The sequence below is a fragment of the Argopecten irradians genome, chromosome 10 (genome assembly GCF_041381155.1).
Source record: "Argopecten irradians isolate NY chromosome 10, Ai_NY, whole genome shotgun sequence".
Lineage (NCBI taxonomy): Eukaryota > Metazoa > Mollusca > Bivalvia > Pectinida > Pectinidae > Argopecten > Argopecten irradians.
The window spans coordinates 41,260,546-41,404,724 of NC_091143.1; the positions used below are offsets into that span (position 1 = coordinate 41,260,546).

A 144,179-nucleotide genomic window follows, 5' to 3' on the forward strand; every position below is an offset into this window, starting at 1 on the left:
AATACGCGTGTAGCATAGTGCAATATTAAAAAGCAGCTATGAAAAGTCAAACATTAAAAGCGATTCCTTTCGTTTTCATAACCTAGAACAGATCTGAAATCGAATCAATTTATGAGGTGTACTTTACTCTGAATACAATACCAGAGATTTAAATACTAGTTTTAATCTCTGGCAATACTATTAAAATGGTTACTTGTATTCTTTTAAACCAGTGCGTTCAATATTCGAGTCTGTATTATTCGTTGCCCTGTTTTCGACAGAATCATACTTCTTCACTTTCATTTTGGATGAAAATTGTACCCTCCTGTAGTCGCTAGTCTTGTCTCTAAAAAAATACACTTGTACGTGTGTAATTGCTATAATTTACACAAGTCACTGATGGTCGGGGATAATGTCCGCTTAGGTGTGACTTACACGTCCATGAGGGAACGCACGTGCGCCTGATCCTTGTCTGTCCATTACATAGGTGAGTTGAAAGTAATTCACTATGTCTAAGAAAGAGTGATTTAGTTCTGTTAATAGAAGAGTATATTTGAACTTTCGTAAATGCTGATTCTAAGAAGAATCGAGGAGAATTCCAAATAGCGTGTTTGCAATTTAATTTTTGCTAGCGCTTTTGTAAGTAGTTTGAGATTTTCGACGATGCTGGAAATGTTCAGTTTCCTGTTTTATTAACAACCATGGTTATTTAAGTACAGGGTCTCTTGTTTGTGCAATGTGTTGTGGTATGTACTGTAGGTGTATAGATACATGCTAAGGTAAGCTGGGGTACATTCGTTTTGTGTTTCCATGTAGTAGTGGCATTTTTGTCTTTTATGTAGTTTTGACTTACTGAACCATACCTCCGAAGACATCATACAGGCTGGAACATAGAGATACTTTTAATTATTTTCTGGTCAAAATATAGTTATGATATACATTTCTAGATTTGTTGGAACAATTTCTTATTATTTTCGAAAATAGTTATTAACTTACAAGATGTGAGTTATTATTTAATTGAACTTACAATTTTAAAAACCCTCACGAATAGATCATGGACGTTAAATTCTGATAACGTTTTATGTAAATGTGTCAGCTACACATATCATTAGGGAATGTTGTCTACTTCAAAGGGGATCGTGCGACCTTGACACGCATTACTTCGCTTGGCACACCAACCGTGACTCGCGTAGGTTCGCATGTCATGGACAACCCTTTGTTTTAAGTGTTTATCATTCATAATTCATGCCTTTGTAAGGGAAGTGTGGAAAATAAATTATGTGACCATACTAACCTATTGGCCCAGTGTTGCTTCTCAAATGTCCGTTTGTATGATAAATTAGTTACCCAGGTGGCCATGCTCATGTGTCCACAAATATTCTGTAAAACATACAGTTGGTAGTAGACTAAAGGTTACACATTGTGCACACGGTGTGAACTACGAGTGGACACGGAGTGCACGAGGTTCAGACTACAGGTAGACACGGAGTGCACGAGGTTTAGACTACAGGTAGACACGGAGGGCACAAGATTTAGACTACAGGACTCGACGTAAACGACATGGTATACATAATTCATCTTTGTTACCATAATGTGACTTTTAGATCAGCCTTCAATCTCCTAAATGTAGATTTAGAATGTCATCAACTAATTTTCATCAAAAATTAATAGCAGACTAAACAACCTTAAGCATGCGCATGCGCAAAGCCAAACCTAATCTGCTATCTGTTAACTCTCACGAAGTGTGTTGTTAGTATATAGTCATACACGAGTTGTCTATCTTCCTCTATACCATGATTTCTGAACAAGCATTTTTTTCGCATGTCAAATACTATTGTGAGACCAATAACTTTCTTTGGATTAACAAGGTCCGTCGAGGACACATCACGTCGCGTGAGCGGTACGGTAGATATTAAGAATAGTAGTTATGTTTGTTTTGGACAAAAATAATATGTAAATGCGTGTATACGCATAAAATAATTGGAAACCTACAAAAAAGTAAAGAAAACTATGCCCGAGTGATTTTCGGAGGCAGTGGTCCACTACGACACATAGGGACAAATTCGTACCCGGCCAGAAGGTATAGTAGGCCGGGTACGTATATTCGTTCTAAGCATCCCCTAGTACATGTGCTGATATTACAAACATCAATTGCTTTCAGCAAATGTCATCAGCAGCCATCTTGGAAAAGGACACCCAAAGACGACTAACTTGTTTTTAAATTCTATTAATTTTTTTAATTAGTATCGCAAACATTTTATTTGTCAATGATACATCAATTAGGAATGAATAAAGTAAAAAAAGTATCAAATATATTGCTTAAATGAAGTTTTTGAAAAAAATGGCGGCCATCATGGAAAATGACAACTATTGTCATTCTTAATTTGACGTCAAATTGATATAAAATTTCTTAAAGTTATACTAATTTTAAAAAATTGGTGTCGTAAATGTTTTATTTTCAATTTATACATGAAATTTGAATTAATACAATGAAAAAAATCAGAAATATTGCTTACCATTGATCTATAATAAGGTTTTTAAAAAGTTTTGGCGGCCATCTCGGAAAATGGCAACTATTGACGTCAAATTGATATAAAATTTCTTTAAATCTATTAATTTAAAAAAAAAAAAATACACTCGCAAATGTTTTATTTTTCATTCATACATGAAATTGGAATTAATAAAATGAAAATATCAGAAAAATTGCTTACAATTGATCTACAATGAGGTTTTTGAAAAAAAAAATGGCGGCCATCTTGGAAAATGACACCTAATGACGTCAAATAGATATAACATTTTTTTTAAATGTTGATACTTTTTTTAATTAGTGTCGCAGATATTTCTTTTTCACTCATACTTCAATTCGGGATGTATAAAATGAAAAAATGAATAAAAATCGCTTGCCATTGATCTATAATGAGGTTTTTAAAAAAAACTTGGCGGCCATCTTGGAAAATGGCGCCCAATGACGCCAGATTGATAAAGAATTTCTTTAACTTCGATCAATTTTAAAAAATTAATGTCGCAAATGTTTTATTTTTCATTCATACATCATTTAGGAATGAATAAAGGAAAAAATCAGAAACATTGCTTATTATTGATCTAAATTGAGGTTTTGAAAAATTTTGCCGCCATCTTGGAAAATGGCCGCCAGTGACGTCATAAGGCTAATTCGCGATGGCCCAGAGGCCAAAAAGTTTCTTTTTGCCTAAATTTCATTTGTGCCAAGTTTCTTGTTTTAATCATAATGTGCACAATTTGGCCATATTTCTGCACTTATGTGCTCCACTGTTAACGATATCGTTGTCTCTATAAGTCCTTAATCCGCTAATCACGCAATGATTCCAAGAATAGAAAGACCACATACCTGTTGACCTAGGCTGTGGGTCAGTGGGGTATGGATCTCCTGATTTATTGTCAATGAATAATTAATCTCCCAACATTGGGTATTCTTAGTGCAATGTAACACTATAGGCGAACGAATAACGTTGGACAAAGGTAGAATGGGACAGGTCTGTGAGAAAAAGAATAGGTTAACGTTTTATGTCCCATAAAATAAAACATTGTATAGACATAATTATCTATATCGGTATAGTGCTGCAGTTCTATCTTATATGAGTTTACGTTTTTTATGGATACGTATTCTAATTATCATAAAATAGGTCTTATATCAATCCGGCCATTTAGGAAATTCATGGAAAACTGCAAGTTGAAACGAAGACTTGATCAAAATATCTATAGCAAATTATTTTTAAAAAATAAAGTTTGCCAGAAAGTTCCCGATTGCATGAAAGAATCGAATTTATCTTCCCTCAAATTGCGATTTGGAAACATTATTCTTCATAGAGAACAATAATGAAAATGTCATTGTTTTATCGAATAAACTCAACATTAGAATAACAACGACGAAACGTTTTATTGTTGTTAGATACGTCATATTTCACAGTACAGTAGACAATGCAATGCTTACTTTCAATACCGAAATATACAATTACATTGTTTCGTACAGTAAAAACATTGATTTTATCTTGTGTCAAATAAATACAAATGTAACATTGACATATCAATACTTATTTGCAAAGAAGATATTCAATTGCTATAAATAAATAAATAGATAAGTATATTTCGTGAAAGCCTTAAGTGGTTTTTTGACCTACATATTATGAATCCAGAATATAGTGTTTGTTCCTGTTCACGAAAATTGGACTTAAATTTGTTCACTCTTTTTTTTTTAACTTTTGGAGAGCGAAATAACGTTTCCCTAAAGATTAACGAACTGTCTGGCTTTAATAATTTGTATGCTTGGTCCAAATTACAATACCCCTCAAAATATCACCACTAGATATCTATCAGCTACTCAGTATATTCTCAATCACCTCATCTACATGTATCAAAGTTATATCCCTTCATTTCACTCCATCCAGTCGGATCCCCTCGGAGAAATTTCCGGTAATCATTAAAAAATATAACATTTCCGAAGATTGACGGAAATTACTCCGAGATGTCGCGATTGCACTCCGTCATTACAGCAATGGCGAAATGAACCGAAGGGAAGTAACTCTGATAGATTGTGATGATTTTTGAAGTAACGCCAGACTTTTTTTCTACAGATGCTTCTTATGACAGAGCATAAATGATACCCATCATTTGATTAATAACTGATGTTTTATCGTGTATACGCGTGTCGAATCAGCACAAAAACACATATAATTATAATTAATTTTGCTTTTGGTACATGCACAATCAGTAATTCATTCCATATAGGGCAAGTGCCATGGTATTTTTTTCGGGACACAATTAATTATTCTTAATAATTTTATCTTAATGAAGTTATATTAAGAAGCTCAAACTTTTGAATGATGGTTATGGTCTAAAGTAAGTAACTTTTGTAACTGAAGAAAAATACTCGTCTGTTCCTGTTTTTGATAAGAGAAAGATACCATTTGTCAGCGGCGAAGCAGATTTAACCTGCAATAGAATTGAATATCAAACATGCATTTTTGTACAACCAATAGCGTTGTTTCCACACAACAACAACTTCGCAGCCATCGACAAGACAATGATTTTGTTTTTTTTTATTTCAAACATGGATATGTAGACTTTGTGCAAGCATATTATATTTTGTTTCTGATTGACATGTAACTTCCTACATTGATAGTATGCACATGTGCCTTTGTCGAAATATTATGCTTAAATAACGAAAGACCTTCTATAAGTGCTAATGCAACAGCTTGGATATTGATATGTACATTTGTAATTGGTTGTAAAAGTACTAGAAGCAACCCAAACATTCATATATGAAAAATAGCGATACATATAGATGTCTACCAAAGCATCAGATGCGTAATCTACGTGCGTATACTTACAAGTTTATCTAAACTTTACTAAAACAAAGGTTTAACCATGCGATAGTTTACTTGTCGTTTAGATAGTTCATTTAGCAAATTGTGCAATGCATACATATTAGACGCAATGACTGAAAAACGGAGAAAAAAATCTTTATACTTTGTTCCTGATGACATTGACGGATCGCCAGTCAATCAAACCGCACCTGACTTTGCATTTTGTATTGTGTATGCCACGATGTTTGCTCCGACATTGAATAGATATACGTGCGTTTGCGGATACGAGGCGTGGCCACATACTGCCTGGCGATCGGTCACTTTTAAAACCAATTCCTGATATTTAAAAAATGAAAATAGAGAAAGAAAGGGAAAAGAAATCTTCTAAAATAGCTCATGTGTTCTCTTAAATAATTCCCGCGTTAGTTTTAAAAGGAACAAATTCCCAATAAAAAGCAGACGACTTTATAAAAACGAAAATCAATCGATCATATCGCAAAAGCAAACAGTTTATGGAGAAAAATAAATTAAATCTCATCTGTTTTCCAATTTTTCAAGAAATGAAATGCTATAATGTTATGAATGTGTGACGTCTAGCTAGTTCCATTTGATGTCATTTACGTCATCATGTTACAAAATATAACATGACTTTCTAAACATTTGTCCTACAGAGAGAGGGATTACATAAATAGATATTAGTGTATATTCTTTTGCAAATCATTGACATTTTGACAATCCTTGGGTACATGGTACTTTTCACCCAATCCAGCGTAATAAAACTATCTTGGATGACAATAGCGTTTGATTCATGACATGGTGAAAAGGCAGACATTTTACAAATGAAGAATCGTTCATATTATGTAACACGACTGAGAAGCACACAAAAATGTGAAATAGTTCTACAACATGAAATGCACTTTACAACACTATGACCTTTGAGGTCTTGACCTTTCTTTGCTAAAGGATGAATAAATACCGAGTTTGCAATCGTCATTGTTCGCAATTCGTGTCCATACGCTATATATATAGCATACCACATGTTCGGTCGTTATAGGAATGTTGAAATCATCTGGTGGTGTTAATTTAATCTATTTTCACTCCGTTAAAGTCGTATCCCTTGAAAGGTTCGTGATTGTTAGCGATGATGTCAACTCCCAGTCATTTTGATCACAGGATGTGACGTCATTTGTCACATTCTGTTGACGTAATTTAATCTTTCTCATTTCCTCAACCAAATTATGTTCCGAAAACTTCCTCCGAGATCCTCTACTCCAGGAAAGACGTTCGGAAGATGGCCTCAAATCATTTGGTAAATTTCGCACACTTTTTGATCTTAAGCTTTGGATTTTAAAACCGTTCGTTAGCCAACGAGAAATCCGTTGTTTCAATAACGGGTGCTTATTCACTAGATGCTGATGAAACCCATTAACTTTTTCTTCACATCCGTTTGACAGATGTATCCCCGATTGTCTCCCTTTGTTTTGTGATTGTGGTCGGTACTGATTTCCATCCGAATTTTTTCTGAAAATAAAACGTCGATTTAACAATTATTGCACATAAACCGGAAAACTATACAAATGAAACAAGTTGATAGAAGCTGATTTTGTAAAAAAAGTGTTTGTTGACTGTAGCAGATACACTGCAAATTATTATCTTTATAAAAATAAACGCAAATATAGGCTATTAGCGCATTTTCTCATAGAGGGATCTTCCTTTCAATTAAGAAGTTTCTATTTTTTATCGAGTAACCATAAACCTAAATCCAAGGGCACGTAAAAGAGCTTATTCTGTGTAGATTTGTATTTGATGTACTTACAAATTTCTTTATTTGAATTAATCTAAACATTAAGTATAGCATATGGTTTCATTTTATTGCGCTTCATTAAACGAACCATACACCAGATATTTAAATATTTGGACAGGGTTCGCATCTTATTAAATACATATATCAAAGAATCGTACAAAAGAAACAATACCTGGAAATTACTTACTTTAGATTTGAAACTGAATTGACATTGTTTGTTGACGTTGAGCATGAATTTCTGATTATAAAATTCGGTGGAACGAAATTGTTATTTTCCATATCAGCTTCAGCATATCCACTGGGAATTGAACGCGGAGAACGAGCAGACGACAGACGCCCGATCTCCACACTTCGCGGGCGTCGATGGTATCCTCCAATCTTGTACCGATTGTTGGCAGACAGACACACCCTATCTCGGTAACTGTCGTCTGGTACCTTGGGGAGTCGCGTAGAATGTATACGAATACTGGGTGGTCTAGACGGAATGTCATTTATGTGATTTGTACCATTGACCTCCAAAAGTTTTCCATTATGTAGATCATCGTCTCTAGAAGTGAAGTCTTCAGTCGATACATCGAGTCTCACAGATCGATCTCCAAAGTGTCCATTGGTTAAGGGGTATATGCTTGTCTCTTCATCTGAAAAAGAAAATAAAAGGACGTCACATAATTGGCAAGTCTAGTAGAGATAGGTTTGCTTAAACAGACAAAAGATTTGCAGAAGGTCCCATTGAAAAACTATATGCCCACTCCCAGAGTACCATATTTGAATAAAACCAAAATATGTGAAAAGTTCGTCATATCACAAAAATGAATGAAAATAATGTTAAACAAATTAGTCGTGACAGTCATATATGCTTATATATCGTTAACTAAATATAGAATATATATAAGAATCTTTAGTCAAGACTTCAATTATCTGAACATTGAAGTTTTACTACTATCATAATAAGTGTACGTAAAACGAACAGAATCATAACAAATAAAAAGAATAATGTTATACAAATGTATATAATGTAATAATAATGTTATAAAAATGTAAGGAATAATGTAATAAATAATGTAATGAACAATGTAATAAATCATGTAATGAAAAGTGTAATAATAATGTAATAAATAATGTAATAAATAATGTAATAAATTATATTTTCATGACCAAACAGACCTTTAAATTTGAAATGCATTATACATGACCCTATAAGTTTAAATTTCGTAATAAAGATTCGCTATCTTAATCTTTATATCTGTGTTTACAAATCGTTGTATATCGATCGTTCAAGATAAGAAAATATCCATGTAAAAAGGTACAAATGAGTCTTATTATTATTGCATCATTTTTAACGATTGTCTTTTAGTTTTTAATCAAAGTAGAATGTTTGATAATACGTTACCTGAACTAAACCCGTTTGGGAGTCGGAGAGCCTGCTCGCTAAGGTCAGTGATAGATGGGTGGTACGTCTCACGAGCTGAATGGGAACGCCTGTACAGTACTCGAGGACAAGCGTCCGACTTTTCTACATTACGGTAGTACATTGTGTTGTTGTTCAGCTAACACTTATCATGTCTGCAAGGATAAAAGAATGACATGTTAAGTCCTCAATATTATCACAGATGGAACATTCTGCAGTTTTCAGTCGATATGTATCGTTTCAGCACGGAGAAAAGTAAAACAGATCTAGATTAACCTTACAATTATATTATAACAAATTCAGAACCCATTCAATACATATTGATTGAATCGCTGATGGTACTTCACTTAAACTTGTCTTATGAGTTTTGAAGTCACACCTACTTTTTTCTTTCTAATTTAGTGATGTCTATAAGATTAGGTTTCCTGTTGATATAGCATATAGTACATGTTTTTTTCATGTGTGAATTGACCTTATTCTGGCATACACGTTTTATTCCATCTATTTCTGTATGTCCTTGCGTGACCATCCCTATTGGTTGTAATTACCTACACCAGGTGTTCCCTAGATAGATAATTCATTTCCTTATCGTCTGCATTGTTGCTAAAAGGACACAAAATACTTTCCGTTATCATGTAAACGCTAAGCGCGAGGGTTAATATGCCAAGAGCGTATTAAAAGTACGCTGAAGATTAAAATAAGTACTTCAATCAGAACTCAAAATGCATTTATCAAACCCAGTTATTGCATGTACCAAAACTCATTTGAACGAAGACTAAGAGAAATAGAGATAGGTTTTAGTAGAAGAAAAATCTTTGTCAATTCCATCTGATAAGTTAAAGTGACATTTCTCTCTCATGGAACGACCAGCCATGGCATGACTTTAAGTTGCTGATGAGGAAACGCTGAGGATGCGAAAGAAGTGATGAAAGAACTTATATAAAAATCACCTCTAATGTTAATATGTATGCATATGGTATCTATAACATGTTGCAACTTTGTTCATTTTGTAAAGCAAATTGATACAACTATACTTCACAGAAATGAAAAATGGGAAAAAAGTCAACGAGAATCCAGAAACAATGCACTTTATTGAATTATGAACATTAAAGGAATTATTATTTGTCCTTGTATGGGGTCTTTGCGACTGTTATATATTGGACCTCGTTAAGTCCTATATCACTTCTAGATCTATTTTAGGCACTGCTTACGCTCAACACTTACCGAAAGGGACAAATATTCACCCGTTGAAAGTTAAATGTCAATAACCCCATTGACTGTCAATGGGTTGCGTCTGATAGTCAGCTTCAGTAACATAGAGCCATAAAGTACTATAAATCACGTCTGGATGACAGGCTTCCATAAACAGTCAAAGTCGCTCGTAGGATATTATGCAAATTGAAAGCAAAAATAAATGGTCGACAAATCGTACCAAATGTTTTGTACTAGAAAGTTGAAACATAACACTGCATTCTATAACACCATTATGCAGACATTTATAACAATTCTGTAGTTAGTATCATCGCAAGCACTGCAAGTTACTAATACGATGTGTAACACAAGAATTTTTACAATAGACAATTTCGGTGTAATGTTGAAAATGGATCTTCGTTTAAAATTTCCCCCGGTAATTTATAACGGAGGTCCATCTTCAACGTTACACCTGCATATCTGTCACATCATATAGACATTGAAAACTTTTTAATTTGTATTTAGATTACATCAATGAAAGAATCTTTTATTTATATTTTACAGATATTAATAAAGTTTATTATACTTACAATAACAGACAACAGATATCCTGCTTTAAAAATGGACTGTTTCACCGCTAGTCGTTATATGTCGTTTGAACACAATCTACTAACACTAGACTTATCTACTATTACCATGATCACTTTAGCTGTGTACCAAAATAATACACAGGAACCGTTACCAACGTAAACCCGACACCAAGTGATTGTAATAGACATTAGTATTGTTTACATTGTTAGCAGCCTATAAACAGTTAGCAGTGTTTTCCGCCAAGGAATATTAACAATGAGTAATTCTGGAAAGTTAAAAATATATTTTATCATTATCACACAAGAAATATTGATCAGCTGATACAGACGCCGTACAACAACGGATGTGTTTGTTTTCTGTGGCAGAACAGTATAATTTATACATTATCGAGTAGTTACAACGCGATTTATTGTAGGTCAATTTCCCTGTCGTCCTTGCCGTAAGAAGAATGAAATAAGGACAAACGTTTCTACTTGTACTTGTTGGGTTTTTTTCTAGTTAGAATTTCATGAAAATGTAAAGGTTCAACGATATAATATCATTATTCAAGGCCGGATTCATTAATTTAATAACTAATATTCAGTACAGCTGACAATTTAAGTTGAAAAGAGTGTTTTTTGGAGGGGGGGAGAGGGTTTTTTGGAGGGGGGAGAGGGTGTTTTATTATTATTTTTCTTTTTTTTTTTTTAAATTTCAAATGCATGCATTTTAAGTTGTATTGTCAGCTTAAATTAATACTAAATGAAAGTTTCGGCATCATTCGTTAAATATATAAATACTTTAAAAAGTTTAATATAGTAAGGCGATTTGTTGCACAGAGAGGTGTAACGATATACTTAGTGGGTGTAGGTAATTATCATGATGGTAATTAGACACATCCCTCGAATATCGACATATCGACATTAATGTACTCGTATATAACAATACGTCACTTTTTATTATATTGTATTTCAATAGTAGCACACAAAACAAAACTAATAGCACAATTACTTTAAGTAGGATCATGACCTATTTCATCACATAACGCATTATGCGAATAGCGCCGGAAGCTGTAGAATAGTCTATATATATTTTCTGTCATTAACAAAATGAAATACTTATGAATAATTTTTTTCTTTGCAACAAAAATAATTGTATCCTATTTCCGTTGCAAGTATCCAATACGTCAATTATTAAAATGGTTTCTTTTGACATTAACCAGGACATAGCATGACAAAGCTGTCGTAAATCATTATTTGGTGGTGTTTAGTGATGAAAGAAAAAAAAAACCACTATCAATTCGGGAAACACGTGATGTAAAATGTGATGTAAAGAAATAAAAGCATCAACGCTTTTAGCAAATACAATCAATATTTAAACGACACGGATTTTTTTTCGTGATCAAAATACGTTCTTACTTTGATAGATATACATGTATAGTGTTCATAAACAAAAAATGTATTTATCCTTAAGGAAATGTAACAATTTGGATATTGATTTTCTAGATTTTGACTGTCGTTACATCATTTAAACTTCTGAAGTGACTGTCATATTAACACTTTTTTTCTCAATTGGTAACTCATAATTGCATCATAAATATAAAGCGTACATCATTCAGTCCTAGCCAAATATACTTTTAGATCTTATCGGTATGATCATAGTAACACACGAATCGAATTCACACCAGCGATAATTCAAACGTCCATAAAATACGGGTCTGTTATGAAATGAGGTAGTGAACAATTGCTATAAATCTAGCAGCGGAAGGCGTGTACGTTGTGTCGATTTTTGCTTTATCTGGAGTGGACTTTAAACCTAATTAATCTTTTGTGTAAACACGTTGTAATGTTATCCGGTAAATGATTGGAAACGTCACTGGTCCTGTAACTGCGTAGCAAACAGGAATATTGACAAGGCATTTTAACATGTTCTGAAATCAACGAGTGGTATAATTTTATAAACAACATCTTCTGTCATATAAAGCTAGAAATATTTCGTTATCAGTAAGGTATTTAATGAATACACAAAATGTCTTACATATAAAAACAATAAAACACCATGATGTAAAACAAATTCCCTTTCTTTTTTTCTAAAATAAATGTTTATTTATAACAAGCATAACAACAAAATACACATCTGTCTTCTCACAGGAGGAGACTTATTCGTTGTTCGCACTTTCAATCACACACATACCTTCCGTTCATAAATGGTATTATGTAACCTTAAATGTAAGGGAGATAATAAACTAACCGGAAGTTGATAGTTTCAAGTGGGCGTCTTCATCCACATGTGGCCGATAGTACACGTGGAAATATTAGCAGATTATCTCTTAAAGTTTCAATTTTTCCAGAATTGGATATATTTTCTAGATTCCTTGATAAATAAATTCCACAGAGAAAAGAGGAATAGGCAAATATAGTTCGCCATGCAGGCGCTTCAGATAAGTGAACGTCTTACCCGTTTCCATTGCCTAACGTATTAGGGAAAGTAAAAATCATTGATTTAAAAATGCATCCACTATCTGATCTTATTATCTGTAAGTTATGTGTAAAATACTATATTAATCTCTCTACGTTTATTTGTAATCATAAGTGTACGAACAATATATATTTCTGTATTTAACGAACATTTATATTTTTCCTTAGTTGTAACGTTATACACAAGGTATTTACCAATTTCTTGCACAGCACACTGGAGGGTTAGCAAATATGTATCTTTTAAAAAAAGAATTGCGCTGGAAAATATTTACTGGATCATGAATCATGAATATAGTATTGACTTGGATACTATCAACTATACAGAGTAGTTTAATTAGCATGTAACAACAATTACATTAACTACATTTGATAACAACTACATATAACCCACTATTCTATACATTTAAATATCTTTTTACGTCCTTTAGAGAATCGCTAGCACTTGAAGCAATTACTTTCTTCGTGTTCACTCATGCGTGACGATGATTATCAAAATAACTGTACGTGCGTGTTGCTTAAAATGACAGGTATCCGTGAAAACATTGGCTTTTATGTTTAAAAAATGTTATCTTAACACCATTAGCTGAAATTGAATGACTTTGCAATGAAAGTAAATCTATATCAATCACATTTGATAAGAAATCAAAACATATAATCTTAAATTTAGGTTATTAGGTCATTGTATAGGGGTCAGTAGCTAAGAACTTTCAGCACTTTACACAATGTTGTACATGATTTTTATCATTTAGGAATTATCTAAAATACACTTGAAATCACATCATGTTCAGTGATGCGTAAAGTTGTGAATCGAAAATCCACAATCAGAAAACTTCTATGTAATTGTATCATTGGGGACTGATATGAATTTCGGATATCAGTATATTTCTCATGAAATAGGAACCGCTTAATCATTAATCAAGAAATGTGTCACTGAGCGTAAAACAAAAAAGCTTTGATATGGACAATGATAATTTCTTGTATTGTTGCTTTCAGAATTGTTTATGATTACAATATTCAACATATAACACAATAGGACTACTAATATGCGATCTACATGGAGCTCGTAAATTTCAACTAAATGAGTGTAATTTAGAAAATATGCTTCAATTAGCTAAATATACAACTTTCGATTTTAATATAAATAAGAAAACAAATGATAATCTTTTATAACACAACTGTTTCTGAATAATATGAATTGTTATAAAATTTGTATGTAGAGAAAATAATAAAGATATCGTGGATTCTCTATTACATCGACTTATGTTAGACTTTATACTTGAATCTGTTACCCATAATAATAAACTGCAAAGCTGAGCTAAATGAGATATTTTCACATCTTTCTCACAAACTGACATTATTCTTTAACATTTTGCGCTTCACATTCGTCATAAGAGGAAGTATATCGCTCCCTTCCCCGAAGCGTGCCGTACTATAATATAAAAGAATGGTAGATAGTAATCATGTTATGTGCTTAGATTACAGCGAGTGTGACAATACCGCTATCACAACGGGACACAAAAGAAATGTATTGCAATAATACCGTTTTATAGAGGTTTTCTTAAATTGACCTTGGTTTTGTATTGAATATAAAACCAAAACTAAAATCAAAATCATTTTATGACGCTTGCAAACATTAACTCATTTTAGCTGATTATCCATAATTAATTATCTTCTCGTTCATGTATAAACTTGTAGAATATAATTATTTTCATTTGCAATCAATTTTCAATCTTATGGTCATACTTTGTACAGCTTGTCTATTTCAGGTGCAAAGTACATGTCCACACTCAACAATCTGATATTTTTAAACCACTTATATCCTTTAAGCACATATCTGAAATACAAATATTTATATTTAGAATAGAGTGATTTATATCTTACCTAAATAGGACGCATAAAATTACCATAACCCAATCAACGCAAGGTCGCTTATGACATTGACATATGTATTGGAGGTCTTAATAACGATATCGTTGTAAAAGTTAAGGACATATTACGTGTGCAGAGGTACATATACATATCAAAGGAAATGTTGGTATCATGTAAAAATTACATAACAAGATCGAAATATTTATTAATAAACCATTTTCAATGAACTGTGTTCATGATTAACTAGGTGTCAAATTTTACAAGGTGAAAGCAATTTTAACGGGAAAAAAATTACTCTTGTTTTGGAGAACGTTACATTTACCCTATACATTTGTCATTTAAATGGAGCAATGGGGTATATACTTTATATACTACAGTGTATATCATAATAACGCCTCAATGATTTATGGATAGTTCACAATGTTATTATTACAGCACGAAAAATTAACAAAACCACAAGTTTCCATAGCCTATATCATGTCGGCATTTCACTATTGTCGTACGGCGTATCATCACATAGTGTTCATTTATCTACATGTCCAGTATGCATGCTGTTCACTATTGCTTCAAGTTCAGTGTATTGAAATGAAATCGAATATTTAGATGCATTCTTGTTACAGATCCATACAATTTTAAGTTATGTTATCATTACTCATAATTATTGTTCTGTTATGAAAACTATTTTCTATTGCGTCTATATCTCAATCGTTTATCCTTTTGCATTATACATGTACAAATGTATATATATTCTAATGACACATCATCTTTGTATTTTATCTATCGACATTGTCCTACATTTGTATTATTCCTGTACATTTGGGTATGATATCATATCAGTAAGTCTCGTGTCACGATATCGTGGCACAGGTAGAATAGTAACCTGGAATAGACAATAGGCCTGTATGTTTTGCATAGAGTAACTAAATTCCCCTTTATCAAAATAAATGATATATCTTTAAACCATTTTAACGTAATGTCAAAATTGTACAAGATATAATACAATATAGATAATTTATAATTAAGTAATTACAATTGTCACTTACGCAGAAACCATACTGAAAATTGTACATTCCGTTGGAAAAATTAACACAACCTAGACCAAAATGGAAGTAGAAACTTGAAAGTCGTAGAAAAAACACGGAAACTTAAACAATGTCACCGTAAATACTTCTATGTAAACACTAGGCCTACTAGTATTAGATTCCGTAAATATCTGTTAATGTGCACTGCGTAATACTCATATGGTTGAGATTAGACGTCAAAATGTTTGTTAGTGATATTCTAATGAATACTGTTTAACAATTCTCAAAACTCAGTCCAGTAGCAAACTATTAAATATCCGATGTATATTTTAATTCTTGACACGGAACACTTAAAGTGAGTGACTTTTGTAATATACATGTGTTATTTATAGCCTAAAGTTATTCCGACCTTAAATGAAAACCTGCCATTACTTTGCTTGGCACTGAAATCGTATTAAGGAATACCATCCCATTAATATACCAGGTAACACACTATACTGTATCAAGTGCTTCATCGAGGTCATACCTTGAGGACAAACGATTTATAACATTTTATTTATTTATGATCTATACTCAAACTTCGATCTGTCACACTTTCACACTTCCTTCTATTCATCTTTCACATAATCGATATTTGTATATTGGGCCAAGCATTCTTTGTTGGGCGAGAGGTGTAAAATCAACCCTCGAGTTATAATAAGTGGGCATGGCACTTCAGACCCAGATATTGGACTTTGTATTTGTGTATCGCCTATCCTGGACTTCGTTTAATAGGAAATATTTACATTTGATGTGTGCCAGGCTGTTTTAGTTAAACACTTTCGAACTCTAATCCGCCTTCTTTGCCTAAAGATAAACATTTCGAACAATTTTCCCTGTATAGATATAGTTTGACGGTTTTCAAACTAACCCGTTACATTTGTTTAGATAAGACTTGTCTGGATTTTTTTTTTATAAAACCAGATCTTCATCATCGAGTATTGTTAGTTTCTTAAATTATTTATTTAAATGTATACGCTTAGCAATACATTATATAATACAGTATATGTAGAATAAGCGGGCGTATCTGTCAAAACTAGAAACAAAGTACTTTTTTACAATAAAATTCATATTAAATGAGCTATATTGCAAAGTTACACAATAAAGCAAAGTAGGAAAATATCCAATATTGAACATTAATGTGTATTGAGTATATCAGTTTTGGGTGCTTATCTATTTGCAAGATTTGTTTGTTTCCAAATCAAGTTTTGAATATATTTTATGTCATACCAGTATGAGGTTTTGAACTTTGTACACCGTCTTTAACCCCACCTCGCAAGACAAACACACCAGCACACATATCACACTCTGACATATAGAACTAAAGTACTTCATTTTGTTTCCTTAGCAAACAACAGTCAGCTAAAACTTTTTACGGTTTGTATTTCTATAGTTTGTATCAATAAACTCAACTCAAACATCTTACCATATTCAAAATAATCTATTTTGTAGATATATATTGTAAACCTGCTTGTTTTCGTGTCAGCTTAATATCGCGCTTTCGATATGAGTCACACATTCGCGTCGATTTAATTTCATGAGCGCTGGTTTATTAATTTGAAAATGACATTTTCATTTGCGTTCGAATTTGCGGTATTTTATTTTCACAATTTCACTTTAATCGCAAAAGTCGTGAAATTAAATCCACACAAAATTCAGATGGCATACAGAACTATTTTATCATTAATTATTATACTTCATTTTATTTCATTTCTTCCACGGATGCAATCAATTTCTTTAACAAGATTTTCAGCTAGATGTATATGTAATACTAAAAATGTGTCATACTGTAAACCAAACTAGCTACACAAACTCGCGATTTCCATTTCAAAATAATTTCAAATTAATAAATTCGCAAAGAGTATCATCCGTTGATTTCAATATTAATTAATATTTATTACTTGATATTAATTAGCAAAGATAAAATTTTACGATTTTATTTGATCGCGAAATTCACAACAGGAAAAAATGGTGATCTGAAGGGCTTTTTTTCATTTTCCTGTCATGCCTACAGTCACAAACTTATCCGCTATCTTCAGCTATATGCGAATAATCTGTAACGTGGATATGGGTGGTCGTTTTCTCTCCCGTGAAACAACATAAGCAGATTACCACCAAACATGATGTATATTTTGTTGACAGCGAATAAACATTTTACCTGCATATTTAAGTCGACCGGGGACAATGTACTGACCCCAGATATTGGGTGATCAACGGGTACAATAAACACATACATCTTAAGATATTGCCCTGCCCACTCTTTCTTAGGACCCAATAAAACTAGTGTTAAGCTGCGCCACGTACCAATGTCTGTGTAGAATAAGCTTGGGATATCACCACGAGTTTATAGACTACGTGCACAATAACACCCCTGTATGTCTGTAATCCTCTGTCTCATTATTTATCCTTTCATTGCCAATTTTCTTCAGTGGTTTAAAATGCTAAATCATACTTTATTATTTTCAAAGTGATTATGTGAATATCTTAAATATTTGTTTACAATAGTCGCAAATTATTGCAGATATTAGTATGATTTAAATATTTAGGTTTAATTTTGCAATTATATCAGATGTAAACTATAATGCAAAATCCCCGAACTTTTTCCCAGATAGAAACTTTAGATAGTACATAGTACTAAAATCACTTTAAGAGTAACTATCGTTTAACTCACACAGTATACAAACACTACACCGATCTATCCATGACTTGCTCCCTTTAAGTTGTAGTTTAATATATCGCTCCCTTTCATGTTGCTATAAGATGGCGATTTGATAGCAACCTTTAGACTCTCCCTTATGATGGTAAATGCACAAAACAAGATAAACATTTCTCACTAACTGTCCAATGTGTTTCACAAAATGTACAAACTTTGATTGCAAAAAATAGATATCCAGAGTGTCTTGGCCTTGCAGTTGTTTATCAAAACATAGACCACATATATAGAAACAGTGGTATTCCCTAACAGGATTTAGTTTCATCAACATTTTATAAATTTAAGGAACGTTAAAAGTTGTAAAGATATCAATTGTTAAAGTAACTTTAAACTTCATACATTCCTTTGGGAAGCAAAGAAATGATTTTGAATCTGGACTCTGCTATCTGTATCAATATATGACATCTCATCTGCAGCCTTATGCAGATGGAATTCGTTTCGCCCGCTGTCACTAATACATGGACAATGTACATGTACAGTACCTGTGCATGATTTTGAAAGTAAATTGTCATGTTAGTTAGTTTTTCTAGTTTAGTTTTTTGAGGGCCGCGGTGGCCGAGTGGTTAAGATGTGCCGACATACTCCGGCTGTTAATAGGACGTTTACTAATAAAAACTGGTGTCAGTAGTATAACGTAGTTAAGGCCATTTTGCGAGTTTCTGGTAATATCGTGAATTTGATGACAACTTCGCTAGGTTAGCTCATGTGAATAACGAGGGAGATGATCCATGTATTGCAATGCCTGCTGTCTAATGGCTTTACCAGTAGCCAATGCAATTATTTCAATTTGTAATCAAATGTGACTAAAATTGTAAAAATGCTATCTTTGATGTTAATACATACCTATAAATACAGGGATCATGTGCAAGGAATATGCATTTTAATTGTTACAAGTGAATTCAAGAGCAATGTAAAGTCAACATGAAAAACTAACTATAGTTTGATTAGTTTAACGTCCTATTAACAGCCAGGGTCATTTAAGGACGTACCAGGTTTGTTGGTGGAGGAAAGCCCGAGTACCCGGAGAAAAACACCGACCAGCGGTCAGTACCCGGCAACTGCCCCACATGGGATTCGAACCCGCATCCCAGAGGTGGAGGGCTTGTGGTAATATGTCGAGACATCTTAACCATTCGACCACCGCGGCCCCCTTCTACTGACAACAGACAGTAACTACTATACAGCTCAAACAGAGTAAAAATATAAAAATCTCATCTGACTCTTTACTTCAATTAAGTTTTTAAGGGCACTTTTCATTTCTGTTTTTACTTTGTGAATGCGGCTCATTTATTATGCATTAAATTGTATTATTTTGTAACTATCGGGGTGGATTTCAAACTTGATGATATATAACTGCTATTCTGAATGCTCATTAAGTGTAAATAATGTTATTTACTGATTAACATAAATTACTTGTTGACATGTTACATAATCCTCTTTTTACAATGGAGATTATTTCTGCCGCGCGTAAACAGGTCCATGTGTCATGCGATATTCAAATTAACGTTTTTACTTCTTTGTGCAATATGGGCATACCAATTGCAAGCATCGCATGCATGCAATGCATTTTCAAAAATCAATACGAATGCGCCTAAAAACTAATAGTTTATCCTTATCGTTAATGTTCACGGAAAGAAACGGCCCTGCTCTTTAACATCTCGCTTTTAGTATTCTCCTAGTTTGCCATCATATGACTAAACGAAGTAGTTTAATATAAACTGAAATTTCTTTTTTTTTCAAATACTTGTATGCATATTCACAGACATACCATTTTTTCTTTCTTTGTTCTATGCAAATCTTAGAATGGAACAGTTTCGGCTGTTAACGTGAAATGAAATTGCAAGACGCCAAAGCATTCTACTATTGTCTCAGAAAACAGAGTTTAGGTGCAGTCACTTTGAATATATAGGAATGGAAAAGTTCATCATGTATGATATGAGAATATGGCAGGACGTTAAAAGTGAAGTCGTTGTGAAAATAAGGGGAAAAAACGTTCAAGAGCATAATTGCCCCTGCAAACAAGACTTTGTATATATATACTATATTCAGTACCAAAGAAGATAACATGCATTATCTATTTATTTTTGTAATACACCCAATAGGTGGATTCACGTAGGTGATAAACATGTAACTAGCGCCACAGTGCCATCCTTATACCTGTGTATATTGTCAGGTGATTCATCCACTTCAGTGTGTTTATTCTACTTTCAATAATTGACGTATTATGTGTTACCTAGATAAACCAAGTCCATCTGCATTGCCACCAAGTAAATTGTAATTGATTATATTTGCGTCATCTGTAGAGAACAATTAATCATTTTCCTTAGAGTCCTCTGTAAATAAAGCCATTGTGCAGTTCGAGTGGCGCGTTGTTGCTACGTTATTGAAGGCTGTTGATATTGAGTTAATTTATGGGGTATCAGAAAGAACTCAAGACAAATAGTTCGAATACGTTGCACAGATGTTCTTTTGAAGTGAAATATTCACGTGGTTGCGTTTCACGATTTTACGTGTTTGGTTTTAGTGTTGGAGAAAAGCCGGGTCATTTGGAGGGAAAAATCATCATTATTTTGCGCAGTCTCTTATAAACTGCTCAACATGGGACACAGAACTGGAGAGCAAGAGTTAGAGTGAGAAAGGTAGCGGCCAGACCGTGCTTCAAACCCGGGACCTCCGAACACTAGCCGATTGCTCTACCGCCGAGCCACCTGGTCACAAATGATAGACCCAGTCTAATTCCGCTACAAAAGTATCGACACGTTTGCAACTCAATAAAACAATAATGCAAATGTGATCATGAAGAAAATACAATGAAATGAGTTTACAACCACACCCAACTCGAAAATGTTACTCAATTTACTGATTAATACATTTATTTGAATCCTCATTTTGATCGACGCTACGAGCATGATCGTGGATTTGATTTTTTACTTATAAACAAAAAATGTGTTTATCTGTTTAATAAAAACATGCTTTAAAAACTCATGTTTTAAAAGATATCGCTATATTATCATATTTATGATTTATATTAGCAACCATTAAAGTTCAAATAACTTGGAATAAAGTGCTTAGCAAACAAAAACAGTCGGACCGGTAACTAACCTTCTAGCAATTAAAATTAAGATTGAGAACACAGCATGAATACACAAATCTACCCCAGGTGTTAAAAACCACTTAATTGTCCACTTGATGTGTATGTCGCTTTAATGACGGGTTCGGAACTTTAAACCAATTGCTTTATAAAAGTGTTTAAATGATTTAGAAAAACAAAATAGCTCGGAGCATAAAGCCAATAAAACAAGTGACCTTACGGTGGAAAAAATATCCGTAATACGATAGTTATTTATAAGCATTCCTGTGAAATGGGTTTTAATTTCAGGAAATAATATGGTTGATCATTTACAGATTGTCTTAATAGATAATGAAATATTGACCAGTTTTTAATTGATCTTGCTGGAAATATGTAAAACACAAGCCTGTAGCAACAAAACTGTTTTATTGCCTGGGTTCTCAATATTTCATTTTATTTTCGCGTAAATACAAATCATCGCGTAATTTCCCGAGGGAGTTCGAAAGAAAATTAAAATGTTACGCGAATATTTCTATAAATCATACACGAAAGCAATGATGCTCAATTAATATGTGAAATTAATTAAGTAAACCATTGTTATTCACGTTTTAGTATATCACGCAATATTATAAGAAACCTGGACAGTTTCTATAGAAACAGGGACATTATTTGCATAAACATGAGTATAAACCCCAAAAAGACTTATATAAGCTTAAGATATTTGTCTGCATACACTGTATTCTACTCGAAGAATTCAACATGCAGTATTATGAAATATTGATTGTACAGCAACATAAAATTAAAAGATTAATTAATCAACCCAGTCTTTTAAAAATTTACTGAGTGCTCTATACTCAACATTCACTAGGACTCAGTCTACTCGTATAGTCTACTCAAGAAGCTATCCTTTACTCAAATCTAACTATTTTAAATTTCAAATCATTGCGGTGATTGACTCTTTAACACATGTTATCTGCAATTACATAACGACTCAATTTAGCCCGTAATGTCTTGATAAATATAAAATATCGAGAACACATCCATATCAAGTATAGAAATGAACAATAAACGATAACTTAAAAGAGGATGTTTCTATGAAAAACATGCAGTAGATGCTATATATTGCCATCTCATATCATATATACGAATTCCAAGGCTTATAAAACTCATATATGTACATCAAAACAGAAACAATATTAAACAGTTCACTACTAATAACGAAGAGTCTTTCAGTGTTAGTTGCGTCTCCATGGCAACCAAGGAGCGTGTACAATATACTAAATACACAAACTAATTATATTGTCACGTGTGATCTTTTGTACACAAACAAAAGTTTTGTTTAATCACAGACCTGTGTTGATGCAGTGTTTTAAAAATGAAAAGATAAAAAGTTCATGTGGGTAAGATATTTTGTTGAACACGACATGGTAAACCAATATACGTCTGTTTGTTCAACGTCCTATGTATATATACAGTTCATTCTCTCGTTGGCGTTTCAAACATGTTACACATGCGCCCAGTCGGTAGTAACGACAAATTAACAAGTAATGAATTCAATGGCGGGTTCTAAAGTAAGAAAGAAAATCGTTGATTTATAAATACAGCACCTCTCGTTTCAACCCTGTTTATTGACATTCAGTCTAGGTATATTATCGGCCCCAACCGTGATTATCGATTTAAGTCTATATTATTTGGATCTGCGTTCGTTATCAGTTTCGTATTAATCGTATTACATACTTCTTAGGCGTTCATTTTGCTACATTGCTTGTGCATATACTGCACTAAATTAATTTTTTTCAATGTTTTTCCTTTCTTCTAAACATTTTTTTCGTGAGAGTTTAATTTTCGTGGATTTAGTTTTTGTACCAAAATCAGCGAATTTACGTTCCCACGAAAATAGATCTTTTTAATAAACATATGAAAATGCCATGTAAGTTTATGTGTTCATATTATGATGAGTACCTCACAGCAAAAATACGTGTTATAGACCAGGTAACAATGTAGACTGCTGGTTACAACAAGCCGATCGTTTTTTTAAGAAACATTTTATTAATCTAAATTCATACAAAAACATCTACTGATAACAGATTGGAATAACTACACACCTATGATATTATCCATGCTATATTTCATTCATATGTTTATATGGGGATTGTCACATTCTTTCATTATTTCTCTTTTAAAAGGCTTTGATATATAGGTTTATACCTGCGAGAAATCAATTATTGTGTTTGTCTATGCTAATTACTTTCTATGACCTTAAAGCTTTTGAAATCCATTCAATAACTTCAGCTAATGTTACAAAGCCACCGTTTGCGCATTTAATAACCTTCATATTGTAACTTTCTTAAAAGCAAAGAAAAAATAAGCATTTCACCGGAATCGTGTGTGACAAGTAAACAAGTAAAGATTAAAGATAACCGAAAGCAATCTTATATGTGTTCTGAAAGGACTTGCATTGAACGTGTGTTAAGGTCATTGCAACTCTGGCACAGGTTCAGAAAATGTCGCTTAAGACGCACGTTGTAAATAGTTAAGTGTACATATATTGTACAAATACAGATATATCTGATTTTATGACGATTATAGAAGTCGTGTGTCCATTCTTTCAGAGAACAATATAGAAACAGATATCAGAGCAACATGCAGTGTTGCTTTACAGTGAGGTACCTAAAGTTAATTAGTAATAGAAGGCCATAATGTTATCGTAATAAAAGTAAATGTCTCTTAGTGTAAAGATTGGAGCAAGTGTTAGGCAGTTGCCATGCACGATCCGAAGGTCGGTGTCTTTTCTTTGAGTACTCTTACTTTTCACAGTAACTAGAACCTAACAAGTGCTAAAATAACAAAGCTTTTGATAAGACAAAATCAATATATAAGTCAATCGTTTGATTGATATAATAAACACTTAATTATTTCGTAAAATGTTGAAATAATGAGTTAAGCCGAATCATAATAAAACAAATGTTATTATAATTGTAGTTAAAGATGTTCTATCTAAAAATCAGATATTTTAATTGTAAAATTGTCGAAAGTCTACACAGGCAATATTTCCTCACTTACTTTACGTGGAGGCTTTTTCACGAAAGATTCACGTGGATATTCCCTTTAAGTAAAATTCACAAATGAACAAAATTAATGTCAACTTCACGGGAAGTTTATGTGAAATTGACATGGAAAAATCATATGAAATTCGCGTGAATCTAACGTGAAATTCATGTGAAAATTTCACGTGAAATTCACTCTTTTGTCCCGTTTCACGTGAAGAAATATTGCTTGTGTATCAATGCGATGTACATGTACCGACATCTATTCTGTTGCAGTACGTGAACTAATTATGAAAATGAAATACTATCTACACTTTAGATCTAATTATGAAATGTACAGTAGAAACACGACTTTTTGCATTCAGGTCGACACTAACATACTTTCAAACTTTAGCTATCATTTCTAAAGACTTTTTCTAGTGCCATATATATATCCAAACCAATTTTGAATTACCAACCATGGCATTTAACGACGGGAATCATAAACAAACTGCCACATTAAATAACGCATTAAGGTTGTGACGTTTAGAACACTGCAGTAAAAAGTTTTTAATTTAAACATTTACCATTAAAGATAAATAAACCAATTAGACTGAAAATTCATTAAGTATCAATCAAATTAAAATACTTTGTTTACATGGTTTCGTTTACAACTTATGTACGTATTGGTTAGCCAACGAATTAGGGTAGCGAAGACGAAATGTGCAGCTGATTTTTATAAGATTTTTAAAGTGTCAGGTTCCTAATTCATTAATTGAATTTCAATCTTAAATACATGTCATAGTTTTACTAGATTTTAGTGACAGTATGACAGTAAATATGACAACGAATAAACTTTCACCAGTGTTAGATTTATAGTTTTACTGGATTTTACTGACAGTATGACAGTAAATATGACCACGAATAAACTTTTACCAGTATTAAATTCATGTGTTCAATATACAAATAATAAATCAAAAAAAGAATCATGTATATTTACCTGTGTTGCACAACGATGTTGAGTCGAATAACGGTCCGTATAGTAGCGGTTGGGTTTATCCCTTCATTCTGCCTGTCATTCGCAATCAAATTATCTTAGGCCTTTATTGTAAATACACTCGTGTGTCTAAATAAAGCCTTTTATACTCTGATTTTATGTAGCCATTCCGTCTGTCAAGCTACACTTAAACCTCGCGAATATTTCCCCTTTTATTCAGCCTGACAAGTAATCACTTAAACTTTGTTAAAGTGTTTACCGAAGTTTCTATCGCCGGTGTCACACCAAAGCCTCAGAGGCGTTTCTGTCTGTATGGGACTCGTCCGATCAAATGTTCAATTGGTAAATATTATGTCATCAGAACAACACGTTTGCTGAATAACTTTTCACAATCTGATTAAAACGATCGTCGTAATTTTTGGAGACTTCTCACTGTGTATCAAAATATACACAAACAAACTTAAGCGGTGTACCTTCCATATAAAATCGTCCCAAAGTATCAACTGATTAAATGTTCGAATTTTCACTTTCTGTAGGTATATGATTCATCTAACGATTTATCATGTGAAGTTCAATGGAAACTGCTTCAAATATCTAGTACGGCGACAATAAATGCTGTCTCCCGTACACAGATATGCAGTCGAAGTTCACTCCATTCGCATACCAGTCCGTTTAACTCTCGAAAGGCATTATATTGATCTGAATGATTTCTTAATAGACTTAGCCTTAAAGCGGGTAGGCACCGCTTACTGCTGTGTATTGCATATACGGGCAGTTCGTATACCAGGTACTTTGTAGGTATGGAATGGAAGGTGTGCTACCTACCTATTGATCAGGTTCTGATATACCGAACACTACTGATCCAGATATACACAAGCAGAATTGCGATCCACAGGCTCTACCTACCCGATTCTATAAGATATATTCCCTTCCCCATGCATTATGTATGGGGTAGCTTTTAGGTTTAATGCCCTATATCATTGCAAGTTCACCTCGGGTATATATGGATAAACCTTTCAGGTTGATTACATTCCATGTTTATTAGAATAGAAACAAAATTACCATTTTGTTAGTTCAACAAATTATACACCTTACTGCTACGTAATGACAGTGAAATTATTACAGTTGGTAAATCGTCGCGAGTATTTAATCAGATTTAGGCGCTGTTTGATGTATGTTTTGATAGTTTTTGATTTAAGTGTTAATGCACAGAGCTTTCATTGAAGTATTTAATTATTTGACAATGCGATCTGTTTGATATTTACATGCATGTTGCTTTGCGCTAATTAGCGTTAACTTAAACTGGCCCTACTTATTTGCGATGCGATTTGCGTTGCGATTTAATTTTCGTTCTTGTACAATATAAATGTAGGAAACAACCAACTAAATGGAAAAAAAACGACCTTCGAAGTGAGCCTTGTTAATAGAAAATTGGGCACAGGATAGAATATTGTCCCGGCCACTGATTGGCTGGTTAATTATTAGAATTTTTACAAAAGTAAAAATGTTTTATGTCAGGTTATTATTCCTAGATAACAATTATATCAATTTGGAAATCCAGATTGAAATTAAGGTTCAAAATATCAATTTTGATAATGAATAGGTAAAAACATCAGAATTTCAGAAGATTTTAGTGCAAAATTCACCTTATTTCAAAATGGCTACTCTGGTTGGATTTTGAACAGAAGGACCGCCGCTTTTTTCCTATCCAGAATTATATGAGAACCTAGACTTTAATTATAGAACACAGTAGCTAACAAATATCCAGTTGTTTTAAAAATACATTACAAAACTGTAACAAACTTTAACATGGTGGTCTATGTAAAAGCACTTAATTGGTTGTCCTCTGTAAGATGATTCAATTATCACAGCTCTTATATTTTACAACGTCTTTGTCTTTTTCCAAACAGGTGATTATCAATTTTATTCGATATTTTGTAATAAGTAACGAGTTCAGTGTTGAAACGCTTCTTGTGCTTTAATATCTACAAAAATATACGTTTTGTAGAGAATAAACTATGTACATGTGTAGATTTAAAGTATGTAGGGTATTTGAAAGATCTGCTGTAATCAATAATCGCCAAGTTTATTTGTTTTATGATCAAATGTGATCGAGAAAAATAATTAATACGTACATAAAAAAAATCTTTAAACCATCTCTTAGTAGGACATATTTCATAAGATAATCTTTATGTAATATAACACCAAAATACTGTTACAAGTTTCATGCATTTTTGATAATTCACTTTCTATTAGAGATTGTTGACATACATGTATGAAGTGTTTCAAAGCTTTAAAGCTATACCATGACATATGATGTTTTGATAATTGTTTTCAAAAAAATTTAAATCATACATTTGCGTTAAATTTTGTTCTGTGTTATTAAAGCTGTTTTTAACTTTTGTATATTAACACTTGTAATATGTTTGAAATACCATTAATAATATATGACCTGTCTAACGTTGAAGCTCATCCAAAATATTGTGATAAGACTTGGAACTTTGTAACTTACATAAAGGACTTCCTTTGGTTTTTGTCAAGAAATTTACATTTACAACGCCAAACAGAAGATTGTGTTCTTGTCATATGGAATGCCATGTGAAAAAACTGTTTAACTATAATAATAACAGATAGGTAGTATTTTCAACGTGACCATTCAACTTTCTGTACCTGTGTTTACTTTCCAGCGTAGAATTAGTGTATGCCCATTGTGAAGGACTCGTATATATGAAACGATGCCTTCATTACTCAAAAACATTTATCATTACTGTTTGTTACTATAAATAGACCTTATTTTACTGTTTACCTCTGGACAATGGCCTTTCAAACTGTTATTCAAGTCTTGCACCGAAATAAAGTTAAAGTTCCCACTTTTTGATCGACAAAAATGTGTTTTGTTTGATTTCTTGAAACAATAACACGTAAAGAAAGTGTGAATTGGTAGACAAATAAATATTTACACATAGATTCATTGACTCTTGCTAGTGTGACCCTAGTTTCATGATAGATAAAAAGAAATATTAAAGATACATTCTATCGTGGCTTAAACCTTTCATATTAATCTAGATACATATGGTATGCCGATAGAACATTAATTGCAAAAAGTGTTAGATATCAAACAAAAAAAACTTTTATCATTGGGACAACCACGAAACTAACGTCAACTGTTTATACAAAATCAGAATTTTATTGTATGACGAACATCGTCCTTAGTAAAGTAATTTTCAGATTGAGCAGTTCCAACAACTGATATGCTGCAATTTGTTAACGTATTGTTATAACTATCCTTGAGTGCATTACCTTGCAAGCAATGCATCCAAATAATTTATCGGCCTATACAAACGCTCATAATAGCTAGGCCATGAGCTAGGAGAGCCCCACATGCAACTTCCCCCTCCCCAAACCTCCGAACCAATCTTTTTTTCTGATTATCACAATAGAACAACAAATACATATCAGGAGAAATAGTCCAATATATGTAGTAATTTCTACGCAGAAAATGAAAAAAAAAATGGGATTTTAAGTATTGTTTTCCTATTTGGCTTGACGCAGCACAAATGTTTCCAAACAACAAACTATTATTTATCTTATCACTTATTTGGACTCTTACCAATTAATAATAACAGCAGCAAGAAAAGGAATCCAATGTCAACATTGCATAAGTTGGGATGAACTTCCGGTTATGACATCATCAAGATGGCCGTCATCTCGAATTTCACTAAAAAGAGAAAATGGTTATAACATTGACATTTTACAACTGAAGTAGACAAATGATGTATCAAAATGATCACAATAGAAAAAACAAATACAAAGACAAATGTATATATATCAGGATCAAATAACATAATATATGGATATGTAGGCAGAAAATGGAAAAAAAAATCTCAAAAATGGTATTTTTTAGCAAATCTTTTATATTTGGCTTGACGCAGAACAAAATTAATTATCTCTTTTTCTACTCATATTGAGCATACAGCGCACCTCATATTTTCTTACATCTTTTAACAACTTACTAGTGCTTCTAAGTTCTGCTACATGTAGTAGCAGTATTATGGTAACAATTTTAAACGTTGTGCATACAGGATGAGGTACAAGTTGTGAAAAAAAATCTAATAGTAATATTCTCCTGATACACGTGTGCATTTGGTATGTAGAATAAATACTTTACAATGAAATTTTGGATAAAGCTATATATAGTTAAAGTGAATAGTCGGGCAAAGAAAACCAGTCTAAATGCGTTCATTGGCCTTCCAAAAGTTCTCACATATTAATACGACGGTCAAGTTCTGCTTAGTTTCCCAGTTCTGACCATTAAAGTAAAGAAAAGTTGAAAGCATTGAAAGCGAGGCTGCGTGGAAATGTAACCAAGGACATAGTGAGCCGGGAGGACGTTTTAGAATTTCCATACTTTAAATCAATTTCTTCGTACGCAGACAGATTTTGACGAGAGATTTTATTTTTCCATTTCATAAGAAATTATACTGCATACATTCACACCATTTTTACCGACTTTAGCCATCCTTGCCCGAGCTATACATAATTAAGATAAATACAAAATAGAAATTAAATTAAAGTGAAACATAAATGAAATGGGTAATATCCTTCCTGTAAGCTGGGCTGGAAAATTATATTGAGATTCTTAATAATTTGATTTATTTTCACTTTTTTTTTCAATTATTTATGTTATTTATTATGTTCCAATGTGTCAATAAATACATGAATCACGCCGATGTTCAAACTTTTCATTGGTAAAACGGTGAATAATTATATGTTGTATATATACAGTTTTGTCAAAAAAATACCTCAATAAATACATGTACATGTACTTTGAATGTATGTGCATTAACGATACTCATCGTTTGAACAATAACTAATGTTTAATCATATGTAGGTATACATGTGTATAATCAAAGTCCCAATATCTGTATCTGTCTGATTTTTTTTCGTGATTTAGAAGAATGCTGAAAAAAAACCCTTGTTGTAATCCATGCGGGAAAGGATGAGCGATAATGATTCGAAAACTTTTGATAAAAATCAAAGAAATATTGAACATCGCTAGATGGTCATATTTGGTCAAACGATAATACAAATAAAATAATGTTTTGCTTTTGGTATACACACCTGTGTATTTGCAGAAACGTAGATACATATGTTTCTAGTAATAGGTAAAAAAAATAAAAAAATAAATGATATAGGCAGGTTTAGTGGACTAGCGCAATCAGTACTTCATCCATATAGAGCATACATGTACATTTCATTTGTAGTGCCGTGGAGTTTTTTCGGGACGCAATTAAATATTTTTAATGTTTTTATATTAAATAAAATAATCAGCTCATACTTTTCATTGGTGGTAATGTTGTACAGTAAGTAACTTTTATCACCGAAGAAAAATTCTAATTTGTCTGCTCCTGAAGTTTTTGATAGTGGAAAAAAAAATATCATTCGTCAGCGGTGTAGCATCTTTAGAAGTAACAATTTTGCTAGTAACTATGCGAAATCAATTATTTAAGCATTAAACGACAATTGTGACATCACAATGATAATGACGTTTTGATAAGCGATTGAAGTTCATTGTCTATATGACTGCCTACTGCACTTGGAAAGTTTACATAGTGGGACTGCAATGAAAATGTAAATGGATCACATTGACAAACACCTAAGAACGTTGAAAAAAATGTGTACAGTAATAAGTTATGTAAACATTGTATGCTGAAAATGGCAAAACATACATTACTTTCTTTAAACAAAAGTTATCTAGTTCACTATAACCTACCTATATTATAGTTTGTTGTTTTTTATTGTTTTTTTTTTTTTTTTTGTCTATAGCGCATGCCTTAATTTGTTGTATAGTTCTCATAAACAATAATTAATTAATGTATATATATATATATATATGTACAATTGATATACTTAGCATTGTATAAATCAAAGCACGATACAAAACACATGATATCCAAGAAAAAAACATATATCAATGTACATGTACACTGTAGATGGTGTTACTTTTAAAGGTATTTTTGCCATTTTTTACATATTCTGCAGGAGTTATTCCCCCTCTCACATAAAATGAGTTGGAATGATATTTCCACTCATATCAATGTCATTTGTAAATGAATACATGCGTTCGATTATTTCCTTGTAAATTTAGCGAATGAGTGCCATCATATATTAAAGCGGTTGTATCTTAGAGAATTAGCATAAATGTAGACATCTTTTTTTTAATATTTGAAACGGTGTAAGCGACAGAAGATAATCATGTTCAATGAAATTCTTGTTGTTAAAGCATTTCAGCGAAGCGTCTGGTTGATCAGGGCTAGTATTGCCAAGGCGATAATCAAAATGGCAGACAAACCCAAACATCAACCTCCCCATGGGATGGAACCATATGATTTATCCAAGCCAGATGATCTGGGGGCCTTATCACAGGAACAGCAGGAAAAACTAAACAAATTTAAGGTTCGTTGAAATTAAATTGAATAGTTCAACTTAACCGGTAAATCTTAAATCATCTTCAACAAGGTTACCTGTTTACAATTTCACGGTTCCAAAATTTGTAACTTTGTTTTCATGTCTGTCAAAAAAATCTCGTTGTACATGTACAATGTGAGTGAGATTTGCAATTATAAATATATAGCTAAACAAATTATATACACTATTCATTATTATGTACAGCACACTGCTACACATGGTTATGGTGTTGAATCAATTCATCAAATAATGTTTACATTTTTCTGAAACATGAAGCACATGTAACGTAACAGTACACCACTAGTTACATATAGGCCTACTGTAGAGGTTGACTTTAATGAACTAAACGCATGTGTAACAAAAAAAAAAAAAACCACAAACAATCAACTAGTTTTCAATTTACATACATGTGGTTACTCTTGCTATGTACATTTTGAATTGCGAAAGGGCATCAAAGGCATTGCCGGCGATGTCAAATCTGTTAAGCGTTTGGGATCGGGTGATCTCCTAATAGAGGTTTTCCGCAAGCAACAAGCGGAGAACCTCCTTGGAACCACCAGTTTTGCCGGCCTCAGTATGTGTGTGTAAAACCACACTCATCATTGAATTGCAGCAAGGGGGTAATCAGGTGCCCAGCCTTGCGCAATGACAACGAGGCCGACATACTGTCATACTTCCAGGAGGAGTGCATTCCGGTCACGTACGTGAAGAGAATCATGACCAGAAAGAGTGGGAACTTGGTCCCAACACACACTTTCATATTGACATTCGCAACACCGTTACCGCAGAGCGTAACTGTTGGTTACCAGCGTTATGCTGTTACCGTCTACATTCCAAATCCATTGAGGTGCCGTAACTGCCAGAGGTACGGCCATCATGAGAACAACTGTAGACGGAAAATGGTATGTCAGTACTGTGGCCGTGAAGGTCACGATGAAAAAGACGAATGTGACATTGTCAACCGTCACTGCGTCAATTGCAGGGGTGACCATGCTGCATCTGCTCGCACCTGTCCCGCCTGGACTCGGGAGAGGGAGATATTACGGGTCAAATATACCCAAGATGTCTCTTTCCCCGAGGCTAGGAGGATAGTCGAGCGTTCAGACCTGAATGTGGCAACCTATGCTCAGATCACCCGCGCAAAGACGCCTGTTGACAGTGTCACCGTCAAACATGCGTCGGTCCAGGCCTTGGTTGACAAGCCTAACTGGGACAATGATGTCCCAGATATGGCTGATGCTAAGACCTGCAAAATAATCATGGGGGACCCGAACAGGTTCAAGTCTGGTCTATATAAGCCCCAACACAAACCACAACAAAAACCACAACAAAAACCACCTGGAGCTAAAACGCCAATCCCACCGGCGTCTCCAGAACTTACACAACACCAAACACCGAACATTAGAAAAAAAGTTACTGCCGCTCGTCATAGACGTGCTACATCTTCACTGTCTATTGACGTAAAAAAACTCCCTGAGAAAGCCAAGCGACCAGCAAATACACCACCGCAGGAGCAACGCCAGACAAAAACCACCAAGGTAAAGCTGGCGAGGCTCCCTGCAATAAACAACAAACCCAGTAAGGGATCAGATGACCCTATCCTTGGACGGAACATCTATGATGTTCTATCGGACGACAGCGAGTTTGGTGACAACACATTTATCGCCACCAAACAACCTACTTCAAGTAGTCCTGTCGGTCCGACAAACTATCCTCAGGGACCAACATAGAGACAAACACTATCATACAATGGAACATACGCGGATTTAAAGCGAACATAGAAGAATTAAAACATCTTATACAAACAAAAAACCCATCCATATTCTGCCTTCAAGAAATAATGCTGAAAGACACCATCAATCTCCGACAATTTACACTATACACCAAAACTCAAACAACAGGTGGCCGCCCATCAGGTGGTGTGGCGGTGGCGGTGCATAAAAATGTTCCTCACAGACACATTCAGCTAAATACCACCTTACAAGCTGTTGCTATAAGCGCAACTCTTCACCGAAAAATAACAGTCTGTTCTATATATTTACCTCCAAATACTCCATTTAGTTGTGATGAACTGAGTAACATCGTATCACAACTACCAGTGCCATATATTATCATGGGTGACTTTAACGGTCATAATAGCCTCTGGGGCTCCCCAGGCACTGACGATAGAGGTAGACGTATCGAAGATTTTATTAATAAAAACAGCTTATGTCTTTATAACACCAATGCCCCAACATATTTACACCCTGCCTCTGGCTCGCTTACCCACATTGATTTATCGTTGTGCCATCCATCAATTCTTCTGGATTATGATTGGATGGTCAACGGTGATCTCTGTGGGAGCGATCACTTTCCAATTATACTTAAAAACATAGGGTCACCAAAACTTGAGGAGCCTATTCCTCGTTGGAATCTACATAAGGCGGACTGGGTTCAATTTAAAAATTTGTGCGCAGAGGAGCTCATTGAGGATAAATTTTTGAACCTCGATGACCCCATTAGAATTTTCACAGAAGCGCTCACTTCTATCGCTACAAAAACCATACCAAAATCCGTGCCAAAACCTACAAAGTTTCGTCTCTCAAATGATTCATTTATCAATAGATCTGGTAGAAATTCCGCTCTGAGGCGGTACTTGGCTTCGCCAACCGTCTCAAACTATAACAATTTTAAAATTTGGAGAGCAAAAGCTCGAAGGTCTATCAAATCCGACAAGAAAAGTACTTGGAAAGAGTACGTCTCAAAAATTAATTCCAATACATCTTCGAAGAAAGTTTGGGAAATGATTGGAAAAATCAGTGGGAAAAGAAAAGCAACACCATCCTCCCACCTCATTAACAACAAAAAAATATTTTCTTCAAAATCCGAAATAGCTGACGCCTTTGCCAAAAATTTTGCTAAAAATTCATCCATCAAAAATCATTCCAAAAAATTTCAAAAATTCAAAAAGGAAAAGGAAAAGAGACGTCTTAATTTTAAATCCTCCAATAGTGAAAGTTACAATAGGCCTTTCGAGATACCAGAATTGCTCGAGTCCCTTGAGAAATCAAAGGACTCGGCAGCTGGACCAGACGAAATTCCATATATGTTTTTAAAACAATTACCAGACTCTTCACTAAAATGTCTTTTAACTATATTTAATCAAGTTTACTCTTCTGGCAAAATTCCTGAGTCTTGGAAGGAATCTACTATTATACCCCTTCCGAAGCCTGGGAAAGATGCTACTGATGTCAATAACTATCGTCCTATTTCATTGACGAGTTGTATTTGTAAAACTCTAGAACGTATGATAAATACCAGATTAGTTTGGTTCCTGGAATCAAACAATATTTTAAGTCCTTTGCAAAGCGGCTTTAGAAACCGCAGGTAGACCACTTAGTTAGACTAGAAACATTTATACGAGAAGCATTTGCCAAGAAAGAACATCTTGTGGCCGTATTCTTTGACCTTGAAAAGGCATACGACACAACTTGGCAATATGGAATCATGAACGATCTCCATGATATCGGTATACGTGGTAATTTGCCAAAGTTTATATCAAATTTATATAAATGCTAAAAAAAATTTATATTTATTTTATATATAAATTTATATCAAATTTTATATCTGACAGGCATTTCAAAGTTCGAACGGGTTCAACTTATTCAGAAACAGAAACACAGGAGATGGGCGTCCCTCAGGGTGGTATCTTGTCCGTCACACTTTTTGGACTAAAAATTAACAGCATAACCAAATGTCTTGGCCAATCTACGGAAGGGTCTCTATTTGTGGATGATTTCTTGATCTGTTACAGATCAAAAAACATGCACACTATAGAACGGCAACTACAACAATGTTTAGGCAAATTACAAAATTGGGCTGACGAAAATGGCTTCAGATTTTCAAGATCAAAAACTGTCTGTATGCACTTCTGTCAAAAACGAAAACCACACAATGATCCTGACCTCACACTCAATGGAATTAAAATTCCAGTGTAGTTGAACAAACTAAATTTCTTGGACTAATATTTGATTCGAAACTGTCCTTTGTTCCACATATCAAACATCTGAAGGATAAGTGCTCGAAGGCGCTGAACATTCTACGAGTTCTTTCCCATTCTGATTGGGGTGCAGACCGTGAAATGCTTCTACGTATCTATCGGGCACTTATTAGATCAAAACTTGACTACGGCTCTATTGTCTATGGATCGGCTCGCAGCTCCTATCTACAGATGCTTGACCCTATACAGAATCAGGGACTGCGTCTGGCACTTGGAGCTTTTCGAACAACACCTGTGAAGAGTCTCCATGTGGAAGCTAATGAGCCATCTCTAGACGATCGACGAAAGAAATTATCCTTACAGTATGCTGCTCAACTGAAATCCAACCCCAAAAATCCTGCATTTAACCTTGTATTCAATCCACAACACCAAGAAATATTTACACAAAATCAAAAGCTCATACCAACATTTGGCATCAGAATTTCAAAATTTTTGCTGGAACTTAATATAACTTTCGACACCATTGACGAGTACACCGTATCGGATGTACCACCATGGCTCATTCAAACACCTGATATCAATTTATCTCTACATGAGAGGGCAAAATCCAGTGCATTACCCGAAGAACACAAATCCACCTTTCGGGAGTGCATTAGGGCTTTCCCTGACATGTTCAGATCTACACTGACGGCTCAAAAGATGGTGATAATGTTGCGGCAGCATGCTGTACATCTAATCACTGCTCCTCTATCCGACTCCCGGATATTGCCTCCATTTTCTCTGCGGAAGCTTGTGCTATCGGTCTGGCGCTTGACCATATCGAAGAACACCGCATTGAAAAGGCAATCATCTGTTCAGACTCTCTTTCAGTTCTTCAGGCTTTGAAATCAAGAAGCCCTAGAAATACTCTAATCCAAAATCTTTTAATCCGAACATTTCGATTATCTTCTAAAACTCAAATTACTTATCTCTGGATTCCCAGTCATGTGGGTATAAAGGGGAATGAACAGGCTGATGAAGCAGCTAAGACTGCTCTTCGCCTAGCACAAACAGATTTGAAACTACCATACACCGACATCAAACCTTCAATTCAGTCAGCCATCAAACACCATTGGCAACAAAGGTGGTCTACCAAAACAAACAATAAACTGTTTAAAATTCAACCTACACTTAATCCTAAACTGTCCAGTCGGAGAGACCGCAGAGAGGAAGTTGTACTCTCTCGGCTCCGAACTGGACACACATATTTTACACATTCCTATCTATTGAGAGGGGAGGATCCTCCTACATGCCATGCATGTGATTCTCCTCTCACAGTGGAGCATATTTTATTGCATTGTATTGATTTTAAACACATACGAGATAAATACTACGATGTCTCCGACATGTACACTTTGTTTCATGCCGTGAGACATAATCGTATTTTTAATTATCTCAAAGAGATCGGTATTTTAAGCAAAATATGAACGTTTTCTCATCATACATCGTATCAACTCAACATTTCATCGTTTCATCAACATTGTGCATGAGTTTTCTCATGTGTTTTAGCCAAATTTATTTTATCCCATGCAAACCTTCTTTTTTTTATCAAATTAACGTTTACAATCTGTGTTTTAGTCCTTACTTGCTTTTTCTTACCCTGAACTTTTATCCTGATATTAATGCATGACTTGTAGTTTGGCCCTAAATGACCTTAGTTGTCGATGGGCCGTAAAACTCAAACAAACAAACAAACAAAAACATTTTGAATTGTACTTGCATGTACAATATAACAATATCATATATGAATACCAAAAACATGATTGCGTTATAATTATTCCTCATTATTTGCTTCATCATGATAAGGTAAACTACATTGAACATCTAGGCATGTACAATTTATGTACATTAAAGGGACAATTCAGTCTAAGAGAACATTAAAATTTGTACATATATCGGGAAAAAACCAGTTCTAATGGAAATTAGATCAGTCGGTTTTACTGCAATATGCCTGAAAAGCCCATGGTTGTGACATGTGTGTAGATGTTCAAACTCGCTCGCTGTCCGCCATTACACATTGTGGTCGAACTTCTTGTATGCCGAACCCATGTCCCCTGTTCGTAGAGTAATGCAACTTTTGTCTAGAGCTGCTCAAATCGCTCTGAGAGTAGTGTGTTTACCTTATTAGGTCAATTGTCTTGCCTAAGAATCATTTTATCACCTTCTCAGTGGTTATGTAGTTTATTTGTTTAATGTGCGTGACTTTGGCTCTGGTATGGGTACAGCGTCCATATTGTAGCTGCTTAATCGTATAGATCAACGATTTGATATTTCAACGATATCAATTAAGATACTAAACAATGACGTGGAATTTGTCAATATTTTATGTTATATGTTTCATAAGAAATATAGAACAATACATTTATGCCATATTTTGCTTCTTGCTTATGTAAAATAATTAGCCTCAGTGAATTGTCCCTTTAATTTATATGAGCTATAAAGTAAAAAACAAAAAAAACACCAATATATAATTAAATTAAATGCACATGCATGTCAAACCATCTTCTAAAGTTGAATGAATTAATCATCTTCTTTACTTCAGACACAAACTAGACTTGAAAATGAAAAGTATCTACGGGACCACCCAGAGGTTGAATGTCTGATAGCAGGTTTCCTTGGGTAAGATGACTATTGAGATATGTGTATTTATGTACAATGTTATCAATAATGATTTTGATAATAATTCTCTCAGAGGTTTATGTATTTCCTATTCCGTATTTGCATATTGCAGAGTTATCTGCCCTTGCTGGTCAGTTAGGTATTGCTTGTGACGTCATGTGTTTGTGAGTGTAACGTCATACTTTTCGGAGAAAACGGCATGAATTATGCTCACAAAATAAAAACGTAACAATCGATAGCTACCCGCAAGGGAGCTAACTCTTTAATATGCAAAGACGGGATTCATAAATGGAATTCCCAATAAGTTTTAAAAGAAACAGGCTATGGTCATTGTCACTTGTGATGTATCTACACATGTACAATGTATTCTTCAAATGATTACATATAAAGATTCACTATTGGAAAATATCATGTACTGTGATTTAAAACCATGAGCTCACATTGTTTCATTGTAACTATTCTAATTCATTCGTGTCACAGATCTGTATATTCAGATTATAATTCTGTGAATAATTAGATTGCATGCATGTTTGTAACCCTGAAACAGAGTGCACGATTTACAATCAATTTGGTACCTGCCTCTGCTGGGGATCGAACTCGGGACCTCTGGATTACAAGTCTAACGCTCAACCAAGCAAGCTAAAGAGGAGTTATCCCTAGCTGAGCAATACATTGCAGCTAGTATTGACCAGGGTTACATGTTAATTGTAGATATTTGGTTCTTTTGGTAGTGATGTTTTACGGAACCGCCCAGACAATATTAAAGACTTTGCTGCAGGTAAGAATTTATTTCATTAACAGAAAGATTCCATATTTCCACAAAACATAGTGATCATCTGTCATGTCTTCATTGAAAACAAATGAATACATTAGCCATATAAATTATAAGTAATTGTGATGGTGCATATGTGTATGTTTTCCTTCCCATCATATATGTTATGAGTCCTCTGAAACACTTCTTTTTATATCTATCTTCCAGTACCTTTTTACTTAAAAACTAAGGAATTACAACGTCAATCCAGTACAATATTTTTTCATTTTTCTATGTGCATTGATTATTTTATTAGTCATTATTGTAACAGTTATGACACTTTAAGCCATGTGTGATATGAATGTTTTATTTTGTGGTTCTTTTTATGATATTTCATTTCATTTCAGATTATTTCACAGACGAAAAACTCCCCGACACATTGGAAAATCAATTACAAGACCGACAGAACAAGTTCAAACAAAACAGAGTTTTGCAGAAACTTTAAATTCCCTCCCTTCGTTCACTCACATTGTTGTATAGTTTGTCATTTTTTTAATTTAATGAAACTGAAAAAATTGACATTTAAAATATGAAATAACATTGTTCAAAATATATTTTCATCCTAAAAGTAGTATCCCCAGGATATTTTGCATGATCATTTGTGAAACATGCATTCATTTGAAGAAATGCTTGATTAAAAGCTTTTGTTTAAGATAATATTGAAATTTTAATATTTTTTATGTCAAAATATTGCAACATTAATTGTGATAGAAATGTATTTCTTCATCAATGATCTTAAGAAAACTTCAACACTGTATCTACAGTGTATAATAGAATAAAGATAATTTCAGTAGATATAAAAAATTACTTATATATTGCAAATTTATATATATATACTTACATTGCAAATAATTTTTTTACAAAAGATATTTCATTACCATCACAACTTTTGAGTACAGAAGTCTTTTTTTTTTTAAAAGTTCAATTCATGATGAACATGTACATATAACTTGCTTTACTTTGATACTGCTTCCAAGGGCAGATAACTCTGTAAAGTACTTGATACCTTCAATATTGTCAGCATCATTTTTTTCTGTTTTGTTGATGAACGAACAGTATGACTTACATCTAATAAATAACAAATAATTTCATATCTTGATTATGAGGTTAAATTAGAATTATATAATGAACATTTAGTTGTGACCCAATTGATGATTCAAATACCTGGTTTAAACCGTCATTTTCATACATTTACATCATATAGTCAAGGAAATTTATTAAAGTAATTAATCGATTCTAGAATAACTACTTTTATTCAATAGTAAAACCAGAATATTTAGTGGTTTATTTTATTATTGGTGCAACTACTTACAAAGATTATTTAAAAAATATCCAGTGCTTTGCTCCCAACATGGAATTTATTGAAATAGTTTTACCATTATTTAGAGTACTTTACTGGTACATCAAGGTAGATAACACTGATATGGAAATCTAAAACTGTCATTATCAGGTTGTAAAAATTACTTCGAAAAATGTAAAAAATTCTTGGATACAAATACATATATTTTTATTCCTTCAGTTATACTGTTATATCCTTGTATGTGATATGAAATATTTTACATGTTTATTGTGCTATGAATGTAGCAATAAATGTTATTTAAATATGAAAAAAATGTCTGTCCTATTTTGTTTTTCTTGTGTCATAGTTGTTTATTCTGTATTTGCTATTTACATAGCTATCTACCTTTTGTACGTATGTATGCACTGATTGTCAGGTCATGGCTTTTTATGAGTCTATTTAGTAGTAACCAGGGACTAAGATAGTACTCTATCTAAATCTCTGGTATATCTTCATATTTTTCTGAGAAAACAACATCAGTTTTGTTCACAAAGTGATGAAATCATAATTGATACCAACCCGCAAGGGAAATAACTGTAAAATACAAAGACAGAATAGGTTAGGCGACTGGCCAACACTCTAGGTTCTGAGTTTGAAACCAAGATGTTTCTGCTGTCTTATGCTGACCATAGGGTGGTGGATTTTATTTGAATACTACGGATTTTTCTGCCTCCAAAACTTGACATACCAGTATTCATTATTATTGCCCCTTGTTGTTGCCCTTATAAATGAACATAAACTCAATTGGTTTAAGCACTTCTTCTCCTGAATTCATATTATTGAATTGATTTTTTGGTTAGATAACTACATTATCGGTATTGTTCTTCCTTCAATGGGTACAAAGTTGTTTCTTAATTTTGCTCAATCTCAATAGGCTGAATGCTCTGGAACTCTGCATGTAGTATGTGTACAATGTAATCCCAATACAGACCAGACTTGCCTGCTAACAACTGATATCTGGTTCACATTCATTAAAGTCACTAGAATATCTGTAAAGAATATGTTTTTTATGACTTTGATTTTCTAATGCTACATTATATATACTTTTATATATAAGACATTAAAAATGAGCCAATTTCTCGGTGACGGTGTTAATGTGGAGTATACGTACTTGAGAACAACTACAGTCATGCTGTGGCATTTTAATTTCCGCAATTAAATGACATGAAGGTATATATGCATACAGGCTTGGCAATTCATATATTGAAAACAATGTATATAGTTGAAAATGTCAAAAACCTTAACCACTTGACCACCACGGTTGTAGTGGTAAAGTGATGCAGTCAGTCAACAATGTACATGTACTTTTAAAACAATTGTCCATTATGACTGTCAATAATATGAATTTTAAAACAATTTCTTGAACAATATTTGAAGAGTACATATTATACTTCTCAACACAAAGCCATATACATAATAATATTCGTTAATTAAATCTTTAATTGTGGACTTCACCTGGAGGTAGAGCATAACAATTGTACCTGATGCGATCATTGTATGAGCATTATTTGCATGTAAACATAATAGCACGTGCATGCACATCATTTTCCAAAATGTGTGTATTAAAGTCGAGAATCCCAATACTCGAGGGACGTTTGGATTGTATTGGTCAGTAACTTTGGAGTTTTATGTGTATGTTTTTGTGAATATCGTTTTAGAATTATTATACCACGTGTGAGAGTCACAGTCTAAACATTATAAAAGTATTGGAAGTTAATGTATAAAAACTGTAAGAAGCCAAGCTCGCCTCTGTATCAACAGCAAATATAATATGATGGGATGATTTGTGCATCGACTTTAGCAGCATTTGCTTCAGTGAGAAGAGTTTCACTAAATATTTTCGATGAGATACAGTAAGAACATTTATATGTGACCATCATTAAATGACCCTCTGTATTGGTAGAACGTTCAGCAAAACTAACAAATCATGCAACTGTTATCTGAAATACAACCGTCAAAGATCTTCTGAATGCAATCGACACAGCATCGTGTTAAATTATAACTATTGGAAATGAAAAAAAAAATGCATTATAGAATTTATCTTTGGGTTGATATATTATATCCAGATTATCCATTGTAATGCTTCTGTGTTATGGGATTAAATCATATAAGAACAAAAAAATCTGAATAATCGTCATGTCGTTTGTTGTCGGAGCTCATTATACATCATTTGTATCTGCCTTCGAAAGATATGAAGGGCGACGCATTTCTATGCTGTCTCTTCTAGTTTTGTCAATTGACGAATCTCTTGATGATTTGGTTGGCAACGGAACTTTGTACAATGTAGTATTTCAGCTTTCGAGTGAATGTATACAGAGTTTGCTATTGTTACTTGCCAACTCTTCTAATTCAAATTTTCCTAGATACTCCAATGCCTGCAACGTCTTAAAACTAACGTGGAGGGGTTTTTTCATGGATTTAAAAAAGATGAGGACATTTTTATCGTTTTCAAAGTGAATGAGATATATGGACTGATAGATTTGAAGATGGACCTCGCTCCTCTGTCATCTCCAATAGAAGTCTCTCTAGGGCTGTGGTTGGTCGATATTTTTGCTCTTAAAATACCTTTTTTTTAGTTTTGCTACGATATAGTAAGGTGGATATCATGACAGTGAAAGTAACCCCTAGAATAACTAGGCTGCTAGAAAGGAATCAATGGCCATGAAAAATTTCTGATAAGACCAAAACAAAAAATATATGTCTGTTTATAGGTTAAAAAATAAACTTTTTTTTTGTAGAAAACAAAAAGAAAACAAAAATAAAGGTTAGGGGTAAAAAAAGTAGAGTCGGTCGCGAGATCGGGTAACCCAAAACAGACATTTTTTTGTGTCTAATGGTAAGAAACAACAAACAATATTTGATATTTCATAATTATGGAGTTTAATCAACTAAAAATAGACAATAAATTATGTTAGATTTAGCTTCGAAGTTACATAAAATAAAACTGTAAAGAGCTGCTGGTGCTTGCGTGTACATACTCCATAACCATACTAATTAATATTTACACACGTGCATGCTAATAGGCTGTCACGTGACGCGACTGTATTACTTGCGATATAATATAAGGAATGAATATTTAGACCACACCAGTAAAAATCACTCATCTGTACAAACTTAATACTGCCAAAGGTAAAGTGTTCTGTGGTCATGCTATAAATAGCAATGAACCAATGAAGCGCCACCCTTCATACTTTTTTCAACTTAAAACAGATTTAGACCTATCATAAGAACATTGAAAACAATTTAATTATATACAAATGACTCAAGTCACTATCTCAAAGCATGTTCGTTTATAGCAGATAATTGATATTGTAAATAGATTTGTCAACGAAATTACATAGTTTGAGATAATAAAGTTGATCAACTTATAATTGTTTCAACAAAATATAGAACTAAATGTAATCTAAATCAATATATGCATTGTTATATAAAGTACCTATATACAAAAGAACCTATATGTGTATGTACATTTTCAAAGAAAACAATATTTACAAAATCGCGACTAGCAAACAAATTCATAAAGCATGATGATTTTAAAAATGGACAAAATAATTACAAATGTCAACTTATCATATAAATTAGTTAAATTCCTAAAGTGTTTACATTTATTTAAATCTATTGCCTTTTTTTTCTTAATCAGATATATAGTGTTATTCAAGTTAAATTAGAATCGTTTCTTCCAGAGAAGAAACTTAATGGCTAGAAAATTTTTCATAAATGTAATCATCCAAAATATACACAAAAAATTACCACATACGAGAATTGTTTCATATTCCAGACGGAAAAGGTTAAAAACAAGACATATTGCTATGTTATAGCTATCACAGATATCTTGGAGAGCATCAAACTTCTCCAGCACGAATGTGGACGGATAATGCTTAAAGTCCATACGACTTTCATCTCATAAATTATACTACGCTAACGGCAAAATGTCTTAAATTGGTAAACTAAATAAAACTAATTATGATGTACGTTTAAACGCAACTCTTTTGTTATAGAGTACCCTACATATTAATGTAAAAACTTTGTCGAATGTACATTGTATATCTGATGTTACATTAATGGACATCTTCTGAAATTATGCTTACTATCAAACTACATGCATGATAACATTTTGATTTTTTTTCTTTCTTCTTGTTTGACGAAATGTGATAATTTCGCGATGATGAAAGTTTATTTTTGTAAAAGTTTCCAAGTTTAAACATTTCACATCTTGAGCTGTAAACTCCTATGAAGTAAATAATTTAGAAATATGTTTCTTTTATGCTGGGTCTCATAGAGGCTTAAGATTGGAAAACATATGTTGAAGAGAAATTATAAATTGAAAACATATCTAGTTATTTCAACGATGCATACAATACATATGATTATTCATCTTTTTGAGCAAACGCCAGTAAGAAGGATCTTGAGCGGTTTCTTGAAAACCAAATAAATAAATTATGCATGAAATTGTCTATAATTGGTTGTACTATTAACTTGTCTATTTGTTCGATCCATATCTCATGGTTGGTCTATTTTTCTTGAATGGCGTCACTTTCCTCTTTGGTAGACGTTCTGACACCCAATCAGGGTGGATGATGAAGTGACCACGACACAAGGGCTGGGTTGTCTGTAACAAAATGGAAAAAAAACATATCATATTTAGCAATGCATTTGTGGCTGGATCTGTACGAGCGTAAAATGAAGTTTTTTGAATACATTGCAAAAGCCACTGCGTAAAATAAAATTGTTAACACGCGAAAAAAATCATTATTTATGTTACCAGTACATAATACCTAGTTATCTGGTGATTTTAGCATACCGTTTTATTATCATATATCATAACGATATAATGAAGAATTACCAGAGTGTATCTAAAAACACTTTGAGTTGAATCCATTTTTTTATTTATAACTTTAAATTACTGTAATAGTATTTTCTATTCATGAGGAAACACGTTGAAGTGGAAGATTAACACAATGTTTAATTTACGTAGGTTTTAAAGAATAAATCAGTAATTCAAAGACGACCAAAATAAGTACATGTCAGATTCAGCTTTAATTTTTTCTTGGTGTTATTAATGTCTCATATATTTATTAAGTTTATATTTTATGCTATAACGTATGTGTCTATTTATGGAATGTGTACCTTGTATATCAAATTATTTCAACTTTTTGGACTGTTAAGTGTATTCTCGTTAAAAGATGCCAAAAGATACTATTGTCTCATAAACATGCACTGATGTTGCATGTTTTTAAGTATATCGACCAACTTCATGTTAAGAAGACGAATAAAATTAAAATATATTTACTACAGTATAACTCATTTTTCGACAATGAACCAAGCACTCTTTTTAACATAAAGAGCAGTAACTCTTGTCCATGAAATGCTATAATCTATTTCTAAATGTGGTTGGTATTGTACAAAGACATACAATCAAGTTAATTAGTTTTTTAATGTTAATGACTAGATCTAGATCTTGTATAAACTACATTTCATTACGTTAAGAGTAAAGTTAATTTTGTGTTTATTAGCAAGACACAAAACAATTGAATTACATATGGTATTCTTCTATTTTAGTTCTGTGTTAAATATCGCCGATAAGATTAAATTGGATTAGCAGTTTCACTGACAGTAATATTATATATATAATCATTCTGTAGTGTTAAATGTTGTTTCACGGCATATCAAACGTTTCTACTACCTAATATATCGTTTAAACATAAATAAAACATAAATTCAAATATTAAATCCATGCATTTTCTTTGTCAAATCAACAAATTATGTATTAGAAGTTTATGTTCTTCAAACTAAATGAACAGCCATTGGCTATAGCTCCATGCACCAACAATATAATGAACACAGGTCGATAAGTTTTGTTATGAGTCTATGATAACCCACATTAGTGCACAACTGCTGTTTGTGTCTATAACTGAAGGTACTTACTAGGCACTGAGTCTGTATCAATATCGTATATATACAATAAGTAAACACATACTTAACTTAAAGTTTTTCCGCACAGGTAATTAACATTTCGAATTTCTCTTGTTTTATCTGACATATTGATTTGCGATTTACAGTAGAAATAAATTCTAAAGCATTTTTTTTCCAAAAGTACAGACAAGAAAAAATAGTTCGAAACCAACATATAAAATAGCCGCCATCGAAAAAGAGGCATAGGTTTTAGTTGATGGAACATTAGGTGCGTTCGAAATTCTTGTTATAGATTGATAAATACGATTAATAAATTTCAATGCCATAATAAACGCATCAGACCCTGCTTTGTCATATATGTAAAATCAATAGGACGGAAGCTCTTGAGATTCCGACGATGGATATGACATTGATATTGTGTCCTAAATTGTAGCCCTGTTGGCAGAGATTTTGACTTAAATATTCAGCATTATGAAATATTAGATATACATACGTACCATAAACATGCTGTGTTCATGTACGTAATCCTGTGATTTGGAGATTGGCTGACGTAGGTATCGTCTGGCAGCACTGAGGTCGTCAAGGTCAGAATAACTACGGTGCATTTGTGGTAGAGAAGGTAGTGCCCTGAAGTATATAGAACAAACCGTTGAATGAATCAATTTCTTTGATATGTTCAATGTAAATCACTTTCTATTTTTTAAATTTACAAGAATTTTGATTTCAATCGTATTTATATTTGCTGACTTAAATTTCAGCAAAAAAATAATAAAAAAACTAACATCGCAACGAATTGCACACCAACACTACTTACTGGAATCAACTAAGAAATAAAATCTTAATATGCATTGGTTCTGAAAATCTTAAAATCATTTATTCTTACTTCATTCTTGTTACTAGTTTTTATTTACTAGTTTTTAGCAGCTCTACTTAGGTAGTTTCTTAAGGATTCCCAATATCAATAGCTTTTACGAATGTGTGCACACTTAATCATTGATTGACATTTTTTTATTAACAAAGCATGATAGTTTGCTATCCGTAGTGCTAATTTGCTCACAACTGCCCTACCTAGGTGACATGTTTCCGCCTCCAGGCACCCATCTCTGTGCGTAGGGGTTTGGTAGGTAGGTTTGCGTTGACATCGGGAGTTTTGTCTGACCGAATGTGTAAGTGGTCTCACGTCTTGGACGCATGTGTTGAGGGGGGATCATGGGGAGAGTGCCGTTCAATGCCATCATGCGGTATATAAAAGCTTTATCTAGAGAAAAATATAATTGGGAGACTCATTATTAAAAAAACATATTCAAAAGTGTTTTTTCACAATAAATACTAGAGGAAATATGATATGGTAACTGATAATTGCAAATACAAATTTGGTGACTTCTTATCAAAATAGTTTCATTAAAAACTTATCAAAAAGTGTTGTATGATAGTAAATATCAAAGGAAATACAAAAATGTAACTAGTACAATGTAATTACAAATACTATTGTTTATGGGAGAAAACTTCTATATGTGGAAGCTAATGAGATCGTTGTCTGCAATGTAGCGTTTGGAAAAGTTTGATCTGCATCGTTAGCATTTTAAGAGAATTGGAAATAAAATGTTATAATAACCATGGACATCAAATGGTGGTGCCAAACTCAGCTCAAGCTTAGCCATTTCCATATCTATACTAAACTCAGTTGACAGATATAGTCAACACGGCAATTTCTATTTAAAATATATTGTACAATATATGTCACTTTTACAAACAAACACAATCGAGAGAACAATTGCAAAATGTGAAGTGAAATGAAATGAAAATGACATTTATTAATGTTTACCGAACACCTCCGTAGCGCTAACGTCAAGTATTAGTCACGTACATGAATAATTTAATCCGCTTATATTCCATAATTGTATACATTTATATTCCAGGCAATGCACAATCTATTCACAGTTTCCGTAATATCTACTTTAATCGTATTTAAAATCCATAACTCACAAATATAACGAGCACGTTTAATCCATTCGCTATATTGACTACCATTCTATAATATATTGTAATAAGGTTAGACTTTAAAACATACAGTTACAGTTATATTTCATATGTAATATACTATGCATGTAGCTATAAACATATAGTCATCACGGGCAGATAACCACAGCTGATCATAGTGATATTATACTTATAAATTCAAACTCATTTACTCTTTCATTATCAATAGGACACTTACCGTAATTACTGTTTAAGTTAAAGCCTCGCGTAACCATGATTTAACGACGTTCCAATTAGGAATACTTAAAGGATACTTACCGTAATCACTAGCAGCGTTAATCCACGATTGTAGTTCAGGAACAAAGGTCATAGGAGGTCCACGTGTTATTTCCTGTAGGTAAAATATAAAAGGTTACAATTGATTTCCATATAGGTGCATTTATTGTCGTGTTTTTTAACTTAAAAGACGACAAAGGTTTTCAAACTCAGTCTTGCGCAGCTGTCAATGGCGGAAGTACAATATGTTAGTGCGACGCCAGTTGTTAACTTTGAATGTATGATCGGTTACGTCATATTCTGTATGGTGCATGTGTTCATACATTAACTTATATCATACAAGTTCATTCAGCCTCGTTCAACTATTGTAGAAGTTCACAATATGTCCATACAGCCTTGTATATCTATCCAAAAATGTCCACTACATTCTTAGTGTTGCCATATTTTTCTTACGCCTTGTACCATTATTTTTATAATATGCCTGTTGTATCGTATGTCCATCAAACCTGTTACAGTATGTTCTAGAATTATTTAACCGTACTGAGCTCTAAGCTGTCTCCTTTTGAGCTTACCTTTCAAAGTATCACCAAAAAACCTTAAAAATATGGTGTTCATTTAGAATAGAAAAATAACATAATACTAATTCATATATGACACACAATGATTTCAAAACACCAGTTTTTAAATGGAACACTTGTACAAACAAGAACATTTTATAACAATGATATCTTCCTTACAAATACTTCTTTTTGAATCCGTAAAATATGTTTTATTTACCAGCTATGCCATTTTGTCTTTTGCAATGCATTGTCACATTGAAATGTTTCTGAATATGTTATCTATATGGAAGTGCCGTAACGGGTATTTAGGGCTAGTGGCTTTATGGAAAGTCAATCTGCACGCAGTTTTCGAAATAATGTCTATTGGAAACGACACTCACGCATTAACATAACTACCTATTGGTTTTATGATAACTATATTTCGAATATTTGAACTGTTATCCCATATATCCAACCGTCTCTCAACTGAAATTTCTTGGGAGAAGCGACAAATAGTAAAGCTTCCCAAATGTTGGATAGGCAAAAGCATACCAGAAATCATACACATACTCTTAATTATTAAGATGTGTTATCAAAACAACTTGATTATTTTCTTAGATAAGTCACCTTGTTCTGTGCCTTCAACGGTTGCAACCAATTCCTATGAAATATTTTCTCCGTGAAATCAAGTATCAAATGCATCCATAACACCTTTCAACACAAGATCTATGAACCATCTTCTTTCCTAACTTTGTACAGTATGAGCTTGTTAATAGACATATCCTACGTTTGACTTGCCTCTCAAACAGACAATGCCAAATAACTTCCCCCGACAAATCTCTCACATCATCAATATTCACCTAGATTATTCACACGGGTGTATTTAACAGGGTAATATATACTTACCTTCTAGTGTCAACGAGAATTTAACTACCGGTCTGTTATTTCCCACTATCAAATACGCACTTATCATATCCAAGGTGTCGTAAGATTACACATTTTACGATCAGATACCAACAATAAAACACCAAGTATCACCTTACCTGATGATAGCTGTTTACATTTTCACACGAATGTTGCAATCACGTCGAGCTATCAACAAAAATGATCCCACACGACCAATGCTAGCGACACTTGTAATCGATGCCAGTCGCGAATGCAGGTCAAATGTGATTTGGCACTTCAGTAGTCTTAACGCCTAGGCGTATGTTAAAGTCTTTATGAATGGTCAATGGTTTTGGTTTGATAGACGTTTTTCTGTCAAGGTTCCAACAGGAGGTCCGTTGATAAATTAATATTATCCTCTTCCAGACTATTTCGTTAATACCGGATTAGGTTAATCTAACAATGATAAGCTTAATGATATATTGTCAAAAAGATATTTGTAGATATTTCTTTAAATGTCTTTATAATAAACCATTTTTTCCGATTCAGATATACGTATATTTAGAAGATATATCATCAGAATGTTTGAATTAGAAATTTATGTGAAAAACAACATAAATTATCAAAATGACTTTGATAAAATATTGAAGCTCGATACCATGACAGAAGATCATAGGTTTCCTGTTTAGATTAATGCCTACCTTCCTGTCATCGCTTTGTATATGATATTCAAAGGAGATTTATATATCATAGCCTTATTTGAATGGCTTCTTACAATTAAAATACACAGTCTGCTACAGATGAATAGCATATACCTGTTAAGACAAAACAAGTACGCCAAGTCATGTTGAAGTACAACCTGTCTATTCTCTGTTGTTTTTGCGTATTCAAATATTCCTCGGTTTGGTTATTTTGTATGTATTGTTTTAATTCTTTGTGATAATATTTTACGTTAGTATAAACTGGATCAAGTTGATACCGCAAACCAAAACATAGTAATAGTCAATGAAATTAACGCTCGAACTGAAAAATGTTTTTTAATATATACATGCAGCTAGAAATACTATAAAATTTATCATTATGCATCTTGGTCGATCCAACAATGGACTTTTGATTATATACATATATATGTATCTTTGAAATTATTCAACAAAGGCACAAATAATAAATATAAAGTATAAAAAATGGCTTGTTTAATTAATATATCAAAGTGGTTGAAATTATTTTCTACAATTAATTAGCGCACCTATGATATTCATTGACGTTTGATGGACTTTATTGAAAAGTAATATCTTAATTAAGTCTTTTATACAATTAAATTGACGTTTCGTTAATATTTCTGGACATTTGATAGACATTACTTTGGAGAAAAATCTCTAAGCCACCATATTGTAAAGTTAAGTCTTTTCTAGAACGTATTTGTTACCTCGTTAATATTCATGGACATTTGATGGACAATATGACAGAGAGAAATCTTTAAGCTAGCTTATTGTTTAGTTAAGTTGTTAATAAATCTTATCTCATTAGTACATCTTAGGTGTACAACAGGAACCAGATTAAGCCGTACAACTCGACCCTAACACCTATTTGACATTGCAATTAAAGGGCCAAGCCTCGGTCTATTGCTCCTACATTATCTCTGAATTGTGTATAATAGAAAAGTGTGGTGGATATATTCATATTTTATCAACATCAAGAATGTAAAGGTTCGAAAACAATACGCTAAGTAAACCACGGCCTTAATCTTCAATATATAGATTATGTTTTAACATAAGGTATTATCTACTGAAATAACAATTGTCGGGGCAAAGATTGCGGCGTTAATGCTTTTGAATTGTACGTGCTGAACTGAGAGTGATGTTAAAAGTGGTAAGAAGTAGACTATGTGATCTCGCATATTCAGACATCATATTTTCTCCACATTCCTATTTTTTTTACTTGTTTGTAAATTACCATTTTTTTTATCTATTTTCCTTTTGTGATACAGGTATTTTTAACAGGTGTCATAGACAATTTTATAAGAAAAAATTCAATGTAACGTGTACAAAATTGTAAGGATTACGGGTTTATTTAATCTTAATATAACGATAATTGAAAGTAAATTAATTTGGGTTTTGTTATCATTCTTTTAAATTCTTCGAGGAGATATTTGGACGGAGAATGAAAAACATTAATATTGAAGCAAGTAATAAACCATGGTTCATATTGCTAAAGTAAATAAATTTTGGAATATTCTTTACAGTTGATTAAACTCAAAGAACAAGAACGTAACATAAGTTTTAATGGTCTATCTTAAACCGGATATTCACAATCTGATGACGTAATGCACAACTCAAACCTTGATAATCTTTAGACATAACGGGTCAAGGTTCAAAAGCTACCTCCCTAAATCATACAGATAACATTGTTAACTTCGGAATTTGAATTAATGGCCATATGTCGACAAGGAGATAAAAAAATAATCAAACAATATAAAATTCAACACGTGATATGTTTTTTCTTTATCATTGTGTTGGATTATGTAAGATTTTCTACCCTAAATATACTGATTACTCACACTTTATATAAAGTATTCATAGAGACAAATTGACTGTACCTACTAGGTAAAGTAAAGATAAAAGATTAACTTGTTGTTACGCTGTTTAGTTTTTTCAGCAACCAACGAATTCTAAGTAATTTTAACTAAGGACACCAAAATTTCTTTGCGCTTAGAAATGTTCAACGCACCAGTCTGCTGCTAACTAAACGTTTAATATACTATGTGTAACAAACAGACATATCAAACCACAGTCGACTCAATCCAAAAGACGATCAAATAAAACTAACATAATCTAGAGAGTATTTAGTATCGATTATTAAATCGATTGAACGTGCAAATAGTGAAATAAAAAGATAAAATAAGACAAGCATAAACCCATTGACATTACCAAACATGAGAATCTTTCATATATAAAGTTATGTAACTCTTTGATTTCAATTTTGTTTCTGGATATTCGATTCTGCTCATTTGAAATCTAATATGTGATATTATTAAATAACCCCTATCTGGTATACGACCGACGAGACACAAGGGTCTTTGTGTCTCTATTGGATGTAGTAAGACAATACGTTATATATATATAACACTGGAGGGTATAGTATACCTACACAATGATTGCTAAAATATCTGGCCCAATTTGCTTTAAGCATAATAACACCGGGCGAGATAAGTAAAATATCGGATTGCCGACATTGAAGACGTATCTTTAACTGAATAAACCTATCTCTGTATTTACAGATCCGTTTACAAGTTTGTGTAATCTACCATGAAAACATATTACAACGAGATTGTGAAGTTATCCCAAGACTTAAACATCATACACAGACATATTATTCCATATTCTGACCGTTGAGCCAAATCATGTTTTAAATATATTTAAAAACATTACACCCGCTTCACAATGATATTGTAGCGAGATTCTGGTTTAGAGACTTAACTATTTTGGTTCGAGGTTATCATCCAAAATGGCTACGTTTGTGCTTGACCACCAGTATAATACGGACAAAGTGATCCCTATCGGGACTAGCATGATGGAATTATTCCCACATTCTACTCTAATCGCATACCGAGACGAGACAACAATCAAAGTAAGTACACCGAGTTACAGTACTGTTGCCATCTGAGGGTGATTAAACTTATTTGATTATGTGTGACACTAATTTTTTTTAAATAATTGTTTCTGCAGTCGCCGTTGTCATCTTCCATTTATATATAACTTATAAATGAGCGATGCACATCATATAAGGCAATTTTGGGGTCAAAACATGACATCAACATGTCACGAACTGCACCAATCTTATTTCATATTGCGGTTAAACTCTACATTGTGACACATTTATAAGCTTGATCTGAATATAAAGCTCACCATTAATACATTTTGCATCTTACAATAGCAGATGATGCCAATGTATAGACAAACGTTGAAAAGAATTTCATATTCACGAAAGGATTCCACGATCAACGTCAACTGTGTTATTTTTTAGAACAACGTATCAAAAATGTTTGGTTGCTGACAAAATATAGTGGTGGTGTGCTGCCAGTGATTGATGCAGGGTTTAGAATGTCCAACTTTAGTTACCAGAACCTTCACCTGTCACGTGATCTACACGAACCAGAAAAACAAAAAATAAAGAATTGACACAGTCCCAGAGATATTTAGACCTAACTTCGTTATTACGTACCTCTTGGTCGCCGAATGCATAACCCGGTTCAGTAGAGTTAGGCCTGTCTTCGATGTCGTCTGCGTTGTTTCCTGGTCTAGGATTGGGCCAGCTGATGCCCAGAGATGTGTTAGGACGAGGGGGAGGAGGATGGGGCACTTTATCTTTGGTAGGAGATTTGGTTTCTGGTTCTGGCCAACAGATCCAGTGGTAGTCCTGCCGTGGGTCGGGGGTTTTGGAGCGTGGTTCTTTGGGTGGAGAGGGTATCGGAGTAGCGCCTGAGCGAATATTTTCTGAAATATATAAAAACACCAATCCATTAATAAATTTAAGACACTGCTATAAGGATTAAGATAACAGCCCTTCGTCAGACCTATAGTACATCGATGTGCTAAATTTATCCACAGATATTGTACATGTACCGCGTTTTATATATAATGAAAACGTATGTACCAGTCGTTTGGCGAGGCTCTGAACTTTAGGGGACAGCCTCGAACAATTACCTCCAAATACGTTCCCTTATGACTGGTAATGCCAGTAGATATCAGTAACTACTAGTTACTGCATAGCAAGAAACAGCATGTTTCCAGACTGTATTGTTTAGGTTACATTATTGCAAACGAAATCTATATCTGAACCCTTACACCACAAAAACAAGAAAAACCTGTTGTTCAATACACTCGTCTGGAACAGGTAGAATATGATATTTTATACATTGTATTGTAAAAGTCGACAACAAATGACAAATGATACAATATTATCAGACACGGATTGAAGGGGATAAATCTTTACTCTTTTGAATGAACCAACACGTGTTTGAGTTTGGATTATAAATGTTTCAATATTAACACTGTCTGTATGATAAAGCCTTAAAAGCATAGCCATATGTTTTCAGCCTGAATAGACATTATCACGCCTGGAGATTCCATACAAGGGGCTTAATCAGCGGGGCCTTATCTCTCCGAGTCCCTAGCACTTATAGGGCAAAGAACATAGATAAGTATCCTTGGTTTCTCTACACATGTAGAAATACACAAGGCCACAAAATTAAGATAACCATACTGTATGCATAACACTAGTGTAAATTTTGCAAACGTTAAATCGCCGTTATTAACAGGAGTCAAAATGTTTGTGATTTTAAATCAAAAAGGAGAAAAACATAAATTATAGCGGTTTTACATCTTCGTAATTTGTCTATAATAGTACTGTATAATTCAACCTTTTCTCAAAATTTAGTAAAACCATTTTCGCAATCATGGCAATCTGCTGCAAAATTGCGAAAACATTATCTCTCTGACAATAACTAGTTGTACGGTATATACATTCTACAATTTCATCAAATATGACAACTGAATTTTGACCTCTAAAAAGTGAAATTAGGGAATCGAACCCCGGTCGCATTGATACATTACAAGTGTGAACTACTTGAGCTGAATCCTAAGGGTCTAGTAAAATGAATCTACATCATGATCATGACTATACCGTACATACATTTTTAATCATTCTAACCTTATAGCATTTATACTTACGTATCAACTTGATCTGTTCAACATTTAGATGCATTATTGAAACATTCTCTTAATTTTACTTAGAAGAAAAACATTTGTTTTAATGAACACATATTTTGCATGTATGTTTATAAATATTGGACTAAAGAATTTGTTCGTGCAGATTATATCTGTTGTCTATACATGATCATATATTTATATAGGTATTATGAATAATAAAAAGGTCCCGCATTACCCGATATCAATATACACGCTTATAATATATCAAATTACACACAACCATCCGACGGAGACAATGGTCCGCCAGATGGCGTTTGTAGGTATATATTTTATGGAATATCATATTTCATAACTATAAAACAATATGTGTTAGCGCAGTAATAATGATTTCCTAACGTCACACTAATACGAAAACTACAATAGTAAAACTTTATCATCGATATTGAAAGAAAAAATAACTTATTAACAGTACAAATTGCTCAAAATATGAATATCAATTACATATTTCATTGTGTCTGTTAATATTTTTTTCCTATATCATAAAATGACAGAATGACATAATTATATTTCGCCGATCAATATCACAAGACATTCAAATGGCGTCCAGACATTAAAGACTCACCAAAGACCATGATTACTATAAAAACTGAATTAATTTCTGTAGAAATTAAGAAAGATATTTTAAAACCCTATTGAAATAAAAAAATATTTTGTTCAACAGCCATACCTGCCTTCACCAAAGGTCTGTTACTGTACTATCCCAGACAGGTTGGCCCTGGTAACGACTTTAGCCTTAAAAGGTTGGCTTGTCAGGGAGAGAGTTTGAACGGCTTGGATTAAAAGTTCAAATCTGATGCGATATGTATGAATAAAAACTTCTAAAACGTTGGCGCGCAACTCCTGTTGGGCCAAGCACCGATAAATGTAATGAATTTACCGCTTTAATGCTCCTACATGATTTGAAATTTTATGTAAATCCAAAAGCTTGCTTTTAATCATTTGAAGTCTTGTATAGGGTATTGAGAGCTAATCGGTTTAGTGTGAACATGTGCACCTACTAATTTATATATGATAGTTGTCCGTTTTATAAACCATTTGTTGGTGACAGACGGGACCTATACATCACGCATTTAGAAAAATCAACACATGCCATAAATCCTACCACTTCTATTGTTATCCGCTTTTGGGTAATAGACTGACTGAAAGGATTTTTATTGTTTTGCTTATATATCTATATACTATAAAACTTATTCGATCAAACGTTGAATAAAGATCTCTGAAAAATCTATCATAGTACCCTTGAATAATGTCTTTCGTTGGAATTGTGTGTTTCAGTATCAAATCAAAACAGTTTTACAAAGAACATCCTCTGCGCATGAAATCATGTAAAATCCTTTTAACAATGAAATGCAGATTTAAGGATCGAATTTCTTCATTGTTGTGTAACTCAAAATCGAAGCTATGTTTTGTTGATTTAAATCAAATCGCTAACAGAAATTTTTTAGAATTCTAATCAAATTTTAGGTGTTCTACCCATGAGGTCTAGGCTGGACGTTAAGAAGTAACGGTAATGTAGTAAGACTTAACAATGGTTGTTTAAATACCGGATTATGTATGAATAATAATAGTTTATACCCGCTGACCTTGTCTACATGGTTTCTGTAGTATTAGGGTGTATAGGGTGGCGTATACATTACATATAGACTACATAAATATACATGTATATAGATACAACCTAGACAAATAATACTCACAATAGGAAATACTACTATGGTGACTTTTTCAGATACAGAAATTTCAGTTAGAGAGTAAAATGAGTGGTTAAATGCTCAGAAAACGACACAATATGTGTTACAGAATGTATATACCCAATTATTTTGAGATATGAATTTATTTTTTTTAGATATCTCACTAATACTGGTTGTTTTTGCTTTCTATCATTTTAATACATATCAAAATTAATTCCAGGCAAAAAAAATATCTGTAATAAAAAAAGATATAAGCTGCACTAATTCAAGATTTTTTTTTTAAAGTTTTTGTCTGTGATAGTGTGCTTATAATGATAAAGAAATATTGTTATATATCCGGAGCCTTCATTGTATAAATAATTACCATGGATACATATTGCATCACGTTGATATCATGGGAACTCCCATATCATTTAATAATGCGATGGAAACAGAAAAAGATCAACATGTTAATCGTTGTCAAAAAGAATATTGTCACTCGATTTAGAACGAGTTTGGCATTGCAATTTTGTTCCAAGACGATTACGATAACGTGTTGTGTCCACAATATCCATTTTCTTTACCATATTCGGCATTCATCAGAAATTAGATAATATAAAGTTTTAAACCATTCTAATACCAATTAATATTTATATATGAAAAACATTATTGTTGTAATTACGAGACAATTATCTCAATATTTTACGCTAGCTTATATTGTTACTACGAGATAATTTTCTCGTAATTACGAGAATATTTTTTTTCAGTTTTTATTTTCTGTATGATACTACTGTCGTGGAATGATGATATTCCATGCTTTCAAAACATGAATAAACGATGGGAAAACTGGATCATCACCCAAACTATAGGCACATAAAATGTTGTATGGGTAATGTGATTATTGAGGTACCTACATTGGTAATTTTCCTACTTTATCAAAACGACTTGCTTTTATAATAGACATTGTACCGCTGAATTTTGTCTACGCATGTAATTGACACATGCTACGTCAAAAACGACGTGTGCGTTAAACTGTAACCCTCATTAAAAACCTATTTTCGCGATATGCGGTCGCAAAATTAATGACTATACTGAAATAATTTAACACCAATCTTTAGTTCACCACATGATATACCCTACTGTGATATCAATTACTTTGATAAAGACCATTGTCTGATAAATGATAGAAAACCGAACTATGAAAACCTATTCAAAGTTTATTAATTGATAGTATACTTCCGTGATTATTACAGAGAGAATATGAGAAATGCTTTCCGCCTGTGTGAAACTACCCACTGTTCACCAGGTGTAATTAAATATCTTGCTGAATTTCACAAACCTCAAGTAATGGAATACATCAGGAACTATCATTAACGCATTATAAACGAGTTATATACTCGAACCAATTTAAATAGACTCATGAAAAAACTGATTATTTGATAGTCTGACGTCGTGCACATATTGGAGTAGAACAATTTAACATATCATATACTCTCTTGCACTCGATTAAAGAGCTTTGGTTTAATAATAAATCTGCAGCGATTGTGCTTCCTCGAAAATAAATAATAAAGTTACATTGAAATGCAATGCACCCATTGGCATTCGTGTTAATGGTTTCATATTTAAATATTAAATGTGCAAAATTAAACAAAGCGTAATAACTGCACCCCATGACATACGTAGTTGTGTTTACAGAATGGTTTTGATAATGATTTTACCATCAGTCTGCACCGATGTTTTGTTATATAATATAGCATGCGTATAGACATTAAAATAAAAAAAAAATATCATAAAGTAGCAGACCTGCAGTGTCGTTGATGCGGAATTTAATATTTCATTCCTGAGTACAAGGAATTAAATCATAAACAATTTATAATTCAAATGTGCTTTAAAGAAATGGGTTTGACTTTAGACACAAATATAAACTAAATTGCATTACAAAGCACGGTAGAAAATAGATTTATCTTTTGCTTATTAGAACCACTAAATGGAACACCAAACAGACATAAATGTCTTGTCATATGTTTTGGTTTTGACAGACGTGCATAAACAGTGAAACATGTCAAAATTGATGCACATGATACATATTTAACAGTCTGCGTGAAAACCTGTCATGTCAGTCAGTTGCAATATACAAAATATCCACATTACATATCACATTGCTAACATACAATATGGAGGGTAAAGTATTGTAGCGCTGTATTGCTACCTTGTAAAGTAAGTTAAATAGCCAATATATATTTATGGCCGATGACAGACATATCACAAAAGGCTATATTTATTGAATAATTGAAAAGCTGCATATTACATATCCTTTTTGTGGTTATTTTTTTCTAATTTAAAACTCAAAATTGATTTTAACAAGGTTCTTAAAGTGGAGGCATTATATTCTAAAATGTCCTTGTACATGCTCGCTCATTTCATGTTCATTCAACATTGTTTGAGTAAACACTATCTTGCAACTAAAAGGAACATGCATTACAAGTTTGCATATTGCGTCACATAGAAAAGTGTAATACAAAGAAATATTGTTGTATTTTATCTTACAAGACGTTTTACCATCTAAAACGTATCCGTTAAAATCAAGAATGCATTTTTTACTCGAGGAGCTGCAATTCACAATTACTTCGTAACAAAACCACAACGTATCCGTTAAAAATCAAGAATGCATTTTGTACTTGAGGAGCTGCAATTCACAATTACTTCGTAACAAAACCACAACGTATCCGTTAAAATTAAGAATGCATTTTTTACTCGAGGAGCTGCAATTCACAATTACTTCGTAACAAAACCACAACGTATCCGTTAAAATCAAGAATGCATTTTGTACTTGAGGAGCTGCAATTCACAATTACTTCGTAACAAAACCACAACGTATCCGTTAAAATCAAGAATGCATTTTTTACTCGAGGAGCTGCAATTCACAATTACTTCGTAACAAAACCACAACGTATCCGTTAAAATCAAGAATGCATTTTGTACTTGAGGAGCTGCAATTCACAATTTCTTCGTAACAAAACGACCGAGCAACAATGAAATATACGTACCTATATCATCATCTCTAAATGTGGGATAAAACGTTGTAAGCTGTGGCCTCTTAAGAATGGCTCTCCTGTTTGACCTACTAGGTATAGTAATAGGCCACACTCCCATTGTGGTGCGAGAAGGGAACGCAGTTATAGGCTCCCTTCATGAATTTCGTTTGTTTATAAAAGCCATTTTCGGTAGCAGAAGCCCGACGCTGATAAAGGTCGGGTAGGAAAAGTCCGTCTGCCCACCGATAGCCTATACACAGAGTACCATTTACTAACTTCCGTTTTGTAGGGTTAATACAATGTTTGACATATCGTCTGAGTCGCTGAAAGGTTTCTGTTTACCTATAGTTATCAGTAGGCCCATTCATCAATGTATTTAGTTCCATGGGTTTCAAACCATATAATCGACTTGAAATGCTTTCAATTATGTCCACTTTCATCTGTCAACAGCGGTAGGGTATATGAATAGTGACGAGAAGATTATATTTCCATATCCTTAAATGTCCTTGTACATGTCATTCATCAGGCGTTTTTATCGTTTTAAATTGTAAATTTACAAGTGCGTTTAATTCTACCCAAAGACATAATATAAATAGAACTCTATTTTCCTACTGAAGACCACTCTTGATATATTGAACACTCCCTCTTATCTGTAACGATTTGCCTCTTAAAGTCATATGAAAACAATATCTATATTTGCTGACAACACAAGCACTCGACCATGAAAGTGACATGCGGAATACATTTCTATATCCGTTACTGTAACTTTAAGTATACATTTAAATACAGAGAACATGACTTACCCATTATTCTCCTATGAGGGTTATACTTTAAAACTAAACATTAAAAAAGTCAGGGATCACTGGCAAACAAAGTAGATTTTTGACTTATTCTGTTACATATGTAATCGTTTGTCAAAGACAAGATGGCGGTTTGGGATTAGGGCAATATACCTAAAGTATTTTAAACAATACATATATACGCTTCATGATTGCTTAACACTAAATAAACCTATAATCATATTATTCATGTAAATGACCCAAGGGAAATTACCTTTGTATTTAATACATTGTTCCCCGTTCACTACAGTGGACAATATACTCTATAATGAAAAAAAAACTATTGTGTATCATTTCTTTGCCGTCACTCATTTACTATACCGCAGTATGGCAAGGTAGAATGTGATAATCTTAGCTTTTATGTTTATCATTGAAAGTTAGCAGTTATACCTATCTGTGAAATATTGAACTTGTAACCATTTGAACACGAATTCGTTAAGTGGCAATATCAGCCAATATCAACCTTTACATTATAGGAAAACAAAACGACATTGTGGAGAGGAATTGAATACATTAACGATGCATTCTAAATCCGAGCATGAAATGGAAGTTCGCCGCACTGCAATGTTATTAAAGTATTTGTCATCGAAAAAAAAAACATTAACAAATGATTAACTTTTCTATTTTGTGATATGTGCATCATTCATTGTCACTATATAGATAACAGACCTGCTGTAAAGAAGGCACTTTCTTTGATTTCACTTTATTGACTATTGTTATACCATTCACTATCACTTCAGTTTTAGACAGCACACACGCGCTCTTCATTTGTAGTTCAATCTAATTTTCAAAATTTATCAAAGAACGGTTAATAACAATTACACGTAATCTTTTTTTATCAATGCTTCATGTAGCTTCAGTACTGTTCAATTTTAAATACATTTCTAGTGTCCGTTTTAAAAGCCTTCCAATATTTGTATCTTTGAACCTTAATAATTGCTGATAAGAAGAGGGAGAAAATACCAACATTGACGACACCACCTATTATGAAAATGTACCAAAACACTGATAGTTCTATCTAAAATATGCCCTAATTGCTCAAATGATCAATGGAGATCTAAAGGATTAAGCACCAACAACACAATAAACGAACGACACTGATGTTTCCTAGCCGATCATTAAACTTAAAACTGACGATCCCTGAAGCTTCCATTCTTCGCTTACGGTACATGCCACTCTTAATACCACCTCTTTGTCTAATCCTCCCCTTTCTCTTTCTTATTATCTCTCTCTCCTTTCTCTTTGTTTTACGTTTTTGTTGTTTTTTGTTTTTCGTCTCTCTCTGTGTATATTTGATAGTATAAGGTGTGTGTGTGTGAAGAATGAAAGTGTCTCTGTTTGTCATGTCAAACGAAAAAAAAAATATAAAAGATTACAAAAATACTATTTCTAAAACTAACAACAGATATGATTATCACACACCAACAGCCCTGTTGCTCGTACTTACCAACAACACTGACGGCCATAACCCAATTATCATTATAGACATCAGCAACAATTACTTACCTACGAGTTCACTCGTCTCTTGATTCTGTTTCTGGTTCTGCAGTTCTTCAGTCCTAGCATGAAGAGCGTCGGCTGCGTTTAGGATGTTGTACATATAATGATGTGACGGATCTGTGTGGAGACAGAGAAAATAGCGCAAGTTTATTTTATGTTTGTCGACTTTGCTAATATATGGCTTACATTTAGTACCGAAGTTTATACAGAATTAATAGGTTCGTTGGGTGGCTTACATCTTCAAACGAATATGCTGATGAATAATTAAACACTCATACTGCTTAAACGTAGGTATATGCCTCGATCACTTCGTAATCACTTCATAACGCCATCCTTGACAGATTAACAGTGTTGCATGGCAGATAGTTAATTAGACATAGTATATTCATATCAATATTGATGACAGAACACAACAAAGTCAAAAACCTACACATATCAAGCATCGTCCTTTTTGGCAATAACAACAGTTCTTAATACTTGTATAAAATGTGGTTTGGTGATATTTCAACTAGTTCTTCACATAGTTACGTAAAATTATCACATTATATTTGGAGAAAGTTTTTCCAGGTACGTTTGCACGTGTGTCAAATACCAAACATATGTATTATTAAAGTTCTCATGACTTCCAGTTCAAGCAGCCACCATACTATTATAGCAAGGTCACATCTTGTTAGTTTCACTATCATAAATGATGTTTGAGGTAGGGCACATTGTATGTGTGTGACTCAAATACAACTTATTCTGAACTATATATTTAGAAATCGTAATATCAGTGATTGAACCAAACATTATGATTATGTAAGCCATGTTTGGGTATGGAATTTAATATATCTCGGTATTGCGGATCAGGAACCCGGCGTACGTGCTATAAGTTAGAACGTTGTTCTATGACAATGAAACATGTGGTGTACGATCTCTGTTGCTATAAACTTAAATTACAATGCCTGCTGCTTATCAATCTAATCACTTCAGATTGACGCAACCTATGTAATGAACATTTCACCAATAACAGACACAACGATTACCTGTTATCATGGACTTCACACCTGTATTTACCTTAGCACCTGTCAATTAAACAGCAGGTCATAGAACCATTCGGTCTAGTGTATTAAACTATCTTTAATATTGATCCGGGAGTATTTGTCAATTTTGAAGAGCAATATTAATATTGCATAATGCCTTGTTGTCGATAGCATGAAGTGGATATATCTTTAAATTTATGAGTCAATCTTTTGAAATATTATATCATATAATTTATATTAGGTTTATTCTATCAAGCATCAAAATACCACTGAATATAATATTACATTTTCGATTGCGCGTTAGTTATTGGTGCTGAACATACGTAGTTGTTGTTGTATTTTAGAGAGAATCAGCGACCTTTGAATACGCCCTAGATGTAATGTTTCGTAATTATCATTATCTGTGCATAGTTACAAAATCTGACTGCACTTCCCTCATAACAATGTTAAGATAAATAAGAATCTCGAAAAGTAATATCGATAGTTGTTCAAAATGGTGGTGAACTACAAGTTGATCGTCATCTTTGATTTATTTGTTTTAATCCTGCTACCCTATACTTTCTAAGATTTCATTTTGTATATAAGTGCCACAATATATTCATAATTTTGTTACATGTATATATACACGCGTATTTCTAAAACCTACGGCAACATCAAAATTTTCTATAAGTTGAAAACATGAGTATTATATTTCCATAAAATGTAAAATTATCCCCAAAGCTACTGTAATTTATCAAAGCGTATGCAAGAGCTACTTCCATTTTCACCAGATTAATTTCCTTTCTACACTTAACTACCTTCGGAAGTAAGATATTTCAGGTAAAAGTGTTATCCAACCCACATACATCTCAAGATTTATTTAATATTTGTTCTATTCTGTTTGCTCGGTCTTATGTCAATAGATTTAAATATATATTTTCAAAATGTTCTCGCATTGATTATAGACATGTCTGCCCCTTTGTAAACATGCTTAAGCACTACACAAATACAGTTCTTTCAAACTGAACTCTATGGACTAATACATCGAATAACACTTCAAATTGTGACACCAAGTATTCAAAACTTCATCATTGAAATACATTTTGAACCCAAAGATAAATTATTCGCAATGCAAACATAATTGCATGGAATATTCTTAAACTGAAGAGTATGTGGAATTAATTGCAATGTACATATTTACAAATAGCGTAAATGTGACCTAGTGGCACATTGATATTTCGTTTAGTGCAGTTTATATGTTTAATGCTGCTTTTGTAAGTTCATAAACAGAAGATTTTATTAAGTAAATACTACTTTTAAGATAAGTATAATATGTTTCTTCAAATTACAGCTTACCATGGCTTCTCTGAAGTATTGTTATATATTTTAAAATGAAAAACAGTAGTGGGCCTCCAGTTCCTTACATTTTTTATTTACCTAACTCTGGAGAGCCTGTGCTTTCAAAAGGTAGGTAACTCGTACTTCTCACAAACGTTTGGAAAGTATTACATAACATTTCAAAAGTAAAACCAGAGGTTAAAATGCATATACTTCAAATGCAATATATGAATTACCTAATTGAAAGAGTAATGTATAAATGATTGAATTTATTGCTTATAAGAAGGACTATCAGAAAATCATAAGAACTTATCCTTATGTTGTCACTTAAGTTGATAATATATTTATGCGTATAGTATTATAAATAGCATAAAAGGTATGTGTTACCATATAAATTTGTAACAAAACTTTAAAGGGAATACTGTAATTCAACACACTAATCCATATCAAATAAAAATAATTTATATCGGTTTTAAAAGCATTAGTCTTCAGAATCAGTTTTAAACAAAGCCTGTTGTAATAAAAACGAGGATGTTTAAGTGCAAAAAATGACTGGATAGTATATAAATAGTGAAACTAAATATAATTCAGCAACATTTATGAAATGACATATTTGATATAATAGTATATACGAAAAATAACTTTAGCATACGGAAAGAAATTAACCTAAACCTACCTGTGAAATGTCCAGCAGAGAACGAGATGTGAACCCTCCAGGTTTTGGCTTAGATCTGAGCTAATTGGTCGATTAAAATGCATTGTAGTCAAGCAAAAAATGCCATATATCACGGAGCGTGTCCTGAGAACTCCACCAAGCTATCGGCCAGATGTTAACAATACGCAGGTCAATTTAAATACCGGGTTAATATTGATATAAAGTCTGACTGATCAAAGACATGTAATATGTCTGGAGGAAATGGTCGGGCATTTTCATTTCATTGCTATAGAAAACGTATACATGCGACTTTACGCGAAATTTAATGGACGTTTTATAAGGTAAATAGCAACATTATGTTTGTTTTGTGGTTTCGTTGTTTGTTAATGGTTCATTTACTATTTTAGGAATGGAGAACAGCTAGTAAGATAAGGCGCTGATTAGTCTGGTTAAGTTATAATTAAAAGTGACCGACACACTCTCTGTAATCCTTTTTACTGTAGGTAAATATTCACCAATAGCGTACCTATGTAACAATACGGATCCCACACCTGCAATAATCAACAAAATGCTTTGTGCAGCATTTTCATAGCCAAAAAACAGAAGAAAAACCTTGCTTGTACGGAACGCCTGATAGAACACCTACCTGTGTAGCAGTAATTCCCCAATACTGATGATAGTACTCCAGCTACGTTCCACAGTGACAGTAGGCCTACTAACTACGTATACTCCGGCAATAATACATAATTAAACCACCTCAGAAACACAGCTGTTAATACCACCAAACTCGCCCAGCCATAAACATTGGTCCAGACATGCTACGTGGCATTCTCAGAACATCTGACTGCTAAGAGATATATTGAAGTTACATGGCCAACGCTTTGGTCAGTTCTGTTAAAACTAGTGATGTTTTGTATGCCTATATGTTAAGTCTTAGGCGTTCTTGAACATAACTAAGTTGATACTGTAAAAAGTGTGTTTGCAGTGTTGTATCATGATTTGAACCTTAGGTATTACTTTTGTCTTGTAAATTATTGTGTTGTTTGTAAATTTTGACAAAATATGCGAAAAATGTACATTTCAGGAAAACATTTCAGAGGGTTTGTAACATATTTATGTCACCAAATAACCATGGCATTATGTTAACTAGGAATGAAGAGTATTTGTTTGATCGCGTTAGTGTTTACAAACACATACAAATCGAGTCCTTTAATATTTTACATATTGTACAATTCGAAGGTTAATATTTTTCTATTGTGTTGATATTAACAACTGCAAATGAAGTATTTGTATGTGTGTCATGAAGTATATCAATAGTGCCCGAAATTTTCTATTAAACGCCTAGCAATACAGAGTCGGAGAATGATAAACCAAATGTGAAGTGTGCTCCAAAGTCTTTAAATATGCACAAAGTAAACTAGGTCTCCTAATTCTCTTCCTAATTCACTGATGACACATTTCAAAGGTGTTTCACTTGACCGACTTATTTCCATGCAATCTTTAGTGAAATTATTAATGCATTATCCCTTCGTGACATTTGTATCAAAACACTATGTACCATAAATCAAGTATATATGTCTAAACACAAAAATAATCTATTTTATGAGGAAATAACAAAAGCATAAAACTATAATAAAATTCACTCACCCATGAAATTAGGATCACTGGACCATTCTCCAGAGGGGTCCAGGAATTGTGGGATTGATGATGAAGGAAAGCCAGCATCCTGGAGGGACATATTGGCGAAGTAGGCGTTGATTGCTTCTTGTTGATCCGCAGGGGTGATCTTGTAGGGTTCATGGCTTGACTTCGGGCGTTGATCTGAACTGTTGATTCTAACCGGCTCATGACTTGTCTTTGGACGTTGATCGAGGTATGACTGCAAAAAATAACCAAATCGGTATTTTCAATATGCGATTATATTTGAAACTTAAAATACCATGGTCAATATAATACACAGTATTGTGTTTATGCATATTTTTAGTGATTATTCCGGTCCGGAATTCAGTGTCGCCAAAAATGCAGTTCGGCAGAAAATTAGAATGATTTAACTGACCGTTCTGTATTGATATACAGAAGAAAAAAAGAACAAAAGATGGAATCGCAATGGTAAAGGCTTTTGTCATAGCATTTCCATTATTTATTATTCAAATACCAACTATACAAAAAGTATGAAAACAATGCTTATCCGATCAAATAATTGACCTGCAATCAACGTTGAACCAATACATAATGAATGTGGCGGTTTGACATCACTATGTGAATTATCATCATTTAGTAACCTCTGTCAAAGGATATTAAATCAATGGACAACAAGGTGAAATGTTTTAGTGTCATAATTATTATAGACCATGGCTGTTGATGGTTTGGGTGGACTTTTACCAAAACATCTACCATAAAATCTCGTTATCACCTAGAGCTGTTTATAAAGTGTTACCACAGCCACCATAAATGAGGCAATGGTAGGCAAGTAGTTAAAGTGTTCCGTCAACTTACCACTAGCCTACCATCTGTGGGTAGGGAGTTCGAAACTCAAGCGGGATAGTTTTCATTGACAGTAGGACGGCGGATTGTTTCCGGCTAATTCGTTTAAAAAACCTGACGCATCCTTAAATGATCTACCGAAATATTGTATTTTAATGCAATACCTTATTGACCTTATTGAAAACTTACTGTATATGTATTACTCCCCTACTCACAAAAGATATAATATATTTCCATTGTTATAATACCAGTATCATCGTATTATACCCGCTATGATACAATTAGTCAGCATCAAGTAGGCCGATCGAGTACATATATTGTACTACACAAGAGATAACTGATATTAATCATTTTACCTGTCAAATGAATGGATACAATTTATTTACAACCGGAAACGTTTGTCATACATTCATACATACACATACAGTGTAGAGGAATATCATCACACAAGTCTAATTTATTATCAATTTTTTGTTATAAAATATTATAAATATTGAGTACGTGTTGGAATTCCTTTCTTATTTTCTATATATTTCTATATAACGTTTTGTGGAGTAAATCAACTAGAAACGATATAAATCTAATGACTACTAGTCCAAAAATTAAAAAAAAAAAATTTATTTATTTATTTATTTTTTTTTTTTTTTAAATATGTTCTTTTAAAATTAATTCCAAGTATGGCCTATATTTTCACTAGTTTGAGTCTTGAGTGGACTATGATGAAATATTATTAGACAGAGAGAAGTACTCTAGGAAGTCAAAAAAAATATCATAAGTAGTACATGGTTAGTCGAAGTATAGAGTCTTCAATATTGAAAGTATTGAATGGAAAATGTAATCAGTTATTACTAATAACAGTGGTATAATGTTGAGATACATGTCTCTATATTTGCAAGGTGCGATACTCCTGTCATTTAGTTTTCTCGTTAATGTTTGAATGTTCAAATGCCATTTAATAATTAACACCATTCAGATATATATCTCACCGTAAGTTACACATGATTGAGGTAAGAGTAAAATCAAATTAAAACCTCTTTCGGGTGGCTTTAAAAAGGCAAACACAATTGCTGGATTTTTAATCAATTTCTCGTGTTATATTTGACGACATACTAGAGTAATTACAACGTGTAATTACTGAATCCAAACCATTAGTGACTGCCTTCTCTCTAGGGGAATATAATAAGAATCACCAATTATCCATACAAAAGTGACCTCATTTCAAAATTAGATTGAGCTAGTGGAAGTTGAGAGACATGTTTGATTAAAAAAATCACACTAAATAGAATTGGGTCTGAATGGGTAAAAACGAATGTCAAATCTATCGGTTAGCTTTGTTTTTGAAAGGTTTTTTTTGAATACTAGATAATTATAGAATCTTGTCTTAGTTTTCTTTAAATGCATATGCATATTCCTTTCAAAACCAACACAAAAATAATCAGATAAAGGGGTTTGTGAGATATTGAAATTTCTGCACAAGACTTTTTCAGAAAATTTTGCTTGTTTTTGTTGGTTCAAGCTAACAATGCGTTTCTATTCAGCATTGTGTAGTCTTCGATTGATATACGGCGTGGTATGCTGGTTTACTTTCAAATCTACTACCATTCAAGTCTAAATTCCAATATTTGTTTGACGTCAACCTTTCAAAACCATGACTGATTTTTGTATTCCAATCCAACTCTTAAACAAACATTCACTTTCAATTATCATGAAAATCATACTGTTATTTGAGCACTTCCATTTAAAAGTTTCAGTTTCTCGGATTCACTCAGTGACGTGATCAAACAGCGTAGTAAGTTACATTGTGGCATGTCAAATCACTCATTTCACAAAATATTTTAATTTACAAGTCAGGATTCAATGTGCATAGGAAGTAAGTAGATCATGTTTCAAAGACTCGAATATCATATTAAAACTTCATCATTTTGTCATGAGTTCATGTAGTGGTTACCTCCGTGGTTTGCCTCCGATACTCCGGCTTATTAGGTTGCATTACGGTAGCTGATCAGTCATAACTCAACGTCTTGAATGATACTTCAACGTTAAAACCACATTTTTCAGCATTACGCATATTAGAGTAGAATATCCTATAATTGTATTTGTGAAAGCATCCACTAATTTCAAATGTTTTGTACTAGGAAGGAAAACTTTATATATATAATAAGTGTTGAAACCGGATGAACCACTTTGCAGAGACATAAAATTTGGGTAAAACAACTGAGTCCATAATTCAGTAAAATAACGCTTTAGATCATAGATAGGTATATATCGTCTCAAAATAAACTACCTTTTTAATATCTTCTCTACACGATTCATCATGATAGGACAGATATAACACACATAGCATGTACTAACCTGATATGCAGTTAATATACAGGATTGTTAACCTTGTAATATATGGGAGGGTCAATGACACGTACTTGACAACCCAGTCAAAATCAATCGATGTCTACTGTCTACCTTGTAGGTATATGGATAGACAATAAGACTCTATCTGAAATGTGTATCGACCCACAATATCTACAAATTATAGAAAATCGTTCAGGTTGCATTCGTTTTGGGTAGTTCATCATATAAATTCATTTTGCATTAATTAAATACACAGGAGATTTTCCTTTGATATTTCTGATAGCATTCAAAATAAATTATGTTATTTCTTTATGAGAATCTTAATCTAACATATATTTGCTCTGGAAATAACATTTTGTAACGTTTATTGCATATATTTAAGTACAAATACATTTTTAAAAACCGTCAAACACGGTAAAATATATGCAATATCAAAAATGCAATTAGACATGCAATGTGCATTTGATAACTAAAATATATTTATCAGATAAACAAATCGATTTCGTCATGCTAATATCACATTACAAAAAATAAGTGATGACCGTGAACAGTGTAATCCTCATACATTTTGTATTCCAATATAAAATATCACCCAAAATATCGAAAATAAGATAAAGTCTTTCACGTAGACAATAATCTGAATAAAAACTCTATCAGTCGATCGTCAGCGATTTAGGATTCTTCAACAGATAGTGATAAACCATACATTTGAACATTTCCGTTTGATACTCTCTAGTAAGAACATCTGTTTAAGTTAACGATAAAACACGGAGTAAGGTCATGAAGCCATAACGGATTACTGAATTCCCATGTCGTCATAAGCCGTGTTTGTACTGCACCTGTCACACACAGTATTACTCATAACAAGAATTAAACCCATAAAGAATGTGGAACCAAATGACCATCATAGTCCAATGAAGTGTATTATTGTGGGGAATTAAGCATGATCTGTTTTCAAAGCATTTTAAGGCGTTAATATCTAAATGGACATTGAAATTCCTTTTCTATACCCTAATATAGAGAGTACAACAACTCAAGGTCTATTCTTTTCACCCATAGTATTTGGGTGTCAAAGACTGTGCCATATCTGTCATTTCGAGATAGCTTTAAGTGATAACATGTGGTTTAACCTATAATTATGCCTTCATTGATGTTTAGACTTAAAATCCATATACAGTATTACTAACAACACATTTAAAATCCCTATATACCTCAGACTATAAAGGGAAAGTACTCATTATCTGAAATATAACCTTTTGCAAATCACATTTTGCTAGGTTCAAATGTACTTTTTAAAGATTAATTTGTAATAAATCAGTACTGTTCACCGATTCATTTATCTCTTCATGTCTGCATAAAAATTCTTATTTAAAAAAATGTTTTCGTCCTATGTTATTTTTCAAAGTTAACGCCGGTAGACCCTTTTGTTATTAAAGTGAAAGGATAATCATAGGTCAGGCGAAATCAAATAAATTACATTGTAGGTCATGGTTAATATGTTATTTAATACGATAAGGCTGTTAAAAAATATCAATTTTGGCGAAAATAATAATAGCATAACACCTCCTTAGGTATTCAAAGAAGTGATATATATGGTACAATCAAGTTGTATTTTTACCTATGTCTCAGCTTTGAATATAGTCAAAAGATCAAAGTGAAATCAGTAACAGAAAAAAACAATGTCTTTATTTCTTATCAACCAAAACAATGGTTTGCAAGAGAATTGGTACTATTACATTTTTCCTACATAATGGACATCTTAACCATCTGACCAACACGGTCCATAGGATTTGAAGGTCTAAAGTTTAAAGAACTATGAATATATATAAAGAATTATGTATTACCACCGTTTAAGGTTCACCAAAAAAGAAAAGAAACTTAAAGTTTTTTTTTATAAAATGTACCAGTATCGGCTTGATATGTGCATTGGATTTTGTTTCATCCCTAAAACTATCGATCGCCGATTTGCTGTATTATTTATCACTGACCTATTTATTTCCCAATCAAGGTTAATGTATTGACAAAGGTGTGAAATGAAACACAGCTCTGCTACTTTTTCATCTCTAAGTAGTGTACATCATGCATGAGAGAGCCTGCACGCAATAACCTTTCCCTGCCAGCTTGCTTACGAAACCATTATCATTATTCTCTCTTGTTACCAAACGGTACTACTTTGATTTCAAGAAAATGAATATTCAAACGCTAATTGCTTCAGCTGTAGATGGCAGCAAGGTTCCAAGGACATCTAATGGCACAGCTAGTTTATAAATTGATTTTTCAAGGTTTCTGCTGACTACATTTTCATGTATCGTATAATCCACTCAAGCGTGACACGTTTCCCACGAATATACTGTGATCGTAAGCTTAGGTCAACGTTAGTATATTAACCGAACTGCACTAAGCTTACAACATCAATGATCTAGGAATACTTTGTTATACAAGGGGGATAAGCGTCGAACGAGTGGTTACGATGTCCTGACTACATAATGTATTACCGCACGCCCTTCACCATTAGTTGGCTAGTTCCAATCCCATGTGAGCCGGTTGCCAGGTACTGACTGCTTGTCGGTGATTTTTATCCAGGTATTCCGGCTTTCTTCCTTCGATTCATCTAAACCTGGCACATCCTTAAATTACCCTGGTTGTTAATTGGACGTTACACTATATAATAAAACCTAAACCAAACAAGAGGAGACAGGCGTATTTCCAAATTAAGATAAAAACATTTCAGAAGCAGAAATAATGATTATGTCATCTTAAGAAAACTTATGTAGAATGTATTTCGAGTCAAGGATTTATAAATCCTCGGTCAAGAACATGGATCTAAATGCAAATTTATGGATCTTTTCTGGCGAAACATCCTTAAACAAAATCCAAATGACCTGTACAAAGAGTAAAGTCCTAGATTGGAATTTATTTGGCATTTCTCTTTTTAAAACTCGTTTTATATCATGATTTAAGTCATTAATTCAAGCCTTATGTTTCCAATCAAGGGGACTGGTACAATATACCGTAAGGGGGTGATTATAAGATAACACCTACCCACCCCCATATATTTTGACTGTTCCCTGTATTTTCAATGGTAACCAAAAGGTAAGCCGTGGTATCCTGCTTTACTCTCCATGATCGAACGGAACTTATGAAGTGAAGGAAATGCATAGCACGAAATGTTTAGATATGGGTGTACCGTTATTCATGAAAAGGTCGATTTAGATGGATTAAGATTCCCTTAAATAAATACCTCATGTTATACAATCTAGATAAGAAGTATAAATATAAATATATTACAGGTAAGTATAAATGAGTCATACAGCTACAACACATACTGCTTTGGATCGTACAAAATAGCAATATGTCTCTACAGCTACAACACATACTGCTTCGGATCGTACAAAGGACAAACTAATGTATTACCTCATTTCTACAAAGGTATGGACACCATTGAAAATCTTAAGAAAATCCTGTATAAAGATTGTTGATTTCAGAAATCTGTCTGAGGGAAATGTTACGTTCATCTAATAAAGCATGAGATGTGTGGCATTATGATGGAAAACAAAGCACAAATAAATTATATGTATGATACATGTAGAAGACTCGATCATTTCTTTCTTGTCTATTTTTTGTTTTCGATATCATTTTTGTTTGTTTGTAGTTTTTGTTTTTAGAATCTTCTGAAGCCACTGTTCTGATTCCCGATTTAAGTTTGTAAAGATGTGCTACATATAACCATATGCATGGCAGAAAAACTAAATACATTTTGCAAATCTTTGAGTGGGAATATTAAAGAAAATAGTTCAATTTTATTATCTAGAAATAATCTTTTATACTATTGGGGCAGCTTTCCTTGTAACTACCTATAAAACAGTATAAATAAAAGTGTATACCGTTTATGGGTTACAGGATATAGGTACTTCAGGTAAAAACGGGTCAGCTTATCATGTATGAATCTCTTTTTTTTTTTTTTCATTCTGATGTCCATGTTGATAAAGAGTAACTTTTACTAACTAGTGTTGTATATAGCCTACATCTACATTCTCCATACCCAAGTCTTCTACACATGTTAACATATACTGATCTCGCTAGAAATTAGCAGATCTTATCTAAACGATTTAATCCCTTTACGTGAAGGTGTTGTGTTGGTTGGGTGAACACAGTAAACGTTTTAAAATTGTGATGTGTATATGTCATAGGTCAATGTTGTTAACACCTAACGGAATTTTAACAAATACCTCATTTAAAACGCTTCTCTTATCGCCATTCATTTATATAGGCCATAAAATATGTCGAATATGTGTTTCACAAGTTAATACTATATGTCAATTAGCATTGGTGTAACTTAACAACAAACTTGAAAACGTTTTATCTATTTCTGAATGAGTAATTCAATTACAAATTAACATTTTTTAAGAATCAATCAAATTTAATAGTAAAATATGCATTCATTGATTCATGAATTAAATTAATTAATAAATAATATTCGTTTTCAGCACACAATACATTTAGAATGTTAGTTCGGTGATATTAAGATATTTTATCTTAGAAGTTATCCTATTTTCGTGGGGACGATATAACAAACTTGACACTGCGACCAGTTGAATCAGTTTGCGTCTTTCTGGAATTGTCTTCATTTTTTGCACATAACACGAGATCAATGTCAATTAGATATGGGAGACCTATAAATCCTTGCAAGATATAAATGTTATGTTCATCTTAATAGTCCTCATCAAAACCATAAAGTTTTTTATGTTTCTCCCTATCTGTAGGAATTGAATCCAAATCAGAGGTTATTTGATATGCAGACAGCAATAACTGATGTCCCCGTGACAAGATATGTATGGTTTTAGTTATTTCGCAGTTCAATCTCGACTTCAATTAATGGTATACAACAGTTGACATAATTCAGGTCACTTCCTGTGACTACATGTTGCCATCTTTCCTGGAATATTCTAGGCCTTCCTTAGAAAACCATTACGGATTCACAATTGTCATCCTGTTAAATCATTTAATTAAAGTCTTTAAATGCTTGCCAACCATACAGTAATACTTCGGCGAATATTTCACAACGATAACCATTCAGGGTTATAAAAGGTCCAACGAACCATGTACACAATTCGTATTCGACTGTGATATTTGCTACAGAAATTAGTACATTCACTGTAACGGAACAAAAAGTCAACTGTTTACAAAAATGACCATTTCTTTCCATATAATTAATTCAAAATATTTGCTTTGTGGTCCATGTGGTGACCTGTTAAATGAATTATTCATAGTAGTATTAGTGGTAAATGAAGTAATATATACGTTTACTTTCGATTTACTTAGATCAGAGGTCATAAACCCAGTGAGATATATGATTGTAGACAATTTTGTTTACAGTTTATTGTCAGCTTAAGGAGATAACCTCCACACAGATATCTGTCTAAACATTAAGATTACGTCATATATGTTATTTAAATTTCGAAATTCAAATGCCTCTTTATTTACCTAGAACAAACAAAGATACTGATAATAATTAAGTTCTTCCATAGGTGTATGATATTGTTTGAAAGAAGGTATATTATGATATGTTGAAATACAATGAACCACTGCCAAAATATCCACTAATAAATCCTCTACTAGCATACTTAAGAACTCTTACCCATCCCCTATATAAGCACAGTGATGGTATATCATGTAAAACGTCTTCAATAAAAGAATCGTGGTTCCGAGTTTCTAATATGTTATAAATGTTTTCCTGGTTAATTTCAAACGCAATCATCCCGGATCTCATTCGGCATTATCACAACATGGATATTTAACGTCCTATCTAACATTGTGAAATCTGTAGTGTTAAAAATTACGACTTTAACGGTTTACGACAGTTCACGACTTTCGTAAAAGGGTCTTTGCCTTTGCCATTTCAAGGTTGCTTCATTCGTGATACAAATTGCTCTAACGAAATGACAAACTTAATATTCGACAAAGTATCTACAAAACTAAAGAACGACAACTTTTATACATTACTGCAAACAATTTACTTGAAGTTGGACAAATGCAGATAAAAGTACCTTCAAAAAGAAATACGAATGTCGTATAATCATGTTCTTTGCAATGTATGCCATATGCGTATTGTATATATGACCTCAGTCTTGTGGTAATTATGAGCTTAGCTTTTGTACCAACGCCTTTATAACATATGTGTATTAGTATTTGTTTGTTACCTGATATAACATGAGAGATTTTACCGTGTCATCACATTTGAATGCTTAGAGAGATATGGCCTAAATAATGTGTTAGTAGCTGATATATGAACAAAGCCACTTTCGGTCATAATTACTTAAAAACTCTCTTGATAGATCATTTTAACGAAATAAAACAAAACATATGTGATTTTCCACATCTGATGACTGTCTTAATGTGTATTGGAATTCCTTCTCCAATGCCGACCCATTTTATATTGGAGTATAATTTGTCAACACATCAGACACTTAGTGAAAGAAGATTTAAAATGTCTGGCAACAAAGGGAAGCATTCTTTATAGATATATTGGATCTAGGTTATGTGATCATTGTGTAGCAATTTTATCTATACACAATAGTCTCGCTTCACCATGGTTTAGATACAATAATATATAACCCCAGACTTTAGACGCTGCTGATATACAACATAGCTGTAATTAAGTGGTATATATCAAACCAAAAAGGATGTCTGCTCAAAATGTACGATAACCATTTGACCGCAAATATAAATTAATTTGATGTATGTTACTCAGAAATTGTCGTCTGTGGTTTTAAAATTTGCTTAGAGATAATTTTAAAAAGAAAAGTGTGATAGAAGTTGGATATTGATGTAAAAAAGCTCAAGACACTTCAGGTTTAAGGGTATTTAAAAGGTTCAGAAACGAAACGATTGCAGTAAAGTTCAAGTCATATAAATTCAATGGTATTTCTCATTTTGATGCCCCAATAAAAGATAACGTATATCCATGAAAGGTTCGATTTTACAAAAGAATCATCACAGTTATGTATATATGTATAAACGTTATATGAATTGTTTTGAAATATTTCTGGGGTGAACGGTCGCTTTGCTGTTCTGTTCTGTCTCATTCAATCAGCTTTATCTCACGGGAAAGAATGAAAAGAATACTTAATTATTAAATCTGTCTATCAGATATATACGACTTGGCGCCAAGTCAATATGTAAAGCACTAGCATTCCTCTAAATTGCATTACGTAAGATGGACAGTATATAGTCAATAGCATCACAAAGCTCAGTAGTCCCCACTTCGATGACGAAGGCGCACAAATTACAAAACGCTACATAACGGATTACTAAAATAAAAAGACGTACAATTTATTTTCTTATGGAGCAGTTCATTGATATTAAACATTGATAAAAGGCTTTTCTTAAACTCTGTTTCTAGCATTAACCTCCAAAAGAAAACTCTTGGGAGTTTTAAAGACACCTGGACAGGTATTCTCCTCTTGACACCTACGTTACGTAAAAATCAATTTCCTCTTGCATCGATTTTGTGTAATTCTTGATATCGTTAGTGTGTTTTATATGTGTCGTCAGTGATATACAGTCCATAAGGGGCGGTTGTAGTAAATAACCCAAGTTGAAAGTATGTAGCTATAAATACAACTGTTTGATTATCTGTGAAATATTGGAAACTTACCATAACTAGTTCCGTTTCCTTTGGCACCACAAGTGGTTTCCTGTATTTGTAGGACTTCCTGGCGGGTTTCCGCTTGTTATAGGTATCCATGTAATTGGTACTCCACATTTTCTCATTCGATGGCGGCATTTTTATTCACGGTGTTGATTCCGGGTAGATGTAATATCCGAATCGTTAAATGATTAAATCGCTCCGTAAAACAACAAATTCCCGCAATCAAAGTTGATAATATTTGATTAATTTTCAGTCTTATTTCCTATTAGGAGTTCCGGATAATTTCCATTTACAAACTCAACTAATTTGTTTCTATATCGCCTTTGATAATGATAAAGAAATACGAAAATTTCCAGGCTAATCTATATACCGTATATATACTTTCACGTTTCGATATAGATCTATATCTCCGGGCGGTTCACCGATAATATGCCGTTTCCATGTTCACAGACTCATGGAACAGCCTTTGTAATGAAGTACAAGTAAATAAAACAATATGGATTTCCCTAGGTGAGACACGACCCCAATGTATCGGCACTTTCGCTCGTGCCGAGGACTGCCTATAGGTGTACTTCAAATGTCATTACCGCTTGTCTTTGCCCATGTCATTTTCACACCAACTCACCTGAATACAGTGAATAGCTTCCGTCAAAATCGAAAATCTTTAAATACATCAACAGACTGCTTGTATATTTAATACTAGTATGTGTACACAGCCCTATAAGAATCAGTATATAGCTTACGTGTCCCGTAAATGGTTGGGGGTACCCAACCGTTTTAGTATGAAGACAGCCAAAACACAAGTACAATATATGTAGTTAGGTTAAAGTTAGTATGTCCGGTCTAACCATTTCTGTAGTATATTGACAACTGCTTTAATCCTTCATCGTTTTCTTTTCATTCGCCAGGTAGGTGATCTCATATAAACCGTTGAAACGTAAGCTATACCCAGGAAACTTGTCTATCTCACAGGTTTAATATCAGCTGTTAAAGCCTCTCCTGTCTGTTTGATATATAGCAGTGCCGCAGTGATAATTTCATCGTCTCTTTATTCGACAATGCGTAACCTCTTTAACATGTTATGAACTAAATCCCTCTTTTCATATAATATTGTAACACATAATATTCCCGATGTTCGCATGTCTTTGAGTCAAAAATCTACGGCGCCTGTCATACAGGATTTTGATTTTATGAAAATTCTGGGTAAAAGCGCTGCACAATTTTCAAAAGGCAGTGCATTAAAATTGCATTTTCATGTATTCACTTTAAAAGACTGATATCTACGATACACAATAAAACACAGTTTGAAGGTTTTTGAAAACCCAACCCTGACCTTAAAGTTTGATGCTTAGCCGAAACATTGTCTGATATAATATGGAAAAACACACTTACTATTAGTCAATTATAATCTATAATATAAAAATCAAGATAAAAGGTAAAATGTCGTTATGTAAACATTACCGGATTATTTATGACTTATACGAGACGTTTTAAGTTGTGTACGAAACACCGAACAGTGTTTGTCGTTTCCTAAATCGGGCATGCCTGAATAAAGTTACAACAAATACTGGTCGATTTATGTTTTCGCTGTTTGCAGTTTTCAAAGCATGACATCGACTATTGAAATTTGAAAGCTTTAAAAGATGTTGCACTCGGTATTACGTCGGAAACGGGACAATAATGTATGATAAAGCATGTATAAGGCGTATGTTAGTGAAAGGAAAGGATTCCAAAAATATATATTTAATAATCAGGTTTGTATGGATCACAGGTTTAAAGTCTAGACAAAATCGATGAATTTCCTATTCGCGTTATGTTTAGTATTCGTGAATACTTTCCCATGATATTGCAAGGCATTCCCTCCATTAGGCTTATACCCATTTGTGTTTGAATAACACTCCACATAGCTTACCGTTTAATACCATGAAATGTAAACCGAGCTACTTCAATCGTGACATTATACAAATATGATGGTAGCAATATCGAAAGTTGAAAGGACGTGAAAACAATATAATGTCGAATAAAGCTTGTTTTAAGTTCGTTTAATTTAGTTTTCATTGATTTAAAAGCATTAAGTAAACGTCGTGCAAAAAATATTAATTGAAAATTAATGCAGAAGTGAAAGTGTGGCATTAAGACTTCGTTTTATTGAATATGAACAGAATGGTACCTGGGTAGCAATACATGTTGAACATTGTATGTTTTCTAGTTCTTTAACGTGAAAAATCCAAGGGTGACACACACCACATATATATATCTTATATCTGCCTTCCTTGTTCGGTATGCTGGTAATTATTTAAATCTTATCTGAATAACCAGACACTTTTAATTCTTCATCTCCTACTAATTTTTTAGTTATACAGGGCAACATGTTGTTCATAGATTTCCCCGTAATACTCTTTACTTAGTATGTTCCAAGTAGATACTAGTAAGTTGGAAAGTATGTTGTTTTCTTAATTCAGGATTATTTTGCAGTGTAAGACAACAATTTATATATGATCATTGTTTTGCAGTGTATGGCACCATTAGCCCTTATCTCGACATATGGTCAAGAAACTTACAATAATACATGTCCACCAACCTTGCAATAATAAATCAATATATTAAGCACAATTTACACTACGTATACCTTATTGATTTAAACATATTTGATTGCAAAATGTTCAATGGTATTGGGCACAAGTTGTACAACTTATATAAAGCCCGTTCCCAAAAAATTAAAGCATTCAAATTACATAGACAAGATGGCATTTACAATATAAGATATACATAATACATAAAGTTGTATTTGAGACAGAGAGAGAGGGAGAGAGTGAGGGAAGAGAGAGAAAGAGAGAGATTGGGGGAGGGAGGGGGAGAGAGCTATTTTATTACCAGTATGCTCCTCGAGGTGATAATTTACTTTATGATATACTTTCATTTTAAAATCTATCCCTCCGATAAAGGCAACAGAAGTTTTAAACCACTTTTCGTTACTTTCAACTTATTTATGTTCATATTATCCTTTACTTCGTTTGGCTTACTTCTGGTCACTCTAGGCTTCAGTTTCCTTAATATTTATTCCACTGACGAATATGTACCAGACAAGAACAGTGACGTAGCGCACAACATGTGACTACGTCACAACATATAAACTTAACGTAGTTTAGTATACATGTATTTCGTTTCTTTCAACATGTACATTTTATATAACAGTACATGATGAATATCTACCACGCTCATAGCCCATTTCGTTGCGAAACTTAGGTTGCGATACTGATATTCAAAACAGCTTTGACCCATATTCGTAGCTTTAGGTTTTAATGAATATGCTCAGAATTAAATGAATATTGATTTCTAATGTCACTGAAGCATTCAAATCTGAAATACTACTACAAGTAAGACCAATTCAAAACGCATACAATTATACCGTTTCTAAAGGTACGGCAAACATCCCATTATCGAGAATGTTAATCCATATTGAAAAAAATGAAGCTACGCTGATTATACATCAATACCATATATAAGATAGATTTAGAATAGTTTGGTTGAATTAAATATCGATATGAAAATTGGTAATCGAAAATAATTGAAAATTTGATAAAAAAAATCGGAGTAGAGAAATAGGAAATTGTAATGATATAATGTATGTTTCGTGTCTGATATTTTTAATCTGTGTTTGATATGATGGCAATGTTACATATTTATTTTCTGTGCAAGGACACGTCTGTCTCTATAATTAAGAAGCATATGATCAGACACATCCGGAACTTCTCGCGGAATAAATACGCAATCAGTTCAGAATGTAACGGTTAAATCAAGCCTAATTTGGTCACATTAATGCTATTTTGTTTAATAAATAAATAACAGAATAAGACGAATACTTCATGTAAGAAATAAGAACTGATTTAAAACAAATAGTGAGATTTAAGAGCTATTGAGATAGGTAATAAACTTATGGAAATAGATAATGAACAGCTATAAAAATCTTAACATTGTTGTGTCATTCATATTTTATGTTTGCTTGCAAAACCTTATGTCATCTCCTTCAAAATAACATAAAGATCCAATACAACAAATACGTGTGGTTTGTCTTAAAACGTCTTCTATGTGCGAATGATGAAGTATTGGTTTAAAATAAAGGAACAACAAAATATACACTAAATCGTTCTTGATGAATATAATAAACCATGCATATAAGGTTATGAAACTTAGTGTTAAAATATCTGTGAATATTTTGAGGATTAGAATATGGCCGAAATCATGTGTGTAGATTTACTTTAAAAGACGCTTTTACGTTGATATATTGATCCGAGTCAGTGTTATGATTAGTGGTTTTGGATTTCTTTGATGTTTCCTTTGATATCATAATGCTTTATAGTAAAATACGCAATGGACATGAAGATAGACGCATAACAAATATCACAGGACATTGCCCCCAGCCTACATATATGTGCAACAATAATGTTTATTCTTTTACTCACTTTATCTAAATGACTCAAACCGACTTGTTTACATGCATACGTCATAGTAAAAGAATATAAGATGAAAATATTAGTTTACTTAAAGTGCATTCTTTCGGTCAATAACGCGGTGTAACAAGGATGAAAATATTAGTTTACTTAAAGTGCATTCTTTCGGTCAATAACGCGGTGTAACAAGATTTCGAAATTAAAGTGCATCTTTTCAAACTGATATAATGTGCGAAATAATTCGAAAGACGATATGATATCTCAGTATTCTGATATAATTTATTATGTGTAAAAGAACTCATAATAAAAAAAATAAAAAAGCATACTCATTACTTAGTAAGTCGGTTAGATTTATAAAAAAAATAGCTGAATGTTATTATGTTATTTTACAAAGAGGAAGCCGGAGTTCCAAAATTCAAAACAAAAGCTATCGACCTCCAGGCGGATTCCGAATCTGCAACATAGAAACAGATGCATTGCTGCAGATAATGAGAGAATACCAAGCACCCTATTTTAATTATCAGTGATGATTTACATCACCATCGTTAAAAATATGCCAACGTATATACGTGTTACCAATAGACTTTCAATAGTTACAATATAGAGGGATCATGCTTGTGCCAATAGAAATAATGTTAACTCACAATTATTAGGTTTGTATGACCTATATAATAACTGCATGCCTTCGCATGCCCCAAAATACACAGATAGTACAAAGAAGTATATTTGGTATTGCAAGTCATTGTCGTTGACATTAACACCCAATTATTCCCAGGTGTTCAAGACGACGTCGCCATTGTTAAAAAGCCCTTCTGTTTCATTTCTTCTACAGAAGGTAAGAGGTGACATATGATCCTTACAAACTATGCCGTATTTGGAGTTATCTGTAAACAAAAAATTTTGAGGTTATACGCTTTATTGTTAATTCATATTCCTACTTATTGAAAAAAAGAAATGTAATGATTTTTTTGGTTTGTTTTACTTTTCTTTTTCTAATTTTTCCATTAATATATATTAAAAGATTCGATATATCTCGGTAAGTGGTTTAAAATCACCAAGACGCGACAAAGCCAGCCGATCATGACTGACTCACTGAAAGCCCTAATTTGTATAAGTATTGAAAGAAACATGATTATAATGTCACACCGACTTTGGCCGTGAATACACATAAATTATTAATATAAGCGTTAGTTACTGACCCACGAGGCATGATTTTTTATGTTATTATAATTCAATTATTTCTGGGTGACTCATATCAGGTTTCGTCATTGTAAATAACGGTCAAAAATAGCAGGTCTATAATTATGAATGTTTACTCAATCTAATGTCATTATCTGGGTCAGTTGGTATGTTCATTGAAAAGTGTGATTGGAGTATTTGAGGGGTGTGAAAGGAGGGAATAAGTAATAACAAGTTATCATTTTCAAGTGAAATGACCCAAAACTACTCAAAACTACTCAAACGATTGAAAAACTCAATTAATCAATGAATTACAGATTAATCATTATGTGAGCAAAATACATTTTCTTCTGTGTACAAATGTCCTGATGCGAAGTTTGACGTTTTATTTAAACGTTGACAAGCAGACACAAAAGTATTTTACTATTTGGTAGATACACGTCATTCAACTTTAGTAGAATTCGTCTTATAATGAACCGTTCGAGTAACAGTTAAGATGCATCTTAAATATTTATACCATGTTATAAAAGAACAGAGATGTAAAAAATTAATTTAAGAGGTCCTTATGCATTGTTGGGGGCTACGGAAAAACGTCGGTGGATTTTCTCCAGGAATGCTGTTTTTTTTATACGTGTCAAAAACCCCTTTCTTTCTATTGTCCTTACATTAGGCATGATCCGCACATTTGTAGCTGTTACAATGTAACAGGACATACAGCACAAAGACACTTTTACAAAAAGAAATTTACAAAGTTTATTAACGATGTTCATTTTTCGATGTAATAAAATCCCTATATCCCAGTGTCTGTATGTTTCTAAGATACCATCGAGTGTCAGGGCTAGTAATCTATCAAGCTGTCCTGCTCGGCCTCCAAGTCTGGTAACACGATCGAACATTCGTTATGTAATGGTATAAAAGATCTAGATCAATTTAGTGTTGCCGTGAAGCCTGCATGGAAATAGTCAACCTGTGATATATCAATATCTACGTCTTTGAGGTTGTTTTTCATTTATTAGGAGACAACGGACATGAAACGAGAAGAATCAAAAGCAACTTCGGATTATATCTTAATCAATATCCTTACTCAAACGTAATTAAGTATAAAAACAAAACAATCCTATGTTCAAAATATTCTCCTTATATTATATTGACCATATTTCTGTCACATTCTGTACCAAGCCACCCCATCAAACGCTACTGAAGTGGAAGCATGGCCCTTAAATGGTCGTCAGTTTGTCCGTTTGTTTTCAATAGTTCCTGTTTCTCCCAAAGGTGTCATTCAGTCAGTATGAAGCTTTTAAGTCTTCTACTAATGTTTAACACTGTTGCCGTATTAAGGTAAATTCCGAGATTAAGTATACGTAACAACAGTAATATTTTATAATCTAACCATTACACAGGAGAGAATGTTGTTTGTGATAGAACAAAAAGGTAAGGAAGTGTAACCCGTGATTTACAATAATAGTATAATCTGGTCATTTGTAAGTGATTTACCATGGTAGAAGTTTAAAGTGTGAAATACTGAGGTCCTAGTCTACATTAACAGCCTACAAAAGACACTTCACGCGGAGCTACCACGAGATAAATCCACGAGACCACATGACATATCACCAATACGTGTCGTCTGCCCCCATGTGTCGATACAAAAATGTCGATATCGTCTCAACGTGTTGTTCGAGTGTTTGATTTGGCCGTATAATCAAACACATCTGTCTGTGTTTGGTGATATATTGATTATTTGAAGTATATAAATCTCTCATTTCTTGTATATCTTGTCGTGATAAGTAAATTTATATAAACACCCACATTCATAATTACTCGTGGCAGGTCGTCGAAATGACAGAGACGTTTATTTACCGATATCTGGTCATATATACATATATATATGTATGTCCCTTAAATAGTTGTCAATTTGTCTATATATGACTAGAGAACTGAGATCATTTAAACTAGGGGCGTGGAAGCAAATTTTCTCTCTAAACACCAAGTTTGATAAATTATATTTGGACGGCTAATGATTACGTAATTGATATCATAACAAGGTGGATTATTCCGTTGAGAGATTACAGAAGTACGTTTCAGTGAGATCACACTTTAAACCTATCACCAGCTTCGTGTTAACTTCAAAGCTAATCAATAATAATATGTAAAATGCCAAAGTGTGTATGACCATTCACAAGTCGTGAGCAAGGAAAGTTCTCTTTAATTAAGGAATATATGTTTATTTTGTTGAGGTTATGAGGGTATACTGATAATGGAGCACGTGTAAATTATGTAACCCCGGCGAAGCCGGGTTACATAAAATTTACACGGGATCTACGCCATCGACTATTCCCGTAACAATAGAATCGCCGCGCGTGTTGTGCTAACATTGTACACTGATAATGATAATACTAGAAAGCATGGTTATTGAGTCCATGTCAGTGCAAACTGTAAATATTACAGCATAAAAAGACATCGCCCTCGCGATCTTTGGTTTAGTTTAGTAAATATTAACGTCATACCAACTGCCACGGCCATGTAAGGATGGTTTCCCATGTGTGCAACAGACGTGTTGCTGTACCGGTGTGTGAATGTGTATGTGTTTTTGGAGACTGCGGTATAGTATTGGTGATGTTTGCGTCTCCTTGTGATATTGCGTCTCCTTGTAATAGCAAACGTGAGGCGGTGTCAACGGAGACGTTAGGAAGAAGAAAGTCAGCGCGGAAATTGAGAAAAGATAAGATTCAAAACTCTCGCGATCGTTACTGCGTTAGCTTGAATCTTGAAAGATAATTCGTTGTCACGATCATATACCAATTGTTCTGTTTATGACATCGTAACGAAAACAACCTTCTGTGTGTGGTGCCATTTTTGAGTTAATGCTGTCTCTGCGGATACTTTTAAGGCCACATGCTCAGGTTCCAATCAATTCGGAGAAATGTCGGTTATCTTCGAAAAGATATGATTCAGTTTGTCGGAAATGTTGCGATTGTCACGAGTACCACTGCTCCACATTGTCAGAGATTCGAATAGGATTTCAAAGAACCAGCTTGTTCTGTAGTCACCATAGCTTATGTTTGTAAACATCACAGCAGTTTGTTTGGTAGGGTAGGGTCGAAAGAAAGAACATTTTTATTCGAATCGTTAAAATATAATACAACTGTTAAGATCAACAAGGTTTTGTTAAACACGGGACATTTTCCTGTGGCAGTGTAAGGAAATGTCAAATCACCTAGCGGTACCCGACACAAAGTCGGACGCACGCGGCTACCATTGTTATCCAGACAATGGAAAGTCAACAATGTGTTTTAATTCGATCAAATCTATTGACACAATGTATGAAATGACCATGAAATGTCTTTGTAATATTGATTGAGATATTGTATGTCGCCCGCCAATAAAACTCACCATACTTAAGGAACGTTTTCGATATCAAAAACTTTTCTTTTTACGTATTAATTAAAAAAAGCGAAGCGGTTTGATGTGTTTTACAATTAGGATGAAAAATCGAAAAGTTTATAGTCAAGGCCTTATGTAAATATAAAATTATTTTAAAGGCGCATTCCAATGGAATTTGAACAGCTGTTTCAATTAGTTGCAAGAATTCCACTTCGAAATCAATGTGCGCAGTTGACTGTTAGAATCAAAGTGTACCGACCCCTCTCTCCTAAATGTATTTCTGGACAGTGATCGACTTCTAATCTCACGAAAGGCAGTTGCTAGGAAATGGTCAGTCTGACCTTCATTGAACTCATCATCTAATGCCCCTAGCAGGATCTGTTGTTAAATCTAGGGTCGTCTGATGTACATGAACTGTAATATCAATATGAACCGCCCGTAAAGCGTATTACAATAATGTATATATCGTTTTCAATTAGATTTTGCTACTCAAATCGAATATCAAAATGGGTTAATAATAATAAAAAATAGGTAAACAAGCAAACAAAGTCACAGAAAGAGTTAGTTAAAAAGAGACGAGAAAAGGTAGTGAAAACACTGGTATTCGAACTCAGGACTACACTTGTCGAAGACTCTATATAATATTGGATACGAACTAAGGACTACGCTTATCGGAGACTCTATATAATATTGGATACGAACTAAGGACTACGCTTGTCGGAGACTCTATGCTTAACCATTTGAACAACCTGGTCACTGGTCCAGTACTTAAAGCTCCGTGTTACAAATGCAAAATACCCTTTAAAGATGCTCCATCTTTAAAAAGTTGCAAATTCATGAAGGGAGGTAAGTTTGTTCTATTGCAATACTATCTGGGACACAAGTTACTTTACAATGGTTAAGGAATTTATATCACCGCACAGAATTAATTAAGAGATTCGATTTTCTATAAACAAAACGAACCGGGACATTGTAATCAATACCGTGGAATGTTTTCGTGTCTGGACATAAAATCCGGATGTTAATCTTAAAACTCTCGTAAAACACTCGTGTCCTGGATCAAACATCACGCGATCAGGATTTAATAGCTAGAGAGTTCCGGACTTTACCGAACCTAGCATTTATAGGTTCGTCAATGTCATGACAGGTATGGTTGACGGAGTTACCTCCCCTGGACGAAAAGAAAATTTCCCATGAGTTTTCTCCCTTGATGGTGCAAATATCTATACTTTTCATAAAGTCAAGTAAAAAGTGTGCACTGATTGTATCTATTCCAAGTTAGTCAAAAGTGTTTGGCGAACCAGAAGTTTTATTGTTCTTTTAGTGAACAATATTTTAGAGCGGTATTGAGGTAAACATTCGGCTTTGCGAAACTGAGATGTCATGGGAGAGAGAAAAAAAAATATATTTAATAGTTAGTTTTACTTAGCAGAAGTACTCGATAACCGGTATGTTAACGTTTCGTTGGTTTTTGTTTATCGGTCAGAATAAAGTGAGGTTCGGTTATCTTCATCAATATTAAAAAAATCATTGACTTTATAAAAAGTATCATCAATTGAGCTTTTAATCTGTCATAAACGTGATTTATAATTTAGAAAACCACTATGACAGGGAATTGATTTTGCAGATCAATGATTATCTTGAAAAGGAGTTAAACTGGTACAGCCTGCAGACGCTCAATGATTTTGAGACATTATAATAAAAATATTGAAATCAAATTTGAAAATGATTACCTTGGCATTTCGTCACCTCAGGACTTTTAATAGAGCATTTCATAATTAAGAAGTTTACACGTAAGACACTAATTAAGAGGGTTGATCGATTAATCGTGATGACTAAAATTTGAATATAAGAATACATGATGTCGGCAATGGTTTCGGCAATACGTTTCAGTAAGATAGCACTTTAAAGCTGGCGAGGCAAGATTTCCCCCGGTTTCGGTAAGACGATTCTGGTCAAAAGTTAAAACCGATGATTCGGTATGATATCCCGCGAGAATCCTGTCAATCTAAACGACACACAAAACTGATTTATACCTAAGCCCTATAAAACTAAATTTATCGTAATTTGACCAGGAAATCACACAATGTTATTTTGTATGTACACGTTTCTACACCTGTTTAAATGCTAAGTGACACAGTCACGCTAAAATCTCATTTATTTGACGTTCAACTGTTTACACGGAGAGGTGATTTTGACAGTTCACCTGGTACGTCGCATGCAACAATGAAGTGCATAAAGTACATTATGGCATTTAAAAAAAATATCATAATTAACCAACATTAGTCCAAATCACATCATTTTCACAAATGTTATGAAAAATTATTTCGAAAAAAAGGATATTGAAATGCACTTTTCCTATTGTCGTTTTAAGTGATAATTGTACATATTATATGAGAAACATTTATTTACTGAACTGAACAGAATTTTATATAGCTAACTCGAACAATATCGAAAAATGTATTGTGTTTTTCTCTGAAGACGGGCGTGATGGACTTGAAACCATAATTCAACAAATTGTATTTTTGATTAAACTAATATTGGGCACAAATACCGTGACACAACCTCCGGAATATCGATTAAGAACTTTATATATATTTTTACTCCCTTCTCAATACGTTTTAATTAAATAATGATTAATGAGGGGAATTTGACCTCTAAACGAAAATAATCCCTATATCATGTCTTTTCTTCAGGAAATCTAATTAAAATGAAAGTAAAAATTGAAGGTCAAATCATAACATTCAAAATGCATTAGCATATCTGTTTCAATTTACGAAATATACATTTCAATGAACTTGTATATCACGGCTCGAATTGATTAAAATTTAACAGATAACGGTACACTGAAATGAAATACCTGTGTTACGGGGTGGGTAAATCCCATTAACAGTTTTTACTTATCTGTCATCATAATATACCTGTACCCGTAACTGCGAATAATAAATTGAAGGGCGAATATAATATCCGGTGAAAATCAGAAGTCGTGTCATAAACTCAGGCCTTTATGTAAATTCATACAATGGTTGTTATCACGTTGTGATTTAATAACGCCGGGTACATGTACAGGAAAATCATTGAAAGTGGCACTACACATGTAATGTCATGCCTTGAAACTCACTTACATGTACTTATTTTCCGGTGAATATTCACTTAAAGTGAAAAAATCCATACATATCTAGTAGAAACAAAACGCATTGTTATAATGCCTGAATCACTTTGACGCAGATAAAGGTACATTGTGTAGTGGATGAAGCTGTGACACCGTCTTCGGGATCAGTTACGCGTGTGGCGGTCCTTCCGGGTGGATGTCTATGGTACTCCGGGAAAATGGCGACAATTATTTCCTTTACACCCATGATAATCCTTGACAGGTATCCTATATTTAGAAACAAAGAATACGTCAAGGTAAGATAAACTTAAACACATTCTATTTATAGATAATTTTTATTCAAATTTGATACAAAAATTACCAATGTGGATATTTTATTTTCTATCCACCTTGCATTGTGATGGCTATTTTTTCCGCTTCTATTTTGTAAAGTTTAAACAATATTATACCTTTCACCTTTACATTAATACATTAAAACACCGACAGCAATTAATTGATATCTGATTTAAGATTGTCTTTATTCGTTACCTATAGTTACGTTTAATATAGTTCCCATTTTGATACATATTTTCTTACCAACAGATTTTCACAGAAATAGTTAAATTATTTCATAGAGGATCAAATTGTACTGACTTATAACAATATAAAAATCACAAGATTTCATATGTTTTAGGATATTATGATACTGTATTTACTCTGCGTCTTTCACAATGTCATCATCAGGATAATTGTTTTTCATCTTTTCATCACTAAAGCATGACCCCATACACTGTTTTTGAGTGATTAGATATTCGCTGTTGCAATGATAATATGATAATTATTCTATTATTTCCCAGCAATACCACTCAATGAGCTAAAAATGTTATGCTAGATTCTGGAGTCAGCTTTATCATTATGAGAAATACTTTTAAAATATATCACAACCTCCAAAGCCAAAACATATTCAACAGACCTAAGCGCATCCCATACTTAACACACTATCATAACAAACGCATTCATATACTGAGAATTTCATCCTTCATCAAGTATACTGAGGACGTCATTTTAGAAACGCAAACTGAAGATATCATCTTTAGAAGAAAAACAATTTTGAAAAAGCTGCTGTTGGGACGTGGAGTTATCAAAATATATTATAGATTAAATTGCCAATAAGCAATGCCAATAAGCATACGGTAGTCAGCAGGATTTGGTTGGCGAGGCCGTCTAACGAATCTCGGTTAATCATTGCGGGACTTTTTTGTCTGGGATACGATATTTATAATTGCTTATTTTTTGTATAAAACTTTTTTTTATCTTTTTTTTATGTATGACCTTCATTTCCTTCCAATGTAGCATGTCAGCATGCATTATTTCAAATTACCATCTTCATGAAAGTTAATTTGCATTTTCGTGATTATTTTACATTTTGCATAATTTAGATAATTTAATAAAGAATTCATTCAGTTTCAGGAAATTGTCAGAAAAATGTTTAATTAATTTTATATCTTATTTGGCGTTACTCGCGAACAGGAAGAGAAAAGACAATGGTTTCATTATTTTGGAATTTCTAAATCATTCCTCGCTGCGAAACTGTAATTCAGTTAGGAGGTACATTTAGTTCATAATATAATTTGTCTATTTCCTTTACAATGTGAACTTGCAAAAACAGAATCTTAATATAATTTGACTTTTTCCTTCACAATACGAATTTGCAACACCAGAAATATTACATGAACACTGTGACATCATGAAAAAAAAAAGAAAAAAATAACATCGCATTTTTAGGGAAAGCAATATCATGGACACAAAGCCGACTTACTCCTTTGGTGAATATTGATGATATTGATGCGTTGGTTGAAAAGGTTTATTATTCAAAATTGAAAAAGGCAATATGGTGTTTTCACAAGTTGCTATGCATATGATTGTTTGTCATTTGAAAAGATCCGTTAGTACTAGCAACATAGGTTTCCATTTAATATAATGTAACACAAGTATACGTGTACCTATATTGATTGACATGATGTTCTTTTTGGGAAACTTCAATCAAACCTCCTTTCAGATTTGTAGCAACAGTAGGTTGACCTTGGTGAAAACTATTTTCAGTTGTGTGTTTCTGCGAGAGAACCCTTGCACCATATTCGCTGAACATACTTCCTAGGTAGCGAACTAGCCGATAACACCTTGATTTTACTTCGATTTTGTTATTGAAAACCCAATATTTTTCATTTAAAACTTTTGCTAGACGATTTGACGATAAAACAAAATCATTTATTAGTGGTCTGTATACGTGGCATGTTCATCTGGTAACGAAGCAGTGGACATACTGGGCGGTGTCTTCCTGAATGTATTGAGAGGATCTTAATTACATTTACTTAAAAAAAGGTTATTTTTATACATTCACCAACACATAGCTTCACTTTTGTCGACACCATGAAGATATGTTGATATCTGACCGAGCTTTGGCTACTAGACATCGTTGATGAAATAGATAACGTTTACTCTCAAGGAACACCTGGTTTCATCCCATCTGGTCCCTTTTAGTAATATCAATGCAGCTAGTTTGGCGATTCTCTGCCCTTCCATTATATGCCATTAGTTTCATTATAGTCTGTTACCGTGTGTGTATCCGCTGTTTTATTTTTAAAGATCACAAATTAATTTGAGTTATCCTTCACTTTTGAAAATGATTTATCTCTGTTAAACATTTCCAAACACATCTGTTTTATAACTGGTTTGGGTAATGTCAGTATGATGTAATGTCAGTATGATAAATCAGGTACTAGCAACTATTATTTGTATCCAGACAGTATGTCTATCAATGGCCAAATATAGACAAAACTTAAACAACGGCTGAATAGAGACAGGGTGTGGTGAAACAATTGGTGGATAAGTTGCTTTTAAGGAATATTATAATTTAATACCCAGACGTAATTAGCCGCTTTTGATGATTATGCCATGGTTGTGTGTAGGTATAATATATAGTTTCCTCCGTTGAGTAGCTGGCACATTTCTTCATCTCAACCAAAATTGCAATTCGTAGAGAAAATGTTTTGAATAGAATGAAAGGGAACAAAACAGATGGTCAACTATTGATCGAATTTAACATGACAAGAAGAAATACAAAAGATTAAATAAATATTAAGGTAACCCTGATCTTTAATAACTTAATAAAGATTTATATTGACCTTGAGTTGAACACGTTATAACGAGTAAGTAATGTAAATATATAGAGGAATTAGTTTAAAGAAAATTAAGTGTTCTTTATTGACTTATTTTTCAAGGTATATTCTCGTTAGGAACTTTAAATCATTATAATATTAAATTTTTGTATGCTTGATTTAAAATATTTTAGCCGACAATTTTGTTCATGCATAAATATATACAATTGCATAAATTTCACGTATTTACACGTTCATTTGGTTTGTGTCCTGAATCCTTACTCCATGGATTTATTTATTTACCGATTTATTTAAAAGCCTTCGCTTTGAACCGAACAATAACAAATAACAGTTACCACTTAAGTTAATTGGGTTTTAAAGAACCATTCCGGAGACGACGTAGTTTAACCCAGTATATGTTTCAGTATACTTTACATACTCTAACCGTAAAATGAGTTAACAACGTAACTATCCTTTACTTCACTAACAAAAGAACACCTTGTCTGTATTCAGCTAATTCAAAGAGACATTTCGTCTACTTTGCCAGCTCTTTAAAAGTCGATCTTTGCCATAGCGTGCCCTCATATAGACAAATGTATATGTCATAGTGTGCCTTTCACAGATCTCTACGCAATAAACTATCAATATTATCAATCGACCGGCAATCTACACGCGAAAGGGACGGTCATTTGTTTGTATGGAGCTAAATACAGGAAAGTGTTAAGGTTATTTCGATAAAACTACGCTGCTGAAATGTATTATGATGTCTGATAGAATGGAGACGTGATAGATTCGCCAACATTTCTGTCTCTGTACCTAATTGATGAAACCAACGTCTGGTGCTGAAAAGCCGGAACGGAATAAATACCGGGGATCAAAGGGATGGTATCGGGAGATAACGGTCATGTTGTTATGTAATACGGACTTAACATTCATCAATGAGAAGTCTATATGCGTTTTACGCTCGATGTTATCAACTATACATACATTCGGATACAAGTGAAATTCCAATTGGATGTTTTCTTCTGAATTTGTGGATATATGTTTTCATGAATAATTTTCATTGATCGGCATGATGGTCACTTTTTCGTAATGTCGATATATTATGTTATCAAACTAAGGTATACCTACGGTGCATGGACATCTTAATTGTGATTAAGAGGGATTATGAAGGATTATCTATCTGGCGAGCAAGAGGAATAAAAGATGAATATATCGTGATTAATTGCAAATGAATATGAACTACTTGACTGTTAATTAAGATGAATATGAAGAATAAAGCAAACATCAGTCTAATTCGACCTAGTGTAATTTCACTGAAAAAGGCCCGGAGCACAAACATAATCAGATCAACCCTTTATAAATCAAAGGAACCGGATGATACTCCGACAGTTGTTTCTCCTGCCACTTCAGAATGGTCTTGTCCGATGTGTTCCGAGGAACGAAAGGTATGCATATCATTCTACTGAAAAGCAACTCATATTGTATTGTATTGTGTCAAGTCTATGTAAGAATACTGTTCATTGGTTGATATATTCCTTGGCACATGCACATACTCAAAAAATACATGCAGTTTAAAACGTTGCCACAAAAAGCTGCAAGAGTTACATCAAAGTTATAGGTGTTATGGATATAAATGCTATATAAACGTATCAACCCTGGTTTGATACTGCGAAAGGTAATCAATTTTATCGACTGCAAGCTAAGAAACTGGGATAAACATTGAAAATTCGATAACCGAGGTCAAATACACATACAAAGATTAATGAGCACACATTATAGTTAATTAAGTTTTATGTGATCGTAATTCTGTATAACCGGTTATTTTCATTTTATCTGGTTTTTGGGGGCGATGGGTGTGGGTCTGCTATTTTGGCCGATACTGATATTAAATCACGAAAGTTTTAATCGGGAAATATAGAGAAAGTAATGGTTGAATTATATATAGCCCAAAAGCCATACCGCGAAAAATTAAATCAATGTTTCTAACAAGTGAATGTTGCTTCCGTTGTTTAATGCAGGTCTTTCTTTCATAACACTTTGGTTGATGTTTTAGTAACTTTTAAGCAATATCGCGAAAAATTAAATCCTTATTTCCAACACAAGTTTTTTTCCACAATTTAATGCAGGTCTTTCTTTCATAACACTTTGTCTTTTCTATTGTTATGCTGGCTTTTTGCCCTAACCGTTTTGTTTTGTCTTGTTTCGGCCTTTACATCACAAATGTATTATTCATTACTTCTGTTCTTCATTTCCTTAATGTTGTATTATTCATTACTTCTGTCCTTTATTTCCTGAATGGTCATATTTTTAAGCAAGCACACAAACAATTGAATAGCAGAACCAACATAGCTGTTCTAAAATGTTTCAATAAGGAAGGGGTCTGAGCAATGGATCGTGCAAAATCACGACATGCTTAGGTATTTTCTTAAAATTCACCCAGTATTACCAGACTTCTGTCTCCTCTAACTACTACGCGAATCACCATAGAATTCACGTGAAGATTTAAAAACAAAAATATGTTGTGTTCACCGTTTCTAAAAACAGTCGTCACATGCATAAATATTGCATACAGAAGAGGCTGCCATTAGAGAGGCGGTTGATGATATAAACTGTTGATGAACCGAAAATCAAAACTTTGATATACATCAAAGTTACAATTAAAAGAAAGATAGGCGAGAAGATACAAATACCTCCCAATTCAAGAGTTTGTGGGTTTTATTAGTTTAACGTCCTATCAACAGTCAGGGTCGATTCAAGATAAAGTGCCATAAAGTGTAACCCTCGGCTACAAGAATCTATAAATCCGTTCTTTGTACAAAAACGTGATGATAACCCATGGAGTATCAAACAAAAAATGAAACTTTTTGTCTTTTCGTCAGGTTCCTTTCTCCACTTTACAATATATTGTCGTCAGTTTTAGGTAAATTATCATAGCTGGACCAATACCAATATACCCCCTTTAAGAGTAGACAGAAACTACTGCATTTACCTCAGTTAGAGTTTAGAAATTTTAAACTGCGTTAACGTGGGCATTAATAAAAATGTGATTATAGCAAAGTCTACACCAGTAGTAATTAGGGGTGATTAAGAAGTCAATATGACGTTTCATTAACCAAGGATTTTCTAACTCACGCAGTCAAGGTCATAATGTTGTTAAAGTTATTTGCACTTGAGTTGGAAGATAAGACTCCCTTTTCTCATAGAAGTACATATATTTCATAGTTTACAATGTTGTCAACAACATTAAGATATACCACCCGGGACTTCCTGGAACAACTCTCAAACCGAAATATTACACCTCAGATTAGAAAATCTAGCATATTTCAACATCATTTTATACTAAATATCTATTTGCATACTTAATGTCACCGAGGCCATTCAATTACACACGAAACTGTCATTATAATTTACAAAAAAAAAACCAAAAAAAACATTGATCTAAATTTTAGCATATTACAAGTGACATTTAAGTGTAATTTAATGATAGGATAGTAGACTTATAATATGGAATTGACGATTTAAATTGTCACTATAGCCATACGAAGGTGATATTTAAATACATAGATTGGAGTACCCGAGTGAAGTTTAAAGTTTTTATGTGATTAAAGTGAACAGGAATTGATAACTTTATGCCTCGCTAGATAAGATAGGGTGTCTTATGAGTTTATATACTCGGACAAGTTTGTAGCTTTTTAAGGTTGATAAATTCAGAACAAACGCGTCTCGTATACTAAAGCAGATTATGTTCAAACAAGTCGTAATTAAGATATCTGTAAATGTCATTACTTTTAAAAGTACGTTATAATGTCTTCATTTGACAGATCGGTGTTTTCTGTCATTAAATTATTAAAATCATTAACCAAATATACTAAATGGTCGATTTTTTTAGTTTTGTACTTTAGCTTAACTATCAAATGATACACGTTTTCCAATTTTTATATTTTTTGAACTAATTTTAACAGTTTGGAATTTTAATGTAACTTTGAAGGATTTTAAATATTATTTGGCATGTTTTTGAGAGTATGCTTCAGAAAGATAACACTATAAAGAAGGCTAGAGTTTCACTATCACAATAAGACACAATATTTACTCTTTTACAACAGTCTCCCATTTACTCGTAATACGATTAGAAAGTAATTTTATCTATATAAGGTGTCACACATTGGTAGAAGAGCGCGGTGACAGAGCTTAATTGATGCCTCATCTTTCTAGTTTTCGGAAAACGATTTTTGATAAAAATCGAAATACTTTGGTCATGCCATTCTGGAAATAATCATCGTTGTCATTACAAACATTGCACAGATAAAAATATGCACGAATATCACCATTACGCGAACCACCACAACATTCACCACCAACTTCCATGAAACATATTTAAGCTATTGACTGCATGCAACACAAAATGAAATAAAGCAAACCCTTTTTCTTATGCATACATACATAAAGATTTATTTTATTTCTTACTGATAATCAATGAAAAAATTCTTTTAAATATCTCAAATGTTATCGCACTATCCAAACTGTTTTAATTACGAGTACAAATAAATAAACCATGTAGTCTAAGTGGCAATTACATATATCTTTGTGTATACTACTTCTAACAATGACCTTCAAATCAATCTTTACATTTACTCTCTTTTGCGTACGTCATCCGGCGTCCGATATTATCAGAATCAGCTCCATAATTTCCAATTAATGTCCAGACTGCCGATACACACACCAAACACCATGGAGCCATGTGTTTATTTATACCTTAGAACTAACAGGATTGACTAGTGTCACCTCAACATTCACCAAGTTTAGTATCGTAATTGGATTGATATATAATTAGAAAATAGTTTACACTGTATACGGAGTAGCTAATACTCAATATTGAGTATAAAATAGGTTTAAAATCAAAGCCATTGAATAGGTTCTTTAAATACGCTTGTTGCAATTTGATAACGAATTGTAGGAGTTTGAAGCACATTTGTAAGCGTTATTGTATTATGGGGTATTGGGTATACAACAGTATCAAATAATAGTACATTGTATATGGAATATTTAAGTCTTGACCTAAATATATGTGTCATACAGTAAATATTATATACAAGTATATAAAATGATAATATAGAACCAAAGGAAAACCTTATTGTTACAAACGATAACAGTAAACACAATGGAAGTTAACATTATTATGTATCTATGATATGCCTCATTCTTCAACACAAATGACGCTATCCTGATGATGATCATCATTACCAAGGCTCATTTTTCACAAAGATTCACAAAAATTAATTAAATGCCTTGACCTTTACATTGGCCATCGGAAAGCATGGCAGAAGTTAAAGAAAGTTTCTAAATTTATGTTATGCTTTTCTATGGAAAATCATAAATCAAAAAATCGTATACACTTTATAGTTAGACCTCAACATGTCGATCTTTCATTCTGACTTATCAAAGGCACTTGCCTTCCTTTCATTCCATCAAGTGAAGAAACTCAGATAGTTCAGAATGTATATCTTGGGACGCAGAGATTTTTAACATCGCAATGCAGAAATAAAAGGGGTTCTTTTTCAACTGAGAATATATGAACATTGGTTGCGATAAACACTCTTATAAATGATATCCTGTATCATGTAAATTGTTAGTTGGCAAATCATTATAAAATAGTTCCATAGAGAACATGTGTATTATGCTTCAACGTGTTTGCAAAAGTCTCATTTGAAGCACGAGGAGGTAATGTATATATTATACTATATTTGTCACATAGGACTTGGATCAAAAGAATGCTACTGCAGAAATGACAGGTCGCAGAATTTGATTGATCGCATACCCTCAGTTACACTAGATCGATTTCGATTATATCATGATATTGTGTTTCACTTAAATGCAAGCGTAAATTATCAACGACCCGACTATGAGGTGATATTCATTTATATCGAACAATGAGTATGGACTTTAGAAATAATTATGCAGTTATTTAAGTGGAAAGGTCAATTAGATGATTAGCCTAATGCTGGTAAAAACAAGATTCCATAAACAAGTCTTTCAGCGTGTGTGTGCAGTGCTTTGATACGAAACTAGTTATTGAAGAAAAAAGGTCAAACATTAATAGCTGGTTGAAGCAAGGTTGAAGTATCGGTTAAAATCAGTTCCTCTTAGACTGGACATATTAACTGTCCACCAGCACGTTAATGTCATGGTTGGTTTGATGTGAACAATTTCAAAGGTTTACGATTGGATATATGTGTTGATAATCAAAGATGTGCACTGCAGTATAGTGTATGCCTATTGAGTTATTATTCGGTACACAGTTTTTTCATAAGTACAGTCAAAAATAAATATTTCTGTCGAATGACAGAACCAGAAATCGAACCGGGTCATCGGCGTGAACAAATCTACGGAGGCAAAGAAGCATGCTCTGTCAGCTGAGTGGCAGACACGTATTTATGTACATGAACAATATGTACAAACCACAACGAACCGCCCGCTCCTTTCACAATCTTCCGTTCTTACAAGATTAATTGGACTTGTATACAAAATGCTCATTTACATAATGAAGATATGGCATACACATAGGAACAAATTGGAAAGGTAGACCAATGTAACGCAAAACGAATTAGAGATTATCGAAAGAGTATTCAATGTAAGATCTATGTTGTATTGTATTCCCTACGTAGAAAATTTATCCATGTCTCAGAATATGAAATAACGTTTTTAGTTCATTTAGGATATATATCACATTCGTTAGGTCTAGCATAAGTCTTTTTTTTCTATCTATACTTGCTAAATAGACCACGTGGGTTTTTTTAAAGTCTTTTTTCTATCTATACTTTCTCAATAGACCACGTGGGTTTTTTTTGGTTTTTTTTGCTTTTTTTGTCCAAGAGTTACTGGAACCTGTCTTCTAAAGATCCTCCATGTTTTAAGGATGTTAAGCTAAAATGAATTAAAAAATATATGAATGAAAGCTAACAAGACTTGGGCCATCATTATTTAATTTAGTACATACGATAAGAACGTAAACATATGAAATATAAATATGAGCTTGGTATGCGCGTTAGTGTGATTCAACAAAAGCTTATCTCCTGTCCTAGCTTTTTATCAAAGTCAATATTTGGTAAGCCAATTGTAAAATAAAGGATTACGACAGTGGTTGGTTCGTATGACAAATAAAGGGTCTTATCAATTGACTTTAAAACAAAGTTATTACACGCAGAAATTCCAACCACATAAAAATGCACTATAAGGTGATTCATATAGCCAGAACACGTACTCCAACATCTCAAATAGGCTTTTAATGATATCATTTTAAAATTACTTTTGAGATTTAACTTTCCTGTTCTGAAAGGAAAGTGATTGAATTTAACAGCAGGACATTTCCTTTTTGCTTCATTATCATGGAAAATAAACAATATCCAATTTCAAAGTAATCCAATGCTTTTCTATTTTATCCTAGTCTCACAAGTCTGTTTTATTAAATTATATGAACAGTAGTTTTTTATCTCTGAATTGAAAATACGAATAGTTACACAACCAAGTTGACGTGAGCGGTAGATAATTCATTAAAATCACATGCAAGCCCAGGATACGTTGCCTTTCGTACGTATAACACCCAGGAGGTTCTGGTTGACATTGTTATATAGCGAGAGTTCATAAAGAATGACTTGCTGCTGGAGACCAGAATCTATAAATATAAAGTGGGTGTTTGTGTTATTATAATGAATAAATTTGAGAATTTCAATTAAAGTTCTATAAAAGAATAAAAAAGAGTTTTCATGCACCTGGAATAGTGAAGTGGAAATTGACTTTAAAATCAATTACCGTACGTGAGGTACATAATATCTCTGTTATAAAATGTTACCTGAATGTCAGAAGTCCCTGTCATGTTACATAAGGTTTGATAGAAAACAGGTTGAACACATTGCTTTTTCAGACATAATAATATTAGTACCATGCATATCGGAGGAAGTTATGAAGCACAAAAATGATAACATTGTTTTCTTTCTGCGACACTGCTAATCTATCTGTACAGTCTCTAGAATATTGAAAATGGCACTAAAAGTTAGCTTGAATATTTTTGCCTCTCGTTTATGTCTGATGTTAAGTTTCGGGCAAGTGGGCGATGATATATTATTAGAACTTTCCTGTTATCGCTCTTTGTGTCTTGCAACTAAATTATAATCTTTCACAAGGGTTTAGTCTCAAAATGTATTCATCTACCAATGGATTGCAAGTTTCAGTTTAACAACATGTTGTTTCCATGTACTAAGCAACCTGAAAATGACCAAAGTTTTTTAATGCTATGAAAACAAGGTCAAAATAACCCCTCCATCTCAAGTGGATCCAATCCAAGTGCTACGTCACTGTAAAATGACAACGCTAGGTATACAATGCAAACAAAGTAAGGAGCGTTTCATGAGTCGAGACTAAATCTTTTTTTTTAATCCATTAAGCATATAATCGTTAGTTTCGAGATTAACATGTTAATGAGTATTGTAATGGTTTAATTATCTGCATCAACATCTCATCCGGAAATGCTATGTTTACGGATGTGACATGACGTCAGGTGCGTTCGATGCGTCTTACTATGTAACAAGTTCCAGGTTGTTGAAATGTCAACAACTGTTCCTCCGTTGATTTGGTAAAATACCGCCCCCTCTCCTTTCCTTCATTTCCGATTTACTAGATTGGGCCAATTTATTTTGCGTTTTATGTCTGACGACTTTTTCACGTTGACAACATTGTGCTTGAAGTTGCCATTTTTGTTTGTGGTGATTGATTTTCGGAAATACTAATCGCTCGCAAAAAAACGAAATTAAGGTTGAGCTCAAGATTATAATTGCCCTAAAATCTATATCACATAGGCTATTGGAAACCAGTCATGGTGTGTATTTTATTTCAAACCGATATAGGTATTTGACCGTTGTTGCTTTCAATCCAAGTTTTCTTCTTTGTATACGTGCAGGTCTGTGATAAAATTTGCAGAGAACATTTTTTATTTAAAGAAATGTTTTGGAATGCAAGTGGAGCCGATATCACTTCTTGAAATCAAAGACATTTCAGATTAGAAATGAAAATGTTGAGAAGCCTATACTGTTACCATATGAAAGTAAAAGTTGCAGTTAATTATTTCTGATTGTGTTTGGTCTTTACAACATTGCACTGAAACAACCTTACATATTGGCACGAACTCTTCGTAGTGAAAGCTAAGAGGTAATGCCGAAAGCATAGCATAGTCCTCAAAAGAAAAAGCATTTCAAACAAGAAAGTGGCTTTGAAATAAAATTGTAAAAACTACAAGGAGAATGGTAATTGCAGTATATCCATGAAGTGAGTTTAACTATTGGCATTACAGTTTATGGTATTTTATTTTTTCTTAAATTCAAATTAATGATATTATCTTGCACGAAAGAAGAGAAACATAACATTAAAGAACAAAGAAATTATGAATAATGAATAAGATGTATGAACAATTTTAACTGTTATTTCCGCATTAATTCGCCATAGTCTCTCGTGATCCCCCTACCTAGGTATCCCTACCCCCTTATTGGTCCATTAATCATATAAACAGTGCTTAGACATGGTCAGTCATTACAGTCCTGGTCATCAATAATTATCCACAGTAAAACATTCATTAGGGAGATTCTGACCTGTGATTGGCCTTTACAGTAATTACTGAGCTAGCATTAACATTAGACGATAGGACCATAAACTCAAGCCATGTGTGTTCGGACTGAGGTTAGGGATGGCTGGGGCCATATCCAGCTCCCCACATTGTGAATAATTATCGGCTTCCGTGATAACACTTTGTTAATTCTTGCCTCATCTATATTTCATGAAGATATGGCGAGAACACGAACTTCCCTAACAGACATGCTCCGCTTAGTACATCTTAGTGCGTAGGGATATGTCTTGTTTCCAGTTATCCCGTTTGTCTGCCTCTTTGTGTCAGATATATATTGACTTAACAAGTTTAGGTCTTTCTAGTTGTATTAGAGGTTTTATGTGAATGTATGGTATCCTTTTCTTTTCCTCATCACGTTCGAGAAGCTGGCTTCAGCACAACATCTTAGTCTAATGGAAAACATAAAGTGCAAATATTTTCTGTATGTCCGAGAAGGAGGGCATTTGGAAGAGAATTCCATTGTTTTCGTTGACGATCGAAGTGCATAGAAAAACCAACAACTTTTCTCAGACTTCAGAAGCCATATCGGTGCAATTCTCACGGAAGGAAATGTGGCAATGTGAATATACCTTACACTGAAACTGGTTGGATAAATATTTTTTTGCAGATTGGTGTCCACCGTTTCTGCAACAGAAAACAAAATTCTTGGAATAAGTGATGTAAATTTATTCTCAAATGGTTCCTTGAAGAAAGTCTAATAACCTTGCATAACATTCCATGCTAAACTATGCCTGTGTGTGGTCACGGTGAAGAGTGTAATTGGCGTATCGTAAGTCGACAACATTGACAACTGGGACTTCTGCAGCTACTTTTCTTACATCATCGTTTAACGAATCGTGGTGGTCGTGATCAGATGAACTGTTCAAACGTAATTCAAAACTGTCCTGCGTTATTTTCATTATTATCTTATTAGAAATATGATGTGGATGCGAGTTAAATGATGTAAGAAGTTCGCGTTGGTCTCTTTGAAAAAAGAAATGAATAATTAAAAGGATTTGAATCGACTTCAGTGGAAATAGTGTTGGCATACTTCTAGATTTTCTGGTCAGAAGAGCGATACAATCTAAAATCCTTTGATGTATATAAAACACAGAATATCCAAAGTTATTTTTTGAACTTCTCGTGAAACCATGAATGAACATGGTCTAGTCAATTACAGATTTTGTTTTGATAAGCTCTTCACTTCTTTCACTGGAATCATAGGATCGGTTACAGGCTTACATCCTTTGTAATTAAACTAGTAATTAATTAATGTACGCATTAGTATCATCCGCTCCATCCCACCGTGTGGCAGGTGTTTGGTAAAGAGGATTCCAGATGATACAAAACTAGGGCAGAGCAATACGGACTAACACCAATCTGATACTGAAGCTGCGACTTGCAGGGATTATAACGAACGAGTTCAGAACAATATGAAAAGATAACATTTTTCACGAAATGTTATATATGTCGATCATCGATGCACTCCACCTACCAAAGTTGTCCTCAAGGTTTATTTGAGCATCACCCTAAAAGAAGGTCACGGTGACATGGAGTCAGTGATTGTTCTCAGTGAAAATAGGGCATAGTAACTTAGTAACGCAGATGTATCATCATGGCAACGGATTTTACTAACTAGTTACATTATAATGGACATACCTGAAGCAGGGTAGATATGGAGAGTGCCTCAAACGCTGGCTACCCTTGGGGTTATTGGGGACGTAGAAATGGAACCATCCTTACAAATGTTGTTCTTCCGGTATGTATATTGTGCAATGATATATATTTATACTCTTGTTATAGATTTTTTTCAGGTCTTTATGTAGGGGCTGCAGAAACTGAGTGGTTTAAATGTTCCAACGTATTACCACAAATTTTCCATCGCTCAGGTAGGACAGTTACCAAATTCTGACTGCAGGTCGACGGTTTTTTCTCTCTCCATATCCTCCGACTTGAATCCGCTCACTAACCTTGCTATGCCCTTAAATGACCCTTTGTGATATAGGTAATACATTAAATCAATTTAATCGAATTACATAATGTTTTTGTAAAAATATTAATTCGCTTGAAAACTTTTCAAGTTCGCTTTGTTCCAGTACGGTTTGGCCGAAATTACGACTAAAAACAAAATAGTTTGTAAACAAAAACGCATTAGGTCCCCATCTCCCTTAGTGCCACCGACGGCGAGCCTTGAAAGAACTGGCACTGAATTATGTAGTTGCACTTTCACTTTCGCTAGCCAAGAGTATTCGGTGCATTGTACAATACTTTCCCTCAAGAAACGTGTCGCAAGAATACCTTTGGCTAGTGAAATTGCAAAATGTCAAGAGTCCTGATAGAGCAAAACGATGTAGAGTTCAGTTTCATTTTATGAGTCCGTAAAGGACAAATCGTTGTATGGTGCTGTTACATTTCAAAATTATTGAATAGCATAGATGTCGTTTGTACAATTATTTCCATTGGTCTTGGCGTGTACCAACATTTTTGGTTACATGATTCATCAAAGAGCTGTACAAAGGCCAAAACAAATATGTACACAGAGCTCACATATACTGTTAATATATTTGCTTTGTTTCGATCGCTCATGCATTAATTAAACAATGATAACATTTCCTTTGTAGCAAAAGGAAAAACTGACATTTCAAGTGCTGGATATTGATTCTTTATTAAGCTCTTATCCTGGTACAATAACCATGTCAATTTCTATAATGCCTGTGCTAGCACTGAAGTATTGCTAGGTCAAATACCTTGTCTCAAATATAGGATAATATAAATCAATATTATGACGAAGTTCCGTGGATAACTTTTCGAATAGGTCATTGAGAAAGTAAAAGTATTTGTTTTGTCTGGACAGAGATCTTATTGATGTGTATAGCTGACCACGTGGTGTATTGAAGCTTAATATTAGACTTTTAGAAATCTCAATACTGACCAGCTGATATGTATAGGTGCCCTAATATAATATTTACTCAAATTCAACATGAATACGTTACAAATGTCGAAATGGCGTTTTTATTTGACTTTTGACGAGATTATACGTCCGTGTTACACGAACATCTTCAATGGGATTTAATAGGGCTCATTGGAGTGTAATACCGTAGCATAACAAAATCCTTAACCAACACAAACATTTGAAGTATAGCGCTCGATCGGTTTAGAAACGCCAAGTCATTTTAAATGTACCTGTGTGATTGAATTGGGTAAATCTCTGGTTTAACTTTGACGGAAGATTGACCTAGCAAAAGATAAGAGAAAAATCTAATATATCTGGATATCAGTTCCACAACGTTAAAATCATATTTCGGAGTGGGAGTTTAATGGATTCGCACTGAACAGGAACTTGAGTTATCATAAATTTTTCATGCACAACCTAGCTGGGAAATGTTATGTCGTATTTTATGAATATGAATGCTTCTTCCTTTTGTTATTTTATCCATTGGAAACATGTATCAACAGTCTCTAAAACGATTGATATTGACATATAAACTACCTGGATTGCAAAGAAATATTGATCAACTGAAAACTTAAGTCCTTAGGGAGTGATATGTTTTTGTTTGAGAAATGAACATCTAGAAAGAAACAAGGGATATTACCCAGCAGATAATAACTGTTTTCTAATAGCATCCGGGGTGGATGTTTAATTGCAAAAGCCGATATTTATTGGCAAATATTTCACATGTATTCAAATAGTGAATTTCTGTGTGAAGTCGAAGGATTATGACAATCTTGTAATGTCCTTAACACCACGACAGGATGAATGGACGGTTTACATTTCGCTAACCAAGCATATGTGAATTCTGTTTGATCGTGGAGTAAATCGAGGCCCACAAGTGCAATCGGAAAGAAGGATTACCTTATTTACCTGTATTTTAACTGTATTCTCTCACCTAGGCGGTCCACGCTCATGTAACGGACGGTGTTATGCACGAAGAAGGCGTAATATGTTTAAGGGTAAATAGTGGCTTAAATAGCCTAAGTTAATTATAATGGTTCCTTGAACCATGTAATGCAGGGTACATTTCAGAACATTATTTAATATCGTCATAGCCATTTGCACCTTGAATCATATATTATCTATTCCTTCTCGTGTACAAATGAACATCACTTTAAATTTCGCTTGCTGAAACTAAATGCATTGTATCTTCTCGTGTGATGCAAGATATCTTTAGTTATACGATTAACAATTGGTATTTTAATCTTTATCCTTTAACTAAACACATTAAGATCAAAGAGGTTTAAGTCTATGGGTTAAATACAAGTTTGTATACTCTGTTATTTTGGTATTATGCCAGTTTGTAAGTACATGTAATTTTTTTTATTTACACTTGCTGTTGTCATAAATCATAACTTTTCATACGTAACAGAAATATTATATCACGTTATCAGATGTATGTAAGCATTTACTATCTATCAAAAGTGATTGACAGGCACCTGTCGAGTGACATGGCCAATTGACTGTTAAATGGTAAAAACGTGCAATATGATCTACGATAATGTATATAATGATAAATATTTTAGATCTTGGCTTTTATTTTAGTAGTGAACATTTTCAGGGGAAGATATGAAACAGAGAAATGTCAAAGGCAGCATTCCGGGAAGGAAAAAGCAAAATGGGAAAGATGAGGGAAGAAGAGAAAATCATAGATATCTATAGAATATAACACGGGACAAAGAAGTAATTTCAACGTGTGGACAAAAACAATTGTAAAATTTTAGAGGCGATCTGCCCCTTAATCAAGACACACAAAACGAACATATCATATTATGTAATCATTTTCTTTTTGTGTGTCTTGATAAAGGGGAAGATCGACTCATAATTTAACAATTGTATTTGTCCACACGGTTGAAATTACTTCTTTGTCCCATATTTACCATTTTAAGTAACTAGTATCGTACAGACTTACAAATGTAATGATGGGATCCCGTGTCATCTGGAAAATCCTGTTGATATTACTTCTTTGACCCTTATAGATTATTATACATGTATTTACTTTTATATTACGTTTTCAAACAAAAGTAGTAACTTTTGATTCGGTGATATGGCAAATATCCGCTGTTCTCTATAAGCGAAACGTCTAATTATTAATCCCCTTTTATTTTCGTTGCAGACTCCCAATGGAGTACAGATCGGCCCCATTAGGGTTCCGGTGGCTAATACATACGGTAAGTCAATCTATTCTAGTGTGTTTCAATGTTGTATTTCGGCAATACATATCTAAGGCTCAATAAAGAATCATAAACTCACCATATTTTAAACTTGCTATAAACACAAACGTCACAGAAAAGCTTATGTATCTGAAAACTTAAATAACAATAACCTTTAAGAAGCATTTTTACTGACATGCAATTGGCATCGTCATCGCTTATTAGAGAATGAAATCGTTTGTAAAGTTGTCTTTGATTAGCTGAAATAGTGGCGAAATAAGATATTTGAGAATAAATCCTTCATTCATAAACGGTTGATTCAACAAATATGGTGAAACAAATGAAATAATCAAAATTAAAATGAAAAACTTAAATGCATATTATATGTCATAGCAAGGCAAATATGATGCTTGCTGCGTCACTTGTTTTTGTAACAGTAACAGAAATGACACAGTAAATGACATGTGATCCTTCTAAAATACATATGAACTAATGAACTTTGCATGGCGCAAATTATCAATATAAAATATTTTAAATGTGTGGTGGTGATGGTGGCAAAAGAGGAGAATATACAACAAGTCAATTAGAGTGAATGAACTAAAACAAATACCTGTAAGGTTCCATGATCATAGTTGTTTGCCTTTCAACCAATAAACACTAATTGGTACCAATGGTTAATGTACAGGTCCTGAGAAGGGTAAAATCAACGTTGAGTTGGGCTCTCCCTTTTATGTTCATCTGCATGACCTCCCCGAGTACACAAAGATCTGCATTGCTCAGACCGGTAAAAATATTACTGACAGTGTTTGGATTGGACTTTAAAGCATGTTCATCGTGGAGTGATTGTTGTCCCAGCCCCTAATACAAAAAAGTAGTACCAGTCAGTAATATAAATATGCTTTCCAAACAAGTGTAAAGATTTCCCGAAAGAACAATTAATTTTGTATTACACTATGCTGCTGGGTCGATGACACCAGTGTCATCATGTCCTTCGAATGCAGGCTGGATAAATGTTGGTTCTGCTACCTCTACAGTACATATGTAGCCTGTACCATAGCTTTTTCTTAAATATTTACAAATCTGATATTCACTTTCATTGCAAATAACCATTACGCAGTGCATTGTCAAAATATTACTGCGACCTTGATCGAAAGTTTTTTTTTTTTTTTTTTTTTTTTTTTTTTCCAATGAATTTCATCACGATTTGTATATCTATTACTAATATACAAAGGCGTTCGCCAAAGAAACGTTATTTTCATCACTTATACATAAGAAGACGTGTGGTTTTACCACAAAGAAAACTAATAGATAAACCTCTTCTCAATTTATTGATTTTCGTTGGTCTGAAGCCCTTTATTTAAATCTCTGTCCCTCAGTTTCTTTATCATTTGTATTTCAAAGTAATGATCCATCAAATTGTGTGATTATTATTTAAGTTAATTTCTAAAATGCATGGCTTTCGCGAGTGCGAAAAAACATTTTAAAATACATTAATGTATACCAATTAACTGCATGCATTACATTCTTGCGATGGCGTTGTGAACAAAATATCTTAAACTCCGTTCATTACTTTAACAAATTTATATGCATGTTTTGAAAATTATGTTGCAATATGCTAATATTTTCTTCTTCTTTTCTTCTTTATGTTAAATATTGGCTTGAATTCACATCACTGGCTTAAACTAGGAATGTTCTAACCGATGATAAATATCAGCATTATCAAGATTAATTAAATCATAAAGCTCATTAACAAATATTAGCTATAAAAAATACAAAATCGTTGGAAAGATGTATGCAACAATTCACAGAAACACATTTAACATCAACCTATTCAACTTCAAGCACTTTGTAATTATTCAACTTCAGTAATCAATCAGATCGTGTGTCAATGCCTCTCATTCAAATGCTATCTATTTTATCGGAGCAACTTGTATTTATTTTCACTTTCTAATTGATAACAATAATATTTCATTGCGTTATTACAATCTTGGGACGTTAAACATCGAAGACTGTCCATTGGTTGAATTATTTGCAATATAAACCAATTACTGGTCTGTATTCGGTAATGTTTTATGAGATGTAGTGTTAATTTGGTATCGATGGTCTGTGTTCTTTATCAGCTCCTATCATTGTTTGATATTGATTTGAACATTAATTAAATGAAGAATAAATCTAGAAATAGTAGTATGATGAATGTCGATAGCAATCACTGGATGTTATATCAACCGATTGAAGGCGCCCTTTGGAAAGAATCATAATCTCTTCAAGTTCAAACAGGATGATGTTAAACGAGTATTTTTAATAAGATGTTCACGATTCCAACTTCAGTTTAATTTATACATCATACGTAATAATATTATTTGTGTCTGGTGTAGAAATATTATATTCTCTTTTTATTGGAGTGATGGTAGGTATAGCATTTCGATGTCAGAGATATTGTCCTTTTCTTGATGATTATGGTGATGTTATTATGAAAAAAGTGTAAACCAACGGATTTAAGTGATTTTTAATTTCCCGGGTTTTTTTTATATGTTACGACTCGTTCATGATGATTAACTATAGTTAAAACGTTCTATTGTACTTGTGGTTGAACCATTTCGTGGAGATTTTTTTTGCGACTTATATTTACCTGTGAAATCCGCGAAGTTTAAACGCTCGCGAAACTTAGTTTATTTGCAGTATATCGTGTTTGTAATACAGCAGCTTCAAAGACAATTTCAAATTATCTTTAAATATCTCTTGAAATCTCCTTTAGAATCTCAGGTCGAGGAAACATTCGAGAATCTGAGAACAAACAACATTGGCATTGCCCTACAAGAAAACTAGCTAGTCCGTGGAAGCGCCAAGACCATCCATTTATGACTATCTTTCTTTTAGAGAATTATATGTCCCTGTCTTTGGTATCCAAACATGCCTCCATATGTCCTATAATTCACCATTACCAGAAGCTGTATCAGTGACAGAACTGGACCTAATGTGAGTTGAAGCTATAGTGATAGGCTGGTGCCTCGATACTCTAGGTCACGCACGCGAGATTCCGAGAGCATCACTGGATCGATAGCTCTGCTACAAGTGTGTAGTGCCACAACGGCGTCCTCCATGTCGAGTCATCCTACAATATGTGTATAACATATCCCACAGTTCTAGGAAAATATCTACTTTTGTGAAATAGGTATGTATGTGTTTTTTTGTTGTATGATATTTGTTGTTTTATTTTGACTCCTTTAACAGATGTGGATAATGAGTATGACAACATCATGAACAAGGCCTTGCGGTCATATAAACTCCATCGAGATAAGGAAAGGGCGGACACTCGACAAAAATTGCTCAAAACAGCCTACAAGAAACGCTGGCATGTTCCTCACGCCCCATCCCGACCGGCTACACCCGACCGGAAGCCACGCCCAAAATCATCATTGCCTCCAAAGATGGATGCCATTAAGGAGGTTCTTGAGGCTAATACAAGCAACGGAAATAATTATGAGAGGTAAAGGTGGGGCAGTTAAAATGGAGGGATATTTTCATGAGCATTTCAAGCTATGGCCAATATAGAAGTACAGAAATTTCAACACTGCCACTTAAAGATGATTTCTCCCTTTAACGAACTTTGATTTAATCTGCCATTGTCGTTTTGTAAACCACTTTAGGTAACTGATGACATGAAGATATGATATCATATAATGCGAGCCCAATTGCCACATACTACTACTTACAGTACAGTATGTACAGACTGTATACATTTATTAATATTCCAAAAGTACCGAACTTTAGTTGATCTAAAGTACATAAATCATTTTATTGAAACATCTACTATCTGTCAACAATGTGCCGATTACAGTTTTAGATCGATACTGAAAAATGAGCCGTGTCTATTCTTTAGCTAGCTATTAATGTTAATACTAAACGTAAGGTAAACCAATTCGTTAACGCATTTTCATTGCAAGGTCTGGACACAGCATAAAACATTATACATATATGGTATTTGGCGTTAATCCGCTATGGGACTTAGAGGGGGCAGGTATCGATTCACGACCGTGCTGCAAACGTTGTAGTTGAAGTCATTGAGGAATTGGTCAATAACGCAAAGTAAAAATATAGTGTTCACTTTGATAAGCGTCTCTTGGAGCGTAGATCCGCACAGATCTGGTCTTATAATTAGATTTGTATACTCAAATTGTGTTGTTAGAGCCGTAGACACAGCACAGACTAGTACTGTAAAATTGGATAAGCCGTCGATGCACGTTACCAGCTGATCAAGTGTTCATTTCATCTCACTCCCTCTTTGTAACACAAAACTTATATAAAGAAAAAAAAGTTATCTTTTTTAACGATATAACCTCCTCTTGCGATGGCAAAACACCATACCACACATATTTGAAGGTAAAATCCTAATCCTAAGGCAATGTATAAACATCAAAATATTTACTCTGTGATCAATATTTTCTGGGATGTAACTAGCCGAATCGTATTTTCAAATCAAAGTCTTAGGATCACTCGTTTAGTCATCCTGTTGAGGTTATGTATACACAGTTGCATGAGGATGAACTGAAAGCTAGGCAGGTTGGCTGCTTTGCGCAATAACGTTTAATAATTCATTGTACGTAAAGATCAGTACGTACAGATCAGCACTATAATATATATAATGTGATTTCTCTCGACTACCACACCATGCCACCCAAAGGTACTATAACTAGAAATATTTATACACTATCGTTGACTTCAGGTTGTTCAGTTAGCTACAAGGAACTATAATTCTTAGGAAATGTGACTTTCTGAGGTTCTGATCCGTTACGAATATCAATGTTTTACTCCTAGTTATCGAAAATTGGTTTTATAAACGAAACTTGATATTTTCTTCTTACCTAGCAATGCCAGTAAGTGTCAAAAAACATGCTAGCAATGTTTGGTTTGGCTACAATTTAGAAAAACATCGATAAATCTGTTTCGAAACTGTATTTTTAGTAAAAGGCGTTGACAAGTTGTAACAACTTGTGCCCAATCACATACCGCTTGTAATTTAAACATTAAATATGTTTAAATCAATAAGTAACCAGACTAACTCATCTTCGGTGGAGATACACCTCTTCTTTCCTGATGCATGTAGAAAAACGGTGTTCAAAGTGTCATCTTCCCAGAAATCCTCAACTACTGTTACAACTTCTTCATCAAGCCGGAATTGACATTTACTGGTTTTGGAATAGGAAGATACTAGTGTTTAGGCTAGGCGAATAGGCAGGTGTGGTTCGTTCATCCGTATCCATTATATCCTTTCAATTGTGGAAGCTTTTTTCGGAAATGGATATAGTATTTAAAGTTTATATACAATTATCTATAACATGCAATGGCAGTATACCTACCGAATAATTCTGGAGCATAACGATAAAGTGTTATTTTTCAATCATGTTTACAGTGCAATAGAGTCGACTCCCCTTGAGTATACTTCAGTGTGTACGTTTGTGGGGGTCCAGAAGTTATTGATATTACCGTCGGTGCCGATCGGTTCATGGTACAATGGTACTCCGTAGCGCATTGCCCTGATGTTTGTAGTTTTACTCACATTAAAAACAACAGCTATCGAATTTGTCAGGTAGACGCATAATATCACAATATTAATATCATAAAAATCAGAGTGATTCGGTTGTAACATAGTATGTCATGATCACAAGTTCTGAAATTTAGCGAAACGTTTATGTATCTAAAATGGCTAAAATAGTGTCAGTCAGTGTATATCAATATCTCCGGTATGGAAATGAATTGATATATGATTAAAGTGAATAAATCAAATATCATTTGATGTCATCCCTATTGATCGTTCTCTCCTTTGATGTTTTACGTAACTATTGAGGTGTTTCGAGTATTAATGACACAGCCAATCATGTAGAACATGTTTATATTTACGCTGCCACAAACATTACAAATCAATATATCAGTACTGAAATGAATATCTGATCAGACGAGATGTAATTATTTACTTGTGCGAGCAGAACCGTCATAAATACAGGCAATACCTGTATTTTTGCTTGATAAATCGTTATCTGTATCGACCGCATTGATTCGAAGCAAGCTTAGTCGACAAGAATGATATTAAACCTGGAAGCATATCGCGCCGTATATGTTAAGTAGCCGATAAAATCAACCATATCTTCATTCATTTGCTGGATCGATCAAAGCCAATAATTTTTCCCTTGAGAGGCGATGGACGGTACCAGAGCGTGGCTACAACATCGTAAAATCTTTCTCAGAACATATCGGCGAGAGCCTACTTTACCCTTTAATTGGAATAGCCAACCCCTAGATGGTTACCTTGTTCTCAGATGTCCGAAGCATAACATGTTAACTCCTTTCCATGTTCTTAGATGTCCGGTGAACAAATTTGTTTATAGTCAATACGATAAAAATATATATCCATAACGACACTCTTTGCCAGGAAACATTGTAATTGGATGTTTTCACATTCTGAATTATTTATGAATGATATTATTTCGAAAACGTCTTTCTCTTGCAACGTTGCTTTACAAGAAGCAAATTCCCGACAATGCCGTCGCCCTATTACAATGCATGACATATCTATTGTTCATGTTTAGACAATAGCTATTATGTAAGCACATCAGACAATGAATAACCGGACATGAGAAAAGGAAAGAAAATGCACACAAATGTTTTGTTTTCAACAGCATGAATAATTCAGCCAATTGTCTCTGGAATCACACATCTATCATTATTGTGTGTATTTAGCCATACGCACAAAGTTCTGCGCTCAAACATTTTACTATGAATCATCACCATTGAGACACGTAAAAGTGTTTAATATATTTTGAATTAATTCTAGTAGACACAAAATCAATATTTTGTGTCTTCCAGATTTTCTTTATAAAAAGTGGTAGTTGTCTGTTGTGCCAAGCTAAAGATAACATTTTTAAAGTAAATAGTTTATCAAATATGAGAAAGCTGTATCTACAATTATTAACATGGGCTCCCTGTATCAAAAAAAAAACAAAAAACAATGCATTATGCTTAGCGATTGTCTATGTTTATAAATTGTCATAGCATTTTTTAGCTTAAGCGGTGTTTTACAGACATTATCAAACCTCTACGAATAAAGTCAGGTCTAATAAAGAGACGAGCTGAGACAGTTCGTATTGACCGCTTTTATCAATCATACGTTTGGTGTCCACCAACTGATTTTCTGAAAAATCAATCGATTTGCAGTTGCTGTGTTTTTGTGTCAACACAGTTTTGCATATTCCCACGTTTAAAAGAGAGTTATGGCCGATCGTGTGTGTGGTATCTTTGTACTTAAAAGCTGAGTATTGCAGTCATAAATTGTTATCTAGGGAATCGATGATCGTAAATGCAAATAGTTGAAAAACCGCGACATTTTTTTTTGGCGAGATGTCAGATTTCCTGGGTATGTCTACTTTATTCTCAGATAACATAACAAATCATCTACATCAACTGATAATGTCTCGTCAATATCGCATCTGTGGTTCAAAGCTAAAAGTCTGCAAGCCAATTTGTTACGTGCACGATAAATCCGCGCCACACTTGTCAAAGCGCGTGAACCACGCGTGCATCACTGTAAGTCGCTGTTCATCAATGGTTCTGATAGTCTGTACTAAAACGAGTTTTCGTCAAACTCTCTGATCAATATTAACGTCCTAAAACAACTCTGAAAATGGCGACAGCTGCTACAAAAATTATTTATGATCAGACAGTACCGTAGTGGAATGGTTTTATGGTATGTCAAATTGATCCATATTACCTGTTTCTCTCTTTGTGAGTGAGGTTGTCGTGTTTTGTGGTAGTGTACGTGTATACTATTGACACGCACACACATTTCCAATACCGCCAATACATCGCAATGTGTGTCGGGAGGAGGAGGTGGTGGCAACCATGTCTAGATTCAATCAGTGATTCGATATGACTCAGACCTAATGAATCGCACTTCACAACAAAAAATAAGAACTCGATCAACTATTTTCTTTGATCGTCTACTTCAAATGGCAAACTAAAATTAGTTTTACAAATCCCTTTTCGTTGAATTTGTTTTAATTAGATTTCTTATAAGCCAATACGTAGCAAGAAATGACACGACCATCAAATCACTTACATTGGATGTCTGATGTGTCGATTTTAAATATTTAAATCATGCTTAAACTATTTGACTTTCCTCCCCATCAAGAAGGAGGAGACATAACTTTTAGTCAGATTTTAATTTAGAAAATTGTATATGCTTGAAAAGAGATTATTTAACATCCAACCTATACGTTTTAAAAATTTTGAAACATGCTTTCTTCTGTGGTCTGGAGAGCATTTATTGTTTTGTGTGTAGATAAATTCGCGGTCAGTCTTTGTAACTATCGTCGATCTTTTTATATCGTTTTTGTTTCATCACAACAACGAACATTTATGTTATTAAATTATCTCAACATAAAGCATCCTAATTTCACCATTCAAAAAGTTTCTTTTTATGTTTTTTTCCAATAGACAGCAAGCGCACCTTTGGATGTTGTGTAGCTAAATCCATCTATACATCTAATACCGCTTTCGAATATCCGTTATGAAAGAATGTTATGTAATATAAAAGCAAGAACATTGCAATTGCAAAGTACATGTACCACCGCAGTCTGTTTACCGGTATACAAAACGCATTATCTCAGAAGACCAACAAAGGCGACAAGTAAGACATTGTCTTCAGGCTGTGATGTATATGGAACATCTCGTAAACAGCTGATCTGTCATCTGATCGTTGTCTAGACATCTGTCTTATATATTATGTACCAGAAACATTCATGAGTCTGTGTCGACGTGCTTTTCTTGCGGAATCTATTGCAATACTAAATAATGGATATCAGCTATTGTCAGCGTTATTGTGATCGAATCATGGCTTTGTTTGAAATGTTGTCCAGTTATTGAGATGGAAATGTAAATCAGTCGTGGTTTTTCTGACTTGGAGCAATATTATCACGATAACGAGATGTTTATTTTAGTGTCACTGGTTTCAGGCAGTCCCAGATAAAGACAAACCGACGCCACATTGTTTTCGAAGCTATCGGATATTTATACTACTGTGAAATAATTTGTTTTCGTTGGGCTCAATTTTCGTGGATTATGAAAATTTTTAATTTCGTTGGCACTAACGCTTTTTCAACTGATACTTTGAACTTTTTATCGTACTCCCTGAAATAGATGTTAAGCAGTGGAGTACTAGTCATCTTATAAACGCATATTATTTGTATACATTCATGAAAAAGAATCATTTTTCGTGGGGAACGTAACTTCTTTGATTCGTTGAAAATTAAAGGAAAAATAATGATTTCACAGTATCCGACAGAAGACATTGACAGCCTTGATTAAATAGTCCATTATAACCGTACTTAATGCAGATACCACTACGTGTATGCCCTATTCAGTGCTCCATCAACAAAATACACAAAGTAATTATTGTATACTGCATCACATGAAATATTAGTGAATAATTTCTTTCGTGGTTTGGAGTAGAGAATTCAAATCAGCTCGTGGGTAGAAATGTCCGTGGTTAGCCGATAAAACAATCATATAAATTATTCATAAAATGTGTGTTCTTGGTTCCATTGCAACCAATGAAAAACATCTACCCAACGAAGATTCCATGTTATACAGTATAATGCAATATGATGAAAGAATGTTATGTAGGACAGATCAGGAAATCTGTGAATTAGTGCATGTAACATTTTCTTTCCTTACAAACTGTTTAAAGCATTCTCCTGTTAATTGGAAGCATATTATGAAAAAAGCCTCGTAAAGATTTTTTCTGTTTACCTGTCCTGTGTCTTACATTTGTTTTCTGTGTTTACAGTGCGGAACCGAAGAAACCAGTGGACGTGAAACGTGTGACCTTATCAATGGATGCTCCGTCCATGTCTAACTCGTACATACGGAGAACCCAGCAAACTAGCCAGTCATGGTATAGCCAGAGCTGTCCCTCCACAAGCTACCTCAACAGTCACATGATGCGGCAGTACCAATCAAGTGGATCCGCTAGTCCGACCTCGTCCGCCTCTAGTAAATCTTATTCCGGTTCCGGTGCGTCAACGAGAGCCTCGTATTCGCCCCAACTCAAGAAAAAGACTGAATCGTCGCCGAAAAAGCGACCTGAATCAGCAAAGACAAATTATTCTTACGATGGAGGTATATTTGTACCTAACAAGCCTAAACATGACTATTTTGTGATCCATCCTGATTGGGTGTCTGAGGCCATGTCTATACAGAAACTGAGTCTGAAGGAGCGCCGGCCTGTCAGTAGAACAGGCACGTGGCCGGGCAGACGATGTAAAAGTGCTCCTCCTCCTAAACTACGTAATCCGATCACGTGGGACGTGATTAATGGGGAGGATAGCAAGTATTGATGCCGACCGTGTATTTACCATCACAATACTGGAAAAAAAAGTTACTTACCTGATACCATATTCTGTGGATCGGAAAAGAAGGAATCAGGTTCGATGAGCAATCCTCATTCAAACTTCGGTCCTTCTGTGTTCGTTGAATGTGATGAAGGGAATAGCGGTGTAATTCGACAAACACGGAACATGAGAGATGACCATGTGGTATTCTAGCGTGGACGTATATTTATGTTGTTATGTTTGCTTCTACACTCACCAAAATACGTACAAGCTTGATGACATGTATCAGACTGGTACAGTATATATAAGGACAATCGATATGTAGTAGACCTCAATCTTCCTTTTGATGAAATAGATAACTTATATCTCCCTTTGATGTATCCGTTCTTGGATAGGCATTGCTATGCAAGCATTGTTACTTCCGGTCGATATTTATGTGAAGCACTACTGCTACTTCCGCTCTGTATTTGTTCGAGAGATTTATGCTGCAAGCCTGCAACTGAGCCGCATGGACGTCCAATCTCAATTGATTCAAATATTGCAAAGCAAAACTACTTTGGAAGAAATACGAGAACAAGCAACTGCTGTTCAGCTGCGTAAAGACCTTCAATGAGCAAAACAATATCTTTGATGTAAAATGCTATCCTCAACAGTTTGACTTCAAATAAACACCAAGAACATCCGATACTTGTAATTGTGATTGTCAATTCATCTAAATGGATAATATACCTGGATTCCGAATGGCATCGTATACATGTAGGAAAGCAACCACCTATTTTGACTTCCGAAGAACCTGTTTAGAGGATACAAATAAGAGTGTGATGTCAGATAGAGATATGTTCAGAATCGGTCATCTTATTTTTTCTGGTTTTACTTGAAATAGCAAACACTACTGTACGTGAAATGAAAAATGGATTTGGTTTTGAATATCCGGCATTTCTCCACTTTGTAAAGTCCTCAATTATTGTTAGACACATGATTCGTGCCATTCTTTGGTTAAAATTTGCATTTTATAGTTTTTAGCAAAGTATAGAATTCTACCAAGTATGTTGTTCAAAGAGCATACATAGTTTTAGATTAAAACGGTTATCTAGATCTAGCATATGATTATACATTGTTTCATTTTTTACGTTAAATTATAATCAAATTTCATTTTAAGATACTAAACATTCAATCGTTAGATCTAGAGCTAGGTAGATTTTAGAGTACAAAATAACGAGAATATTTGAGATAGAGAAAAGTTTCCCGTGCGCTAACGAAGGCAACAAGTGCCCTTATCACTGCTTCATAACCATCATTTGTGTCGCTTGTATTACCGGGGGAAAAGATATTTTACAATTAATTGTATGCATGTTGAAACTGTTAAGCATCAATCGGAAACTTTCGGCACTTTCCGTAAACAATTTCTACAATTGGATCACCTCGGAGATTTCAGGTATTTCCGAAGATTGCCGGAAATTAGTCCAAAATGTCGCGATTAACTTGTTGGCGGAAAATATTAAAGGTTCCCTGTTGCTGCAAACCAATTTCTTTAAATATTGAAAGTCGCCACGAAAATCTGTTAGTTACCAATACATTATGTGGGATTTTTTTTGTTTTTTTTTTGTGTTTTTTTTTTTTTTTTTTTAATTTGGATAATTGTCAAGATAAGTATTTCTAGCATATTATTGATTTACCATTACATTACCAATGACACATTATGTACTAGGTAAGATATTTTCTTTAATTCAGTTTTAAGGATTTTTTTTTAAATATTGCTACACGTGAACAAAATTACAGTAATTATTTGATTGTCAAGACTCAAAGTGTGTCAAGATTGATAGATTAGTTACTGAACATCTCCATTCATCTTCAGTTCCAATTGTCACTTCATGACATAAATTGGGAGTGAAAAATAACGAGAAATGTTTCAAGGACTTTTTTTAAACGTTCGTTGAACTGTTACACAATTATCTATTAAACAGCATGACTATAGGGGGGAAAGCATAATGTAATGTAATTTGAAAAGACATTTAGTACATGTTGTTGAGCATTTTCATGCACTAGGAGACATGTGCATTTATTGTTTCTTCTGTAAGCATAAGGAAACATCAGGAACTAATAGACGATCACATTTGTAATGTGGTTCCATTTATGTGCGAATTATTTGCCTTGAACATTAAAGTCATATACTTCGCTTGTGTTGTTCTTGTGTTTTTATCTATTATTATTATAAAAGGAAAATCTGAGATCCCGAAAGAATAACATATTATAACATGTACATACCTCTATTTGGAAGTCCAAGGGTGGATATAACGACAGTGAAAGTAACCCTTGGAGTCTCAAGGATGCCCAGAAGGGTTTGTATGGTAGTGGTAGATTGTCAGCCAATCCATAATAAAATGTCGAAAACTAAAATTTCCAGTTCTTCGGTCACCAGAAAGCATATTACACGTTCAAGGTGCATCACTTGTAATGTTATTCGATGCGTAACTGTTATTTGGATCTCAATCTCTCATCGCCTTGTTAACATCCAACAATGAAGAACGTTTCCTATGCCATAATACAGACACTTAACAAGTATATTATCTAAAAGGGATCTTGGTAATTGAAGCCCATCTAAAATTAGAACTACTTCAAAGAAGGTAGCTGTTGAATTCAGGCTTCGGATTTTCAGTTTCGACCTTCGGTAATTAACCCCGTCATTGATGGTACAGATGTAATTAGGCGTTTTTGATATTCCAAATGCAATTTCAGATATAAAAAAAAACCATCGTCACAACGTTCCAGTAATCAATGCTAAAATGGATATTCGGTTTTGAAAAGATCAAAAATGAGCAAAAGTACGATAATTTGCTATACGTTTTTCTTGTAAATGATTTACACAAAAAAAAATCCATTCTTTGACATTAGTGGAATTCCCGTCGTCTACGATTTTCTTGTAACGTTAATTAGATTGTCCCTCCAAGGACATCAAATTAGTCTGAAGAATCGACAGGCGATAGATTTGTCTGGTGCACACAGGCGGTAATGTTAACTACAAATGTATTCAGTTACGGTATCAGGCTGAATATCTCGGAGAAGGGGGAGGGGGGAGTGTATTTCAGTAATGGCCGATTCGATATCGATTGTATAATATATAATCTTTAAAACGCAAGCAGCTAGCCGAGCAGATAATTACTCCCTTTCCATCTCTGGGTTACGATTTCGAAACCCCAGTTCCCAGATCGGTAATTTTTCTCCCAGTTCTCGTGCTTTCCTCAGCTTCCTAAACCTGGGAAACAGTTTTTATACATACAGCAGAAAGTATTCCTCATGTGCATATGTACATGCACTCGTGATTTGGTGAATGATGCGACTGATATAGCATTTTAAAAGTGACTTTAGAAACTTCTTTTTCAAGTCAAATCATAAATGATGCGTCACCCTTACGAATCCTGAAAAAAACCAAGAGGCCCATGGGCCTTAACGGTCACCTGAGTTAGAATATATAATGAAACAAATTAAAGACATCTAAACACTATATGCTGGGCCTTGAAGTTGGTCAGTGGTTTATAAATTTGACCTTTTTAGACTATGAAGAGTATTTGCTTCCATCCTGCCCCTCTGGTCCCCCAGGGGGTCATCGAGGACGGATATGGATGTTAAAATGCTATATCTTAGGCTAATAATTCTAATCAAGTTTGACTAATTTCCTACGAAAATTGGGCAAATAATTATAATGTTCACAAATATGTTTTTCCTATATAAACTAAAGGTAAACTTGACCCCTCCCCAGGGGGTAACGTGAGACCCCAAGGTCATATAATTCACAGTTTTTATAAAACACCTGAAGACCTTTCCATCTATCATTATTTGATTCTACTATATCCAGAATTTTAGAAGATTTTTGAAGTTTTAGCCTATTTGACCCTTTTTTTAGCTCTGCCCCCAGGGGGTCGGCCAGGACCAATGTGGATATGATATTAAAATGCTATCTTAAGCTAATAATTCTAACCAAGTTTGACTCATTTCCTATGAAAATTGAGCAAAAAATGCTCATAAATATGTTTTCCCTATATAAACTATAGTAAACTTGACCCCCTCCCCAAGGGGAAACAGGAGATCCCAGGGTCATATAATTTACAATTTTTATAAACAAACTTTAAGACCTTTTCATCTATAAAGTGTATTTAATTTTATACCATTTCCAGAAGAATATTTCTGAAGTTTTAGCCTATTTGACCTTTTTTGGCCCCGCCCCTCTGCCCAGCCTGGACCAATATGGATATGATATTAAAATGCTATCTCAGGCTAATAATTCTAACCAAGTTTGACTCGTTTCCAATGAAAATTGAGCAAAAAATGCTCATAAATGTGTTTTCCCTATATAAACTATAGTAAACTTGACCCCCTCCCCAGGGGGAAACGTGAGACCCCAGGGTCATATAATTCACAAATTTTGTAAAGGACCTTACGACCTTTCTATTTATGAAAAGTATTTGATTCTACCATTTCCAGAATTTCACCAGAAGATTTTTGAAGTTTTAGCCTATTTGACCCCTTTTGACCCCACCCCTAAGGCCCCTGGGGGTCAGTCATAGAAAATTTGTTAATAGGATTAAATGGCCATCTCATACTGATAATTCTGACAACATTTGACTCATTTCCTATTACAAATGACCAAATAATGCGCAAAAATGTGCTTTCTCAATATAAGTATAGTAAACTTAACCCCCTCCCCAGGGGGAAACTAGAGACCCCAGGGTCATATAATTCACAATTTTTGTAAAGGACCTTAAGACCTTTCTATCTATGAAGAGTATTTGATTCTACCACATCTGTGAGTAGAGAAGAAGATTTTTGAAATTTTACTCAATTTTACCCCTTTTGGCCCCTCCCACAGCCCCCTGGGGGGTGGGGACCATATAATTCACAATCTTGATTAGCCTTATGCCTTAGAAGGTTTGTGCAAAATTTCATTGAAATTGCTTCAGCAGTTTTGGAGAAGAAGTCGAAAATGTAAATTGTTTACGGACATACGACGGACGACGACGGACAAAAGGCGATTAGAATAGGTCACTTGAGACTTCGTCTCAGGTGTCCTTAAAACATCTAGTGTCTGAAATTGTACATGTACTGCCTTCTCCACGTAGCCTCATTTTGATCATACGCCTTTGAACGATTATCCCTGCAAGAAAATTGTGTTTTAATTTGCAATAGCTAGGGTCATTTAAGGATACCTCAGATTTTGATAGGTGAAAGAAAGTCAGAGTACCCAGAGGAAAAAACAACGACCTGCTGTCAGTTACTATACATTGTAGCAATATCCCACATGGAATTTGAATTATTGACTCCGAGTTGGAGGACTAGTGATAGTATGACGAGACACTCCAAATCGCTCGGTCACTATATGGAAGAATACACATTTTTGGAGACATAGTGAAGATAGAATGAAAAACAAACACACACTGTACTATAGATGAGATCTTCTCGAGCTGGCTTTATTATCTAGTATTAAATACCATCAAAATGTACGCCATCAAATATATAGAGGAACAATCCCTGAAATGTTCTGCAATTCTGGTAAATTGTCAGGACATAATTACAAAACCAAGACCACACAAAACTTCAACAGAGGAATACGGTTAAATTTAGTGTAATCATAAATACTATCTTAATCTGTTTTTCTCAAGACTCTTCAAAGCTGATATAAATAACACTTACATTGATTTCCTTAATACAATGTACAATGAGCATTCTGCATGTTTTTTACTTCTTTTCGTTGCATAGACTTCTTTCTTAAGCCTAACAAAGCATATCTACATACAATTTTAATTATAAAATTTCCTGCTTTACAAAATATCTTGTAATAACATTTCTTACATTAATTATAAATGTTTTACAGCACAAAGTCTAGTTTTAAAACAGAACTAAGGTAATTAAAATATAATGAGCTAAACCATCTATGAGCTGCCTGCTGAAGTCTGTAATTCTGATATATGTAGGTAGCGTAGTAAGCAAGCGATAAATCAACAATACACAAAGAAATGCACCAAGGGAAATAAATCATTTGTTTTATGGGCTCCTGTCTGAAGTCTACATACCACAGAACTCTTTAATAATAAGTTAAGAGGCAATTGCACAAAAGGTTTTTGGTTCGATCTCAAGCTATGGCATACATATATATATATATATTAGATATGCTCCGATTCTCCACCACTCTCATTGGCCGATACACTGTTACGTGGAGGGCGATATTTAGCATATCGACTTGATGTTTCCATTCTTAGAAAGCATATTGACTCGATGTTTCCATTTTAGAAACATTGAGTCAATATTCCCTATTGTGACGTCACACCAGAGTCAATATTCCTATTGTGACGTCACTCCAAATTCCATATTGTGATTATGACGTAACAATACCCTGATGTCGAGTTCTTCAGGAAGATGTAGTCGAGCCATTTTCCATGCATTTCTATATTACTTAGCACGAAGCAAACGTTTAAAATAATTATCAAATCTAATATAAAAATTATGGACCTTTGTTTGGGTCCATATGGTGTTATATTGCCCTTGTAGAATTTCAAATAATGACCTCGGGCTAAGGCCATTATTTATTCTACTCGGGCAATATAACACCATATTAACCTCAACAAAGGTCCATAATTGCTATATATATGTACGTGGTGGCATCAACAAAACTATCCAAAAAGTTTCAACATGAAATGAAAAGAGCATGCGTGATGATGGCATCAATTTTACTTTAGTTTATGCTCGACGTCCTGTTCAAAGCCATGCCATGAACCAACTGTTCAAAGCCATGCCATGAACCAACATGCCTTTGAGGTGAATGAAAGCCAGAGCAGTTGGAGAAAAAATCAGCAAACTAAACAGATAAACTGTCATAAGACATCTCCCACAAAAGGACATTTATAATTTTAATTTAGAAGGATTGTGGCAAATCCATTAAAGCCACGATAATCCCCAATTATCAATTACAAGAAAAGGAATTGAAGATGTAACAAGGTTTTAAAGGTCAAGATAATATTCTTTAGTAGCACAGTGTAATGCATATTGATGCATTATCATAAAGACAAAGAGACTATCTGTAACAATTTTTGAATATTGGCGTAATTAGATGAAATATATTGATAATTCTGATTATTTTCTTTATAAGACAATATATACCGGTAAATGTACATCAACCCATTCTCTATACAACATATTCATATACCCAAGATTGAATCACTCACAGATAAAAAACATACAAAAATCATAAAATTTTGGAATATACTGGTTCATATCTGGTTAACAAATTAATCATATAATTACATTTTACAGAAAATTAAGCCATCAAGAGTTTTAGCTTATCAATATCATAATAAATTGTTCTGAGATCAATAGCATGAAAATCATAAAAATCAATTTTGGCTTCATATCCGAAATATGGTGTATGATGTATCTTATGCCAAGAGTTAAAAGGGATGATGAAAACATCAAATTTAGACACTAAAACTAAACCAATGTATATTTTGACAAAAAATGTTTTTTTATTTAAATATTCCAATTACATACTCCAGCATTTGTATGCCTTTTTTATCCAAATAAAGAGTTAGGAATAACAGTAATTACTAATTACAGATGTTTACAGAAAATTCGGAATTTTTACTTGACATCAAAAGCTGCTAGAACAATGACAACATTGCAGCGTGTAAATGCCAAGCTGAAGATAACTTATCAGTCATGTTTATATCCGATCCTTTGTGTTTTTAAAATTCTATCAGAGTAATTAATAGTTTTCAATTCAAGTTACTATACAGTTGATAAAATATTGCGGGCATAAAAATTTGCAGGGGTTTATTTTAACACATCACTTATGTAGCTTTTGAAAATGCCATTCATGTGACAGGGTGTGATATCATATGTAAATCAATGATTTTTCGACGTCTTAAATTTCACTAATATTGAAAAATCTGTGACTTTAGCAAAATTAAAACAACTACAGCAACTGTACAGTTTACAGAAATCCAGAGAATTTCTAAATGAGAAGATGAAATCTGAAGTTACAAAGGCTTCAAAGCATGTCTGTTGAGACAGACAAACAAAAATAGTCTTGGTTTTGGGACAGTAATACATATCACGAAAAATGGAATTTCTTTTGCATTTAATAATACAATTCTAATCTAGAAAAAGTATAAAAATCTTTTGCATAAGAAGCTTTTGTTCTTTGAATATTCTTGTGTCTTCAATCTCCTTTTGAAGATCTTGCTGGCTGATAAATCTGTAAGAAGCAAATATCAAACGTGAAAATTGTTATTTTCTAATTTCGGTAAAATATAAATCCCTATTCTCACTCTACCTCTAAGACAATTGGATATTTCTTTGTCTGTACAGTGTTATGATAGTCATGTGATTTCATTTACAGCACCAAGTCTTTTTGTCAAAAATATTTTAGATGGAAATGAGTAGACAAGTGTAACTTATTTCAATTTCTAAAATTAATTTGCAAAAAGTCAGAAATAATAATTTGACTGGTCAATATACCCTGATATATATGACACCAAATAAATGAAAAGTTGCAATATTGAGAATTTTTAATCTTGATATATTTATTTGTTCACAAGTGTAAGGGAGATAAACAAAGTATTATATTGTACTAAAACTGAATTATTGTATATATACATAATATAGACTGATCTTCTCTACTGCATATGCATAATTATATAATTTTTAAATACCTTCTCTCTCACATTAATTATTTACTGCACTTTCACTCTCTTTGGGCTCGTAACACTGCGTAAAGCTCCATAGAAATAATGGAAATTCTGAAAAAGAAATAACAAACTAGAAGTATGTCTGTTAGACATTAAGTGCTCGTTAACTACTTCCTAACCTTAATTTCCAGTATGAAATCATCCTCGGCAACGAGTGTTCCCGTGTACGTACTACGAAGCACTTTCGCTCATTATCCTTGGGCCTATTGTAAGGAGATGGTTTACGCCCTTAGTGTATTGTAATATATACTTTCCTTTACTTCGTCAGAACTTCAAATGCGAAATACCTTTGAACTTTGTTAAGTCTGTTCTTTGTTACATAGAAGTGTGTTTATTATCATATAGATATTGATACGAAAGACTTGTTTCACTGTTCAAAGTAGTCGTCCGCTAGAACACTGTCCAGTCTCTGTGCACATGGTGACTTCCCTGTGACACGCTTGAACGCCTTTCTGGGGGAACATTAGATCTAGAGCTCAGATACCCAGGCTGATATATTTTATTGTCTTTTTTTTTGTTTTTCTTATGCAAGGATGTGTGATTTTAGAAATATTTATTAGAACTGCAGCAAATGCAGATTGTAATCACAGATTTTAGTTAGCGATAGTGGAACGTATACCTAGGACCTAGGATGATATGAAATAAATCAAATATGTGGCCTGTACTAAAAGTTATCCGTTTCGTCACTTTCTTTTATTGACTATTTAAACCTGATTTGCATTGTATTGTTCCGGAAGTTTGCGAAGTCGATCAGATGCTTAGAATATCGTGACCAATGCAATAGTTTGTATGATACGCCGCTTGAAGTTTACACAAAACAAATGCGTTTGTCACTGTGTAATGTCACTATTCTTAATTTATAGTAGATTATCGCTGACAAGTATGTCTTAGTATTTGTTTTTGAAAGATTGGTCACTAAAATCACGGCGAAATCTCTTAAACGGTATGTATGAGACACTGGTTTCCGGTATCGCGTGCGCAGTTGGAATCTGTGCATATAGCGGATGTACACAGACTCTCCACCCGACAAGGAAAATAATAGAGCGAGTACACTCGCACAAAAAATTTTTCACTTTGTTTTCACATTTTATCGTGAAGAGTTATCTACACGATAGGTCTCAGTTGTTTAATCGTGACTTTAATTTGAATTTAATAATATAACTCTTATTAAGAATTATAGCTTCAAAGGGGAGACACCATATCAAGCCATAAAATAGCTGAATCTCCTTTACTTTGAAATTAATGGGATACTGGTAAACTATTTTACATTTAGATATTTCAGTTTGGCAGGGATTCACAATATCATAATTCTGAACAATCAAATTATTGAAGTTACTGGGACCCTACCAGTAGTCGTGAAGGAACAGAAGTGATTTGGGAAAAATTTCATTGTTTATGGCTCATAAAAGACATTATTTCCACATAAATAAAAAAACATCATCGTGAAGTATTCGTCAGCAGCCCCAGACATTAGGAAATCTGGACACAATACACTCAATAACAACTACTGTTCTGTCACGACTATTGGTTGGGTCCCAGTAGAGTTATGAAAACTCACATGTATGTAAAAATGTTATTGATAAAAAAAATTATGAACCATTATATTTGAATAATGCAAGTACACTAGAAATCAAACAGAAGAGAATAGTGTATTTTATTACACTTATGCAGTGTAACTTGCCGAAACCAAATGTCATCAGGACTGGTATATTTGGCTGGTAAAGGCAGGTTTTTGGTTTAAACAAATTTTTAATAGGTTCTAATAAAGAACGGAAATGGCATACAATTAAGCCAAAATAGACAGGTATCCGAATTAGACGAGGTCGGTTTTGACGGGTTACAGCGTATATCAGAACTATCGTAATATTTATTGAAGGTAAAACTTACCATGACTGCAAAATACACCACAGATAGGTATCCAACTATCCCCATGGCCAGGAACAAGTCAAAAATGGCGGGTTTTACACTGAAAATGATATATATAAACATAAAAAAAAGTCTGGTAGCTATGATCCTCTCAAAATCCAAGGTAAGATACCGTACTCTCCGTACTCCCTGAGTAAACTTTGTCAAACTTAAATTCTTGATATACCGATGATTGTGAAATAAATATTTTTGCAGTTGAAAATTTACCCTAGTTCTGTGTAAAATTCCAAAAATATTCATTCTATATCTTTTTTAACAAAATGTATTGTCAAACACAATTGTAAATTCAGAATAATGTCCTTCGATTTCTCTGCTACAAATGAAGTGGAACAAATGAACTGAAGCCTCAATCTTAATATGTTGAAACTCTGTTATACTATCATACCAAGCCATTATCGTATAATCTTGACAGAGAAAAGAATTGAACCAGATCTAAACCCATATATATAGAGTTAATTGTAGATTAAATGTAAACACCTAAATGACAACTTTGTCTCGCCCTACTCTTCTGAAACTTTGATCTTCAGAACACTGATCATGGCAACATAATTACACAATACAGCATATTCCAATTATAATACGAAATAATATAGCTAAATGAAAATGCACACTTACTTATAAGCACTCATTTGGTACTTAGCACCATCATAGAACATGAATTCAGGATCTCTGAAAAATATGGAAATAAAGTCATAAACTAATCTGAAAATCGAAAAGAACAGATTTTGACCATTTTACAGGCAGTAATGAGGGCCTATACAATGATTTTCAAAGGTTTACTTGGAATCTTAAAAATAAGAGGTAAATCCATTTTTATGTTTTCGTGGAAATTCTTATCTATTGAAACTATGGTTATATATTAGAAAATGGTTCAAGCATTTAGTATACTTTATAGGAACATACGAATTCTGTTAACCCCAAGGATGTTTCTGGCCAAATTTGGTTACAATCCATGCAGAACTCTAAGACAAGTAGAATTTTTTAGGATTTACCTCTATTTCCCCTATTGGGCCCCGCCCTTCCTGCCCCCGGGGGGGTCAGAGCCAAAATTTATACAAGTTCTGTTCCCCTTCCCCCAAGGATGTTTCTGGCCAAATTTGGTTACAATCCATGCAGAACTCTAGGACAAGTAGCAATTTATAGGATTTACCTCTATTTCCCCAATTGGGCCCCATCCCTCCTGCCCCCTGGGGGTCAGAGCCAAAATTTATACAAGTTCTGTTCCCCTTCCCCCAAGGATGTTTCTGGCCAAATTTGGTTACAATCCATGCAGAACTCTAGGACAAGTAGCGATTTATAGGATTTACCTCTATTTCCCCTATTGGGCCCTGCCCCTCCTGCCCCCGAGGGGTCAGAGCCAAAATTTATACAAGTTCTGTTCCCCTTCCCCCAAGGATGTTTCTGGCCAAATTTGGTTACAATCCATGCAGAACTCTAGGACAAGTAGCGATTTATAGGATTTACCTCTATTACCTCTATTGGGCCCCGCCCCTCCTGCCCCCGAGGGGTCAGAGCCAAAATTTATACAAGTTCTGTTCCCCTTCCCCCAAGGATGTTTCTGGCCAAATTTGGCCACAATCCATGCAGAACTCTAGGACAAGTAGCGATTTATAGGATTTACCTCTATTTCCCCTATTGGGCCCCGCCCCTCCTGCCCCCGAGGGGTCAGAGCCAAAATTTATACAAGTTCTGTTCCCCTTCCCCCAAGGATGTTTCTGGCCAAATTTGGTCACAATCCATGCAGAACTCTAGGACAAGTAGCGATTTATAGGATTTACCTCTATTTCCCCTATTGGGCCCCGCCCCTCCTGCCCCCGAGGGGTCAGAGCCAAAATTTATACAAGTTCTGTTCCCCTTCCCCCAAGGATGTTTCTGGCCAAATCTGGTCACAATCCATGCAGAACTCTAGGACAAGTAGCGATTTATAGGATTTACCTCTATTTCCCCTATTGAGCCCCGCCCGTCCTTTCCCCGACGGGGTCAGAGCCAAAATTTATACAAGTTCTGTTCCCCTTCCCCCAAGGATGTTTCTGGCCAAATCTGGTCACAATCCATGCAGAACTCTAGGACAAGTAGCGATTTATAGGATTTACCTCTATTACCCCTATTGGGCCCCGCCCCTCCTGCCCCCGAGGGGTCAGAGCCAAAATTTATACAAGTTCTGTTCCCCTTCCCCCAAGGATGTTTGTGGCCAAATTTGGTTACAATCCATGCAGAACTCTAGGACAAGAAGCGATTTATAGGATTTACCTCTATTTCCCCTATTGGGCCCCGCCCCTCCTGCCCCCGGGGGGTCAGAGCCAAAATTTATACAAGTTCTGTTCCCCTTCCCCCAAGGATGTTTGTGGCCAAATTTGGTTACAATCCATGCAGAACTCTAGGACAAGAAGCGATTTATAGGATTTACCTCTATTTCCCCTATTGGGCCCCGCCCCTCCTGCCCCCGGGGGGTCAGAGCCAAAATTTATACAAGTTCTGTTCCCCTTCCCCCAAGGATGTTTCTGGCCAAATCTGGTCACAATCCATGCAGAACTCTAGGACAAGAAGCGATTTATAGGATTTACCTCTATTACCCCTATTGGGCCCTGCCCCTCCTGCCCCCTGGGGGTCAGAGCCAAAATTTATACAAGTTCTGTTCCCCTTCCCCCAAGGATATTTCTGGCCAAATTTGGTTACAATCCATCCAGAACTCTATGACAAGTAGCGATTTAAAGGAAATGTTGACGGACGGACGACGGACGGACGATGGACGCCGCGCCTTGACATAAGCTCACCGGCCCTTCGGGCCAGGTGAGCTAAAAATGCATGTAAAATAGTTATATATTTTGCTTTTGGTGTATGCACAATAAGTACTTGATTCCTTATAGGGCATAGTGCCATGGATTTTTTTTAGGACCAAATTAATTATTTTTATCTTGAATTGAAATAAGAAGCTCAAACTTTTCAATGGTGATAATGGTGTAAAGTAAGTAACTTTTGTAACAGAACAAAAATACTTATTTGTATGCTCCTGTTTTTGAGAGAGAAAAAATACCATTCGTCAGCAGGGGAACATCTTTAACATTTTGACTGATGTACCTTTTATCTGCCTTCAGTGTTGTACGACGGACGTCCTTGAGGTAGCGGTTCATGGTTTCCTCTAGAGTATTGAGCAGGCCGCTGTCCTTACCAAGAAGCTGCATAGCGCGAGGTTGAGCGGTGAGCTGGTCGAGCCAGGCGGATACCAGACTCTCTTGTACATCCTGTTACATAAAATGTCTATATTAATTTTTTGTCTGTTGTAATAATGGAGACAAGTTGAAAATTCATGAAAAGTTTTTAATCAAAAATTGAATGCAACAAAGACGTGGTAAAGTCAATGTCGTGACAAGGGCTGGATCAATATATCGATATACCGATATGTATCGGTTTCCACCAGTGTATCGAATATCGATACACAAACATGCTGTAAATCGCTGTATCGTTTTACATCTCACCCTACTGTTTTTGTTATAGAAATAGGAAATTCCAAACAAAATTTATTCTAAAACATCATTCAAGTAAGAGCATATCAATCAATAGGAAGTGTTTAAGGCATCTGTGTCACCTAGATGGATTAGAAATGCCTTTTCATAACTAAGAATACAAATTGACATGAATAAATTAACACAGATGATAAACCGAATCAAATGTTTGGTAGATTTTTTTCCTGGTAATAGAATGTTTTATCAAAATTGACTTTTATTGTCACAATATTCAAAACACTATGGTCAACTGAATTTGAAAAAGAGGTCCGCTGTATCATCAATATGTATCGTGTATTGTTTCAGTGTATTGTCAATATGAATCGTATCGTTTTAGACCTTCCAATACCCAGCCCTAGTTGTGACTTACAAAGTAGAACATGTGTTAAATATAATTATATGAACTTAGATAGCCGTTTAATGACTTCAAGTCATGATGTCACAATGAATTTCCAGTCAAGAAAAAGCACTATATTACTCTAGTGATATAAGCAATCTAAATATTACACGGGCGAAATGACTGGATATTAGGCTGATTATGTGATACAACAAACAACTCACCAGAGCATCTGTGAAGAGTCGGAGGTTTGACTGGTCTGTCAGGTTATACAAGTGTCTCGCTAAACTCTCTGCTATCACACGGATGTTTTGGCTTAACTTTTGGGCATCAACTCTATCTCTGAAATAGAGCATTTTGAAACATAAAATTTGTAGTTGTAGGCATTTAAATTAAATATATTTATCACAAAAATGATATTTAGACATTAGATCAATTATCTAAAGGTTCTAGGCTTTAAATTGGCATATCTTTGATGCAATTATGTAGAACTTCAATTACTTTTGATTGAAATAACTTACTATATATGATCTTAAAGGCAATCATTTCATGTGCAATTTTAATTCCTTCATTTTCAGACTTATTTGTAAATATTATGTGTTACACTGTTGCAGCGCACAAAAATATGTATTATAAGATTATATAGTATCAACGATATAGTTATTTATTTCCCGAAAATATTTGTCCAATGCTGAGTCTCTGGCTGACTAGTGGGTGTAACAATAGATCAGACTATCAATACAATGCGATTGCATGCCTCTCAATTCAATCAATCAATAGCAAACTCAACAAGTTGACAACAATTGCTGATAGTATGCCAAGCTATCAATAGTTTCAAAAGTCATATATTTTTCTGTAATTTGGACTAAAATGATGAAGAGCTCAGTCACGTTCAATCGATACGGTAACAGGCTAACAGTTATGATAAAATGTAACTTTTTTTTTGCATTTCGATCAAAAAACAAACACCAACATTAAATTGGTCACGATCGCCAATGTGTTTGAGTTGCTACTGACACTAGCAGGTAAAGGGAAGTAACTCTAAACCACCACTGCACTAATGTACAGTATGAATGACGGCCGATTCATCATGTGAAATTTACTTGAATTTAGAGAAGTCTCCAATAGTTTAATTATCACTGTGACAATAGTGTTTTTTCCCGATAGAAATCTTAAATTGTGATAATCAAAATTGTAGGCGACAGTCCCCCTATGACTAACCTTGTATCTAGGATGGTGGTTTTCTCTGGTGATTTATGGGACTCTAGATGTGACACAGTGAATGCTGGAAGACGTTTCACGCTGAACCTTTCATGTTCCCATGACAACATGTCGTCTGCTAAGTTAATTTTCTTGTGCACCATTTTGAAAGCTGTCTCTGGGAAAAATGTCTTGACGACATCTTCAAGATTCTGCAAAATGTAAGAACATTTTAAAAATGCTTCGAAATTAATGAGATTATTTCCCTTGGTTGCTTACACTTTCACAAGATGTAATTTTTTCTGTGGGTCCTAAAATGATTATTCAGAGCGATAATGTATAATGCCACACTCAAAAATGTTAAAACTATGGCGACTGTAGGCCACAACCCCAATTCCACTCATCCTTCTTATACAAAGTAAAGAAAATTATTTTTTATCATTTTATTTTTACATGTATATGAACATTGCAATATATTCATGGATATGCTAAAACTTCTTAAAATAAACTCTACTTAAGCTTGTCCTAAGTCCGTGTTGAGATAGAAGGAGGGAAAAGATTTGAATAGAGTTTATAACTCAAATCTTGACTTTAAACACCCAAATTAAATCGAACCAACTTCTTTTAAGTTACATCGTCAGAAAATCTTACCTTTAAGAATGTGTGTCCTGGAGTACCCTCCTTCGGAGGTTTGGATACATGGAGGAACAGCTGGTCCGAGTCTCCGAGGCTGTCCAGGCACAGAACATAGGCAACATCTGTGAGCAGGTTTCCATCTATTAAAACACACAAGGAAATGAGCTTTAATGGAATTTAATTCTATGTTTGAATTTAAAGCTTTTGAATTATAGACATACATATTTTAGTGTGCTCATCAAAGAAGATCTGCGATATTTTTTGTCACTCTCACCCCAAATTTTTGGTTTATGCATATTTCTAGCCTTGGAACTCAGTTCAAATACAAAACTAGATAACAGAAGAGTAAAAGGTAATGGAAGTTCCCAGCTAAAACCTGCAAGCTTGGGAAGTTGGTGACTCCTGACCTTTATTTCATTCCGTGCAGGAAAATTAATCCCAGCCTGTTATGTGTAAGGAAAATGGTTAATAACACCTACACACATCCCCCTCCCCCACAAAGACTTTAAATAAACCCTCAGCGGTGAAAAGAATTACAGCCTCAAGATTGTTTGTACTGAAACACCTTAATTTGAAGGAAATCAATGCAGTATATAATGACTCAAGATTGTGACTGCTTATAATTAATTCATAACATGTTCTTTTTGCAGATAAAAAGGTTAAATTATAGGTGTGTGGTAAGTACTATATATAGTTACTAATATTCACGGGGGTTTTAATTTTGCAGCGCCATCCAAATTCGCAAAATTCTATAACCCGCAATATTGATCAAAATCATGGTTTTACGTATAATAGTCTGTTGTGAGGATAATACCTAATACACTTTCAAAGGCTAACAAATATATTTCGCGAAAATAAGCACCCGCGAATAAGTTCAAGACCGTTAATCGCAAAATTTTACAACCGCAAAATTGAACAACTTGTCTATACAGTTGATACCAACTATACAGTTGATACTTAAATGTCATTAAAGACTTAACAGAAGTACCTGGTGAGTCAATGTTGTCCTCTATCCACCGCTTGGTGCCCTGGTAATTAAACTTTCCACCCCCTGACAGGAGGAAGATGAGGTTGTATTTCGCATGTGTGCGGGAGTTAGTGAAGAGCTTGGCGAACAGCCTAGACAGCTCCAGAAGAGCAATCACACCACTGCCGTTGGAGTCAGCACCCTGGGAAAGACTCTGGAAATAAAACATATTTGTATTAAACAACTGACACATATGACAATAATAAAGCTGGTCCAGTGGTTTACAGGATTCACTTAGACATATGTGTCCTGAACTCATTTTCCAGTAGGACTTTTTTGAGGAACTTCATTTTTTACATAAAAATAATTCTTTGCATTTGGACTTATCAGAATTTGAAAACTAGTGTTTTGGACTCGCCTTTAAAAATCCTACATAAATTGCTTAGTAGTCTTATAGATCTGAACCATTATCCACATAGTCTTTTGTCTCTCTCTTACGTGATAGTTGATGAGTTTGAAAATGAAAGTTTCAGTTTGGTTCACATACATGATTTCTGAGCTTGTAAATGAGCATACACCCCTCCAATTATAGGCATGCATATATGAAGATAGGCATTACCCGATAAATGAAGAAATGTAGCTGATATTTTATCCCCCCCTTTTTTTAACGTTTTTTGACAGATGGTAATTTCAACAATACAAGAATTCATATTATATCATGAATTCAATTTACATAAAGTTTTTAAACTATTGCACCAATGTTTTGATTGGTACCTAAAAATAACAAAAGGAGCTAAAAATAGCTTACAGGGGCCACTCCAAACGAATCGTAGTGTGCTACAACTACGATAGAAGGCAGCTGTTCTTCAATCCCAAAACCAGACAAATGACCCTGTAAAACAGAATGTAATAGTTTTAAAGTAGACCACCCAAGGGACAAAAGAAAAGTGGCCTATTTAATACTTATAGCAAGTTATGTACACAATATGAAATGTGTTGGAATTGGCCAATCATGGTCTATAAAGATTAAAGACCACTCATGACCAAGGGACAGAGGAAGTTACAATATTTTTTACAGTCAGATGAGATGTTTTTTACGCATAAATTCAATTTGTGACCCTACAAAAGAGGTCTTATTAAGCAGGTGGTCTTTAAACAGAGGCGGTCGCTAAATTAAGACAAACTTCATTATATTTCATAAATTAAGTACAAACTTCAGTACAGTTTAATTTCTAGCAATCAATAAAGACAAATCAATGGCCATCTTAATTTTAGGACTAAAGATTCAATAGCATTAGATAATATACTTAGTATAGAATAGATAGTAGCTAACTCTCTATTTGTTATAGCATCCATACCTGTAGATTTGTGATTTGAAAGTCTGGAAGACTTTTGGACTGGGCCCCATTGACAACGATCTGGAAACCGTTGGCGGTAGCAGCCCCTAACAGTGCTGTAATCGAAAAAGAATTCAAATAACCATATTCAACCCAATGAATTCAAATAACTGTAATCAACCCAAGAAGTGCCCTGGGTTCTTAAAAATAAAGCGGTGGATAATGGAACCAAATTTTGACTACCTTTTAAGCATTTTTGAATAAAGTAAGTCATAAATCAATTTGCAAAAGAAATTAAATAAAGAAACTCAAGGTTTTCATATAATTATTCTGCATTTATACTAAGTCAAAGCCAGTGGAATTGAGGGGGAGCTCGAGGGGTAATTCAGGGATGGGGACGTTTATTGTGTTGAATATGGTTCTAAATCTCATAGGTCAACACAAAACTATGTGAAAACTGTATATTTTACTAATAAAAGTCTATGGTATAGAAACTAACCATTTGTCATGCATTTATTTTATATAATATATCTGTTTTTTAAAAACAATATTTAGATGCAATATATGTATATAATGGGATATTCTTTATTATATGATTCATGCATTAAAATATATGCCAGATTTATGAACTTACCAAATTTAAATATGACTTTATAAATGACCATTAACAGATATTTTATCACCCATTAACTATCCAACCAGATTTTTTTTTCATAAAAATAAGTTGTGGATCAATTTTCTTTCATCGCCACTTAAATTCACAATTTCTATTTCAAAGCAAGTTTGAGGACTATTTTTCACACACTAAAAATAGAATTACTTTTCAAAAACAGTGAAGATATGTTTTTTCTCAAAGAAAAACATTCACAAAGTCTTTTTTGTTCTGAAATTCGTGGAATTAGCACACAAAAGAAATTTGGAATTTACAGTTATATTTGATAACATATATAACAGATCTCCAGATAAAATTTCAGGTCAAAGGGTTTTTACCCCCTATTTTTAACTCAATGCTGATTTCACTCCTTGATTTTTTTCCCAATGCTGATTTGAAAATTCCAAAGGGTAATTTACCCTTGTGAATACTTTAAATGCTGAATTTGACCTGTTTTTGTAAAGGTTTTCAAACTTTTTTATAGACTGTCACTGTGTTCATTAATATATAAAAACACATAGAGTCAAACCTGTCATAACAACTGTATAAATACCAACTGCTTCTGAAGTGTTGAAGACTATTTTAAAGATCATGTTGTCTATAAACTTTTTCTCATTGTCCCTTGGGTGGTCATGAATTAGGTAGGTTTGACTGTACATGTTATATAGATATATTTGGTTTCTAAATCGATCTCTTTTCTTCTGAAAAATTGTCAGAAAATAATAAAAATGCACAAAACCCATCATTTTACAAAATAGGCAATAATAAATGATAAACTGAAACGTGTTATCAGAGTTCTTCCTATAAATCATTTTGAAAATGGTTACAGTTCTTTATATCACTATTATATTATATATTCAACTAACCACGGATAATTCTTTTTCCACTACTCGATTGTTTTTTCTGAAACGGACCCAATTCCATGGACCTGTTTTGATGGTTGAACACTGACATCATCGATGATTTTCAATAAAATTGAATTGACAAAAGAGTTTTTATCTTTATTGTCTTTTCTTGTGAAGGATTTTAGAATAGATGGGACGTTATCACTCTTTTTAGTCCTATAGCGTCCCGGTTTTGATGCCTCCATTTTAACGCGGCTACTTGTCAAACATTGAGTCTGTCATGTGTTTAAATTCATACAGAAATCAATGTAAAACACAGAGATTAATCGAACAATTATAGATCAGCGTCAGTCGAACGTATAAAGGGCATGCGTCATTCATGAAGCCCGAGAATTCCGAATGGTAGACATATTTCAACTTTCGGTTTCAGTTCCAGCTGTTCTCGGAAATATTTACGCATTATTTCAGATATCAATGCGTATTTACTTTTTCTCGTGCGGATTCTGTACGCATTTAATTTATTTTCATTGCGTTTTTATGTATTTTTAATGCGTAATTACGCACTTATGCATCTTATCTGGAGCTCTGATATAATTCACTCATTGAATCCTGAAAAAATCATAATGAAATCTTCTAGCCTTTGAATTAGACCAGTTCATATAAGTTTTCAGGGGTGAATGAGTTAATTTCACTCACCATCGACTGCAGTGTTTGCCTGGTCGCCAGAGCTACCAGACTGCAAATCAGAGTGAATCTGCAGCAGATCGTCCGTCTCTGGAGAAAAGTAGACTGGGACGAACGTATCCTCAGAGAGAATGTCCTTCTCCAGGAACTCCAGGTTCTGGTTTAAAACAATTTAAATTTAATACAAACATAAAACTTTTTTTTAATTCAAATTTACCAGCAAGTTAACCAAATTCAGATCATCATCAAAATAGCATTATAAACAATGCTTGGTTTGGTTAATAATATCAGTTTAACTTTTAGATTTTGGATTTGTAAAACAGACACATTTTTAATTTAAAAAGAGAGAAAAAAAAAAACAAAAAAAAAACAGCAATTTGGATGATAACCACTAAATCAGCCGAACTGGGCCATCAAAGGTAAACTTGAGTATGTGAATTTGTTTTCAAAAAAAATTTTTAATTGTGACAAAATGGAGGCTGAGGCTTGAACCTGGGATCTTCGACACAAGCCATATGCTCTACCAATTGAGTTATCAGCTGGTCACCAATGATCAGTCCAGTCCAATTGAGGGTTATTGCAATCCCACTACACTACTAGCTCCCTCCTTTCTCAAAAGTCTTCACTAGTATTAAAGACATGGGAGACCCTTATACAACTACCGTGGGTATTTTGTTGTAGCAAGAACAAACTCAGCAGTCAGACTGATATTCAAATCAACCCAGACTTAGGAACACCAGCAAAATACTAGTGCTGGAACAGTTAGTAAAAATGCCAACCGGTTAACCGGATTGGATTAACTGAACCGTAACCGGATAACTTTGTACAATTTTGTAGTTAAGTAACGTTAAGGTCGTACATCAATGCCATGAATTTGTCATACTTCGTCCGGATTCCATAACAATTGTAATTTGTTCATATCTTTCAGGAAACACTCATTTAACACAAAGAATTATTGCTTTGAATTAGATTTATTTTGTTTGTTTTTAATAAAACCATGACAGTGAATTGAAATCGGTGTAAACACTTACAATGTCAAAGTAGGCCTACTTCCTGCAAATGGTTTCTTTTACACATGGCACTTGCACACATCACACTCAGTGCAGTATTGCCAACTCACCCGATTTACTTCGTCCGGATTCCATAACAATTGTAATTTGTTCATATCTTTCAGGAAACACTCATTTAACACAAAGAATTATTGCTTTGAATTAGATTTATTTTGTTTGTTTTTAATAAAACCATGACAGTGAATTGAAATCGGTGTAAACACTTACAATGTCAAAGTAGGCCTACTTCCTGCAAATGGTTTCTTTTACACATGGCACTTGCACACATCACACTCAGTGCAGTATTGCCAACTCACCCGATTTCCCCGGGTTGACCCATTTTTTAGACATTTTAGAATGCATAACCCGATTGACCCGGCAGGTCATCATGATCAAATAACCTGATTTTCAGCATTTGCACCAAAGTGTCAAAAAGCTCACAAAAAAAACGTCAGATCAAGCCATTAGCGCAATTTTAATTACATCTCAGGGCGTAAGACTCATATCAGGCCCTTGTATAATGCAGGTAGCTATGCTTGTGTTTACACAAACTTGAATAAAGATGTGAAATGGTAGCAATTAATCTATTCAGTCATGCATCACGATGACTATGATCGTTTTTAGCTAGAGCAAGTTAGCAAAATTAGACATGGCCAATTCATACTGTTCAAAATCAGAAATAATCTCTTCAAAATTTTTCAAAACAAACCCTTGTGATTTCAGACAAAGATTTACTCACATGAATAAAACATAGTCAACGTGAACGGTATCCTGTTGTAGTAGGCAGACAAGCTAATCATAATGGCCGTCATTTTGTTTAGTCAAAGATAATAATGAAACCGGACACGTGTAGAACAAAAAATCTGGATTTTATGAAATTTTATTTTAAAGATTGTTTAATACAATATTCTTATTAATTATCAGATATTGATTATATTATTACAAAAAAATCATAAATCTTATTGAATAACAATATGAAAATGATAAATATATGCATATTTAAGGCTTTTAAAAAGTGTTAAAAATTACACTAAAATGTTGTTTCACATATAACCCTTGTTTTGACCCTTTCACCCGTTTTTTCAAGGGTGAATTGGTGATCACCCGATTTGACTTCATCAGAGGTTGGCAATACTGTCAGTGGAACGTTTGCATAGAAGCTAAGTGACACCTATAAGTACAAAAGCTTTTTAGTGACTACACAGTTTCCGATAACAACACTGTTGTCGTAACACTTTTAATTTCATTACAAAATTGCGCTTCTGAAAGCATATATACTTTTTACTATAGGTGAAGATGATCATTAGTACAGGAATTTCGTTACTTTGAGGAGTATTTTTGCCGTACGAAATGTATGTGACGTTTATCGGATAGCTAAAATGCTAACCGGATACAAACTGAAACCGAACCGTGAACCGGTTATCCGGATACCCGTTCTAGCACTACAAAATACTCTATCAATTGAGCTACCATTGACTTAAGGGACATGCCTCGACGAGTCCTGGACTCTTGATGTTCCTATGGAATTTACCGAAATTTTGAGAACTCACTTTAGGGCTCTGGAAAAATCATACATTAATTGCTTTATGTTCACTAATGATAAACCCAATTCAATTCTACTACATAATAAAAGAATATTCTAAAGATTACAGGAGTTTTAAGATCCAAAAATGATTTGGGTAATTCCACATTACCTATTAGATTGGATCTAGTAGTATCACCATCTATTAATTATGACGTCATAAAAAATTAATGTCAAAAGATGACGTCACATTTAATTAGTGGTAATATAAATTGTACTTTACCCAAATCTTTTTTGGGATCTGAAAACCGAAGCATTGCAATTCTTCTGTCATAAAACAGACACTGTAAATACCTTTTTCTCCTGTTCAGTGATTTCTGACAAGTTCTTAGGGAGCAGGATCATCAATGCTCCAGCGTTTTCTTGGATCAGATCTCGGTACCTAGAGATCGAGATTTCCTGAAGTCTGACAATTATGCAGCGCCTGGTAATCATCTTGGCATCAATCGGCCTGGCTTCCATGTTGACAAGTGCACTTTTGCAACCTTTCAGATGAAAAAGAAATTAAAATATTCATATCTTACATCTGTATTAGTAAGATAAATTGCAACTGATAACAATAGAAAATGTAAATCAATCAAGAAATAAATATATATAAGTTCTATCTTCGTGAGTACTTAAATAAGCATTATTTCTTTCCTATTGTTAACAGGAACATGAGATATGCGATATTTATAAAGAAAGCCATTTAAACGTCACAGACGAATTAAAACAAATGCCGGTCCTGCTGGAGAAAGCGTTCTTGTGTTTGTGCAAATATTTTAATGAGTTCAGTGATCTTTAAATACTTCGAACATCTGCTTAACGAATTATTTATGCTGCCACATGATAAGAAAATCTCTTAACAAGTATCTGATCATTCTTATGCATATTTTGTACCGTAATGTGTCCCGTGGATGTCGTACTGCTGCATTCGATAAGCCGCAAATTCGTGAGCAGCATTCACCGGGCTCACAGGAGAGATTATGATGAAGATCGGGATGAAAAACAGGAAAGATAATGGAAAGCTGTTCTTGAACATCTCCAAGACCTCTCCTATGGTGTCGAGGACCATTTTGAAGGTGGAATAACCGCTTCACAAGCGGTCTAAATCTAGGATGTCACGGAGATTCTGAAGTGGAAATGACCATGTGTTCAGAACGAGGTCGGAAGAGCGTATACGAAGGGAGATAACTCTGACCATCGGTTTAATTTATGGTTTCGCATAATAATCTGATTACATTTTTTATAAGTACGTATATAGGGGCCTAGGTCCTATAGACCTACACGTACAGTGTACATATATTTAGATAGCAAATGCGATTAAGGACAACTTACCAAATAACTAATCAATACATTTTAATAACAATGTCAATGTGACATTGTGATAAATCCCTAAAATAATAAATAAATAAATAAATAAATAAATAAATAAATAAATAAATAAATAAATAAATAAATAAATAAATAAATAAATAAATAAATAAATAAATAAATAAATAAAATAAATAAATAAATAAATAAATAAATAAATATAAACAACCACACGACAAACATAAAATCAGAACTTTGGTTAATTTTTTACAGTAGGCTGTCTTTATTAATATGTTACATACTTTATAATTTACCTATTAGGAATTTACGTTTTATGTAACATGTTATGACATTG

The 144,179-nt window shown here is 33.8% G+C and overlaps 5 protein-coding genes across 14 annotated transcripts in view; 2 read left to right on the top strand and 3 right to left on the bottom strand.

Moving 5' to 3' along the window:
* Window positions 1-3,876: 3,876 nt before the first annotated feature.
* LOC138333925 (uncharacterized) lies at window positions 3,877-26,289 on the bottom strand. Its single transcript, XM_069282589.1, has 4 exons — window positions 25,511-26,289; window positions 8,516-8,688; window positions 7,313-7,763; window positions 3,877-6,842 (listed from the first exon to the last, which is right to left on the bottom strand). The coding sequence occupies exons 2-4, from the start codon at window positions 8,655-8,657 to the stop codon at window positions 6,416-6,418; spliced, it is 1,020 nt and encodes a 339-aa protein (XP_069138690.1). The 5' UTR covers window positions 8,658-8,688; window positions 25,511-26,289; the 3' UTR covers window positions 3,877-6,415.
* Window positions 26,290-31,804: 5,515 nt separating this feature from the next.
* On the top strand, window positions 31,805-40,281 carry LOC138333926 (RIIa domain-containing protein 1-like). Its single transcript, XM_069282590.1, has 4 exons — window positions 31,805-31,963; window positions 38,536-38,612; window positions 39,344-39,390; window positions 39,771-40,281. Exons 1-4 carry the CDS (start codon window positions 31,847-31,849, stop codon window positions 39,866-39,868), a joined length of 339 nt encoding a protein of 112 aa, XP_069138691.1. The 5' UTR covers window positions 31,805-31,846; the 3' UTR covers window positions 39,869-40,281.
* Window positions 40,282-43,618: 3,337 nt separating this feature from the next.
* Window positions 43,619-79,549, bottom strand: LOC138333927 (uncharacterized). The gene is made up of 8 exons (XM_069282591.1): window positions 78,646-79,549; window positions 67,806-68,037; window positions 63,171-63,281; window positions 54,577-54,848; window positions 48,974-49,046; window positions 47,744-47,933; window positions 47,173-47,302; window positions 43,619-45,371 (listed from the first exon to the last, which is right to left on the bottom strand). Exons 1-8 carry the CDS (start codon window positions 78,772-78,774, stop codon window positions 45,243-45,245), a joined length of 1,266 nt encoding a protein of 421 aa, XP_069138692.1. The 5' UTR covers window positions 78,775-79,549; the 3' UTR covers window positions 43,619-45,242.
* On the top strand, window positions 53,615-121,254 carry LOC138333928 (uncharacterized). Of its 8 annotated transcripts, none has more exons than XM_069282593.1 (5): window positions 53,615-53,982; window positions 108,660-108,714; window positions 109,382-109,480; window positions 111,928-112,183; window positions 118,535-121,254. In XM_069282593.1, exons 1-5 carry the CDS (start codon window positions 53,860-53,862, stop codon window positions 119,082-119,084), a joined length of 1,083 nt encoding a protein of 360 aa, XP_069138694.1. In that variant the 5' UTR covers window positions 53,615-53,859; the 3' UTR covers window positions 119,085-121,254. The 8 variants fall into 8 exon arrangements, with proteins under 8 accessions (XP_069138694.1, XP_069138699.1, XP_069138697.1 ...); XM_069282596.1 differs by lacking the exon at window positions 53,615-53,982 and adding an exon at window positions 90,733-91,058; XM_069282592.1 differs by lacking the exon at window positions 53,615-53,982 and adding an exon at window positions 94,429-95,347.
* A 3,256-nt stretch (window positions 121,255-124,510) lies between these two features.
* LOC138333929 (BOS complex subunit ncln-like) overlaps window positions 124,511-144,179 on the bottom strand; it is a 20,153-nt gene continuing 484 nt past the window's right edge. Inside the window, exons 1-15 of one of the 3 annotated variants that reach the window (XR_011210048.1) lie at window positions 143,411-143,690; window positions 142,826-143,016; window positions 139,913-140,057; window positions 137,741-137,835; window positions 137,191-137,274; window positions 136,404-136,596; window positions 135,431-135,555; window positions 134,801-134,991; window positions 133,804-133,921; window positions 132,818-132,981; window positions 130,355-130,408; window positions 129,701-129,779; window positions 127,778-127,864; window positions 125,723-127,320; window positions 124,511-125,579 (exon numbers count right to left, since the gene is read on the bottom strand). Coding sequence is in view for 2 of the 3 variants with exons in the window: in XM_069282602.1 (XP_069138703.1) it covers window positions 127,799-127,864; window positions 129,701-129,779; window positions 130,355-130,408; window positions 132,818-132,981; window positions 133,804-133,921; window positions 134,801-134,991; window positions 135,431-135,555; window positions 136,404-136,596; window positions 137,191-137,274; window positions 137,741-137,835; window positions 139,913-140,057; window positions 142,826-143,016; window positions 143,411-143,585 (1,680 nt within the window). In the remaining variant the exon portion in view is untranslated. Of the gene's footprint in view, window positions 127,321-127,777; window positions 127,865-129,700; window positions 129,780-130,354; window positions 130,409-132,817; window positions 132,982-133,803; window positions 133,922-134,800; window positions 134,992-135,430; window positions 135,556-136,403; window positions 136,597-137,190; window positions 137,275-137,740; window positions 137,836-139,912; window positions 140,058-142,825; window positions 143,017-143,410; window positions 143,691-144,179 lie in introns of those variants that run through there. The other 2 variants (XM_069282602.1, XM_069282601.1) reach the window with 2 other exon arrangements.

What these genes read in the sequence shown, in the direction of transcription:
- LOC138333926 (XM_069282590.1), top strand. Translation starts at nt 31,847, where the DNA reads ATGGCAGACAAACCCAAACATCAACCTCCCCATGGGATGGAACCATAT. An exon ending in AAAAACTAAACAAATTTAAG is followed by an intron (nt 31,964 to 38,535) that starts GTTCGTTGAAAT and finishes TCTTTACTTCAG; the next exon opens with ACACAAACTAGACTTGAAAA. An exon ending in CTGATAGCAGGTTTCCTTGG is followed by an intron (nt 38,613 to 39,343) that starts GTAAGATGACTA and finishes TTCTTTTGGTAG; the next exon opens with TGATGTTTTACGGAACCGCC.
- LOC138333927 (XM_069282591.1), bottom strand. Translation starts at nt 78,774, where the DNA reads ATGCCGCCATCGAATGAGAAAATGTGGAGTACCAATTACATGGATACC. An exon ending in ATGCATTCGGCGACCAAGAG is followed by an intron (nt 49,047 to 54,576) that starts GTACGTAATAAC and finishes TTTTACCTACAG; the next exon opens with GAAATAACACGTGGACCTCC. An exon ending in TAACGCTGCTAGTGATTACG is followed by an intron (nt 47,934 to 48,973) that starts GTAAGTATCCTT and finishes ATTTTTCTCTAG; the next exon opens with ATAAAGCTTTTATATACCGC.
- LOC138333928 (XM_069282592.1), top strand. Translation starts at nt 95,162, where the DNA reads ATGAATATGAAGAATAAAGCAAACATCAGTCTAATTCGACCTAGTGTA. An exon ending in TCCGGTGGCTAATACATACG is followed by an intron (nt 108,715 to 109,381) that starts GTAAGTCAATCT and finishes GTTAATGTACAG; the next exon opens with GTCCTGAGAAGGGTAAAATC. An exon ending in AACGGAAATAATTATGAGAG is followed by an intron (nt 112,184 to 118,534) that starts GTAAAGGTGGGG and finishes CTGTGTTTACAG; the next exon opens with TGCGGAACCGAAGAAACCAG.
- LOC138333925 (XM_069282589.1), bottom strand. Translation starts at nt 8,657, where the DNA reads ATGTACTACCGTAATGTAGAAAAGTCGGACGCTTGTCCTCGAGTACTG. An exon ending in CCCAAACGGGTTTAGTTCAG is followed by an intron (nt 7,764 to 8,515) that starts GTAACGTATTAT and finishes TTTCTTTTTCAG; the next exon opens with ATGAAGAGACAAGCATATAC. An exon ending in AATTCAGTTTCAAATCTAAA is followed by an intron (nt 6,843 to 7,312) that starts GTAAGTAATTTC and finishes TTTTATTTTCAG; the next exon opens with AAAAAATTCGGATGGAAATC.